The sequence below is a fragment of the Aethalodelphis obliquidens genome, unplaced genomic scaffold (assembly GCF_003676395.1).
Source record: "Aethalodelphis obliquidens isolate GAN/ISIS:26980383/991018 unplaced genomic scaffold, ASM367639v1 scaffold1, whole genome shotgun sequence".
NCBI classification, from domain to species: Eukaryota; Metazoa; Chordata; class Mammalia; order Artiodactyla; family Delphinidae; genus Aethalodelphis; species Aethalodelphis obliquidens.
In genome coordinates, this window is record NW_020837945.1 from 54,719,957 (window position 1) to 54,864,135 (window position 144,179).

General features: G+C 41.2%; 1 protein-coding gene, 1 long non-coding RNA gene and 1 pseudogene across 8 annotated transcripts; 1 reads left to right on the plus strand and 2 right to left on the minus strand.

Moving 5' to 3' along the window:
* Positions 1 to 23,125: 23,125 nt before the first annotated feature.
* Positions 23,126 to 81,299, minus strand: CD47 (CD47 molecule). 5 transcript variants are annotated; one of them, XM_027104103.1, is made up of 11 exons: positions 81,121 to 81,299; positions 67,590 to 67,937; positions 57,210 to 57,299; positions 39,939 to 40,046; positions 38,656 to 38,748; positions 37,525 to 37,617; positions 36,082 to 36,174; positions 30,488 to 30,519; positions 29,094 to 29,118; positions 28,436 to 28,468; positions 23,126 to 26,549 (listed from the first exon to the last, which is right to left on the minus strand). In XM_027104103.1, exons 2-11 carry the CDS (start codon positions 67,846 to 67,848, stop codon positions 26,545 to 26,547), a joined length of 831 nt encoding a protein of 276 aa, XP_026959904.1. In that variant the 5' UTR covers positions 67,849 to 67,937; positions 81,121 to 81,299; the 3' UTR covers positions 23,126 to 26,544. The 5 variants fall into 5 exon arrangements, with proteins under 5 accessions (XP_026959904.1, XP_026959879.1, XP_026959894.1 ...); XM_027104078.1 differs by lacking the exon at positions 81,121 to 81,299 and adding an exon at positions 80,507 to 80,802; XM_027104093.1 differs by lacking the exon at positions 81,121 to 81,299 and adding an exon at positions 68,865 to 68,886.
* On the plus strand, positions 58,853 to 62,106 carry LOC113619398 (mitochondrial intermembrane space import and assembly protein 40 pseudogene; annotated as a pseudogene).
* Positions 81,300 to 130,388: 49,089 nt separating the features above from the next.
* Positions 130,389 to 143,891, minus strand: LOC113619409 (uncharacterized). 3 transcript variants are annotated; one of them, XR_003432376.1, is made up of 3 exons: positions 143,730 to 143,891; positions 136,157 to 136,515; positions 130,389 to 134,562 (listed from the first exon to the last, which is right to left on the minus strand). It is a non-coding gene; the product is annotated as an uncharacterized LOC113619409 (long non-coding RNA). The 3 variants fall into 3 exon arrangements; XR_003432375.1 differs by adding an exon at positions 143,589 to 143,631 and having other exon boundaries at positions 130,389 to 136,515; XR_003432374.1 differs by adding an exon at positions 143,562 to 143,631 and having other exon boundaries at positions 130,389 to 136,515.
* Between the last annotated feature and the right edge of the window lie 288 nt (positions 143,892 to 144,179).

Consider the following 144,179-nt stretch of genomic DNA (forward strand, 5'->3'; position numbering starts at 1 on the left):
CACCACGTAAGTGTGTCTTCCCTTCTCTCCCCCCTCCACCCTCCTTTTTAAGCCTGATCTATCTTCACAACCCAGATTCAGTCCAAGACCTTCATGCAACTTTTCTTGATTATTTAAACCCACATAGGGAAAGGGCTTAGACCTCAGAGTGCAGCTCCTCTTTACAGCTCAGGAAATTGAGGCTGACAGAGCCTGGCCTCTTTTTCTGTCCTAATCTCCTATTTACATCACTCATCTGTACCATGCATCATAGCGCTTAACCATCCACTGCCTCTGTCCCTCCTGCTTCTTGTCTTAACAGGTACTCATTTTAGCCTTTAGATCTTAGTTCAAAGGATTCTTCCTCAGCCTTCCTCTCTCCAGAATAGATAAATCCTACAAGCTGTCCCTTCTGATAGCAATCTGTTCTTTCCCTTGGAAGACGTCATCAAAAAGCAATTCAGGATTTACTGCTGTAGTTAGCTGTTTAACACCCACCTCTCTCACTTACTGGAATGAAAGTGTTTTTAAAAATCAATTACTTATTGGGTGCCTGTTGTCAAACTCAAGTTCCAGTGCCCAACACACAGAAGCCAAACAAACCAGAACATAGGAGTTTGGAGAGAGAAAGGTTTATTGTGAAGGCCAAGCAAGGAGAATGGGTGGCTTGTGCCCCAAGGACCCATATTCCCTCATAATCTTCAAGGAGGAGTTTTGTTTTTTGTGTTTTTTTTGCAGTACATGGTCCTCTCACTGCTGTGGCCTCTCCCATCGTGGAATACAGGCTCCGGATGCCCAGGCTCAGCGGCCATGGCTCATGGGCCCAGCCGCTCTGCGGCATGCGGGATCCTCCCAGACTGGAGCATGAACCTGTGTCCCCTGCATCGGCAGGTGGACTCTCAACCACTGCGCCACCAGGGAAGCCCCCAAGGAAGAGTTTTTAAAGGCAAAATTTGGGGGGAGGGCCGTAGAGTGTGTGACTTTCTTCTGATTTGTTAGTGATGAGTTAACAGGGTGGAATTCCAGGAATCTCAACCATCAGCCTTCTGGTTCCAACCAGTCTGGGGTCTATGTGATTGTGCTCAGCCTGAAGTTACCATCCTCCACCTGGGCAGGGGGCCTTAGTTCCTGTAGAACTCAGAGATATGTATCTGATTGCTATGCTTATCCCTTGAGGAGGAACTAGGAGTTTTTCTTGCTGTCCTATTGTTTCTTGACTGCTTTTCCTTTGTTTCAACATTCCCTCACTTCCCTAATTAGTAACTGTTTAATTCAGGGGAGGTCTGGGAGACTTAAGCCTTTTCCCTACAAACAAGAAATGGGAGACACAGAAAGACTTTTGCACCCGGGAGGGCCCCACAGGGTCCTGCTCAGTTTCCTGCCTACTATGTGCATGGTAGTGTGCTGGTTACTGGGGATTCAGTGGTGATCAGGCAGATTTGATCACTGCCTTCGTGGGTTTTACATAAAGTTACCAAATTGAGATGTCAGAACGAGTTCTTAGAACTTCTGGGAGCTCTCATGGATGGGAAATAGCTTAAAAAAATCAGCAATACTGGAAATTTTAGCCCCACTAAACTGAAGCAAAATTCTGAAGTTATTTTTACAATCAAACATACGATAAGAGAAATATCTCAAGTACTCCAGGTAGCACAACGAAGAAAACTATTTTGAAAATGAGATACCACCTTCTTTGGGCTAGATTCTTCTCTTAAAGGCCAAGAGTCAACATTGACTCTGGTCTTAGATGTCCAAACACTCTAATGCTTTGTGTTTTTCTGACTGTTTTTTTCACAAGAACAGTCTAGTTCCTTTTTATCCAAGAGGCAGAACCCTGAGCACCTGAGCAGTTGTCTTCCTTTGTAAACTAATCTGAGTGCAAACAAAGCACTTCATTTGAAGGTCAAGAGTTTCTTTTGCCCTTTATTTAAAGAAACCACATTCTTGTGAAATGGCACTAAATTATAAGCACCCAATCCATTTAGGAGACTAGTAATTTTCTAGGCTTCAAATTGTCCATTTATGGAAAACACCTTCTGTTAGTCTGTTTGAAAATACTCTCCTTAGAGATTACAACGTTCACACCACCCTTTGACTGCTAGTAGATTTCAATTGCCTAATGTGCATTTCTGCTTAGCTATCTTGTAGGCAACTCAATATCAACAAGTCCCAAATTGAATTATGATCTGGTAACTCCTTTTCCATTCTTAACATCTGTGAGTGACACCTCTGTACTAGAAATCTGAGATGCAGTCTCTTATTCAAATACAAACTCCTGCATTTCTTACCTAAATGTCTCCTGAATTTGCCTCCCAATACCCTCCTCAACTCTTTCTCCTCCTGCCATCCTTCCCTCCCCTGCTGGCTCAGGTCTTCATCTTTTTCACACCTTCACGGTACTTGAACTGTGGCCTCCTAATTTTTCTCAGGACTTTACTTCTGTCTTTCTGAATCTTACACTCCCATTACACCACAGCCATCCGTCTGCAATTCTGAATTTTGTCACTTCCTTGTCTAAACCCCTTCAGTGGTATCCTACTATCACCAGCAGTTTTGCTCAAGATGGTGGGGCTCTTTTGCAAGTTTGGGAGGGACAAGAAGGTCTACATTGTGCTGGACTATCCATTCACACTGCAAGACATTAAGCATCCCTGTATGCAGGCTACTAAATGCTAATAGAAAATCTCGTTGTGATGAGGAGTATTATCAAACTCAGGTTCAGTTGCTTGAGTCTTGAAAGCCAGTACTTGAGAGACAAATGCTGGTAGGAATGGAAAGGCGCTTTATTCAGAAGGCCAGCTACCTGGGGGGATGGCGGACTTGCGTCCCAAAAGCAACTCTGAAGATTCTGCTCCTCCACGAGTTTTTAAAGGGAGGATCATTTGGAGAGGTGGTAAGAGTCTTCATTATCTTCCACTGTGTGCAGACTTCCTTCTGATTTGTTGGTGATGAGGTAACAGGGTGGTGTTCCAGGAATCTTGTGCTCAGCCTGGAGTTACCATCCTCCACCTGGGTGGGGGGGTCTTAGTTCCTGCAGAAGAACTCAGAGACATTCTGTTATCTATATATCCCTTGAGGAGGAACCAGGACCCTATCCCAGGGCTGCACTATTGTTTCTTGACTGTTCCTCCTTAGTGTCTGCATTCTCTCCCTTCTCTAATAAGCAAATGTTTGCATCTGCCCTTTGGGACTCAGGGAAGGTCAAGGAGGCTGAATGAAGCCTATTTCTTACATCCAAGAGATGGGGGACACAGAGAGGATCTGTACCCGGGAGGGGCCCACAGAGTCCTGCTCCATTTCAGGGGGAGCAGAATACACCACCACAAAATATGCCATTTTGGCGTATTGATTAATTGAATTAAATTTACTTAGGAAACAGCCAGTGTAGGAAAGACACTCTGACCCTCTTTTGTCCGTCTGGAAGCAGGAAATAAATCTCCCATGTGAAAGATACTCTCCCTGCACCAGGAGGAAGAAAGTTATCTTTATCACCAGAGATAGGAAATATAGGGCAGAGACGGCTATATAAACAAAACTTGTTAATTCTTTACTAATTTACTACCCCAAACTCAAACCCCTTTGTCTGATCAATTCTTCACAAATTTATTGTTTCTTTATATAAAAGATATAAAAGCTGCCTGCTTTGGTCCCTTCGTTGAGTCTCATATTTTTATGAGCTCCTGTATATACACATGCAATTAAATTTGTTTTTCCTCCTGTTAATCTGTCTTACATCAATTTAATTATCTGGCCAGCCAGAGAACCTAGAAGGGAAGAGTTTTCCTCCTCTACAGTGACAACCAAGAAATGTACACACACATTCTCAGACATGCACTGGTACAGTCCCAGCTGCCAATCACCTCTAAGAGAAAAGTCCATACTTCTTACTATGGTCTGCAAAGCCCTCAGAGACCTGACCCCTACCTAGACCTCCAACCTCCTTACTGCACACTTGGTTCTCTGTTAACAGTAACTGCTGTGCTCTGCCACCTGCGTGACAGCTCTTCCAGTTCCTCACTCAGCTAACTCCTCATTCTTCAAGGCTCACTTCAGGGTCTCCTCCTTCCAGAAAGCTTCCTTGAATACCTTCCTTTACCTTGTTTCTGTTTGCCTCTTGCCTCCATCCCCATTCCAGCACTGACCGGACAAGAGCTTCTCCTCTGGGTGCACCCTGCACCCTGGGAATACTCTCCCAACATCCGTCCTATCAAGTTACCTGGACCTGTTAATGCTTGACTGCTCCACCATTTTTGTGGACAGTGCAGAAGAGACAGATGTGCTTCCCAGGTCCTTCTTCAAGGAAGAACTTGTTGTCTGTATTAGCTCCCTAAAGCTACTGAAACAAATTCTCAGGAACTGTTTGGCTTAAAGCAATAGAAATGTATTCTCTCACAGTTCTGCAGGCCAGAAGTCCGAAATCAAGGTTCTCCCTCTGAGGGCTCTAGGGGGCATCTGTCCATGCCTCTTCCAGCTGCTGGTGCTCCAGGCTTTTGTCTACATAACTCAAATCTGTGCTTCTGTCTTCACATGGCCTTCTCATCTCTGGCTTGTCTGCTCTTCTGTGCCTTATGTGGACACTTGTTATTGGATTTAGAGCCTACCTGCATAATCTAGAATGATTTCATATCATGATCCTTAACTTAATTACATCTGCAAAGGCCCTTTTTTTCCGAAAAAGGTCATAACGATGGGTTTAGGAGGTGGACATCCTTTCTTTGGGGGGCCATTATTCAACCCATTGTACTGTCCAGCTGTGAGGAGTGTGCTCAGCAAATAGTCTCCAGCCGTCAGCTCCTCCAGGGGCTGGAGGGTCAGCTTGTAACCTTGTTAAACCAGGTTACCTGATGGATGAAAGTTAGGATGGGTCACTGGAGTTAGGCCACCTTGTCACATGGCAATGATTGGAAAATACCCACAGCGAAATTCTTTCCCCTGTCCTTTCATCTCCTTATACCCCCCATGACCCACTTTCCCTGGGTTTCTGTCAACACGAGTATTTATTGAGAACCTTTTAAACCCGTCAGGGAGTGAGATGTTGAGGCTGCGACAGAAGAAACCTAATAGATTCCCTTGTCTTCCTGGAGCCAGCCTGCCTGGTCGGGAAGATGGGAAGCAGTGAGAACACAGGCGGGCTGATGACTAAGCACCATGGTGAACTGTAAGGAAAAGTGATGGCTTCAGAAAGGGATCCGGGTCAGGCTCTGTCCGCCTCAATTTCCTGAGCTGCAAAGTGGGGCTGTACTCTGAAGTCCAAGTCCTTTCAACACTCCGTCTGCTTCGGTGAGTCTCCTTATGTGGGGTGAAATAATTAAGGGATGTTTTATGAAAGCCTTGGGACTTAAATTGGGCTGCGAAGAATACACAGGGTCAAACGGGAGAAAGAGAAGGGGAGACAGTCCAGCCTGAACAGGAGGCAGGAGGGCCCTGGGCATGTAGAGGGAGAGGGGTAGGATTTGCCTGTTCTTTGGGGGAGGAGAAATGGCTTAGGAATAATGAAGAGGGTCACGGATGAGGCATGAAGCAGCAGGAGATAAGGGTGGATAAAACAGGGCAGAGGTGTGAGGCCTCTGAGACCTGTCTGCTGACAGTGTGGAGTCATAGAGCCTTTAGAGGAGTTTCAGAAAAAGGAAGAGTTGAGATTATAAAAGTGGTATTGGGACTTCCCTGGCGGTCCAGTGGTTAAGACTCCAAGCTTCCACTGCAGGGGTCGCAGGTTCGATCCCTGGTCGGGGAACTAAGATCCCGTGTGCCGTGTTGGCGCGTCCAAAAAAAAAGTGGCATTTGTTTTGAAGAAAAGTGTTTGAGACACAGTATGGGTATGAAAAGGTGAGAGACCAGAAACTGCAAGGCAGCTCAAGATGCCTTTGCAGTTGCCCAAGGTGGGGGACACGATGGGACTTGGAACTCAGAGAGCAGTATTATGAGAAACCCACGTAAGTTGTTGCTTTATCAATTGGTGTGAACTTTAGAGAGAGAGAAATCTTAACTCCAAAGTTCAGATTCTGGGAAACACCCAGAAATAAGAACACTTGGAAGTCGTGGAGATTAAAAAGACTGCGAGCTTGCTCTGGGACCGTGGAGTTGTGGTAATGTCAGGACATTCAAATAGAAATGTCTGGCTGTTTGTTAGAGACGCCTCATTGCTGCCCTGTCACTGCGGCAGAATTGTCCTGTCACATTCCATCCTAATGGGCTGTCTCTCCACTGCTCCTGGGAAGACAGCCTCCTGTTAGCTCGACAAAGGCATTCTCTGCCTTATCTGGAATGTGACTTTTCCCTTAATTTATAATATCTTCTCTTGAATCTTTTGGTGTGTTAACATCCGTTTCCCACTCTCTAGTGGTTCAAAAAGAGGCGTGAGGGGTCATCAGGACAGCATCCATTTATTTATTTTACAATAAATATTTACTGAGTACCTACTTTGTGCCAGGACCTGTGCTAGGCACTGGGCGTCTAAGAGTGAGTAAAACACCCCTGGTTCCCTTCGTGGTGGGAAAGATGCAGAACAAGGGTGAAGAGTACAAGAAAGGAAAGGGCAGGATTCTTAGAACAAAGAACAGGGAGGTCTGAAGATCCCTGAGGGGTTACAGAAGGCTTTAAAAGAAGCAGCATTTAAGTGAAGCCTTAAAGGATGCTGGGGAGCGACTCAGGGCAGCGCTGCAGGGCTGCCCAGCTCCAAGGGCACCTTGCACGATGTGCTCCGTGTGAATGGAGATGCGCAAGGACGTGGCCCAGAGTGAGGGTCAGGGTATATGGTCGGGGTGGGGGTGGGGATGGAGCAGGGGGCGGTGAGGGACCCCGATCTGGTCAGCGTTTAGATACTGACACATCCTAAAGAAACTCATGAGGCATTAATAAATATAAACCAGCAGAGCTGTTTGCTAATTTTCATGAGAAATTAGAGTATACATTTGTCACGCAGACCAGGGATTGACAGCTTTGAGGTGCTGACTCACGCCAGCTGAATTCCCAAGGCATTAATATATGCAAGCCCGCACGCCGGTTTGTTCATTTTCTATGAGAAGCAGAGTGAATCTGTCAAGATTGACAGTTCGTCTTCTCCCTGCGTGGAGGCCCCCTGGGAAGCCCAATTACCCCAGGGTTTCATGGCAAGCCTGGAATCAGAGGAGAGAGCAGTTAGTTACACGACCTGAGGGCTTCAGGACCTTGGGCTCTGTGTCTGTTGTGTCCATCTCTTGTCGGGGACAGGCTCAGTGGCTTTCTCAGGGGAAAGAGGAGAGGTGAGTGCTTGGTCCATCCTGACCTCCTTGGCCTCTCTGCTCCAAAGCTTGTTAACCTTCCCAAGTCTCAGTCTTCCTTTAAATGTGTGAACGCTAACTGTAGCTTGGGCTTAACCCACTTACTGCAGCCCTTTATGCAATCAGCCGTGCTGTTGATGTTAGTCATTCACTCCAGGAGCACTCCCAGGGCTCATGTCCTCAGTGTCACTTTTCTGCTGTCCTTAGCCCATGTGTACAAGCTAATTTGGTCCCTTGGGTCATTGTAGTAATAGCTACATGAATGGTGTTAGGGCAACTGAATCAAATCAACCTTTAACCAGGTAACAAGCAAGATCAGCCTTGGGAGATAATTTAAGCCAAGATTAGAACTCACACCTCCTGACTTATTCTCTACCCTCTCCCTGGTGCCTGGTGCAGGCCTAGCTAAACACTGCCCTGCCCCTGGGGCAGCCTGGGCCTGGCCTCCACCGGCTTTTTCTCAGTCTTCATCCTTCGTGTGAAAGGCAGAATAAGGGCCCCCCAAGGATGCCCACATCCTAATCTCTGGAACCTGTGAACCAAGGGACTGACATGGTTAAGAATCTCGAGATGGGGAGATGGTTGTGGATCATCTGAACCCAATGTAGCCACAAGGGTTCTTACAAGAAAAACAGGGAAGCAGGAAAGTGAGAGAAAGAGCTGCAATGACAGAAGCAAGAGGTCAGAGAAAGAGAGAGATTGGAAGAGGCTACTCTGTTGGCTTAGAAGGGATGAAGTAGACACAAGCCAAGGCATGTGGCAGCCTCTAGAAGCTGGAGAAGGCCAGGCAGTGGCTTGCGCCCTAGTGCATGTAGAAGAAACACAGCCCGGCTGACATCTTGATTTTAGGATTTCTGAAATATAGAACTCTTAGATAATAAGTCTGTGTGCTATCACACCACTAGGTTTGTAGGAATTTGTCATAGCCGCGATAAGAAACTGAAACACTCAGCTTCTCCAGGACCTTCCTGATCACATCCGCCCTCCTGTCTAGAGCCCCATCACTCCGGAGAGCCTGCTGGTGGGAGACAAGGCACCCAGTGCTGGTGCAGGGCAAGGGTTACGCTTCTCAAAGATAGTGCTGCGTTCATAGCTCCGCTCTTTGCTGCCCACGCATAAATGTTGATTCCGTGCCCTGGGCCCAAAATACAGTTGCACTGTCACTGTGTGTGCTGTGACACAGCCCTCCTAGGGCTCTGATGAAGGTGGCGCCTTCCTTTGAAGCTAGTTGTTTAGATCAGCTCTATGGGAGCCCCAAGCAAGATGAGAAACAGGTCCAAGGTTCTCATCATGATGCAAGTTTCGTATCAAAGATTCAGTCAACCGACTGGAACAGGAAATAATTAATCAGGACATTACAGAGCAGTTAAGTACAATTAATTCATACAAAAGAATGTGAGTGTGCAGTTTTAGCTGCCAGAGTGATTTTTATTTCCCTGCAAATTTAGTTCAAGATAAACAAACATCAGAGTAATCTTTTCAGGTTTTTCATGACTCATGGGTTATTTCCTCCTTTCAGTTACCAAAAATATTATTAAATCCATACACCAACACCTCTAAGTTGATCATATTCTGAAAACAACAGCTCCATGCTCCTGGTAAATGGGAAATTAACGCTGACACAGAAATCACTTTCCACACGTGTGTGTGTGCGTGTGTGCGCGCTCACGTTTGCGTGTTAGGAGGTGGTACTGAATAAAATCTGGAGGGAAATTTGATTTCTGCCCAAATATCTTAAAATCTAAGCAGAAATGCATAAAACATTTATGTTGTGAAAACACTATCTAAGAAAGTGACTTCATCTCAAGGGTAAAGTTATTGATACTGTGTGAGTTTTCCTTTCCTCTTATCCTTTTTTTCCCCTTAGCACTGGGAGCTCTTATAAGGAAAGAAGTGAAACATGTAAGGCAATATGTGTTGGCTGGAGCAACAAACAGCACTTCTGTTCTTCAGGCCAGTCCTTTTATCATAGCTAGGACGTTCAAAAAGACAGGCCTGTAAGCAGGGCTTTATGTAGAGGTGGAAGAATTCATCATGCAGAAAGGTTGGAGGGAATATTTTCTCCCTTTTTGGCTTCAGAGAGCACAGTGAGCCCTGTTGAGCTAGAAAAATAGAGGTGGGTTCACGTGATGGATGATGACTGTTCGGAAGTGCAGATCCGTCACAGCCACAATTAGAGAGGCAGGGCTTCCAGCTGGCTCTCAGGGCTGCTGGACTTTGCTCTTCCTGATAGATTTACTCCCCAGATTAACCTGATCACAAATTACAGCCAAAGGGCTGTCTGGTCACCTAAGGTGGAACTAGTAATGTCCTATTATGTGAAAATATAAACAGCTCCAATTTCTGATCTCATTCGCAGTGTAATGATACTCCTATCTCTGAAGAGTCTTAATTCATGCATTTGGAATCTGTCCACCTTCCAAGAACTTTACTCTGATGTCTTTGATTTCCACCTTTACTGTAGAGGATTTTTTTTTTAATTATTTATTTATTTTTGGCTGCGTTGAGTCTTCATTGCTGTGTGTGGGCCTTCTCTAGTTGTGGTGAGTGGGGCTGCTCTTTGTTTTGGTGTGCAGGCTTCTCATTGCGGTGGCTTCTCTTGTTGCGGAGCACAGGCTCTGGGTGTGTGGGCTTCAGTAGTTGTGGCATTGGGCTTAGTAGTTGTGGCTCATGGGCTTAGATGCTCCGTGGCATGTGGGATCTTCCCGGACCAGGGCTTGAACCTGTGTCCCTTGCATTGGCAGGCGGATTCTTAACTACTACACCACCAGTGAAGTCCCAGAGATGGTTGTTTTTTTTTTTGTTTTGCGGTACGCGGGCCTCTCACTCTTGTGGCCTCTCCCGTTGCGGAGCACAGGCTCCGAACGCGCAGGCTTAGCGGCCATGGCTCACGGGCCCAGCCGCTCCGCGGCATGTGGGATCTTCCCGGACCGGGGCACGAACCCGTGTCCCCTGCATCGGCAGGCAGACTCTCAACCACTGCGCCACCAGGGAAGCCCCATCGTTGTTTTTTAAAAGGATAGTCTTGGTCGTTTACAAATATATACAGACACATTTACTGATGAAATGCCCTGGCATCTGAGATTTACTTCAAAATGATCTGGGGCGGGGAGGGAGTGGAGGAGGAAACAAGATCGACCTGAGTTGAAAATACTGACACTGGGTGATGAGAGTTCACTACAATACACTCTATACTTTGGTATATGTCTGAAATTTTTTCAAAAAAAAAAAAATCAGTGCCTATTTTATTGAGGTATTTGTCCTTTTAACAAACATATTGAAATCATACTGCTCACTACGTTTTGGGATTATAGAAACAAATTAATGTTCTCCGGGCTAGACTTCTTATCATCACTTCACATTTCCTGTTTCTAAGATGACATTGGTTTTAAGACACACAGTTGTTTTCATTGCACCTTTGATGTCTCCTGACTTAAGGTCAAAGCCTACTTGGGGTGGAGGAGGAGAAATGACAGCCATATTAAATTGCACATTGATTTTCAGATGCCCTGATTTCAGACTATCCAAATGACATATCTTAGAATCAAGGAAGGATGGGGATTCTTATTTTCTTTTGGTTCTATAGTCAATATTTGGTTGTACAACCTGAAGGTTTCCCAGGAGAAAATATTATTGTGTTCGGTGTAAATGTGGTTTTGGTCCTTTATATACTTTTTTATCCCCAGTGTGTCAGAATCCAGCCAGCAAGTTGAAATAGGTTAATCTGGTCTTATCAGACGTGTCTCAGTCATCTGGAAGAAGATATTGACACAAGAAGTAACTATGGGTATACGTTTGTTTGAAACGTGTGTTTGCATCTGGTTTAAAACACTTCCAAGGATTCAAGGTGAATTCAGCAGTCTGAGACCTAAAATGTTTCTGCAGCACCGCCTTCCCGGGCACAGCTGCAGAAAACAGAACCGGGGCTTTGAGCCAGAAGGAACTGGGTTGAATCCTGGTTGTATCAGTTACCAACTGAGTGACCTTGGATGTGTTTCTTACCCTCTCTGAGCCTCACATGCCTCAGGAATAAAATATGTCTGAAGAAACTACTGTTGAGTGTTCTGAGGTTTCCACAGAATAACAACATACAGGAAAGCACCTACTGCAGTATTGGAACATAGAAACTCAAGTTCTTAGCATTGTCCTGGAGCCCAGGTCAGGCTCCTACATACTCTGGATGGAAGATTTTAGCCCAACCTTCTGACTCGTATCCACAGTTAACTGGTCATTCTGCAAAGCAATCATTTGGTGGATTCACTGCCAAAGAATTGAATTTGGGGGATATTTTAGTCAGCTCGGGCTGCCATAACAAAACACCACACACTGGGTGGCTTACATAACAAGCATCTATTTCTCATGGTTCTGGATACCCTGGGAAGTCCAAGGTCAGGGTGCCACCAGATTCCCCAGATTTGCTGTCTAGTCACAGCCCGCTTCCTGGCTTGCCGAGGCCCTCACCTTCCTCTTTTTATGAGGGCATTAATCCCATCATAAGGGCCCCACCCTCATTACCTCATCTAACCCTAGTCACCTCCCAAAGGTCCACCTCCAAATGCCATTACAGTGGGATCAAGGTTTCAACATACAAATTTTGGGGAGACGCGTTCAGGACAGAGGCGGTGAATCAGCTCCTTCCACCCTGACTTGACACTTCAGACACAGAAGCTTCAGAACTTTCTCCAGATCTGATCCGTGGTCAGCAGGCAAGCTCCTCTGTGGCTCGTGTGGCCTTACCCAGGGTTGCTGGAGAAACTGTGTATTGTCTGGGTACCTAGCACAGAGTGGGCGCTCACCCGACGGGGATTGAGCGGGTGATTGTAACTGAAGAGAGGCCACCTGGGAATCCACAGCTGGGGCTGTAATTTTGCCCTGTCAACACCAATGCTGCCGGGTTGCTCTTTTGCTAGGGTGTTTATATACCCTCCATGCGTCATGACAGTACTGATCTTGCTTCTGATCTCAGTTCCATTTCAGAGCTGGGAAGAGCGTTTACCCACTTCCCAATGCTCTCCTGGCTGGGATCCAGGCAGCACTGAGCAGCCCTATGTAGAAAACTGAGAGAGCTTGTGGCCCGTCCTTGTCCATGCCTGCAGAAGGCTCCAGCACCTGGCTCTTCGCCATCAGTATCAGGCGGCGGTGGCTGGCAGGGACCATCCCACGGGCAGCAGGTCCACAGCGTGCAGACACCAGCTGGCTCCTCTCCCGGCACCGCCCCATCTGCTAGATGAGGGTGGCACCAGGAGAGGCTGGGAGAAGCTGGCCGGCTCACAACCTTACAATATGTGTGCGCCCATGTTGAATTTGAGCTGGGAGAACAAGGAAGGGTTGTGCTGGAAGGGCACCTCGCTGTCCCCAGGGAAAGAGCAAGGAAAGGTTCCCTTCCCAGCCCCCTTTCTAGACCAGCTGACACTGGGATTCTGTCCTTGGGGTATGTAACTTACCTACCTGAGCCTGAATTTCCTCATCTGGGTCAAAGACAGAGAAAATCATAATAGAAAGCCATGTTGTCAATACCAAGCAAACAAAATAAAAGTTAATTTCCCAAATTCCTACCTGCCCAAAGCCTGATGGATGAGATCTGTTGTTTGCTGCAGATGAGGAATCAAGGGCTAAAGATAATGAGACTCCTGCCAAGGTTAGGTGCCAAGCCCACCCCACCTTGACCTTGCGTACCTCTGGAGGAGGAAGGGCTGCACCAAAGTTGCAGACTATCTGCAGATTCCTATCCCCCAAGTTTTCCAGGGAGAGGACAGGAGGTCAAATGGCTTTGAGAGTCAGGCAGGTATCGTAAATGGATGGAGCATGCTGGGGGTTTGCATAGTAAACATTAACCACAACCCTCACGTCCACAATGATGCTTTCTCTACTTGCTGGTAAAACAAGTGGTCCTCCGGATATGTGTTTTGTTTTCTCATTTTTCGTGGATTCATGATCACAGAAAAATTATTTCACAACTCCAAGCACAATACTAAACTACAGGCTCAAGTTGCACCTGCGGAAGGAGCTGTGGAAACTCGGGAAACTGTGCAACAACAGCCCCTCACTGGGGGGTGGGCATGGGGACCAGTATGGCCAGATCTTCTACTGTGTTTATTAACAAATGCTGGAAATCCAGATTTTTAAAAAATGTAGAACCTCCTGGTTTTGCTGTTTTGTTTTTTCTCCTTTTCTTTTAATAGTGCAAATGTGGTTTAAAACTTTGTGTACACCAAATAAAACCTACCTGCCTGTGGCCCATTTGTATCCCACCTTCTGCCTAGTACTTGAATCTTGAAGTGTTCTTGCTAAATTATTCCAAATTTAACATTCCACGTGTCCTTCCAAGAAGCTGGGACGTTGGGAGGCTCTGGAATCCTCAGTGACCAGGGGAGCTATGTCTTTGACCTTGACTTGGGCCTTGTGTCCTTAGGGGATGCCAGGAGGCTGGTGCAGGCTGGATAGTGGTACAATCTCCTTTACTCAGCAGAATTTCTTTCCTGGGGTCTTTCTATCACCCCGAGGTGCTGGCCTCTTCTGTGGGCCACCTCCTGACCTCTCCTGGGGTGATATTAAAGAAGAAACACTGTCCAGCTGTCCTCACTGACTTTCTTGGAGAGATGACAGACCAGTAGCGCTAGGGTGAGCCCTTCGGGCATCGAGGTCAAGCCCCTCACTTTACACATAAAGAAGCAGAGATGCAGAAATCTCCCGCCACCTCCCTGGGGTCCACATCTCATGCGTGACAGACAGCCAAGGGATGAGATCCTAGGCCTCCTGTCTCAATGCCCAGCACTGTTTACTGTCACGCACTGCCCCTGCCCGCACTGGGTACACTCACCCCTCCAGACCTTCTCTGGAGGTTACTGGGCATTGGCGCTGCATAAATAGTGAACTTCAGAGCTGAGGCTGGGAAAAGTGGGGAAGGCCAGAGGGAAACTGAAGAGGGGGAAAATTTGGAGGAGGGGGAAAATTTCTCTCCTGAAAGTGAGCAGAATTCACCTGAGATCCATCCAAAAAAGGATTCTTGCTTATTTTGTCGCCAGGGTCTGTGGGCACCCATGCCCATGGAGCCTGTTAGGTCCTGAAAGGCAAATTCGACCTGCAGGCAGCCCTGGCAGAGGTGTTTCACCCACTGGTCTCACTAGCTCACAGAGCTGCTCCCCCAGGCCCACAAGGGAGGTGAGCTCGGGCTCTGTGAAGACTTGGGCTCCACACCTCCCAAGGCCTCTCGCTCCATCCCCCCCCGCTCAGAGGGCTCCACTTGCTTGCGATTCAAATCCACACACTTCTCACTCAGCTGAAGGATTTGCTTCCCCTGATGGAATGTATCCTGGGAGGGAAAGAGTGACTTGAAGATTGCTGGTCCTGTGATTTCTAACCTGTGATCTGCTATTTCATCCTAAATGATGCATTCTTTTAAAAAAATCAAGAGCTTCAACTTTCTTTCCAACAACAACCTATTAAAAAATTTGTTACGAAATGGGGAAATGTGTGAATTTAGTTTTTTTTTTCTTTTCCTGCTTATGATGGGGGTGGGGGAAGTAACATTATTAAACTCCTAGTTATATGACACTAGACACTTACATACCTCGTCTCACGTAGTTCTCAAAATATTTCTTGAAGGTGTGATATCTATTTTAAAAACTTTTTTTCCTATGTTACAAATGAGGGGATCAAGGGTCAGAGAAAGTGAGAAACTTTCTAAATATATACCCCACCCTGGAGGGACTGTCTGTGTAATCCCGGCTACTTTCTTAGGCTTTTGCACAGTGCCTGGCTTGATAAATAGTTGCCGATAATGTTATTTCCCAGGGTGGAAGCCAGTGAGTGATGGCATTCATGAAAGATGAAAAAAGACCTTGTGAGATGAAGAAGAAAAGGAAGAGATTTGCATAATAAATAGTGAAATAAGAAATGACTTTGATTTATACCACAGCATCTTTCTTACAAGGGTTTTGAGGTATTTGACAGTTATCTCACTTGCCTTTTCACCAGTCCTGGCGATATTCCTGTCAAGTGAGGGGACATGAAGCACCGAATGATTTAGAAAGGGTCACACGCGCAGCCCGAGGGCCAGACTCGGTTACGTCCTCCTCCGCGCGCACGCCGACAGGCCCCACTGGAATCTTCAGGGCGCTCCCTCTTCAGGCACCTCTGGGGAAAGGACCTTCTGCCCCTACCCCAACCCCATCACCTAGGAGCAGACAGTCACTAAACTCAGCAAAGAGGAGTAACTTAAATTCACCTTGGGTTCTTAGCAGGTGGAGAGAAAACAACTTAGAAGAATATGGAGAAGTGTTTAGACAACGCAGATGGGGACAACCTCCCAAATCTGTCTTCTTCCCCAAATCTGATCTTTAATGCTTACTGCGATACCTAGAACATTCCAGGAAATTGAGTTGAATTGAAGCAGAGCCTCAAGTAAATACTTTGCTGACCATTTCTGTGTTGCTTTTATTACTAGAAAAAAGAACATACCAATAATTTTAGCTATAGTACAGGCTTTGCTCATATTAGTTTGATATGGTATCATTTCATCAGAATCACAAAACGAAGGTTATAGAGGAAGTAGCTTTACAGTCACAATACTTAGGAGATTTCTGTACCCAAACTGGAAATCTAGAGACCTGTAAACTGGAAGCTGAGGGGAGTTCACATGAGACTCCTAAGTACACGCTTGTTGCTACCTGTCTCAAAAGCTTGTCTGAGACACAGAAGTCTTAATTAAATGCAGATGAAAAGGTATCCTGAGTTGATTTTCTCATTTAACATTAGACTTAAGCAGCTCAGTAAGAAATGAGACATAATTGAGTCTTGCTTTTAATTAAACATATAGATATATTTATTTATTTACTAGTTCCACTAAGATATTGCTTAATTTTCATTAATGCTGTTGATTTTTTCTTTCTTTCCATAGAGCAATACTCTTGATAATCTTGCTTGGATGCAGTTAATTGTTCTGTGTTTATCTTCCTGGTTTCCCCATTAATTCCAGTGTAGAACCAATTATTTTTATATTTTTCACTGCTCAGAACATCCTTCCGACTGAACACTCATCAATAATGTCATGACTCACAGTATACTGTAATTCTGGGTGGAAGGAATTGAGGAATTGGTTTGGAAGAAGAAATGAGAGGGAGGTGTCTATAAAAGATTCTTCATTGGGAAGCACGGAATGGAAATGTTCCTAATGAAGGACACAAGTGCCCCCTTTCTGATATAATTATGGTTCTGTGATTGGCTTTCTGCATTCCTTTTTGTTCCCTCAGAGACAGATGACAGACTAAGAAAAGACTCCTGCATAGTTATTGCATCTCTAAACCCCCAACAAACATAAACAGCAACATACCTTAATGGACTGTGACATATTGATTCACTACACACCTCTGGCCAAGAGTCAGGAGTTGAAACATGACATATGAGGATAGTTCAGATTCCCTCTCTGTGGAAAGTATATAATAGTCTCAGCGTCCAAGGCTTAATAGAAAACTAATCCTTCAAATGAATCGGGGGCCTTTAATCAAGCGCTCTCTGAAGCAGGTTCTGCACTCCACGCAAAGGACTTCAGCCAAGCGGCCCCACTTGGCTTCTGATTCCCCCTTGAACTGGGCATCACCCGTGGCCGTATGAGTAGGTGGAGAAGGAATAAATAGAAGCCACTTCCAATTCACAGCACGTCTCCAGCTGCCTGTTTTGCTTTCTATAGACACCCAGGAGCACTGGTGGAGCAGAGACTCTAATCATTTTAGAGAAGAGAGTGAGCTGATTACATATAACCTAAGCCTGATCAAAACTTCCGACCTAAATACTTGCATTGGTGAAAGAATATTTACCAGGACTCAGTATTTTCAACATCAACTTTCACTCCTGTGTACTTGGATTTAGTCTCTGCTAGTTATTAGCCTAAAGGCTTTACATTCTCCATCAAATTCTATCTACAGTGATTAGAGGGCCTGCTCTTAACACGTTTTTAGAGCCTCGAGCATCAGCCCCTGACATGAATGAGTAAATGGGTGACTTGAGTATTGCTGGCAGGAGAAGCCGGTTCCAAAGACTCCATGTGCTATGAGGACAAGCTCCCGTCTTCCATTCCAGGAAAGGGCAGATCCACTCATCCGTTGCCTTTCTCTAATGTCACCTCCTGCCCTCTTGTTTCACTGAGGGAACCAGAAGGTGTCCTAACAGAACACGGTGCTTGGAGGAATCAGGTCTGCAGTGTAGCAGCAATTGTATTAGTTTATACACCAATTCAGTTTATGTTTGATTTGCTTTTTTGGTAATAACCCAACATAGGTAAATCCAAATTCCAGCATATGTTATGTTCATCTCTAGACTATCATGCTAAGTTTTTTCCTTCTGGGCAAAAGTTTAATAAGAAGAGGAAAAAGAGAAATAGTTGACAGTTCCTGAGTGCTTATCTTGGGCCAGGTACTGTGCTAAATACTTCACATGCATTATCTTTCGTCAGCTTCATTTGTAAAACAAAGACACAGAGGCCCAGAGAAGTTAAGTTACTTGCACAGGGTCACACAGCTGGGGAAGCGCAGGGCGTGGGCGCTCTGCCTCTGTGCGTGTTGCCGCTCCTCTAAGTTCCTGCTTGGGGAGCCGGCTCCAAGGTTTACCAGGTCCTCAGAAGAGATGAAATCTAGAAGCATAGGCAGCGTCTCTACTCCATAGAAAAAGGAACTATTGTCAGAAAACACTGAAACCTCTGTGGTCTTCTCTCCAGGGTAAGAATAAATTTGCTGAACTATCCTTTAAGGCACTAATGACTAGGCCGCTGAACACCACCAGCTATTATTATTTTCCAGGCTGACATTTGGCCGGTTCTTTCTCTTCTTTACTTTCAGGCTAATAATTAGATCTAAATCCCTGACAGGACTCTAACCGTCACCCCAGGGGGTTCTAGATTTCTTTACTATTGCTTGCAAAGATATCATTAAAAAAAAAAAAAGCCCTTTGAAACTATAAGTTACACTCAGCCACAGCTTTAAAAAAAAAATCTATTATCTATTTGAGTCTTTTGAAGAATACATGCTGCTGTCTCTCTCCTCATCTTGAGAGATCAAACCTTATTTTTATCGCCAATTTGAAGACTAAAGATCCCCAGGAGGACCAGAGAAGGTAGCCTCGTAAAATGTTGTTCCCATCGGCACCTGTGTCATTGCCAGGTTCACTTGGACAGCATCCAGGCTCTTAGAATGTTATTGACTTGGGTATTTTTGTTTTTGTTTTTAATATAAATTTGTTTTCTACATATAGTGAAAATTATGGTGGTGGCTTTGCTTCTCAGGGGAAAAATATAAAACTGGGCTTTATGTGAATAAATTTATCTCTTGGCCTCCGCGTGAAGTCGCTTTGAGCGAGAGGTTTAGAGGCAAGGTGTTGCTGTCTATACCCAGCGTTTGCCCTGCTCTCCTCCACTCCCACGCCTATCTGTGACAGGCGCTCAAGTGGTTGTGATCATGGAAAGCAGCTTTTCTCTGTGTAAGCATACCTGACCCAAATGGGGCACTTCAAATCCTTTGAGGAGCTAGAGGAGTCACATAAATAAGTAACTGGCTCAGGTGGGGATCGCTGGTCTCATTAACGTCTGTTAAAGAAATTGAGTGGCCTCTCAGGGGACCCAGTCGCTCAGGAAAAATCTGTTCCGAGACCTTCCTATCACTTTATATTATGACTCTTTGGAGAATCCCAGTTCCTTTGAGGAGGGAGGCAAAGAGTTGACTGGTCTCTACTAAGTCTAGTCTATTCACACAGTAAAGAAAATGATTCTAGCCAGAAGGCCCCAAAATGATATTTGGTAACTATTCCAGCCAAACATTTTAGCCAAATATTTTCCGGGAGACTGTATCGAATACTTTTTCAGAGATATAAAATGAATACGAGAGCATTTAATTTTACTAAACTTGAGCTTCTGAAAAAGTTGTTTTGTATAATTCCGAGCACAGTTATTTTAAGGCAATTACTAAATGCCCCACAATCCGTCCATCAGCTTAAAGCTTAAAGAAAGATTCTATAATTTTCTAACAACTTTCTTTGAATGGGAGTGAGAACTGATACTTGTTGATGCTTTCAAATATATTCCTGCATAGGACCCAGGGAAATATTTTCTGTTCCACTTAGTAATAGTTGTCACCAGAATCACTCCCCGTTTATAGCTAGGCATATAGCTAAAGATATGAGGAGACATGGGTTCTACTGAATTCAGGCTAAAGTTTTAAAAATCCAACATATATGCCTACCAATTCAACTCTGAGAATTGAACAACTGGTAACATTGCAATAAAGAAAGGTTTCTTGGGGTAACCAAATATATGCATCCTCTGACTTACAAGGAGACTTACAAACATTACATTAAAAAAATATCTGGTTGAGCTGGGGGTGTAAACTCCCCAGAAGGAGAGCAGCATCCCTAGAATAAGCTACCTGGGAGGTGCAGTTGGAGGTGTTCCAGCCCAGGGCTCGCGCCTGAGGCGGTGCGGCAGCTATTCCTACAACTGCTGGGAAAGAGGCGTAGCAGTGGGGAAAGCAAAGGTTCCAATACTTTCCACTTGCCCTCAACATGAGAGCACGAGAGAAAAATTTCCCCACAGAATCTACACAATGATTGGTATGTACACAAAAGTTCACTTCACCCATAATGCAGCCTAACCACAGTACCCCGCCCCCCTCAACAAACAATGCTTTTAATAAAAATGACTCAGAAAGTCTTTATGGACTGACCTGAAGAATTAATTACCATTTATTTTAAAAATGAATAAGTAGAGCGCTTCCATGGAAGATAAAATCCATGTTTTAAACAAATATGCTTAAACTTTGCAAACAATCCATTTGTTTAGAATGGAAGTCCACCAGATATTATGTTGTCAGTTTAACCTTGAGGAATTTTTCAGGCAATGCAAAGAAAATCAGGAAGCATATGATAGTTGTCTTTTTTGGAAGGCAGGTCTATGATTAAATAAGAGTATTTTTTTTTAATAAATTTATTTATTTTTGGCTGTGTTGGGTCTTTGTTGCTGCGTGCGGGCTTTCTTTAGTTGCGGTGAGGGGGGCTACGCTTTGTTGCAGTGCGTGGGCTTCTCATTCCGGTGGTTTCTCTTGTTGCGGAGCACGGGCTCTAGGGGGTGTGGGCTTCAGTAGTGGTGGCGCACGGGCTCCGTAGTTGTGGCTCGCGGGCTGTAGAGTGCAGGCTCAGGAGTTGTGGCGCACGGGCTTAGTTGCTCCGCGGCATGTGGGATCTTCCTGGACCAGGGCTCGGACACTTGTCCCCTGCACTGGCAGGAAGATTCTTTTTTCTTTTTCTTTTTTTTTTTTTTTTGCGGTACGCGGGCCTCTCACTCTTGTGGCCTCTCCCGTTGCGGAGCACAGGCTCCGGACGCGCAGGCTCAGCGGCCATGGCTCACGGGCCCAGCCGCTCCACGGCATGTAGGATCCTCCCGGACTGGGGCACGAACCCGTGTCCCCTGCATCGGCAGGCGGACTCTCAACCACTGCGCCACCAGGGAAGCCCAGGAAGATTCTTAACCACTGCATCACCAGGGAAGTCCCAATAAGAGTATTTTAAGAGGAGGCTCCCAGCACCTGGTACTATGCCATGGTGTTACAACATCGGTAAGAGAACAGCAGCTGCAGGTTTGTAAATCTGCCAAACTCACCTGCTATCTGACCTCCAGATTGACATCAGATGGCGGTTTTCAGAACTATAAATCATTTTCTTTTCAAATTGGACTCTTTACCAAGCATTCCTCATCATCCAAATTGGGAAAAGATACCTGGTCTTCCACAAGTGACTATTAACAGAGCTGAAAAGCTGCCGTCTTACAGCCAAATGACTAAATCAATAAATGACTGCTGAATAAGTGGAGTTCTAGTGATTAAATCCATGATCACTTCTATGCAGTCTGCAGTGCTATCTTCGGCATTAAATAATCAATCCAATTATCCATAACTTAGGGTTAAATACACTTCATTTCCCTCTGATCTGATGGATGGGTACTTGAGCATGAAGCTTAAATACTCAAACTAAACACTGGGGGTATAGTTCCGGCACAGTCTCACTTCTAACCCCAAACACTGTAAATTGTGCTGAAATCTCTGAGCTACTGGTGAAATCGTGTCCTACGTGGATGGTGTTACCATAATCCATTATTTTCTAAAGCTGTCAAACTTGAGCCCTTGAGCTGGAAAGGTTGCTGCGCAAAAATGAAATCCATTTGCATCTGGAAGCCTACACCTCCGTGGGAGTTCGAATCAGGTTGAGTGCAGTTCTGTGCTACACAGAACAGCTTTCCGTGCAGGAGGCAGGATAGTAAATGCTTTCTGAACTTCATTAGTTACTCCTGCTGAGAGTGAAAAAAAGTCCGCATAAATGCATAAAAATTGAATTGCCTACGAGGTAAGGAATGAGGCGGTCCTTTGCCGCCAAATATTATTTTCCGTTCAGATGGTTTACGATCACACATACAATGCAGAATCCGAGTACATACCTGCAAGGAAGGTGCCTAAAACCTAACGCCGTCTCGATCCGGCTACAATCCCGAGTTTGCTTCAGTTAACTCCCACTCTGTCCCCCAACCCCACCCCAGATGGAACCCACAACTCCATTCCAGGCCAGACAGACATGTGGCTCAGGCTGGCCCAGTCGGGGTGTCAGAGATGCTCAGCCTCAGTGGCTGAGCGAGAGGTGCATGGCCCAGGCAGAGAACCGAGCTGCAATCTGGGGTGGATGGGACTATTCAGAAAGGGGAGGCACTCTTTTTTTCTCCCCTCTACCCTCCCTGAACTCAGGAGAAGGTGGGTCTGGGATTGAGGTCAGTCATTCTGCCATCACACGCAATCTCTGAAGGAAGGCAACAGGGAGGAGAGAGAATAAAGCTGAAAGCTGGAGAGACGCTGATCCTGAGGACGCTGCTTGGAGACCCACTAGACAGCTGTACGTCTACATTTTCAGTTATATTAGCCAATAAATCCCACTTTTCTTCGATTTAGGTTTACTTTCATTTGTAATCAAAATAGTCCTAACTGGTAACCAATTAAAGTGGAGAACCATTTCAATGTACATTTCAGTCTTGAAGAGGCTTATCTCATTCTACAGATAAGGAGGCACACTGAGAGGCAGGTAAGTGCCTTGCTGAGGTCCTCTGCTAGTCAGTAGTACAGCCGGGACTAGAAAAGTGATGTTTTCACTCTACCAGGGGGAAAATTAATGCATTGGACTTGCTTAGAAGTTTTAATTAAAACTTTGCTCTGATCAAAAGTTTACTTATTGGATATTGTTATACTTCCAAAAAGAATTTATAAATTAATATTTTAAGTCATCCTTTGCATTGTTACCTAGGATATGGACTCGAAAATACATTGATAAACTAAATTTCTCAGTAATGCGCCTGTGGTCTGCTGAAGCAGCGATAGAAAGAAGCCCAACGAAAATAGCTTAAAATGTTTTATTAAGTATATATAATATTACAGGGTAATATTTACAAAGTTATGTTTTTTAAATAAAAAAGTATCTTGGCAAAGATTGCAGATATTCAAAGCTTCAAACAGTGATAAATTGATTTAATACATATAAAAAAAACCTTTAACGGTAACACAGCTGTAAAACAACTTTGGTCTTTAAATCACTGCAAAAAATGGCTGACAAATAGCACACCTTTCATTGCTATGGGAGAAAGCCCCCAAGAGAGGATCTTGCACATAGCAACGCTGGAGTTTTCTTTAGAATGGTTAATGGATATTTCTATGGTGTGGGATCTAATTCTCAGCAATGGCTTTTTGTAAATAATGCTCCGTTTAATAGAAACAAAAATGCTTCCCTCTCTCACCAACGCTGACAACAACACTTTTAAGATTCCACTGATGTTGCCTTATAGAGAAGTTTATTATGAATGCTCTCTTTTTTTCCAAAAGGCTAAATTTATGGAAAAGCTGGTCTTAAATGTTAAGAGCTGTCGAAAGCCAAAGACAGGAAAACTTCCTGTTCGCTGCGCATCTCTTAAAAGTTACCTGGATTCTCCTTATTAGCCACAGAAAATGACTTAACAAAGGACCCCAGTGGGTGATGGCAGTCAGTGATTTTGAAAATATGACACATGTAAAACTAATGTTTTTAAACAAACGCTCCATCAAACGACACACAATAAAAAGATAAAGGGTTGCCCAACAATCATTTCTCTAGTTTCAACCAACGGGTAAATAAAGGGGTATGCCATTCCACGCATACACCACAGATGTCGTTTTTGAATACCCATGTTAGGACAAGAGAAATCTAGGTGATATAGAGCTTAATTCGTATTAATGAGAAGGAGGAATAAACTCACCACTTTTTAAGCTTTATTATAACTCAAACCACAATTTGGTTGGTCACTTACTAAACTGACTACAGCATCTTGAAAAGAGCAATACTCCCAGCTATGGGATAGCCCCATTATTTTCATTCTGACATTCTCAGAAATTTTAACAGATTGGACCTGGGGTTTCCAGGTGAAAAAAAGCATCACCTTTGAAGGTTTTCAGAGCATATGAAATTTGTCTAAAAAGAAAACTCGCTAGCTCACCCTCTTACAAACACGGGGAAGTCTAAATACAGCCTGCTCTCAGTCATCAAACTTATGGAATGAGCGTCTAATATATGTAAAACACTGCAGGAAGAGAAAGGAAGGAAAAAAAAAAAAGCCTCTTGCTATGTACGGAGGAATTTTTTAATTGAACAAGAGGCAAGACAAAACCCCAACAAAGTTAGGCAGAGACACGTGAAGTACTAGGAAAGGTAAGTAAGAGATGAAAGAGGCAGCTGGACAGATAGGCACAGATCGCAAAGGAGAGCCAGTCAGGGAGGAAGGGAGGGAGGATGTTTTGAAGGAGAAAGAAATTTGATTTGGCCGAAAAGGTTGGAAAGGTTTGTTGCCAAAATGACAAATGGTGTCACGCTGAGAACATACAGTAAATGAAACTGGATGGAAGAGTCGATGGAAAAATTGGGATCACTAAGTGAAAAAGCAGATTATGGGGGGAACAGATGTATGATGTTCAAGACATTGTTAGCAACTTTAATTTGGTGTGACAGAAAACTTCCTGCCATTATAAGTCTAATTTAAAGAGAATGAACTGGCCCAACGATGCCCAAGTAAGAGGGTTCCTGCTGCTGTGGGTCCCTTTTCCAGAGAAGCTGACGAGGAACAGCAAGGGTGGACTTCATCTGGCGTTTCTCCTGCTACCTCTGTGTGTTGTCTAGGGCAGTGAATGCCTCAAAAGACAGGCAGTGTTAAAGAGAACACGAAGGATGGATAAGTTCCAAGACTGAACCCCAAATCAATGAGAGCTGACTACATATTAAAGGTTCAACTTTGGTTCATAAAAAAGTTTACTATAAAGATTTCAGACCTGACTTTTTCTTAATAGAGAATAGGAATTTGGATCTTTTTCAAGTCCAACTGCTTTTGCCCTCCTTTCATCAAAATTGATTTCTAAAGGAACAAACAATATTAGTGAAATATAAATATTTTCAGAAGGAGAAAGAGCAGAGGGAGCCACCAAATTTGTATAAAGGAATACAGCTCCCTCTACGTATGAGAATATTTTGGACAGGAACACAATTAGGGAAGAACTTTTTTTTTTTCTTTAAGAAGAGCTGTCTTCATAGTGTGTTCACTTTTCTGAGGCATCAGCAGGTTATAAATTTTGGTTTGCCACGGGCAAACCACTTGGTCCCAACGTAAAATATGACAAGGAATTTGGCATAAAAGAGGCACGTGGGAACATTCAGTGGACTAAGAAATAACTATTGATAATGCAACTACAAATATGAATGTCTTATTACACAAACAGGAAGAATAACTAGTATTTTTAGAGGGCATTGGTGAGCAGTCAAAAAGCTTGGCAAATTACCTAGAATTTTTAAAAGTTTTAAGTGATCAAATATTCACATCAAATATAAGTCCACCCAATAAAGATCTTTGTTTTTAAATGTTTTCACTAAAAGCATGAAATTAACATTTGCTCTCCTGTAGGTACCCCACTGTTGTCCATACAGAAGATACATGTGCCTATCTTATACATGAGCGCATACACACACACACCCACAAGGGAAGAAAATCTAATAATCTAAAAGTACTCCAGGCGATCACAACTGTCAGAATGTTAATTTTCTTCTAATGGGGGTAGGAAACGTGGGTTTTGTTTTACTTTTCAATCTTAGAGTAAGGTGAATATGAGGCAGGACTACAGGAGGAAGATGAGGGGTGTTTATCATGCAACACAGATACAACAGTAATAAAATCACCCGTTCAGGGTTGGCCTGTTGGCCTGACGGTGACACACATTATGTTGCCATGCAGAAGACTCATAGTTCAAATCTCAATCTTGGTTTTTCATGCCCCAGATCAGAAAAGAAGCGAAGAAACACTGTAGATTGTGCCTTCAAATCCGAGGAAGGGAATACGTATGTTACAACCATCGCTATTTCTGCTGAAAAGTGTGAACATAGTTCTCTGAGAATAAGTCTGGCTCCTTTCTGCAGTGATGCTACCGTGTCACTGGACCATGTTCAAAGAGGAGAAAAAGTGCTACATCTCATACAGCAGCAGAAGCAAATAACAGAAGGACAAGACAGGATGTAAAGGGTTGTGTGAAGAAAAGAAGAAAACATCCATCAGTAAAATTACCCTCAATCTGGAAAGGGTCTGGTACACTGTATGTTGAAGGAACAATGTGTGAGTGGCAACCCCCAAGAATGAAGACCATGATCCCCATCAGTATCACATCCCACGGATGTTCCCAACTGAATTCCTGTCTGTGCTTAATGTTATTCCCTTGACCTGGAAGTGGCAGACACATTATTCAGCTAACACCATAATTGCCACAGTGGCTGTGAACCTGAGTTTTCTAAGGCTTGACGGAAGCCACAGTTTTCATAGATAGCTCTGGGTAACCAGGTTAGTGTCAGGAAATTTTCACCTTGAACCAATTTAAACTGGTGACCTACAGTCAAGAGGCCCCAGGATCTGAAAGGCATCATTCTTGTAAGTTGCCCACTCTACTTTGCCCCTAATTGAATAAAAATAACAACAGAAAACTGGATATCAATTGGGCACACAACACAGATCATAATTCTTTTATTAACTAAATTAAAAATGCTTTGAATAAAAACTTAACTGTAACAATCATTGAAAGGTCAATTATTTACTTTTTCCCATAGATGGAAACCAGTTACTTTTCTTGTTTTCTTCTCCAAAACAATGAATCAAGGCCACGGTGCTTAAACACAAGTGTACTTCTTTCATGTCGTACTACTCTCCAAATCAGAGTCCATCACTTTACTTCAATTACTCTGGAAAATTGAAAAATGAACATATAATTGCTATGATGTCTATTTTCTATGCCTTAACAAGTTGCTGTATTTTAAAATTTGAAAATCGTTTCAGATATATGGTATCTAAAAATCTTAGCTTTGCAAAGGTCACAGACATAAACCAGGCAAATCATTAGCCTTTTTAGTTGCAGTAAGTAAAAGGCCAATGTCAAATGGAAATAAAAACCAACAAAATCTGATAATCTCCGTTTGCTGGGTTGGTGGAGAAGCCAAGAGACATTGATTCTTCCAAAGCAAAAGATATTTATCCTAGAACAATATTCTATCACTTTCACTTTAGATCGACACCATTCACTTAAGGTAAGAGAATTAAAAATGTGATTAGGTATAAGTGAGAGAGGAAATGGAACTGTGGTCCCAAGAGGGTACCTGGAACCTCACTCACCAACAAGGCAGTTACACTATGGGCATTGTGCACTGTCAGTAGGAAGAGCCCACCACAGACATTTGGAAAAAACCCACAAATTCTGAACAGCTAAAAATTAACAAAATTAAGGGAATTTCAAAGGTCATTATAGATTTCATGCGCTATGAACACACAAAAACTGCAGTCTAACTTCTGATACAATGGTGCAAAAAAAGTCACATCTTAAAGGAAATTAACAAAGGAAGAGGCACTCAAGGTTCTCCTACTGGTTTTCTGAAAATGAAGACGTGTTTAGTTTTTTCATACAACCACAGAGGAATAACACCACAGTAGAAAAGGAAAAAAAAACAACGAAATTAAAAAATAAAACACCAGAATGCAAACACGGACAAACCATGCCACACTTTCAGGTACCAGTTCTTTCTTAAATGCCATTTAATGTATTCCTGCTAATCATGTTTTTTTTAGGAGGGCAGTGGTTAGCAGAGCATGCATTTTTTGTAATAAAGGCTGTGACACAAAGTTACAAAAGTGGGATCATTCTGTGACTGCTTACTGAACACAGTCTAAGCATTGTTTTAAACTTAGTCCACTAGACACAGTCAGCGTGTTTTTAATCTTACGCAAAAATTAATTACACTCAGGGGAATATAGCCTCTTGAGATAAATGCTGCATTTTGCTGTAGAGGTGAGCAGGCAGGTCACAGACTTTAAACAGTGAAATACGAAGCAGCCTATTCACATGATCAAGGAATGACTGTAAATAGCAAAGGTATGAAGAAAGTTTTGATAAAATGAAAACATAGTTTTTAAAATGTTAACAGAACTAAAGTATCAGAACATGTTAAGGTAAAATCAAAATGAATGCTTACAGCACTCAATATCTCAGACTTCCTTATCTTTAAGAACTAATAAATATAGGTCTTTGAAAGTCAATAAAAATTAGAAGTTATTAGCCCAGAGTCCCCCCTCCCAAGAGCTGAAGTGACTAAACATTTCTCTCTCTCTTTTTAAATCCTTTCCCAGAAGGTTAGAACCCAGTTCCTGTTTGGAAAAGCAGAGATATTAAGTCTCCATGGGTTAAATGCGACAAAATCACACAAGCACAAAAGAAACCCTGTCAAGATGATAAAGATTTGTGCCAAATTATCTAGGTGTCGTATAAAAAGCATTTTAAAGTTACAGTCACCAGACATTGCATCTGAAAAATACCTTTTTAAAAAAAGAAGTAATTCCTCTTTGTTGTGAGCAATGAGACTGGTGAGTCTGATTAGTGACACCCTACAGCTTTTATATTACTAGTTTTGCAACTTTTAACAGAGTAGATTGAAGTTTTAGAAACCAAGAAATGTAGGCCTTTATGATTTGACAGTGTCCCTTTTATTTAAAAAAAGCCATACTTTGAAGAATCAATTTTATTTCTTTTCAATGTCCATATTTTAACCCACCTATAATTGTGGGTGCATTTTATACTTACCATCATTCATCATTCCTTTTGATTCTTTAAATGCTAAGAATTAGTAACAAGCCAAGCAGTTAGTAAGATTCCTCAATTAGAAATCATTTCTAGACAAACAAATATGCAGTAATTTCATGCCAACTATTCCACAGCTATAAAGCCAAATTAATTTTAAGGTTATTATTTGATTACAAAAGACTTTCTGTGGATCATACCCACAGGCTCCACAAAGGGACACAAAGTTGGGAATACAGATCTAGATTTAGGGAGAAAGAAAGTGAGATGTTTTGGTCTCACTCCAAGATGACAACCTGTGTCTTCCTGAAATTTATAATTAGAAATTGAAATTAACTGAGATTCTTCTCTACCGGGGGTGTTACATTTCATCTTGGCCAATTAAAAAGGCAACATTCCCCTCACCCAGATATCACCTGGCTAGCACAAGCAACTACTGGAGAGACACAGAACAGTGCATTTTTCTCAGAGGTGAAAATGTTACAAAAGCAATACTCTTAATTCTTGATGAATAATCAAGAAAAGAGAGGTTAAGGCAATAAAAAAACCTAGATTCTTCCCAAGGCATAGACAGCATTCTAACTACTTTGGGGACCAATTCAAATTATTATGAACTGGTAATGGATCAAGAAGAATTTATAAATTTGTAATAACCACATACCATTAAGGGGTTCCTCTACAGCTTTCTGGAAAATATTTAAAATATATTTACATAAAATAGAATTTATTTCATGTCCTTTTCTACTAAAATTTATATATGCTAACATTTAAACTATAAACAGTGAATATATATAGTCAAAAACCAAAGTAAAGCAATAAAAGTTAGTTAGAAAAGCAAAGCTTGCCAAGTCTAGCTATTAGTTTTATAATAACTGAATTATTCTCTTAATATTCTTTTTTTATGCAGAATTTCCCACCCCACCCTGCCTCTCTCAGTTCAAGAAGTCCTAACGGAGAAGCACAGATACAGATAGCAACATAATAAATAATACAATTAAGCCAGAGATGAGAACAAAACAATCATTTTCAAGTCGCGCAAATTGAACTCAGTAACAGGGAAAGCAAAAGTGTTAGGATTTAAGGGTCTAATGGCTGGATTACGTCTAACAGAGGCACTTTTAAAACTTCGGGCTGTTTGTGACCAGTGTAGCTACGGCACCAATGTTTTTAGAGTGAACACCTGGGGTAAGGTGCAACCCCACTTCCCTCGCCTCTCGAGCACGTCTGTTGAGGCTTATCAGCTTTAGGGGTATATGTAATCTCCACTTCCTGCCACAGACAGGAGTCTTGCTTTTGGCGTTCCAGACAGAGCTATTATTAATCCTTTATAGGAAGAGGAGTACAATACAGTCCTTTCAAGATCTTATTTCCATAAAGTAGCTCTTGTGCTTGTCACCAGGATGAGTCTCTATCTACAAAGGTTTTTTTCACCCCCCCTTCATTAATCCCTCTCAGTGTATCTCCTAAATTTGCTCCTTTTCTTGGAATTTTCTCAGGTAGCTTATTAAGGTAGCCAAGATAGAGTAAAAACTACAGTACAGTTTGCAGGAAGAAAAATGCTTATAAAATGGGGGAAGGAGGGAAATGAATCAATTCAGAACAGCTATTTTTCGGCCATATTTCCATTTACTTTATAGATTATCATTTTTAATGAAATCAACTTAATATAAACTTCTCTCCCTCATTTTTAAGCCTGAAATATCATTCTGTATATGCACATCAAATGGATCCAACAGGTGAGGCAATATATTGGAATCGGCTTCCTTCCGCAGATAACGACCATTATTCTTACACATAAACTTTTCAGTTCTGGGTGTGAGAAGACAGCACAATCTTAAGGAATCATTTATTCTATCCCATTGCCAGTAAATGACCAAACAGAAGTTTTAAAATAGATTGGATCTATCCATGCAAAGGTCATGAAATGACTTCAGTGTTCTCTTAATTTTATGTCACACCAAACAGAGAGCAATGGGGTTCAACATCTCAATCACCATTCCTCAGACTAAACCATCAAGTGACCATACCCAATTCATTGAAGAAATTTTAACTTACCCTAGGAGGTTGTATAGTCTTGTGATTGGAAGCTGATGAAATTAAAAAATAAGAAAATGAATTTAATAAATGAAAGAAATTGAGGCTACATTATGTTTAATTTTAAGATAAAATGTTTACGGCTAAAACTAAAGGTGCCAGAAACTCCACTGAAAGATTTCTGGCTTTGACAGACTATGAAAAAATACAGAACACTCTTAATTATATACGACAGAATAAAATGATGCAAATAGTCCACCCCGATCAAATAATAAACACACACACTCTCTCATTTTGCATGCCATATCTCCCCCCAAATCAGCCACTTGTTACACTTTGTGGTGGAAAAACTTTGGCATTGACTCAGCCCCTCTGTAGGCTCTACACCCCTGCCTACTTGACCCAGCTGGAATGTGGAAAGAATAGGGCAATGACCACTCCATCGCCCACCCTTAGCTCACTGCTCTCGTTCCCTGTAGCCCAGTCTTCTTTTTTTCTTCTTCCATCTTTCCAGTTTTCAAAGCTCCACCTAGCTAACAAACTAAAGAAAATATCAGATCCCTCTGAGTGTAGAGAATTATTCTAGGCAGCCAGTTTTAGCTACAATCAAGCCCTTCTCTGTATCCCTTCTTAGATTTTCAAGTTACCCTTCGCTGTTGCTCAATGGATTGGTTAATGAAGATGAAGGAATACAGGGCATGAAGAAAGTGACAAAAGGGAAAAGAACCGCTCTAGTTGCATAGGGAAGAAAAGAGAACTTCCTTACAAAAACCAAGTGAGAAGGTCCCGGAGCAGCTAAAACCAGTCCTAAATACAGAATCAGAGTCCTACAGATATAAGCATCAAGGGGCAACATCCTGCGAGTGACTCTGTAGGAAGGTGATGCTACTGGATAGTCAGTTCCACTGGTCTATGGATTGGATGATGGCACTGGATTTACTTATGAGCAGACTGAGGCAGGCCCCCAGAACTGCTCTGGTTTTCTGTGCTAATTATGTCCTACCACTCCTCCATGTCCGCTCTACCAAGCTTCTAAAACTGATGGGAAATGCGGGTGACACCTGACCCAAGCCAATTTATAGAGGAGTCAGAAGCAGGTAAGGCTCCCTCCAACGGGGGGAATGGCAACGGACTGGCCTGAAAAGTTTCTCTCTCCCATTGGAACCTGGAGAGGAGACACAGAAAGAAGACTAGAAAGGTGGTGAAGGGAAAGAAAGGTGAAAAGGAGACAGAAAGTAAGCAAAGAGAAGCACAAAGCTTAGAGACAAAGGTAAGAAAATATACCAGTGAGAAGACATGAATAGGATCAAAAAAATAAAAACATTAAGGAGAGGATGAGCTAGCTGGCTAGCAGGTAAAGAACCAAAGAGAGAGGAACTAAGTAACTACACTGGCAGGAGGGCATCCGCTAACTCTTGTTACTGAGAGGGCAAATGATGACTCAGTCTTTAGAGATGTACTGGATTCTTCCAATTCCTAAACTACTTACTGTACTCTGTGAGGCCCAGTTATAGATCTGCTCTCATGAGATTCCCATCTCTGTTAGTGTCATGTGTGGCTTGAAAGTAAATCTCCTTTACTGGAGGCACCTAGGGAGTGGTTTGGTGCTTGCAACCAAACAAGAAGGAAACCTCTTTTCAAAGTACTATGGAGTGAAATGCGTTGGGAATATGGGTAAATCACATTTAGCAACCTCCCAAATAAACCAAGCAGAATTACACAACTTTATTAGGGACAATCATGATAGTTACATGTATATACAACTTACTTTAACTAAACCATGTCCTGTGTCTACGTTCTATCAAGGAAAAGAGCTCTGAACAGCTATGTAAATTTCTGATTGGCAATGTGAAGGGTCAGAGGTAAGATTTTAGAGCTATATTTTCGAGCTCATAAATTATTTATCAGAATTAGTATTAAGAACCGCCAAGCAACTCCTTTAATAACCCTAATAATGTGTAAAGAAGAGTTTCTGAGTTCTGATTCTCAGGTCCAAGGAACGTCACATTTGGCTAGCCCATTCTGAAACAAAGATATCTATAAAGAACAGGGATTCAAAGGGCACCAGTCAGCTGTGATCCCTCAAATATTATAAAACCAAACAGTGTAGAAGTGAATTTTGCTTGAGTTAATCCTCTCCAATAGGCATATGACCTATGTGACTAAAGAATGATTGTGATTTATCTGCTGCTACCATGGGCCTAAGGCATTGACAGCCATGTATATATATATATATATATATTTAAATCACAAGCCTTAAGCATTCCATATGAGCTCACTTGCAATGCTTCGTCTGGATTTGTTCTTCTCTCCCAGAAACACTTGAGCCATGCTATAAATATATTTCCAGGTTTTGAATTTTCAGGGACAACTTTTTCTATTGATTCCAGATTCACCTCTCCTCTACAATGGGGAAGAAATTAGCACTGAGTTTTATATACCTATTTCATGTCATTCTAAAACATCTGAGATGTGGTAAATATAGTTTCTGACTGCTAGTATGTTGATTCATATCAAAACATGACTATATTCCCTTATACTTAACTAGATAGCAACGGCTTAGGAAAATTAAAAAGTATTGACCCTTACGAAGAATGGACATAGGCATCCTACATAGGTAACACACCCAACTTCAATGAGTTTAGTTAGTTCTTTGTAATCTTCTATATTTTCTCACATTCTTATTGTTCTCAGCCCTTGATTTGATTTTATGAAATTTAAATGTTTCAGTAAACAAACAAACAAAAAACCCTAACACAGTTTAAAAAGAACAACAGAGAAAATTAAACTTAAAATCCTACTGTTTAAAGTAATAATTAAGGCTACAAATTTAAACTGGGAAATAATGAAAATGATAAAAGTTAAATCTCTCATAGGGACAGAAACTTACTCCAAGATAGCTTGGATTTTTTTTAAAAACACTATCTGAGGATTTTATTACATTTAAATCAAGACACACTCTTTAGACTTTTCCAAAATAGAGCCTTTGCAACAAGTAAAAGTTACATTGGAAGCATTTACAATTTTTACTTCCTGATACAAATGCTCAAATTTGCAACCTTAATGTTATATATACTCAGATTTACACGTTCAGATTATATATGAAAAACACATCAACTTTTCTAGTCTACCACGGTATCTAAAGAGCTACTTTCCTGTACCTTTTCTCTTCTTGCCCTTTAACTGACCGAAGGTATTCCTCTGAACTCTGGTATCAGACAAGTTGATTGGAATAGTTAATTTAGAATAGTCTCAAAATGTAAATAAAACTGGACTAAATTCTTAACTTACATATGGTATATTTATATGTCAAACCATCATAAAGAAAAAATAATCTGGGGAACTTTCCAGGATTTCAGTTTCACTTTGAATTTGATGTGAGAATAATACGGTTGTAATTATATTATACTGGTTTCACAGGCTTCTTAGGGATGTAGCAGTGGAGAAGGGGGGAGAGTAAGGTCAAGGGGGTAACAGCTAGACAATGCCTATTTCCACTGAGTCAGCATCTCCAGACCTGCTGGTCTTCGTGAGACATGGAAGGCATGTGGGAGCATGGGAATAAAAGGGAGCGTGATCCAGATAAGGAAGGAAGAAAAAGAACAAAGAGCTGACCATCAGTCAAAGACACCTCATACTACATCACGCTATATGGACACTGCAGGTCACATACTGTTCTCAAGTATTCATAGGGAGCAACATCAGCAGCAGTGTCATCTTCAAGAACCAGACAAATGGTGATTAGAAGACTCAACGAAAATAGAATCTGTATCAGCATTCATAATGTGATACTCACAATGCCTACAAATGAATGCCATTCTGCTTTAGAAGTCTTAATTGTGCTTTATGGCTTGAACTAAGAAAATTTCATTGAGGAGACAACTCTGATTTATGAACACATAAACTAAAGGTAAGTAAATTTTAGTTAAGTAGTTTACTTGTTTATCTAATAAGCATTAATTAAAGGGGTACAAAAATATACAAAATAATTGAACTCAATGATTAGTCAGCAAAAGCTGAGGTTCATAAATAAAGGTAAAATTTCTTTGAAAGTACTATACAAGTCATGTGGGGAATTCTTTGACTGTAACAATTCAAAGTTTATGTTAATTTTTAGAAACATATAAGGTTTACCTAAAGCAAAGCAGAAAGACTGACTTTTTACCTCCATTAATTTGTAACTTTTGATTATTTTAACAAATGTTTAAGAGTTTGCTTTACTTCATAAATAAAAACAAGAAATCTTTTATTTAAGGGAGATTAATATAACCAGATTGTAGGAAATATCTTTAGCTTAAGTAAGACATAACACTAGTTTTAGGTACTTAATATTAAAGGCATCTATCTCCATAAACATATTAAAAATAAGAATTTACACAGAGATCTGTTATTTGAAAATTGGAAGACTAAATACAAAGTTTAGAAACAATAAGCTAAGTCCACACTTACAACTGATTTTAAGAGTAGTAAAAGCCTAAAATTTAAAACTCAATGTTCTGATTATACTGGTTTTAACTAAAAATATTTTAAAGTCAAATATCAGAGGACACTGCTCTTTAATTAACAAAAGTGACAGATTTTGAATTTCAATTCTGTCTACTAGGGGAGTCAAGGTCTGTAAATAGTCTGCAAGAAGAGCAACAAGACAAATAGGTCTCTGTGAAAGGACTCTACATAGAAACAACGGGCGAATTAAAAATCTTTTCTATTAATTAAAATGAACCCTCGGGGCTTCCCTGGTGGCGCAGTGGTTAAGAATCTGCCTGCCAATGCAGGGGACACGGGCTCAAGCCCTGGCCCGGGAAGATCCCACATGTAGCAACTAAGCCCATGCGCTACAACTACAGAGCCTGCACTCTAGACCCCGCAAGCCACAACTACTGAGCCTGCGTGCCACAACTACTGAAGCCCGTGCACCTAAAGCCAGTGTTCGGCAACCAGAGAAGCCACGACAATGAGAAGCCCGAGCACTGCAATGGAGAGTAGGCTCTGGGGCTTCCCTGGTGACACAGTGGTTGAGAGTCCACCTGCCGATGCAGGGGACACGGGTTTGTGCACCGGTCTGGGAAGATCCCACATGCCGTGGAGCGGCTGGGCCCGTGAGCCGTGGCTGCTGAGCCTGCGTGTCCAGAGCCTGTGCTCTGCAACGGGAGAGGCCTCAACAGTGAGAGGCCCACGTACCGCAAAAAAAAAAAAAAAAAAAAAAAAATCGTAGGCCCTGCTCACCGCAACTAGAGAAAGCCCACACACAGCAACGAAGACCCAACACAGCCAAAATAAAAACCAAAACAAAACTAACAAATAAATAAATTAATTTAAAAAAAAGAATCCTCAACAATCTCTCCTTTTATTTAGTATAAAAAAGTTTATACATTCTAAAACATACAGCTGTTTTCTTTTTAACTAGTTAATAATCTAAACTTTTCATTAGTTCATATGATTTCTACCCTCTTTTATCGCCCCCCAAATAATTCCAAATTTATTTTAAAAATACAGCAGCATTCACTGTATTTTCTCATTTTTGGAGTTACCAATGCATTTCTTTGGTCCTAAACAGTAAGAATTAACCAAAAGCATTTTCCTGGCATAGGCTAATAACAATAAGGTTGACTTACCAACACATTTCATATAAACTAATCCAAGTAATTCTGCTAGAGCTAAAATACCCAAACCTGAAATCAGAAGAGGACCATGTACTGGGGTACACTCTGAAAAAACAAATGAAATTCTATATTAGAAATTCACATGAAATAATTGAACTTTTAAAAAAGAACTAGCAATAACAGTAATAATATTCAGTTTTAAGGAGATTCTTTTTCTAATTATCAAGAAACAAAAATTATCTACATATGTTCATCACTATTAAGTCAGTCAGTGAAATGACTCCCAATTACTAAAAGAAAAAAGGCTTTGTCTGTATAATATGTACCTTATCACACCAAGACTAATGGAAAATAGTGTGTAAAGCTAAGGCTCCAACCAACTGGATGGAGCCTGGTTATTTTAAAAGCTCTCCCACAAATACAGGCATAGCAGTTTGACTGCTGGAACAATCAGCCCACAAGCCATATACAGCCAATATTCTTATGGCAATGTGGAAAGCACTGTTCTCAGTGGGGTGAAAACGAGAGTTCTAAAAGAAAGCTCACAGCACCAAATAGCTGGCAAGGATGTGGAGCGACAGGAATTTTCATCCACTGCTGGTGGTAATGCAAAATGGTACAGCCACCTTGGAAGACACTTTGCCAATTTGTTAAAAAACTAAATATATTCTTAACGTACAACCCAGCAAATGCGCTCCTTGGTATTGACCCAAATGGAGTTGAAACTTATGTCCACACAAAAAAATGCACATGGATGTCTAGAGCAACTTATTCTTAATTGCCCCAAACCAGAAGCAACCAAGCTGTCCCTCAATAGGTGAATGGATAAACAAACTGTGGTACATACATACAATGGAATGTTATTCAGTGCTAAAAAGAAAAGAGCTATCAAGACACAAAAAGACACGGTTACTAAGTAAAAGAAGCCAATCTGAAAAGGCAAAATATCGCATGATTCCAACTATAAGACATTCTGGAAAACGCAAAACTATGAAGACAGTAAAAAGAACAGTGGTTGCTAGGGGTTTAGGGGGAGGGAGGATGAATAGGCAGAGCACAGAGGATTTTTAGGGCAGTGAAACTTTATTGTATGATATTATACCTATGACTGTGATCCACGCCATTATACATTTATCAAAATCGTAGCATGTACAACACTAAGAATGAACCCTAATGTAAACTATGGATTCTGGGTGGTAATATGTCAATGCTGGTTCAACAACTGTAACACATTTACCACTCTGCTGGGGGATAGCGGAGGAGGCCGTTATGTGGGGTATATGGGAACTCTCTGTACTTTCTACTCAATTTTGCTGTGAGCCTAAAACTGCTCTAAAAAATAAAGTCTATATATTAAAAAAAAAAAAAAGAAGAAAGAAAAAGAAACAGAAAGAAGAACTCTAAGAGAAATCCCTGGCAAGACAAAGTGAGACTAGAGAAGGATGAGACTTTTACCTGAGACACAGAGGCTGAATCCAACCACAGAGAGCACGTGGCCCAGTACTTGAAGGATCAATATGGCAATGGTGAAGAAGGACATCCCCACAGCTGGAGAGAGGAAAAGTGGGTTGAGAGTGTTTAAAAAGCAATCACTCCTACTTGTATTCTGTGCAATCAAGAATAATATCCTATGACCAAAGACTGCCTCTGGAGTTCCTTGTCAGATGGTAGATTCTTTTCCAGTGATCTAAACCTTGCCTTTCCATACAAGCGGTCAGCTCCAGATACACACATTCAGCAATCTTTCATTTTCACAGTGAGCTGAGGTGGACTGGCAGTTTTTACCCCGAATCTTAAAACAGTGCTGCTTTTACCACCCTTGTGCATTTTACCACGTGAATGGCTATTATGCCTGCCTTTGCCACATGCACACAGAATTGCTCTGGTGGAGAGAACCGTTACACAAACACGCCACTGTAAGCCTCCGAACCTCTATCCGTGTGCCTAGATCTGTGATTTTATAGCAAATCAATACCCCTCCAGTGCACAGCAAGCCAGAGATAGGCTCTAAGGCTGAGAGTTAAACATGTAAACAGAAAAAAATAGACTCTAATGATATAAAAAATACATTAATGATTTACTCCCAAAATGCAGTGAAAATGACATCAATTATAGTTGGATATCTACATCATTTTTTAAAACTACAATGTAAAGATTTGCCAGTAACAACAAAAAAAAATAAATCTATTATTTGTTATTTATAATCCTGTTTTGTAGAATTTTAAACAGAGAGGCTTAGCAAAAGAAGAGAAAGGGCATGTTTAATATCTACTTATAGCTTCAAAAAACTGAAATAAATATATGAAGATAATCATTAAGAAATTATGTAGCATAATTTTAAAAACCACTGATATCAAGTGTATATGAAAATCATTTTTTACAAGATAACTGAATGCCTTGAAAACCGAAGTTAACCTTAAAATTAATCCATATGGGGAAAATATCGCTAAGAATAGCCTGGGAAATCTTTTAATAAACCAACTTCTATTGAGTTGTTAAAAAAAATCATACAAGAATATTTTAACCAAAACTGCTGCTTTATAAAATGAAAAAGGTGGGCAAAATCATGCTATAACAAATACTCACCTATCATAAACACACAGTACTGAAGTAATATTAATATTGCTGTAGGAATTACAATTAAACCAAGTCCACAAGCATTCTTTGTTGAATATTCACCTGTTAAAAATTAAAAATACTAATTAATATTTTCCTACGTACTTCCTATTCTTATGGGATGTTAAAGTATTTAATTTATTAAATGTATTAATTTCAATACTACTCTTATAAACTACAAAAGGTTTAAAAATATATATTTCCCCAAAAACTTCACATAAAATAAATGACTTTTTTTTGATTATTCAAGACCAAACTTAAGACATTTAAATGTCAGCATCTAAGTCTCAACACATCAAACCTTGAATTGGCTCTACCCGCTTCTTACCTACCTTACATAATTCCAGTGAGAAACTCTGGAATCTCTTACCATTCCCTTCATTTGCTATATTCAACCTGTCCCAAAGTCAAAGCAGTTGTTCTTTCAAGTTGTCTTTTGATTCATATCCTTCCTCCCCATGTCTTTACTAACTCCAGTTGCAAACAGAGGTGCCAAATTTATGTTCCTAAACATTACACCTATACTGTATTCTGCTCAAAAAACAACAAAGGCTTTCTACAGTTTACACTTGTGAGTCCCAGCCTGTCTCTGCTGTTCTTTCCATGTGCTGCAGACCCTTATTTCCCATTCACACTGCCATCCTTCACAGGCAACTGCAATTTCAGATAGATCTGCTTCCCACATTTGTTCCCACTTCCAGGTATTGGCCAATGAAGTGTGCCTCTGGAGTGCGTTGAATGGTGGCCCTAAAGATATGTCCACCTCCAAATCCCCCGAATCTGTGACTATTAACTTATATAGTAAAAGATATGATTAAGCTAAGGATCTGAAAGAAGGAGCTTACCCCGGATTATCCAGGTGGGTCCTGAATCCAATGACAGGTATTTTTGTAACAGAGAGACAGAGGGAAATTAAGTGGAGACATGGAGCGGAGGAGGAGACAATGTGACCACGGAGGAAATCAGAGTTATGCTGCCACAAGCCAAGGAGCTGCACAGATTGCCAGATACACCAGAAGGTAGAAGAGGCAAGGAATGGATTCTCCCCTAGAGTGTCCGAGGGTGTATGGCCCCGATAACATCTTTATTTTCAGATTTATGGCCTCCAGAACTGTGAGAGAATTTCTATTGTTTTAGAATACCCAGTTTGTGATAATTTGTTACAGCAGCCCTAGGAAACTAATATGCACCTCCCCAGAAATGCCCTCAACCTTATCAATCTTGCTTTCCCTCATAATAACTTTACATCTTACCTGGGATGAAAAGAATGGCTCCAACAATGACAACGATAGTGAGCACTAGTCCAGTAACTAATAGAAAAATGGTTTTCTCCTTCGTATAACTGGATTTATATTTAAGCGCTTAAAAAAAAAACACAAAGAATTACATGAACTCAATCACAAGAAGTAAAGCCATTTCTGTAACTTACAAGGTGCAAAGATTAAACTGATAACTTACTACAATCGAATAACCTTTGAGGAACAAGTCCTTCACATCATGTCAAGCCATGTCAAATCTTTTTCACAATATGTCAGTGGCTAAATGGTGTCATGGCAGTATAAATATGGATGCTGAATTTATAGGTGACACTTTATTGCCCTAGAATGAAGTTATATATATCAGGCTTTTTTTTTTTTTTTTTTTTTTTTTTTTTTTTTGCGGCACGTGGGCCTCTCAGTGCTATGGCCTCTCCCATTGCGGAGCACAGGCTCCGGACCCACAGGCTTAGCGGCCATGGCTCACGGGCCCAGCCGCTCCGCGGCATGTGGGATCTTCCCGGACCGGGGCACGAACCCGTGTCCCCTGCATCGGCAGGCGGTCTCTCAACCACTGCGCCACCAGGGAAGCCCTATCAGCCTTTCTTAATCGTGGCATTATTAATATTTTGGGTCAGATAAGTTGTTGTTGTTAGGGACTGCTCTGTGCATTACAGAATGTTTAGTACCATCCCTGGCCTCTGCACACTACATGCCAGTAACAGCCTCCAAGCTGCGTCAATCAAAAATATCTCCCAACATTGTCAAATGTCCCCTGAGAAGCAGACTGCCTCAGGTTTACAACTAATATACACGTTGCTGATGAGAAATAACTGGCTAATTAGTAATAGCAGCAGAAACAGAACTTTCTTCCACCTTACATAAAATTAGTAAAGCATCTGGAAATCTAGACATTTTGTTTTGAAAAAGTAGAGTAAACATTGGACAAATCACACCTTCTTGAAATCCTGAGGTGGGGGGAAATGCTTTAATTGTTCAAGTAAAACAATTTCATAAAAATAAACTACAAATAGGCCTTAACGTATGTGTTACGCTTTTGTCAAGTATCCAGCTTCCCTAAAAGAATAATGTAATGCATAAGCCTAAAAGTGTTACATTTTTATCCTATATTCACCTTTTGGGTTTTGTTTTGGTTAATATTAACACTAATTTTTCACCAAGAAAGTTGTTAAAAGCAACCTAAAAGCAGACTGAGTAGCAGAGAGAAATAGAGTGCATGATGAAATTCTGCTGTTTCCTCTACACACGGTACTCTCCATGCCATTCATCAATGGGCGATGGTCCTGAGGGGGAAATTTCAAATAATTTTATGTTTAGCATTTAATTTGCATCCACTAAAATGACAAACAGATCAATTATAGTAAAAACAACAAATAAACTCCTAAATGACCATGACAAAATCTATGTTTAAGGTATTATAACCTAGGGTTAGATTATAACCTGTGGTTAAGGTATTTAAAGTATAATACAGGCATTTGAATTTAAAATCTCTACTCATACTTTAGATTGTAACCTCAACTTCTTCCTCTTTAGAGGGAGATGGAGGGCCAATCAGTAATCAGTGCTGAAGGTAAGTGAAATCCACATTAATCAGAAAAGAGTGAGAAACAATACAGCAAGCTCCCCAAACTTTCATTTGATCCATCCAGCCTCGAAATTTATGTGACTATGACTCAGTCATGTCCCTGCCTTCATACAGGGCAAAGATTTGGGGCTTCCCTACTTTCTAGGGTCAAACACTGGCTAGGATGAAATTCAGTGTAGAGGTCACAAAAGGCACAGACACAGAAAAAGAAACTTTCTCTAGACATGTGTCCATTCTAATCCCATGTTTCCATTTTAATCCCATGTATACTATTATTTAAAGAGAGTCTGAAAGTTCTGCAAAAGGGTTATAAAATAGAAACTGTTTCAAATGTACTTCACAATCAAACATTCATAAGAGACTCTTCTAGGTTTAATTCAGTACATAAAAGAGCTACAAAGATCAAGCAACAACAATTCACCTTAGAGTCCAGTATAAATTCACACAAAAAGTGACTTACACCATGCTTAAGAAAAATAAGAGTTTGAACCTCATATAAAATTCAATCTCTTCAGGCTTACAAGAGCCGTAGGAGAAAAATAATATCAACAATACAAACAAAAATAAAATGCCACAAAATGCTATTATTGACAGGGTTGCTGTCATAGAATGGTCTTTTCAAAACCTTTTGGAGGTAGCTTTCATTCCTGTTGATTGGTTCAACTACTAATTTTCAAGGCTACCTAACCTCTTCCTCAAAATTAAGCAGCAATTTCTAACAAACATACTAGTGGGGTCTACTTGAGTAACCACAGGCAATGAAAGGTTACCTTCATGTTTTCTTTTGCAAACCTTTAAAAAGGGTTTCTTTCCACTCATTTTCTTTGCTTACAATGGCCACGTTTTAGCAGGTCCCACAGCAAGTTTGGAGAAAGTATCTTGTTGCCAGGTTCAGATGTCACGTTTCCAGCTAGCTAGATGGTCAGGAGTCTGATATAGATGCCACAGAACCCACTAATCTTAAGGATTTTGTGTGTGTGTGCGACCTGTTCTTGTCCTTTAATAAGTGGATTTGTTCTTATTTATCAAACCTATCAAAACTTTAAATGTAACAATGAAAATAAATTCAAGTAATTCCCCGAACATTTAGCATTAAGATAATTTAATGTGTTCTTAACTGCAGGCTCTTATCAAACTTCCTGGTATGATTTTCTGGCAAAAATCCCCATGCTTTCAACGATAGACCTTAGCTAAAAGTACTGAAATCAATGCACAAAATAAAATAGGGGAAATACAGTATTTACATTTTTTAAAGACTTTTTTTTAAGCGCAGTTTCAGGTTTACAACAAAATTGAGAGGGAGGTACAGAGAATTACCATATACTCCCTTCCCCCACATATGCATAGCCTTCCTAATTATCAACTTCACTCACAAGAATGATACTTTTTTTTTTTTTTTTTTTTTTTTACTAAGGATGAACCTGCATTGACCCATCATAATCACCCAAAGTCCATAGTTTACATTAGGGTTCACTCTTGGTGCTGTACATTCTATGGGTTTGGACAAATTTCTAATGCCATATATCCAATATTGTATATTATACAGAGTATCTTCACTGCCTAAAAATCCTTTGTGCTCTGCCTGTGCATCTCTCCTCCCCACCACCCACTCCTAGCAACCACTGACCTTTTTTTTTTTTTTAACATCTTTATTGGAGTATAATTGCTTTACAATGGTAAGTTAGTTTCTGCTTTATAACAAAGTGAATCAGTTATACATATACATATGTTCCCATATCTCTTCCCTCTCGCGTCTCCCTCCCACCCTCCCTATCCCACCCCTCTAGGTGGTCACAAAGCACCAAGCTGATCTCCCTGGGCTATGCGGCTGCTTCCCACTAGCTATCTATTTTACATTTGGTAGTGTATATATGTCCATGCCACTCTCTCACTTTGTCACAGCTTACCCTTCCCGCTCCCCGTATCCTCAAGTCCATTCTCTAGTAGGTCTGTGTCTTTAATTGTCTGCATAGTTTTGCCTTTTCCATAATGCTTTATAGATGGAATCATATAGTATGTAGCCTTTTCAGATTGGCTTCTTTTACTTAGGAATATGTATTTAAGCTTCCTCCATGTCTTTTCATGATTGACAGCTCATTTGTTTTCAGTGATGAATAATATTCCATTGTCGGGATGTACCACCCAGTGTATCCATTATCCTCTTGAAGAATATCTTGGTTGCTTCCAAGTTTTGGCAATGATGAAGAAAGCAGCTATAAACATCCATGTGTAGGTTTCTGTGTGGACTTAAGTTTTCAACTCCATTTGGGTAAATACCCAAAGGAGCACGATTACTGGATCATATGGAAAGAGTACATTTAGTTTTACATGAAACCACCAAACTGTCTTACAAAGAGGCTGTACCGTTTTGCACTCCCGCCAGCAATGTATGAGAGTTCCTGTTGCTCCACATTCTGACCAACATTGGGTATGGTTGGTACTTACATTTTTAACAGATACTTATAAACTTAGTGCTGCCTGACACGGGAATACCAAATATATGGGGAGACAATGTCAAGTTTTTTCAACAAATTAGGAATTCTAAAAGTTTCCCTTTTATACCGTCTATAAAGTAATTAAATCTAGCCAGCTTCTTCTCAGAGATGAGATAGGTTGTTCATTTGCTTGCTCTATAAAAACTTACTGTGTGCCCACCATGTACTGGGCCCTTTTATTAGCCCAAGTCATATCAACCAAATTGAGGTAGGAGTAGAGGTTACTTTACTCAGTAACAGTTGATCGAGCACCTACTATGTGACAATCACTATTCTAAGTGCTGACAGTGAACAAAGACAAGTACTTCTGCCTCAGTGCTCCTGACATTCTAATATGGGAATGAGTGTGTGTGTTGGTGGGGAATGTGTCATGGGAAGTGTTACTCCCAGATCTTCTCCTCCAGTTAAATAAAAGGTGTGGGTCTACCCTAGCCTAAGAAAGCCCTATTATGTATTTAATCTTTCAGATTCATGCGAACAGAGAAATGACATGTCCCTCTAGCCACCTGAAGAAACGTGGCTAATACTGTGAATAGATACTCCATTAAGGTTTTCTTGTCTCCTTGTCACTGACATAAAGCACATACGAGACAGAATGCAGGCTGTGGCAGAAGAAGTCTAGTGAAATTACCAGGCTCAACTTGGAGATCAAATAAAACTATCATCTTAGTTTTAATGACACCCCAAAGATGGTATTCAATAAGCCCACATAGACCCACACAGGCTGAAGTCCACCTAACAAAACCCTAAAATCCATGAACTCAATGCCTGTTATAATGCATGACATTTAAATGATCCCTTACTAAGTGATTAGTGAGTTAGTGGCAAACAGGAAGGTTAAACAGTGAGGTAAAATGTACATCAAATAAGGAAAAAATCGGGGCTTCCCTGGTGGCGCAGTGGTTGAGAGTCCGCCTGCCGATGCAGGGGACACGGGTTCGTGCCCCGGTCCGGGAGGATCCCACATGCCGCAGAGCGGCTGGGCCGGTGAGCCATGGCCGCTGAGCCTGCACGTCTGGAGCCTGTGCTCCGCAACGGAAGAGGCCACAACAGTGAGAGGCCCGCCTACCACAAAAAAAAAAAAAAAAAAGAAAGGAAAAAATCATAAAGGGAGACACGTTTGATTTTATTATTACAGTGCTATCTTCTGATAACTCTCGGAAAGTAATTTTAGAATGTTCCTGGTTTCTATTGAGCTGCACATCAATATTGTCTCCAATGCAGGATAAAGCACATCTCATAAGTTTTAAAATAAAATTACAATTTCAAACTTTTTATTAAATTAAATTAAAATTACAATTTTAAAAATATTTAACGCACATTAAAAAAACAGTGAAGGCTTTGTGAAACTGGTGCTGGATAAAAATGTGCCAATAATAAACTGATTACTTGCCAGAAGGAGAGTAAAATAATTTTATAATGGACTCCATACACTATCCAACTTGTTTCGATGAAATAATTTTGTCAAAATGAAGACTGACTAGAAATCACATTCCCAGTCTACAGGACCCGGCAATAAAAGAGCCCAATCTTTATGAAGCCTGGGCTTTGAAGTAATTTGAATATAAAAGATAAAAGAAGATGATGTCTAACACACTAACTTCCTTTCCTTGGTTCCAAACATTCCTGGTCTTGTGGATGGTGCCACACCTTCAGAATATATGCAGGAAATTGGGACATTTGAATTGGGAAAGGGTCAAAGGAATAGCAACTGTATTTCTACGAAAGAGTATACTGCTAAGGTATAGTTTTGTTCAGTTCCTTCCACAATAAAATCAGTGTATAAAAACACGATTTAATAACAGAATTTGATAATTATGTGGACAGGACCAAGGGAAAGCAATGGGAGTCCAAGATTATTTAATAGAATTCTTTGTAATAATATCTATCATGATGATACTTTACCTTTGTGGACAGAAATTTCCTGGTGCAGTTAGTATACGTCTTTACTTCGGTCGGAATGATTTTTCTAATCTACAAAGAAATTCTGTTCCATTACTTCTTTTAAATGTGTTTTCATGGCCTAATCACGTTCAATATTAAGCTACTCCTCAAGATTGCACTCAAGGACTTAGTAGGATCTCAAGGCTGTTGTGATGGAGAATTTTTTTCCTTGAATTTTCCAACAATGATTTCTATAGAGACCCCTAACCAATTTCTGTAGAGACCCTTGAGCAGTAACCAAAATCCTTGTGGAAGGAATAATCTTGAGCAGGGACTAGAAAGTTAGAAAACGAAATGAAAGATGCCTAGAATGCACAAATTTGAAATAAATTACAGCTGTCCTCTCTTTGCCCGGTTCTGACATGCATGAATTTCAGTTACCATCATTTAGTTAAATAACACAAGTCCCCCCAAAACAGAGTTCACAATATATTAACTGAGTAATTGCATAAAGTGTAAACTTCTCTGATATCTCTTCAATTCACAAATCACTGCATAAATAACAGATATGCATCATGATCAGTGACCACTCATGTTACGCTTTTCAAAGACTGCTGGTGACTGGTCACTGCACATCTGTTATTCAATTCACGCACAGACAGCAAAGCATATGTTGTGTTACCTCCTGTCTCCCAGTCATAAGCCACTGCAACATTTTACAATGGATAATCAAAAGAGGAAACAGGGCAATAAAGGTGAGGGAGCAAAGAAACGAGATGTGATAATGCTGGAAGCGAAATTCGAATAGAAGGTAACTGCGGTTACAGAATAGCTGACTGTGGAATGTCAACACTACTGCCATTCAAGAGAGTCTAGATACGCAGCCAGAAGAACTTAGTAAAAGTGAACTTATTGGCATACATGAGGACAATGAGGCGGCTGTGACAAAGAATGAAGATGTCCCAGAGGACGTGACTCTGGCAGAAAAACTTCACATGAAAGGAATTCTTTGCGATGGATAGTTCATGACATTGAAAGTGATGGAAGCTGATTCGATCTTAGAAAGGAGTATGACAATTCACCAAGGCATAGACAAGATGCTTGCTCTGTATTCAGTTATATGAGAAGAGGAGGCAAGCATTTTTCAAACTACCCTTGATAAAATTCTTCAATTCTCAATGTTTTTTATGTTTTAATTGATCATGTACTAAATATTAGTTTTACTATTTTCTTCATTTCCTAATACATTTATTACTGACAGTAAGAGAGGTTTTAATGTTTTGACAAAAAGTTTAAAGGTCACGGAACTATAGTAAACTTTGGCATTTATTATTAGATTGTTCTGCAGAGTTTCAGCTTATCTGGTCATATTTATAGTCCCGCAGTTCTGTGTAAAGCAGGGATTCACTGAATAATACAACAGTTCTAAAGAAGAAAAAAAAAGAATAGATACTCCTATCTCAAAGAATTTCAACATGTTATCCAGTTATTTTTTTTAACATCTTTATTGGAGTATAATTGCTTTACAATGTTGTGTTAGTTTCTGCTTTATAATGAAGTGAATCAGCTATATGTATACATATATCCCCATATCCCCTCCCTCTTGCGTCTCCCTCCCACCCTCCCTATCCCACCCCTCTAGGTGGTCTCAAAGCACCGAGCTGATCTCCCTGTGCTATACAGCTGCTTCCCACTAGCTATCTGTCTTATATTTGGTAGTGTATATATGTCCATGCCACTCTCTCACTTCGTCCCAGCTTCCCCTTCCCCTTCCCCGATGTTATCCAGTTCTTGATATGAAGTTGAACCTTAATCCTATAAAAACTACAGGTCTCGATGGGCAGCAATTGAAATCATTCATCAAACATCTAAATGGTAGAAAATACCTGTTATATTGTCAAAGAGTAAGGAAGGACAACCCTGAAAATCAGCCAGAAACATAATTGTCAGTGCAGTGGAAAACTGAGTTGGTACAGTTTTCAGAACAAAAACAAAATACCTGAAATGCAATACTATTAAGAAAATTGTTACTTTGGTTAAGGCTCAGTGTTTGATTCGAGGATTCTCTGAGCTGTGTGCTAAGCGTAAGATTCTGCTTAAAAGCTTGTAAGTTAAAGCTAAAGGCAAAGGTATTTAGGAACATTTTCCCGTGAGAGACCTTTGTCTTCAAAATGTGGTCTAAGGCTCACCACGTTTGGGACCCCTTGGCTTGGCTTCCAGAGTTTAGAAGTCTTCTCAAGGCTTCTTTCTCAGTAGGATCGATGGCATCCTGAGATACAGTTCAAGATACAGTTCTGGTATAAAGAAACTCTTTCTCCTCAAAGTGAAAGCATGATCTGCTGTCATAACTGGATGTTTAGCTGACACAGGGTTTAGGTTTTACCTTGGATCACCAAAAAGAATGACACTCTGAGCTAGAAAAACCAGAGAGAAACCCCCTGAGGTCAAGTACAGAAAAAGTTAAAAGGAACTAGAAACTTAGAAAGTCATGGGTCTGAGTTACTATTAATACTTTAGAGCATGTAAAGACTTGATTCAAGTCTTTTTTTTTTCTTTTTGCGGTACGCGGGCCTCTCACTGTTGTGGCCTCTCCCGTTGCGGAGCACAGGCTCTGGACGCGCAGGCTCAGCGGCCATGGCTCACGGGCCCAGCCGCTCCGCGGCATGTGGGATCCGACCGGGTCACGAACCCGTGTCCCCTGCATCGGCAGGCGGACTCTCAACCACTGCGCCACCAGGGAAGCCCCAAGTCTTTTTCTTGATATAAAAAATGCAAAACCAAGCAGCAAGTGGGGAAAAAGGGGGCTTTCCTGTTGGTGGAATCCCCAGGCCATAAACAGGAGGCCTCCTACAAAGCGTACCAAGGGAGAAGTAGATTTAGATTCATATCTATCCTGAAGATGTGACAGAAGGCACAGAGCAGTGCTACAAAGCCAGGGGCAATTTACATTTCACTTCTACATCTCTAGCATACCGCCCAGTGCCTAGTAATCAGTAGGTACCCTGTCAAAAGACATTTATTGAATAAATAAAGTGGGTCCACATTCTACTCTATAAATAACAGTTTCTTTTACTCAGTGTGTATATCCAGATATAGGTTCACCCTTCTTGGGAAAAGAAAGCAAAAACACATTCCAAATAATTTCAAGACAGGGAGGCACTATAATGTAGTGGTAAATAGCACTGTTTCAAATCCCAGTACTACCAAGAAACAGTTGGGTGATGGTGGGCAAATTGCCTAACCAATCTGTGCCTCTGTCTCTTGTCTATAAAATGGGAATGATAACAACAGTATCTATCCCCATAGAGTTCCTGAAAGAAGTAAATGTGATTTCAGATGTAGAGTACTTTGCACAGTGCTTATCACACAAAGCAAGAGCTCTACAAATATTTAGGTACTATTATCAAAAACACCTTTAAATGTGAGCGCAGGCTGGGTGAATCAAGTATATAGGTACCTCCTACACACACACACACACACACACACACACACACACACTACATTTACTTGTTCTAAGATGAGCCTAATTAAAAAATTGCCACTATGTGGACATATATACACTACCAAATGTAAAATAGATAGCTAGTGGGAAGCAGCGGCACAGCACAGGGAGATTAGCTCGGTGCTTTGTGACCACCTAGAGGGGTGGGATAGGGAGGGTGGGAGGGAGACGCAAGAGGGAGGGGATAAAGGGATATATGTTTAGGTATAGCTGATTCAGTTTGTTATACAGCAGAAACTATCACACCATTGTAAAGCAATTATACTCCAATAAAGATGTTAAAAAATTATTTACAAAAAAAAATTGCCACTAAAATATTTTTTTAGGTTTATGATCACATTCCTTAAAATATGATCAATAGAAGGGAGTTCCCTGCTGGTCCAGTGTTTAGGACTCCGTGCTTCCACTGCAGGGGGCACGGGTTTGATCCCAGGTCAGGGAACCAAGATCCCACAAGGCATGGCCCCCCCAAAAATATGACCAATAGAATACATATAAAAAGGAACATTTACCCTAACACAAAAATGAAAATTAAGATGATGTTTTTTAACCATCGAATTACCAAAGATTTTAGAATTATAATGATGTCAAGCTTGTGAGGTAAAAGACAGGTATTCTCACCTGCAGTAGTAATTGATACAATGGTGCTGGAAAACATGTTGGCAACATGTATCATGAGGCTTAAAATACCATCTCTGCCATTTCTAGTGTTACATACCTTTAGTATGTACTAAAGGTATGTAACACTAGATACTTTCATAGTATCAAGAAAATTTGGAAATACCCTTAATATCCATCAAGATGAGAGTTAAGTAAATTATAGTACATCCATAAAAGTAGAGCACAGGCAACTACAAAAAGATTTCTGAAAACATGGGAGGCAAATCAGCATTTACAAGTATGTAAGCTATATGAGTCCATTTATGGTTTTTCCTTTTTCAAGAAAGAAGACAGAAAGGGAAGGAGAAATTCACTAGAATACCTCAATAGTTTATTTCCAGGCTGTGAGACTCTAGATGATTTTTGTTTTTTCTCTAGACTTCCTATGTTGTATAAGGTATCCTAAAGTGATATGTATTACTTTTTTTTAAGTCAGAAAAACAATGGTAAAGCTTATTTTGTAAGAATACGGCTGATAGTGAATACACTCCCGGTTCAGTCCACTAAAAATAATATGTTACTAATGGTAATGTCACGATCAGCACAGTTCAATCAATCCAAATGCAACAAATCACACTTCAGCGAAATGATTTCATGATCTTAGAAAAAGGCTATTGCCTGTTTAAATCATATGACATAGGCCTTAAGGCCTGAGTCTGCCAATAGGGATAAAGGCTTTCCCTAACATCAGTGGACAAGGTCTTCGTGCTATACCAGTCTTTTTCTTGATATAAAAGACTTACTGAAATTCTAAGAAAATTTCCACAAGAATTTTAGACACTGTTTTGAAAGTAAGAGTTGTGAAATATCTTGACAGTTTTCTCCCTTAGCCCTTTCTCCCTCTTTTTTGCCCTTTTATACAAAAGTTGAGAACAGATTTGAAATCACAAAGCATTTCCAGAGTGCCATACATTGAAAAGAATCCTGAGAATACATAATCAGTCATTTCCCTTCCATTTTTATGTATCACTTTAGATACACATGACTTAAACTTCTGAGTAAAATTCATGAAATATATAATAGGTCAATCCACTACAATATTTTACTAGCTTTCATTTTATAAGGGTTGCACTAGTGAATAAAATAAATAAATGAAATCAGCCATTAATTACTCCTTGCCTTATATAAATGTTTACCAGCCTTCAATGACTATTTCAGTGTGCTATAGGGAGATGAGAAATAAATCTTACATTTTAAAAGTTTTGGGACTTCCCTGGTACCATGGTTAAGAATCTGCCTGCCAATGCATGGGACACGGGTTTAAGCCCTGGTCTGGGAAGATCCCACATGCCGTGGAGCAACTAACCCATGCGCCACAACTACTGAGCCTGTGCTTTAGAGCCCGTGAGCCACAACTACTGAGCCCATGTGCCACAACTACTGAAGCCTGTGCACCTAGAGCCCATGCTCCACAACAAGAGAAGCCACCGCAATGAGAAGCCTGCGCACCACAACGAAGAGTAGCCCCCACTCACTGCAACTAGAGAAAGCCCGCACGCAGCAACGAAGACCCAACACAGCCAATAAACAAACAAACAAATAAATAAATAAATGAAGTTTAAAAGTTTAGACTACTAAAAGTAGTCCAGTTTCATGCTTTTCCACATACCTGTCCAGTTTTACCAACACCATTTATTGAAGAGAGACTGTCTTTCCCCCACTGTATAGTCTTGGCTCCTTTATTGTAAATTAGTTGACCATAAGTGTGTGGGTTTCTTTCTGGGCTCTCTATTCTGTTCCATTGATCTTTGTGTCTGTTTTTGTGCCAGTAACATACAGTTTTGATTACTAAAGCTTTGTGGTATAGTTTGAAATCAAAGAGAGTGATAACCTGCAGCTTTGTTTTTCTTTCTTTCTTTTTTTTTTTTGTGTTCTTCTTTCTTAAGATTGTTTATACAGGGTCTTTTGTTTCCATGAAAATTTTAAGATTATGTGTTCCAGTTCTTTAAAAAATGCCATTGGTATTTTGATAGGGATTCATTAAATCTGTAGATTGCTTTGGGTAGTATGGACAATTTAACGATATTAATTCTTTCAATCTATGAGCACAGAATACATTTCCATTTGTCTGTGTTGTCTTCAATTTCTTTCATCAGTGTCTTATAGTTTTCAGATTATAGGTCTTTCACCTCCTTGGTTAAATTTATTTTTTTTGATGCAATTGTAAATGGGATTGCTTTCTTAGTTTCTCTTTCTGATAGTTCATTCTTAATATATAGATATACAACAGATTTCTGTATATTGATTTTGTATGCTACCACTTACTGAATTCATTTACCAGTTCTAACATTTTTTCCATGGAGTCTTTAGGCTTTTCTATATGTAGCATCATGTTATACATAAATATGACAGTTTTACTTTTGCCTTTCCAATTTGGATGCCTTTTACCTCTTTTCTTGTCTGATTGCTGTGGCTAGGACTTCCTATACAATGTTGAATAAAAGTGGTGAGAGTGGGCATCCTGTCTTGTTTCTAACCTTAGAGGAAAAGCCTTCAGTTTTTCTCCATTGAATATGATGTTAGCTGTGGGTTTGTTATACGTGGTTTTATTATCTTGGGTACACCTACTTTGTTGAGTGTTTATCATAAATGGATGTTGGATTTTGTCAACTGCTCTTTCTGCATCAATTGAGGTAATCAAATGATATTTTTCTTTTGTCTTGCTAATGTGACGTATCATGTTAAATTAATTTGTGGATATTGAAACATCCTTGCGTTCCTGGGATAAATCCCACGTGATTGTGGCCTATGATCCTTTTAATGTACTGCTGAATTCATTTTGCTAGTATTTTGTCAAGGATTTTTGCATCTATGTTCATCAGGGATATTGTCCTGTATTTTTTTTTTTTTCTAGTGTCTTTGACGGGTTTTAGTATCAGGGTAAATCTGGCCTCACAGAGCAAATTTGAGGGTATTCCTTCTTCTATTTTTTTGGAATAGCTTGAGAAGGATAGGTAATAACTCTTCTTTAAATGTTTAGTAGATTCACCTGTGAAACTATCTGCTCCCAGACTTTTGTCTGTTCAGAGTTTTTTGATTACTAATTCAATTTCACTTCCAGTAATTGGACTGCTCAGATTTTCTATCTCTTCCTGATTCAGTCTTGGAAGATTGTGTGTTTTTAAGAATTTATGTATCTCTTCTAGGTTGTCTAATTTGCTGGTGTATAACTGTTAGTAATAATCTCTTATGATCCTTTGTATTTTTGAGGTGTCAATTGTAACTTCTCTTTCATTTCTTATTCCATTTACTTGGTCCCTTTCTCTTTTTTTCTTGATGAGTATGGCTTAAAGGTTCATAAAATTTTATCTTTTCAAAAAGCCAGCTCTTAGTTTCACTGATCTTTTTTTACTGTTTTTTTTTAAAGTCTTTTTTTTCATTTATTTTTGCTCTGATCCTTACTATTTCCTTCTTTCTACTACTTTTGGGCTTTGTTGGTTCCTCTTTTCTAGTTCCTTTAGGTATAAGGTTCTATTGTTTATTTGAGATTTTTCTTATTTCTTGATGTAGGCCTGTATCACCATAAACTCCCCTCTTAGAACTGCTTTTGCTGCAATGCAAAGATTTTGGATCATTGTGTTTCCATTTTCATTTGTCCCAGGTATTTTTTAATTTCCTCTTTGATTTCTTCAGTGACCCAATGGTTGTTTAGTAGCATGTTGTTTAGCCTCCACTTGTTTGTGTTTTTTCCATTTTTCTTCTTGTAACTGATTTCTAGTTTCATACTGTTGTGATAGGAAAAGATGCTTGATATGATTTCAATCTTTTTAAATTTACTGAGACTGGTTTTGTGGCTTAGCATGTGATCTATCTTGGAGAGTATTTCACGTGCACTTGAAAAGAGTGTGTATTCTGTTGGTTTTGAATGGAATGTTCTATAAATGTCTATTAATTCTATCAAGTCTGATGTGTCATTTAAGGCCAATATTTTCTTATTAATTTTCTGTGTAGATGATCTATCCACTGACGTAAGTGGAGTATCAAAGTCCCCAGCTATTGTATTATTGTCAATTTTCCTATACTACTTGCTTTATATATTTAGGTGCTCCTTTGTTGAGTGCATAAATACTTATGAATGTTATATCCTCTTCTTGGATTGATCCCTTTAGCCTTATGTAACACCTTTTTTTTTTTTTTTTTGTCTTCTCTTAAAGTCTTTGTTTTAAAGTCTATTTTCCTTGATATGAGAACTGCTACCTCAGCTTTCTTTTTGTTTCCATTTGTAAGGAACATATTTTTCCATCCTTTCACTTTCAGTGCATGTATGTCTTTAGGTTTGAAGTGAATCTTTTGTAGGCAGCATATATAGAAGGGTCTTGTTCTTGTGTCCATTCAGCCATCCCGTGTCTTTTGATTGGAGCATTTAGTCCATTTACATTGAAAGTGGTTATTGATAGGTATGCACTTTTATTGTCATTTTGTTAATTGTTTTCTGGTTGCTTTTGTAGTTCTTGTCTGTTCCTTTCGTCTTTTAGTCTCTTCCCTCATGGTTTGATGATTTTCTTTAGCTTTGTGTTTCAGTTCCTTCCCCTTTACTTTTTGTGTAGCTATTATAGGTTTTTGGTTTGTGGTTACCATGAGGTTTATATACATGAACCTATATACACAGCAGATTGCTTTAACCTGATAGTCACTTAAGTTCAAACACATTCTGAAAACTATGTTTTTACTCCCCCCAACCCTGTTTTATGTTTTTGATGTCATACTTACATCTTTCTATTTTGTATACACAAATAACACTTACTGTAGTTATACTTGATTTTACAACTTTTGTCATTTAACATTCACTTTTTAAGTGACAATCCACTGCCTTTACTATATATTTGCCTTAGCAGTGAGAGTTTTCCTTTCATATACTTTCTTATCTCCAGATATGACCTTGTCTTCTCCACTTAAAGAAGACCCTTTAACATTTATTGTAAGGCTGGTTTATGAACCAGCTTGTAAGGTGGTGATGAACTCTTAGTTTTTGCTTGTCTGGGAAATTCTTTCTCTCTCCTTCATTTATGAATGACAATGTTGCCAGGTAGAATATTTTTGGTGGTAAGATTTTTCCTTTCAGCATTTTAAATACAGCATGTCATTCCCTTCTGGCCTGTAAAATTCCTGCTGAAAAATTGGCTGATAACGTTATGGGAATTCCCACGATTGTGACTAGTGTTGCTTTTCTTTTGCTGCCTTTAAAACTCTCTTATCTTTAAGTTATGTCATTTTAATCGTGATATGTCTTGGTGTGGATCTCTTTGAGTTCATCTTTCTTGGGACTCTCTATGCTTCCTGGAACTGAATATCTCTTTCATCCCCCAGATTAGGGAAGTTTTAGCCATTATTTCTTCAAATATATTTTCTGCCCCTTTCTCTCTCTCTCCTCCTTCTGGGACCCCTATAATGTGAATGTTAGTATACTTGATGTTGTCTCAAAAGTCCCTCAAACTATCCTCATTTTAAAAATTCTTTTTTTCTTTTTTTCTGTTCAGTTTGAGTGATTTATAGTACTCTGTATTCTAGATCACCGATCTGTCCTTCTGTATCATCTAATCTACTGTTGATCCCCTCTAATGTATTTTTCACTTCAGTTATTGTATTCTTCAGTTCTGATGGATTCTTTTTTCTATTTTCTAACTCTTTGTTGAAGTTCTCACTGTGTTCATCCACTCTTCTCCAGAGTTCAGTAAGCATCTTTATGATCATTACCTTAAACTCTTTATCAGGTAGATTGCTTATCTCTGTTTCATTTAGCTCTTTTTCTGAGAGTTTTTCTTGTTCTTTCATTTGAAACATATTCCTCTGTCTCTCATACTGCCTAATTCTCTGTTTATTTCTATGTATTAGGTAGGTCCATTACATCTCCCAATCTTAGAAAAGTGGCCTTATGTAGATGTCCTATGGGGCCCAGCAGCAAGCTTCCCTATGGCTACCAGAGCCAGATGCTCCAGGGGTGTCCCCTATGTGGACTCTTTGTGCCCTTTTATTGTGTGTGAGGCCAACTCCTGTGGGCACACTGGTGGGCATGATAGGCTCCCCAGCACTGTTGGCTGTGCAACCTGTCAGCATGCAAATGCTACAAGTTGCATGATTGCTGGTAGGCTGTGCCGGTCCCCAGAGCTAATATGCTAGAGGGAGGATTCCAATATGGTGCCCTCCAGTGAAGGTGTTGGAGTGGTAGAACGAGATCACAAAAATGGCTGCCGCCAGCATCTCACTTCCGGGGGGAATTCCAGCTGCCTCCTGTCTCTCAGTGAGGCTCTCCAAGATAAGCAAGTGGGTCTGACTCAGACACCTGTCAAACTGCTGTCTCTGTGCTGGGACTTGGAGCAAGTAAGTTTCTGTGCACACCTTTAAGAGCAAAGTCTTGGTATCCTACAGCTCTCTGGCTCTCCCAAACATAAGTTCCACAGGTATTCAGTCAGACATTTTGGGCACTTGTATTCATGGTTTAGGACCCCCAGGATGGGGAGGTGGATGTGGGGCTTGACCCCTCAGTCCTCGGGGAGGATTTCCATTGTTGTGATTTTCCTCCTACTTAAGGACCCTTAAGTGTGGGTCCTGACAAGACCACACCTCTGCCCCTCCTACTCATCTTGTTGTGGTTTCTTCTTTATATCTTTAATTGTAGAGTACCTTCTCTGTTAGTCTTTAGGTCGTTCTCAGAGACAGTTACTCTGTAAATAGTTGTAACTTTGGTGTGCCGTGGGAGCAGGTAAGCTCAGGGGCTTCCTACTCCGCCATCTTGATCGCTCCTTCTACGTCATCCTATCTTGTCAACACCAATGTAGGCTGTAACCATCTCTTTACCAAAGAAAATAATGTATGTGTAAATGCTCTATAAATATTAAAACCAGTTGAGTCAAAGGTATTGTTATTATCAGGATTCCCGATGTTCATTCTTAAGAAGCTAAGGAAAAAAAAACCTTCTTAGGAATTAAAAGTGAACTGAAGCAAAGTATGAGGAACAATATAGACTTCAAGGAGAATATTAATATTGACTGTATATTCTTATTTACCATGTTATCATGCTTGCTAATACAATTTGGTTAAATAAAATATTTCACCAGCATTGTCTGCCAGAAATAACAATTTAACCAGTATAACATAAATGAAAAATAGAAGTAAGTACTTACTCACAACACCAAACTGTCCCCAGAATAGAAGTATAGCCAAAATTGGGAAAATAACAGTGAGGATATTTTCATTTGGAGAAAACCATGAAACTGGGAAAAGAGAAAACAAAAATCACAATTAACATTTACTATAATCACTGTAGCTCCTGCCCATGAATAGTAAACAATATATTTTATTGTGGAGATGGAAAATAAAAACAATTAATTGAAACTTTGGTCTTAGGGCTTCCCTGGTGGCGCAGGGGTTCAGAGTCTGCCTGCCGATGCAGGAGACAGGGGTTCGTGCCCCGGTCCGGGAGGATCCCACATGCCGCGGAGCGGCTGGGCCCGTGAGCCATGGCCGCTGAGCCTGCATGTCCGGAGCCTGTGCTCCGCAACGGGAGAGGCCACAACAGTGAGAGGCCCGCGTAACACAAAAAAAAAAACCAAAAAAGAAAAACCAAAAAAAAACCTTTGGTCTTAAAATAATTAAGTAACAAATTATATATATAATTTAACTTATACAGCAAATTTTACTTATGAAACAAGAAACTAGTTCTTTAAGTGCTTTTCACCACATTTTCCCTAACCTATGACTTCTGGAAGGAGGTCATATGGTACAGGAGCTTAGAACAAGGTTCTGTAGCTATAGCGCCTGGCTTTGAAACCCAACCCTAACTTACAATCTATGTGATCTTGGACAAAGTCTTAACACCTCTCTGTTCTTCAGTGTCCTCATTGTTACACTGGGATAACTGGACTGTTGTGATTGTTAACGAAGTTAATACATGAAAAGGGCCTAAAACAAATCTTGGCACTTACCAAGTACTCAGTAAACATTAACTTCAATTATTATTATGTGCTCCTACAGTGAACACCTGTATGTGTAACATGCCAAGAATTTACCTTAAACCAACAATGAAGTCTTTCTGTAAAGACTTACTCAGGGTATCAAAGTGTGGAAGTTGTACAACTGGGTACCTTCACCTTACTCTGACTAAAACCAAGACGGATGTGAGCCCTGGCTTTTCTCAAACTTACTCTGGAATAGAAGACGTATTTATGAATAATTAGGCTTCAAATGATTGTTTAGATATAAAGTAACATGAGGGGCTTTAGGTATTAAGCGGTTTACAAGTTACCTAGAGAATGATAATATGAAATGATTTGTTCTATATAAAGGAAATTGTGATTTTAAGTCTTCAGAAAGATTTGTTGAGAACTTTTGAAAAATTAAGTTTAATTGCATCTTATCAACTCTTAAGACGATAATTTTACCTGTGAAATTTCTTTTCTAACAATAAAGCCAAGTAAATGCACTGAAAGCATTTCAAAGTTTGCCTGTGAAGAGGGAATGCGCTGTGCACATTTTCAAATCTTCCACTGCTCTGCCTCTGTATCAGCATGCAAGAAGACTTGTGGGATTTCATACAGTAATACTAGCCATGCATTTCTTGTGTTAGCTTATAATGTTAAGCTCTGGTAAATGTTCACAACAATCCACAGAATATAACATTATGAATTCTATCTCACAGATATTCACTTTCCATAATCTAGCACTACACGTAGTAGAGACTCAATTGGTTTGTTGCTGAAGGTTCCGATAGTCAAAAAATAGTGAGTGAATGAAAGAGAGTTTTTTGGGGTTGGGGGGTGGATGCTCTCATGGTTGCAGATCTCTACCAAGAGACAGATGTCTTCAGATACTCTGAATTCATATCTTAATTTCCAACTGAATTACTGAGCATCTTCCTATACCAAAGAAAACCCATTTCAATTCAGTCTAAAATCCTACCAGGAAAAACCTTCATGAATCATCTTTAGTTTTTCGTATCTAATGCCCAGAGGATTTGGTAAAAGCTCAATGATCTAACGACTATTCTTAACCTATTTTTCTCTACGTGCTTTATTATTTTTTTTGAGTTGTATACATTAACTCCTCAAATCCTCACAACTATTACATGCCTCCTATCATTGAGGAAACTGAGGCCTAGAGAATTAAGGGTCTTAAGTATCTTAAATCTTCATGTCCCAAACTGACTCCTGAAACTCCTCCCCCTACTCCTTCAGCAAACCTACCCTCTCAGTTTTCCCCATTTCAGTAGTGGTGACCCCATTTCTCCAGTTGCTCAAGCTAAAAACCTTGGGGTCATCCTTGACTCCTTGACTTCTCTCACATCTCACTTCTGGCCTGACACTAAATCCTGTGGTTGCTACCTTCAAGATACAGCCAGAATCTGATCTCATGTTCAACATGGGCTGACAATGAAATGTTCTTTCTTCACTGGCCTCCCTCCTTACACAACAGAACAATCTTCAACAGTCTTAGCATATATTAATAGAAATCTACCAGTGAAAATAAGAACTGTGTTTGACCTGGTCTGACCACTCATTTTTCACTTACTACACAAACATTTATTAAAAGCCCACCGTGGGTAGCGTACTCTTCTAGGTACCTGAGATCTAGCAGTGAATAAGCCAGGTGGGGCTACCGGCTTGAGGAGGGGGAGGGGCTGAAGAACAGACTCTTGTGGGTAGTAAGGCCTCATGGGGAGAGGAACTGGCTCTGAGCCTTGGACTGGAAAGAGCCTGCCATGTGAGGACTGGGGAGAAGATATGCCAAGGAACAGCAAGTTGGAGCAACTGAATGATGGCCAGTGTAACTAGAATTTAATGATACAAGATAAGATGGAACGAGATTGCTGGGATTAAGAACTCTCTAATTACCTGTTACCTCTCTCTAATTTGTTAAGGTGGGGAGAGTCTTCTCAGCTTGTTAAGAAAGTTTGGATTTTATTCTATAAGCAATGAAAAGTGATCGGAAACCTTCAAGTAGGGAAGAAATGTGACCTGATTTATTTAAAATCTTCTTTGGCAGCCTTGAAGGGAATGGATTATAGAGAAGCAGGACCTACCAGAAAGTTAATGCAGCCATCAGGTAGTAGCAGGAAGGTAGGACACGGCCCACAAATGCAGTCCTGAGCTGTTTTACTCATCAAATTTAAAGACATAATAGGGAATCGTCCCAAAGGAAAATGACTAGAATAGGGATGCTGAAACCATGAGCAATGGCTGAAGGAACTGGGGATTTTTACCTTAGAGAAGAATAAACTTGGAAGAGAAATACCATACCTCCTAGTGAGTGAGAAATTGCAGGGTTGCAAGTTTTAGCTTGACTTCAGGAAGAACTGGAACTGCCTGATAATAGACTAAAATCCTCTGGGCAGTAAAAGTCTCTTCCTGTCATGCGCTTAGGTAAATATTTGACTGGGAGGGGGCGGGTCCGCGCGGGCCTCCAAGCCGCCCGCCCCTCAGCAGAGAGGTCGCAGCGAGAGGCCGCCCCCCAATGCTTCAATCGCCGGAGGTCGGAGCGCCGGGCTGCACCGTGGCCTACTGCTGGCAGGAAGGGAAGGATCGAATCATATTTGTGACCAAAGAAGACCATGAAACTCCAAGCAACGTGGAGCTGGCGTTCGACGACCCCAATGATCCGTACGAGGAGCACGGACTGATCCTGCCCCACGGAGACCTCAGCTGGAACTGCCCGTGCCTTGGGGGCATGGCCAGCGGGGCGTGTGGGGAACAGTTCAAGGCGGCCTTTTCCTGCTTGCACTGCAGCACAGAGGATGTCAAGGGGTCGGACTGTGTAGTCCAGTTCCGGGCCATGCAGGAGTGCATGCAGAAGTACCCGGACCTCTATCCCCAGGAGGAGGAGAAGGAGAAGCCAGCGGATCGATTAGAGTAAATGGCTGCCTCTGAGGCCATCACAACCAAAAAAGAGGAGGGGTCCAGCTGATGAAGGCCCCGGGGCGCGCTGGGCTCCAGACTCCTTCAGAGAGGACGAACCTCTCCAAGAAAGTGTCTCTCCCTCTGTTGTTCTGTGCACTGTATTCTACAAAATAACGTACTGTGCTGATCAGGGGTCTTGGCCCCTTGACATATACACTGAAAAATGGGTTGTGAGTATGTGTGTCTCACATAACCTATCAGCGAATGTAGCTGCCACTTGTGAATTCTCTTCTCATATTGTCCTGAATTTTGCCTCTTTGAAATAACGTGCTGAATAATCTCAGCAACCCAAACTCATTATCTGGGAGTGTCTCTTGTGAGTGAGCACATTTATTGTGATTCCTCGTATCCCTTTTAGTAGATTTTATACCTAGTTGGAAAGCGAAAGAGAAACATCTTCCTTTAAAGATGCTGGAGCGGGGCCATTCCTTGTAGAAGAGGCAGGATGATCAGCCCTTGAGTGTTTGACCAAGCGCTATGCTTCATTTCTGATATATTTTGGTTTCCAGTTTGCATTGAGCTCCAGGTTTTCTACATTTGGAAAACAGAGCTTTGTACCCTCTGAGTGACTCCCTTTGTAAGTGAAGAGAAAGGCTGTTTATTTCTGTTCTTGTTATTCCCAAAGCCCTGGTTTGGGGTCTGTGTTCACATTGGCTCTGTCTCGGCCTGTTCAGATACAATGTTCTTGAGAGGTGGGAACCTAATCATTGCCAAAGTAGCACCCGAGAGACGAAACGGTGTCAATTAAAAGGAAAGCATGATTTTTACCTGAAAGAAAAATTTTTTTGAATGACCGACTACCTGGGGTGTGATAGAAGTAATTCAGGAATTACATGGGCAGATAGACTAGATGACTAATAGCTGACTCTATACCTCTATGCAGAAATAATAATAAGAGCTATTTCAAAGACAGAGGGTGGGATTATAGAACAAAAAATATTATTGTCTAAGTGATTCTTAACTGGAGCTTATCAGAATTACCTGGAGTTTATCCAAATGCCACATACTCTCCCCTTTCAGCTTCTACCCCAATAACTGTGTGTGTATGTGTGTGTGTGGGGGGGGGCAGGCGTGGGGTGACCCACGAGTCTCTCAATTTAAAATCACTGCTGCATCTCCCTGCTGTAATTTGTCTTCTCTCACTGACATGAACATGTTACCTCTCTCTAATTTGTTACGGTGGGAAAAGTTTGAGGATCACTGAATTGGATCTTTGAGTAGCAAATGAGATGCTAGGGAAAAACCCAATGTTTTATATAAAACTATGTATATGCCCATTAAGCTACTGATTTGTTAGAGTAATTAGTACTGTCAGACGACTAACTCTTTGTCTCCCGAGGGGAGAGGGAGACAAGATACTTCTCTAAGGTCCCTTTCAGTTCTGAGTTTCTATGGCACTAAGAAAATAAATTAAGCTTAAAATGGACTAAGAACAATATTAGATATTTTTCCAGTCCAGGATTAAGAAAGACGATCCAAAGTCAGCCAAACTCTTACTCCACCCAAGCTACGTCTGACAACTATGCCCATTATTCTCCAATTCCTGGTCAGGTAGAGTGGCTCGCAGGAAAATAAACTTACTAGTGGAAAGGCAATGAAATGATACTAAGAGGATGTGGTCTGTGGATAAGTGCTTACATTTTGCTTCCAAGTTTAAACATTATAAAAACCTAGGACCTCATTTCTCTTATCATTGTATACAAAATGGAATGACCTGAAAGAGCCAAGGAATCACTCTCATCCATTAAGCGTGCCTCTCCTTCAAATATATACAAGCTATACCTCCACGCACAGAGAACACGTTTCCACAGAGAATGATCACGATAAAATTTCTGACACTAAAATTCAAGCCAAATTTTTACTTGATGCTTCAGGACTGTGATGGGTTTTTTTTGTTTTTTTTTTTGTTTTTTTTTTTGATGTATTGACTTGGCTAGGGTATAGTCCCCAGTTATTTAATCAAAGCCAGAATTCTAAGGTAGCCCCCAAACACCCTGCCCCCTGAAAGCAGCCTTTTTAAATTCCCTCCCCTGGAGGGAGGGATGGGACTGTGAATATGATGGATTTCATTCCCGTGATTATATTGTTTCATATGGCAAAGAGATTTTGCTAAATGTAATTAAGGCCCCCAATCAGTTGACTTTGAAAGAGTGATTATTCTTGAGGGAGAGGGGGCAGACCAAATAAGAACTTAAAAGGGTTTGGGATTGTTCTAGCAAAAGAAATTCAACATGTTCGAGAGGGATTCAACAAGAGGAGGATTCTCCTTAGCTGGCTTTAAATATGGAAGAGGCTGTGTGGCAAGGAATGGGAGCAACCTCTAGGAGCTAAGAGAAGCCCCCATCAGACATCCAGCAGAGAAACAGGGACCTCAGTCCTACAATCACATGGAATTGAATTCTGCCAAAACCATGTGTGCTTGGAACAAGACCCAGAGCTCCTGATGAGAACACAGCCTGCTAATATCTTGATTTTAGCCTCGTAAGATTGGAGAACCCAGTCATACCATGACCAGAATTGTGATCTACAAAGTGGTGAGCTAATAAATGGGTGCTGTTTAAAGCTGCTACATTTGTGGTTGTTTGTACATGCACTTGAAAACTGACACGAGGATCTCAAAATGCCTTCATGTCAACATTATGAACATAACGTATCTCATGATGATGGTAATGGAAATGGCAACTTTGCTAAACTTGAACAGACCTTTTAAAACAAAACCCTAATAGCTTACTCAGAAAAAAGTAAAATTTTAAGCCTCCAAGTTTTTGTATCATTAATACTATAAGTATAAATATTAATAACACATTTTATAACTATTATTATTTACATTTAGTAATCTTGTTGTTTACAAGGTGTTTCCACAGAAACTATATACAGGGGTGGTAAACATACTGGTTTTAAAGACAGACAGATCTAGGTTAAAATCCTGGCTATGACTCTGGTCTTGAACAACTACCCTAAATCTCTCATGCTTCCTCATCTGTTAAATGGTAAGACCTATACCTACCTCCTAGAGTTCTTGAGTTCAGGACACAATATACATAAACTGTCTGGCACATATACATAAACTATCTGTACCCTAATAAATGTAAGATTATTTTACTGTTCTTTTGTACTATCACTTCCTTGAAAGTAGGGATTATGTCTTCATCATCAATGAATCCATAGTGCCTAACATAGCACCTGACACATAGTAGGTGCTCAATAAATCTTTGTTAAGTAAGCAAGATATTTTGAACAAGCCTGTGATGGAAATGGTATTCCCATCTTACAGATAAAAAACAGAGGACCAGACAGGTTGAGTTTTTTTATCCAAATTTTCTTAAACTAGAAAATGGTAATGTATTGAAAAAGCTTTCTAAATTCAAGTCCTGTGCTCTGTCCATGGTACTATACTATATGTAGGCACCAGAGGTATATAAAATCTCATAGAGAGGTATACTTATCTCATAGGTAGTATTTCTAAAATACTGTGCTCCAAAAAAAGGGCACAAAGAATGGCCACTCTTAATTCACATTCTACTAAGTGGAATTCTCTATTACACAATTTCTATTCCTCACTTATGCCTATATTTGTGAAAAAGTACCACATTGTAAAAATGGTTTCTATTGCCTAAATCCCCAAAGTCCCCATGATGGGTAAGTCTCATTATCATAATACATTTGTATTCCACTACAAGAGCCCTGCTCCAATTAACTTTTTGTGCAGAGAGAAGGTTTTTTTTTTTTTCCCCAGTAAAAAATGGGTACAAAATAATGACATGACAACAGGAGATGCTGGCAAGGATGTGAAGAAACTAGATCACTCATATGTTGCTGATGGGAATGTAAAATGGTACAACCACTCTGCAAAACAGTTTGGCAGTTTCCTTCACTTTGTTATACAGCAGACACTAACACACCATTGTAAAGCAATTATACTCCAATGGAGATGTTAAAACAAACAAACAAACAACTAAGCATACACTTGCATACAGCTGAGTAATTGTACTTCTGGGCATTTGTTCAGCGGAATGAAGATTATGTGCACCTAAAAACCACTATATGGTAGTTCACAGCAACTCCATTTGTAACAGCCAAAAACTGGAAACACCCAAAATGTCCTACGATAGGTGAACAGTTAAACAAGCTGTGATATACCCATACCATGGGATACTACTCAGCCAAAAAAGAGAGAGAAAGAGAACAAACTATTGATACAGGCACAACTTGGATAGATCTCAAGGGTACTGTGCTGAGTGTAAAAAGCCAATCTCAAAAGATTACATACTATATGATCCCATTTACATTACACTGTTGAAATGACCAAAGTATAGACATGGAGAACAAACTAGTGCTTGTCAGGTTAGCATGAGGGAGAGTTTTGTGCAAATGAAATAGCTTTATATGATTATGGTGGTAGTTACATAAATATACATATCATAAAATGACAAAGAATATACGTACATTGTACCATTGTCAACTTCCAAGTTTTGATTTTCTTTTTTTTTTTTTTGTGCAATACGCGGGCCTCTCACTGTTGTGGCCTCTCCCGTTGCGGAGCACAGGCTCTGGACGCACAGGCTCAGCAGCCATGGCTCATGGGCCTAGCCACTCCGCGGTATGTGGAATCTTCCCGGACCAGGGCACGAACCCATGTCCCCTCCATCAGCAGGCGGAGTCTTAACCACTGTGCCACCAGGGAAGCCCCAGGTTTTGATATTTTAGTATCATTATATAAGAGGTAACCAACCACTGGGGTAACTGAGTGAAGAGTACCCAGCACCCCTAAGCACCGCTCTGTTCTATCTTTGCAACTTCCTGTGAATCTATAAGTATTTCAAAAATAAAAATGAATGCAAAGCCAAATGTCTGAGACCTCTGGTAGAATTTTCTACGTTCTCTACAGTGAAACAGTACTTCCTCATTTGAATGGTCCCAGAGTAAACACAGTTCATATTTTTATAGGGTACTTTGAAAACAAAGAAAGATGAAACAATCACACACAAAATTATAAACTTTCTCTTCATCTCAGATGTTGGTATTACTTTCTCATCCATCTTCATTCCATCTTCTGGCCTTTCAAGTCTCATATCTTGAGTTTACCGCTCAGTGACCTACACTACACTAAAAAATTACTGGTCCCTATGCCTTGTTTTTTCATTCCAATGAAGCTGTACATTCCTTCAGAAATTTCAACTAGATATTAGGTTATCCAACTCCAGATTAGACTCCTGATGAAAGGTATACTCTAAAATAAAGGAAAAAAAGCTCTTCAGCCCAAATTAATATCAAATTAATAAAAGTTACAGTGTAAGAGAGATTTCTGAGCAGAAAAGCTTTCCAGATTCTGCTAGCCTACTCTAAGCCATCTCCTGCCCTCCCTCTCACAACACCCCAGGCCAGCTTCAGCAACCTGATACCTTCCTTCATAAAACAAACACCCCCAAAACACAATTTACATCTGCAAAGCACTTTGGTTCACAAAGCACTTGTACACAAGGGATCTCATCTGGTGCTCATTAGACTGTAGAATACATAAAAGCAAGTATCTATTTTCATCCCCATTTTAGAGATGAGGTAACTTGACTTGGCAAAGTAACTTCTCCATACCATAAAGGTGAACAGTTAAGTTGCAGAATAGGGGATATAACTCAGATCTGTTGATTCCTAATCCTAAGCAATGTCAAAATATTCTATCAACCTAAGCTCCCCATTCCCAACGTGGTAACAGATATTTAGTAACAGTAAATGCGAGAAGAACAGAGGCAAACAGCGGATCCAATTGAACTGATCTGATCCCATTGAAAGCAGAGGTTCTTAAAGTATGATCTAATCCTGAGATCGGTAATATGTCTAGTGATTCTAAATACAGCTTTCAAAATAGGAGGTTGAAATGTACTTCTATGTGGTTGAAGAACTCAGCTGGCACAGCAAAGAATAGAAACAAAGGAGACTTTAAATTTACTCCAGGTAAGTACTGCTTTATGCAACTCACCAACTCAAGTTTGTGAAGAAAGGGCAGAATAACGGTGCTATAATTTAAATAATTATAAATAAATAAATTAAATTGGATCCCTAGCTCTCCCACATCTTGGCCAAGGGAAAAAATAACAAAGCAAGGCTAAGCACAGGAAACCTCAAGGAATCATCTATGATAACCTGATTTTTAATATTCTGATTCTCCTCCTAATCTGTTCTTTCCAGAGGAAGCATGGCTGGGACTTGTCAACCATTGATCAAAGTGTAAGGTTAAAAAAAAAGGCAAAATAATTGGAAAAAGCCTTGAAAATTAATCACATGAAAGAAAGTACTTTTGATGGCAGCAAACAGAAATGCAGAGGAGATGACCCCCCGGACTGCTCACCGCAATATAACAGTCCTCAGACAAAAAGTTTGAGAACCACACAATGTACAAATTAACCAACAACAAAGGAGATTTACTGTGAAAAGCAGAAGAGCATATAAGATAAAACTCGTGATCTTAAAGCTGCTAAACATTCCATCAACATTTATTATTAATAGTCTGCTTTTTGATTCAAACGAGTTGGTGGCCCCATGTTACCCCCCCCCTTTCTAACAGGATCACGTTGCTTCAGGAGAAATAAAAGGGAAACTTTATAGAAGTCTTACCAACACGATATTTTAGTTCTACGATGGTTTCGCCTTCTCTGCTTAATTCTGTTACTTCACAAGTGTAGTTTCCTAAGACGGCTTCACGTTTATCCATCGTCAAAGAGGCAATGCCATTTAGTAATTCTGATGGTGAGATTTTTGCACTAGTAAACATATCGCTGGAATTGGACCTTTGCTGAACTCCATCAAAGATGAAAATGTCTTTTCCTTTAAATTTCCAACTGACATACAATTCAGCGATGCTCTTCGCCTCCATGTTATTAACAAAACATGGGATGACAACAGTTTGATTGCAAACGGTGTATTCTACAGATTTGGTTGTATTGAATATTAGCTGAGCTGAACCTGGAAAAGAGAAATAAAATGGTTTCATTTCATTACAGAATTCTATACTATGAGATTTTACGTATGTTACAAATCCTTAAGATAAAGAGAAATACTTCTATTGTTCACTTAAGCAAGCAAGCAGCTATAGAGAAGAGAAGATGGGCAAGGTTAAAAAAAGAAACAAATTATTTTAATATTAACATGCACAGCTGATAGACAATACTGTACACTTCTTGCTTATTCATTCCCAGTAAAACAAAATATACATTCTCACACATCTTGGGAATAAATTCAGCAACTGTGTTAGAACATGCAGGTGTAGTATCTGGCTTTGGAAGCTTTGAAGTAATCATTACTGTCTTCTGATATATGTAGAAAAATACTATCCTTACTATGAGAAAATTTTAAACAGAAAATAAAACCAAATATTATATTCAGTCTTAACTTCTATACACTCCTCCAAATAGAACTTGCTAAACTGATATGAAGTTTATCTCTATCCCTATGTTGCATTTCCGAAAATGGTGTCAGGCTCTACTGTACTTAAATATAAAAAGTAAATCACATGAGTCACATCACATCTTTCCACTAGGATGGAAAGTCTTAGAATGCTAAGGAGAAAAAAAACATTCTCTATGGCTATTTTCCCATTGCAAAATACAGACAGCAACAGACATTTTGTATGCAAGTATTATAAAAGATTATACACAATTGAATGGTATTTTCCCACTCCCACATTTCATTGAAACTAAGGAACAACTTCCAAATGTATATTACAGGTATCCCTTCCTTCTAGAAACCAAAAACCACCCAAAATAAAGCTAAGATGCAAGTTGAAACCAAGAGCAGATACTGCTAATAAGTAGCATATATTCCATCAACTCTTTTCAATAGGATAAACTACTGGTTGTTGCCTTATAAAAGAGGGATTGAGAAATGCATCACCTTTCATCTAGAATGTGTAAAAATGTGGAGAAATTGTAGTTGTCTTCCATATTCTTCAGCCATTTATCAACTCTTTCATCTAAGTAGTTCCTTGGTGTTTCTCTCAAAAAAAGCACTAACAAATATAAATAAAACCTCAAGTTTAATCATTCATCCATAAGATTTTTTCCTTCATCGGGGCATAGGATGGTATTACTCTAGGAACATAATTACTATTCAATAAATGCCCACTGAATTGAATGCTAGGATGCAGAGTGGAATATGAACTGAACAATGTTCAAGAAGTCTGAGAACAAATCCCATCTCTGTCAATTTTCAGTATGCGACCTTAAGCAATTCACTTAACTTCTCTATGCCTTGGTTTACTCTCTGTAAGTAAGAGGATCAAAAAGGGCTTCCCTGGTGGCGCAGTAGTTGAGAGTCCGCCTGCCGATGCAGGGGACGCGGGTTCGTGCCCTGGTCCGGGAAGACCCCACATGCCGCGGAGCGGAGCGGCTGGGCCCGTGGGCCATGGCCGCTGAGCCTGCGCGTCCGGAGCCTGTGCTCCACAACAGTGAGAGGCCCGCGTACCGCAAAAACAAACAAACAAACAAACAAACAAAAACGAACACTGGGCTGCTTCACAGAATTGTGGTCAGCAACACAGGAGAAAATATATTGGCAAGTGCTCTCTAAACAATACTGTGCTATAAATATGTAGAATGATACTATAAAAACTAAGCACTATACAGCATTTTAATGTAATGTTCCAGACCTTCTCTGACTGGCAGGTCTAAATTGTTACATTTCTGGGAATCTGCAGTCTGAATCAATCCCGTGGGCCTCCATAGCTCACCTCTCCCTAGTTCTTTATATTTCTAGCCACCCAAATATCAGGAAGCCCCAGGCAAAACCTGGACTTCCAACTGCATTCTTCAAAACCTTGGAGTTGTAAATTATTTCCCCTGAGAAATAAGCATTAGTGGGAGACTACAGTGTACAAGGAGAGAAGAAAAGTGGCTATGATGTTGGAATTAGAAAGGAAAGAAAGTGTCAGAAAATATGGTCAACGATTTTGAAATGGACAAAAAGATTACCGGGAGTCCTTTCAGCGGAGTGCTGGGCACTGTCTGAGAGATGCGAGTGCTGGGCACTGTCTGAGAGATGCTTTTGGAATATCTGATTCTATAGGGGCCTGTGCATTTTGCTAAGACTGGGCTGCTTTTACAACTTTGTAAGTTGTAGAAAACTGATGGTAATGCGAATGATTCAGATCCATAGAGATACAAATAAACTTTGTTCTGCCATTGATTTCCACCTGGTGGAAGAGAGGAATTTAAACAATTACATTTTAGGGGCTTCCCTGGAGGTCTAGTTCTTAAGACTCAGTGCTTCCACTTCAGGGGGCACGGGTTTGATCCCTGGTTGGAGAACTAAGATCCTGCATGCCTTGCAGCATGGCCAAAAATTAAAAAAAAAATTTTTTTTTAAATTACATTTTACTGTGCTGAGGACACTGACCAATTTTGCATTTGCTCACAAATTCATTTCACCATTCCTGATTTCCCATATGTACATGTGTCTATTCTTCGAATTCTCTTTTAAAACCAAGATGGTTGTACCGTCTTGCTGGTTTGCTTATTAATGTGAAATAAAAACTTTGACACATGTTCATTTTATATTTGTTTGAGTCAAGATTTTACCTTCTAAAAATTATCCTTTAATTAAAGAGATACAAGTGAAGAGCTAAGTTATCCCAGCGATCTTTTTTAGAAGTGGTAAGACCGCTTCTAAGTAAGTAAGAAGCAGTCAGCAAGCACTCTACGATTTCATAACTTATGTTTAGAAAATGAATTTTTGAAAGAATACAGAAAGCACTGATTACACTGTTATTTGTTGTAATATTAATGCAAACATTTTTATAGCTGAAGCAATTTAAGTAGAATAAATGCTGTCAATAAACTTCAAAGTGAAATTGACCTGGATAAACTATAATTTGAATAATCCTTGCACTAATAATTAATAAATATAGTCCAAAAATGTTGCTCCATCAGCTGTTAACTACAACTTCATCCTCTATAAACATTTGTTAAAAAGCTATTAAGCAGTAAAATTATCTGATTTGGTTTTTCTCTATTTTGCCTACTGCCTTTTGATGAGACAGCAGAGTGAAGAAATGATCTAAAATAGAGCAAATAAAGGATCATATAGATAATTATCATGAATAAGTAAGTTCTGAATAATCAAGAAATGCCTACAGCAGTCTAAATCAGATAGAAACTGATAAGTATAACCATCAGCCATGCTAGAGTTACAGATAAATTAACAAATGAAATGAGAAAATTAACTTATATCAAATGCCAAAAATATTGGACCTTACAACCTCTGTGAATACAGACCACCAACTCAAACCATCTCATAACACAGTCCTCAAAACAGCTGCTATGCACTTTCAGAAAAGGCTTAATACATGATACTCACAGTACACAGGTCTAGGTCAGAAATGCTAACATGCAGCAAATGTTTATTGAGAATTACCTGATCTGAAACACTGTGACGGGATGTGGGGATACATTAATGGAAAAAAAATGTAGGAATTATCTTTAAGAAGCTTAGAATTCTCACCTGGGGGACTGATACATACTTTTTATAACCCAAGGTCATAAGGGCTGTCCTTCCTGTATGAAGTGCTATGGATGGGCAGGAAAGTAATCAGTCTTACGGATTTCAAGGAAAATATTTGTTGGGTCTTCCCTGGTGGCACAGTGGTTAACAATCTGCCTGCCAATGCAGGGGACACGGGTTTGAGCCCTGGTCGGGGAGGATCCCACATGCCGCGGAGCAACTAAGCCCATGCGCCACAACTACAGAGCCTGTGCTCTAGGGCCCTTGAGCCACAACTACTGAGCCCGTGTGCCACAGCTACTGAAGCCCATGTGCCTAGAGCCTGCGCTCCGCAACAAGAGAAGCCACCACAATGAGAAGCCCACTCATTGCAACAAAAAGTAGCCCCCGCTCACCACAACTAGAGAAAGCCCACGCACAGCAGCGAAGACCCAACGCAGCCAAAAATAAAATAAAATAAATAAATTTATTAAAAAAAAAAAAGAAAATGTTTGCTGCTACTAAGGGAACAACAGAAGATTGCCATAGACCCTGACCATTTAGGCCTTCAATCTTTTATCGTTTCACATGTTCCACATAAAAGTTCTCTCCTTTGTAACAACTCTGAAATCACTCTCCTTTTGGAAGAGGTTATCTTATACTCTCTGAAGGAGCCCTCTCTTCCTATTTCAAGTTGAGTCCTCCAGATAAGAAACCAGAAGCTTCCAATACTTCCACCTATAAATTTTCCTGCTACCCCAACTATCCACACCTCTCTTCCCCTCACTTCCTCCTCTTCAGAAATGAACCCTGTCACCTGAGAGCTAGTTTACATTTCTGCCCCACGCTCATCAATCTCCTTGAGAACTTTCCCTCGTTGACTATCATCCTCCGACATCCCTCGAGTTCATTTACAGTAGGTTTAAAAAAACTTTTGTAAATGCTTGAATATTAGTCAACTGAAAAAAAAATCCCTTGTACTTGTCTCTGTTTCCTAGCATCCTAGAAAGATAATCTACATGCATTTCTTCACCTCTTACTCACTTCTTAAATCTCTGCCACCTGGCCTCCACCCTGGCCTTTTTCACTACAACAGCTCTTGCCAAAGTCACCAATCATCCCCTGTGAAAACGGAATGCACATGGTTCACTCTCTATCTTGACTTCTCTACAGTTCTTGAGCCAGTGGGCAGCTCCTTTCTCGCTCTTGTCTCTTGGCTTCTACGTCTCTGGATTTCCTCCTAAGGACTTCCTGTCCAACGCTGCCCCCCACCCCTCCCCGCCCCAGTATTCTCCCTCACTCCAGGTTTTAACTACCCACTCATTTTATTTAACTAGGCCTCACCTTTCTCCTTAACTGTAGACCTTGGAAAGCCAACTGGCTGCTATGTGTTTCCACTTGGATGCACTACAGTTACTTCAGAGTCAACATGTCCAAAAATCTATTTACCCTCTGCCTACCTTCATTCCAAATCCTCACTTCCCTAAAGTATTTTCTATTATCCACCAGTCAACCAGACCTGGACCTACGAATCACGCTGGACTCTGCCCTCTCCTTAGCCATGGAGAGTTCTTGTTAGGCTCAGCCTATTTAACAGTTCCTAAATCCAATGTTTGTTGTATGAATTAATTAGACATTCATCATTTCTGCCTTGAACTATTGCCATACCCTCCTAACTAGCTCCCTGCCTTCAGCCTCAATGTTTCCCCATCCCAGCCATGTATTTTCCACAGTTCCCGAAATAACTGTTCCAAATGCAAATATACACTCTTTTGCCTAATATACTTTAACAGCACCCGCCGCCCCCCGACTTTCAGGCTAAATTCTAAGGGTATTAGCATGGAATACAAACTAGGTCCTTCAAGATCCTGTCCAGCTCCACTTCCTGTACTCCCTCATTTCCAAACTAAGCTCCAGTCATAATGACCTTGCAATTCCATGGATATGCAAATGCACTCTCTTCTCCATGCCTTTCCCCCCACACACAAGCTGTTCCCCAGCCTAAGGAGGCCTGTACCTTTCACTGGGTGTTCAGGTAAGAGCACAAACTTTGGAGTCAGACCTTGGATGCTGACTTAGCACTTTCTAAGTGTATAACCTTAGGCAAGTTACTTAATTTCTGTATCTCAGTTTCCTCATCTATAAAATGTGAATATTGATAGTGTACACCTCATAGAGATTTTGTTAAGATTTAATCAGATAAAGAACATGGAGTTCTTTATTTCAGTGCCTTTCACGTACACAGCAAATGTTCAATAAATGGCAGCTACAGTTCACTAACTTTGGCTCTTCCTGAAAGCGCGGTTGAGATGTTCAATCCTGTCCCCTTTGTCGCTACTACTCAACTGTATTCATCCCTTCTTATTGCTCCCACTGCCCCCTCTTCAAGTGCTGTCACTGCATTTACTATCAAATCTTGTAACTACTGTTTTATTTTACTGATCTCTCCTTTAGGATCAAAAGATAGTAATGCAAGAACCATGTCTTCATTTGGTATCCTATGGATCTAACCCAGGGTCCAGCAAGTAGGACTTAATACATTTCTTCTGAACGTAAAAATTTAAAGTATGAATCCCAAGAAAGGAAAATCTAAACATCATATCAGGGAAGATTCACTCTTGTTCCATATTTCAGAAGAATCCTCCACTGTTTCTCACTTCTATAGACCTGATTACAGTATCGTGAAGCTACATATTTTCATGAAAAATCTAAATCAAGTCAGTTGCAGTGCAGATTGGATGGAACAGTTCCTTTAAAATTACTTGTAGTGTCTAAGAATGCTCTTCCTACCAGGTGGTGTTTAAACTGGGTCTGGAAGGAGAAGTAGGAATGTTATAGAAAAGTAAGAGCTTTCTAGGCAGAGTACACAATGAGTACAGAGGAATGAAGAAAGAGAATAACCGCAGGCTGGTGATTATTCAGGTGAGCTCTAGGAAAGGGGGCTGGACAAGATGGTTAAGAAGTATTGTAAAGGCTTCCTTGAATGTCATGCTGAGGAGTGTGGAGTTGAAAACACAAGCAGTAGCAAACCACTCAGACTTACTTACATTAAAAAAAATAATACAGCAGTATGAAGGGTGAATTGCGGCAGGAAAGGAGATGGGAAAGAAGATACATTAAGAGATCACTGCAGTAATCCAGGCAAATGACAACTGAAAAGAAGGCAAAAAATTACAGTAAAAAAACAAAAAAGGAAAATCGACATAAGTCAGATGTGGGAGGTAAAGGAGAAGAAGAAAGAAGAATTGTAAAGTTGTTAACTAAAACACAAACAACCCAATACAAAAATGGGCAGAAGACCTAAATAGACATTTCTCCAAAGAAGATATACAGATTGCCAACAAACACATGAAAGGATGCTCAACATCACTAATCATTAGAGAAATGCAAATCAATACTACAATGAGGTATCACGTCACTCCAGTCAGAATGGCCATTATCAAAAAATCTACAAACAATAAATGCTGGAGAGGGTGTGGAGAAAATTGAACCCTCTTGCACTGTTGGTGGGAACGTAAATTGATACAGCCACTATGGAGAACTGTATGGAGGTTCCTTAAAAAACTAAAAAAAATACCATATGACCCAGCAATCCCACTACTGGGCATATATCCTGAGAAAACCATAATTCAAAAAGAGTCATGTACCACAATGTTCATTGCAGCTCTATTTACAATAGCCAGGACATGGAAGCAACCTAAGTGTCCACTGACAGATGAATGGATACAGAAGATGTGGCACATATATACAATGGAATATTACTCAGCCATAAAAAGAAACGAAACTGAGTTATTTGTAGTGAGATGGATGGACCTAGAGTCTGTCATACAGAGTGAAGTAAGTCAGAGAGGGAAAAACAAATACCGTATGCTAACACATATATATGGAATCTAAAAAAAAAAAAAAAATGGTTCTGAAGAACCTAGGGGCAGGACAGGAATAAAGACGCAGACGTAGAGAATGGACTTGAGGACACAGGGAGGGGGACGGGTAAGCTGGGACGAAGTGAGAGAGTGGCATGCACACATATACACTACCAAACGTAAAATAGATAGTGGGTGGGAAGCAGCCACATAGCACAGGGAGATCAGCTCCGTGCTTTGTGACCACCTAGACGGGTGTGATAGGGAGGGTGGGAGGGAGACACAAGAGGGAGGGGATATGGGGATTATGTATATGTACAGCTGATTCACTTTGTTATACAGCAGAAACTAGCACACCATTGTAAAGCAATTATACTCCAATATAGTTGTTAAAAAATTAAAAAGTAAAATAAAATAAAAATAAAGTTGCTAGCTAAAATATCAATAGTATGCATAACTAGTTAGATTGTGGATTAACTATAGAGAAAAGAGATTTAAGAGATTTAGGGGTGAATGTTCTTTCAATATTTAATAGGCTGAGTATTAAAGGTACCTGTGGTGCAATGAAATGGAGATGTCCAGTAGATCCCAGGATATATCAATTTGGATTTAAGAAGAAAAGTCTGAGCTACAAAGACTTGGGAAATACCAAGAATATAGGTGGTAATAGAAACTGTGAGCATAAACAGGATCACCCAGAGAGTCCTTGCAAAGCAAACAGAGCAGGTACCAGAGAATAAAGTGTTGGCGAATACCAATATTTATGGAGCAAATAGTTAAAGAGGAGCAAACCAACGATGTGGGAAAAAGAAGTGATAGAAGTAGGTGAGGCAGCAAAGAATGCCACTGCAGACACCAAGGGTCTTAATATGGACAAAACAGATGTCAAGCAGGATGAGTAAAAACAGCCTCTAGAGATTTAAAAATTCACCATTAGCTTCTTTACCTGCAGCAATGTCAGCAGACTAGGGACTCGGCAGTATAAGAAAGCAGAGAAAGAAGGCAGTAATGGAAAGAGCGTGGAGCCTGGGACAAGGCCAAGGTTTTTTTGGTTGTTCTTCTTGTTTGTTTTTAATATGGGGTGAAACTTGAGCATGTCTGCTAGCTAAGACGAAGGAATCAATGAAGAAGGAAAGATCTAAGGTTCAAAGCTTAAGGATTAAGGTGATTAGGCAGGTCTCCGAGATGGTGGAAGTGAAAGAGCTGTAGACAGGGGATCCTTTCCTTGGAAAGTGAATAGGAACACTTCTGACACTGGGTGAAGGAGGAGAATGAGACGAACGTTGCCTAAGATATTATGGACAAGTTTAGTAATGGTGGGCGGGAAGTTGAGAGAGTCCACACCACACATCACTATTTTTTGCAGTAGAGTAGGAAGTTAATTATTTGCTTGGAATGGATGTTCAGGATTGGGGTAAGAAGCCCCAGCAGTCACTAAGGTGAATGAAGCAAAGCTTGTTGAGTAAAGACGCCTGCAAGAAATGAATCCTACTAATATTTGCCATCAGGCTTGGTCTCTGGTAGGAAGAACTGGAGTCTCAAACTGAACTGGGTTAGAATTAGCGTCAAAAGGAGGATTTAGTCAGATCTCTCCTCAACAGAAACTAAATAAAGTCTGGGGTAAAATGGAGGTGTCCACACCTGTTTAGTCCTAACTCAAACTAATCGCCCACTCGGTTTTAAAGTGGCCTCATGGGAACAGAAATGGTCAACCTAGAATTATAAGGCCCGGGGCAGTTTAAAGTCAGTAACATCCAGAATTACAGCCTTATCAAGCACTTAAAATATATTAAGTATTACTGCGGTATAAAAACAAAAAATCCCTTCTCTTCATAAACTACACTTTAAGTTATTAAGAGGCATACAGTCCGAAATTTGTCTGTATGTCCAAGAGGGCCTTGCAAAATGCTTAGAGCATAACGTGGGCTCATACTTGCTTGAAACAGGAAAAGCAATTTTGATAGACCCTGCACTTGCCAAATCCCTTGCCTTGCTTTTTAACCTGTAAGTGTGACATGTATTCAGATATGCACTTATTCTCCTAATCTAAATCTTAAACCCTGGGATTGACCAGATTCTGAGTCTTATACAACTGCTCCATGGAGATGGAATAAAATATTCAGAGCAGGGTGTAACTTCTAATTCCTGTTGCAACTCCATGTAACCACAAAGAGGGAAAATTCAGGTTCTACTGTCTTAGTCTAGGTATATCAGAATCAAATTTCCTGGGTGCTCTATATTTTTTTTACTTTATTACTACAATGAGTTTAGCAAAATTGATCCTACACTATCATTCTTGTTCTTTTATCATAGAAGAAATATCGGCACTAGTACACAAAGTGAAAGTTGCTTTATCACAACCCAAGAGTGCATTATATTAGGCTGAGGCACAAGATATAAACATATAGAAATTTTTCTCTTGTATAAAAAGAGAAAAAAATTTTCTCTTGTATAAAAAGGTATGACAGCAAAAACCTAAAAGATGGGTAAAATGGTTATATGAAAATTACATCACGAAAAGAACATAAATGTATAGTAGCTAGAGTTGAATTAACAGCAAGGAATGCAAACTTAGTTTTAATAATGCATTTTGGATTTAGAATGTTTATCAGTTTTGGGAAAACCACCTATTTTTCCTCTTTAGAACCTGGCCTTTCAAATCTCCATTAACAATTCAGTGGCAAAGATAAAACATCTGCCAAAATACAGATGACAGCATGAGCAAATGTCCTAATGGTAGGCATTTAGTGTAATGCTTTAGCATACTGCCTCTAGACTGCTGGGCGGCCCCGGAAATAAGTACTTTTAAATAGGCATTTACTTCCTCAAAATGGCAAATTGTGGTTAAAAGTAATATATTCTTGAGGAGAGAAGAAAACATTTTTGTTTAAGCAAGCCAAATGACTACTAGACTTACGCAATAAAAATGTTTTTTTAATCATGTGTACCTTTGATTTTAAAAACTCACTTTGAACAAAGAAAAATCATTCAACCACTGATAAGACAGTTCACATCACTGTCCTTATGTGAGTAGCGTTTTATTTACCAGTTAGTGAATACCACTGAAACTGCTGATGTGCTTTTAAACAATGTATAATTGGACATATGGGGGAGGGGGGAGGAAAGGAGAATAGTAACTCTTTCTACATCTTGTAAACCAATAAAAGAGGTTGTATTTTTCCTGTAATTAGAAGGAATGGGCATTTTAGACAATTTCCTTTACTACAAAGATCAATGGAAACTGTAGTGGTTACCAGGAAGTAGCATTTGATTAACAATCATTTATAAATGAAAATGAAAGCAAATCAAACCTGAGTACAAATAAATGTACAAATCCATGACTTCCTTACTCATTTTAGAATCTAATTTCAGTCTCCCAAATACTTTGGTTTATAACTACTTGTGTTCTGAGACTGTTAACATCTCTTCATACATGTTCTTTTAAAACTACATATTAAACACACATGCATAAAAATCCATTGTATCCTATGACAAACACTATCCCTTCCTGTTTTATATTCATCAAATGCATAATGCCTCTGTTTTGTTTTTTTTTTCAGGTTATTATTAACTAAGTACAATGAAATACCATAAATTCTGAATTCTAAGACTCTGTAGGGACTTGAGCACACTACTATTGTATGTAAATGAGTGCTAATTATATGTGATCATACCTATTACTAAAAGAGGCCTAACCATTTCTATCCCCAAAAGTACCAATCTAACGCTTCTTTCTAATCTACTTGAAAATAGGACCCCGTTTTTAAAACAGTACATGATTTACACTTTTTACGCTTCAAACTAGCTTTGAGACCAACGGTCTGAATTAGTAATATTTTATTACAAATTCATAATCGGGTTCAATATAAGGCTTTCTGATCATACAACAGGTTTCTGATAGCAGTATTATTTGAGCTATAATGATAGTAATGAGCAGTAAGCCGTTAAGAATGATAACAGAAAACACTACCTTACCTAATATCAACCCTTCAGGTAACAGAGATTGATTATTAGCAGCTCCAACATTCCAGGCGGCTTCAGAGTGAGGAAAGAGAGCTAAGCCGGGACTTAAGGGCATTTTGGAAATAGCTTGAAGTCACAAGCCTTTATGAATGGCACAGTGAGGCGAATAACCCGTTTAAAATGTAATTAACTTAGCATTCTAGAATAAAATGTAACAACTGCTTGTTACTGTTACTCCAACTCAATTCTGAATTTTACAAAAAGTTCACAAGAGGCTCTATAGATGTGAAGTGTGACAGGCACTGTACAGCCACGAAAATCCCCATTCCTTCCTCAGTTGTTATAGACGAAGCACACGTTTTAAAAAAGAGAAATGGATTCCAAAAGCTTGGGGGGCCAAAACGCCTTTGGCGTCGAAAGACACTAAATCTCACTCTGCCGCAAATATGCTTTGACTAGAGGTTACTGTCTTCATACTTCAAGCGAAATCTGGATTACTTTTAAAATGGTTCCCTAAAAAAAGTAGGAAAACTTGAACGTGCAATTCGGACTGTATTAAAGTGGTTGATGGGGCGTGGGAGTAGCGAGAAAGAGTTTCCATCCAGGAAGCTTATATCTAGGGTATTAAAAAAAAAAAAAAAAAAAGGCAGCCAGAAGAATCTTCTGATTAAACGCTGGGCTGGAAATGAAACTTAACTGTGTCCTTTACGTCCCCTTAACTCCTATGTTCAGGTGGGAGGGCAAATAGGAGAAATCCCTTCTTTCAGACTTCGCCAAAATGCGCACTTGCATCGCATGAGGCTCGGGCCCTCCCACTCTCCCTCCTTCAACCCCAAATGCGTTTAAAGCACTGAGGAGGGTGCGAAAGAGGGGGGACCCTAACAGCTGCCAACCCCTCTCCTCTGATCGCGCCCTTTCTCTCTACAGCTAATTTTTGCGCGAGGTGCACGGTTTGGAGTCTTCCTCAGTGTGTGCATCTGGAGGTGGAGAACAGGGGAAGATAAGCCCCGCTCTCACCCAGGGGAAGAGGAAGAGGAGGCAAAGGAAGCAAAGAAGGGGGAGCAGATTACCCGCGGGGCCCTCCCACGTCCGCACCCCGGGCGTGCAGGGCCCGCGTGCCCCGCGCCCTGGCCACCCTCTCCAGGGAGCCGCCGGGCCAGAGGGGGCGCAGCCCACACACCCGCGGGGGCGGCGAGACACTAGCCGCAGAGCCAAGAGCGAGTGACCACTCACCGCAGCGCGCCGAGCCCAGCAGCAGCAACACCACCAGGGGCCACATCTCCGCCCCCGCCGCGGGGTCGCCGCCGCCGCAGGTGTCTGGAGCAGGCGCCGCCGCCGTTACAGAGAGGACCAACCGCCGCCTCCCGTCACAGTCAGGACCGGGCGCCCAGGCGGCTTGGCCGCGCGCAGGCGCGCTCCCGCCGCCCCACACCCGCTCCCCCTCCCGCGCGGGCCGCGCACGCGCGCTCGGCCTCGCCCCCGCCCCGCCGCGACTGCTGTTAAAGCGTCGCCCTCACGACTCGCGGCCTCGAGTTCCCACTCCCGCCAGCTCCCCAGCGGTGGCGCGCGGCGGGCTTCCCGGTCACGCCCTGCCGCCCCAGTCCCCCGCCCTCCTGTCAGTGTCCCCGAGGCTGAGTGCGTATTCCCACGGTCACCGGGGCCTCATTACTCCTGTCCCTGTCTGCTGTTCCCTTTTTGCCTCCCGCACCGCCGTGGGCCCCACTGTCCTCCCTCCACTCGTCCTCTCCTGCTTTCACTCCCATCCTCACGCTTCAGGAACTACCGCCCCAGGCGCTGCTCAGCCGGACCGCGGAGTCCCGGCCCCTCTCGAGCCCAGGATCACTCGCCTCTCCCGGGGTCCGACGTTCTCCTGCGCGCTTGGACCTTGACGCCTCCACGCCTCTCACTTCTGCCCGTTTCCCCCGAAGCTCCGCCGCCTGCCGCAGGAGCTCACACCGCGTGGGGGCGTCCCTACGCTTCCCCCAGCGGGCAGCGAGCCGGGGGGCACCGCTCCGAGGGCAGACAGGTGGCGGGCGCCTGTCTGCAGGGAACTTCCCCTCGCCCGTCGTGGGCGCTCCTCAGTTCACCTGCCCCCAACTGCTTTTGTTTTCCTAGCGGCTCTCGGGTTCTCAGCTCTTTTTCTCGCCTTGTTCTATAGTGTTTTCAACCTTTGAACGGGATTACTCAAACAAGTTCCGCTCGCGGTGGTAAACACTTTGAGATGTGGTTAATTCTGGAACCCTAGGGGCGATAAGGCATGGTCACAAACGTTAGCAGAAGTATCCAAGATGTCCCTTCCTGCACAGTCACTGGGCCTGGTTAGTGATCTCGCCCTGTGCACTCCTCTGCTCAGTTTGGGTTTAGCTTGCTTGAAAAATGGGTTCAAAGTGTGGCTCCAAGCCGCAATATGGACAAGCCCTTTGAATAGCTCACCGAATCACACAGGCCACATCATTCATGCTAAAGCAAAAGCCCTTTTAGAACTACCTTTAACATTTACCCTAAACGATGAAAACTCTTGTCAAAAAGTCATGCTCTGGTGACTACTCTGATGGCGTGCATATCCTGTCCGCTCCCTTGGTTGTTTTTCTCTTAACGCCGTGCAAAGCAAAGCAATTTCCCACCGCAATATTCCACTCCTCCAAATCCTCTACCCATGGCACTTCCTCCATTGCATCCCCATAGTAATAACATCCAGGAAATAAAATTACCACTCTGACCCTCTGTAGCAGTGTACTGTATAATATACTGTGTAACTCTTCCCTATGATTATTTTTTGTGTAGACCTTTTCCCCGCAGCGTTATCAATTCTTTAAAATCAGAGAGAGTATTTTAAGTATTCCCTTCTCCATGACTTTCTGTTGAACTGGGAAGACAGAAGGGGTTTTAAACAACTTGATGTGACTTGAGGCAAGTGTTGCTCCAGTGAAATTTGATAGTTTTTTAATGATTAAAGAAAAAAAAGGAAGAGAGAGAGAGAGAAAGAAGAAAGAAAGAAAGAAAGAAAGAAAGAAAGAAAGAAAGAAAGAAAGAAAGAAAGAAAGAAAAAGAATTGCCTGGCAGATATCTTATTAAAACAATGGTTAATAATTATGGTAGTAATGATTTAAATGGCAGCCTTGACACCCTGAGGCTACCAAAGAGACTGATGGATTCTCCTCCCATTGCTGCTTATGTGGATACAAAAGAATCATCCATCAGACTTTGAGCATTCGGGACATTGTGTATCACAGAGCAGCTGGTTGGCTAAATAAGGTTGTCTGCTGTCCCTGAGATCAACCAACCCCCCTAAAGCTGAAGAGTGACTGGGAAGGACTGTCCCCAGCTTTCAGAGGTACAGATCAGTGATTCTCTATTTTATCCTGGGAGCTGCTGAGGCTATGTGCTTAATGTAGCTTTGTGCAGAAAATGGAATAGGCTTAAGTCAGGTAAAGGAGAGGCCACCTGGGTGACCACCTCTGCTCTTAGGAATCTAGCTGGTATAGGTTTTTTTTTTTTTTTTTTTTTTTTTTGCGGTACGCGGGCCTCTTACTCTTGTGGCCTCTCCCGTTGCGGAGCACAGCCTCCGGACATGCAGGCTCAGCGGCCATGGCTCACGGGCCCAGCTGCTCCGTGGCACGTGGGATCTTCCCGGACCGGGGCACGAACCCGTGTCCCCTGCATCAGCAGGCGGACTCTCAACCACTGCGCCACCAGGGAAGCCCTGGGATAGGTTTTGATGGTGGGGCAGGAGGAGGCCTGTTCCAGGAGAGACAATCCAAAGCAACCTACGTGGGTTTGATGATCTTCTCTCTGGGATAACCTTGGGCTCCTTTCTCTAGTATCTAACCACCTCACATTTGTGTTTACCTTGTAACATTTGCAAGCATTTTTATTTGGATTTTGATCTCATCTTATCTTTATGTGACAGGTTTTCTTGGATGGAAGACAAGGGAGTAGTGCATAGAATGTTTGGAACAGAGGTAATACACATTAGGTATATTACCTAAATTAATCTTCATACCAGCCTTAGAATGGGTATTATGATCTTCACTTTAGTGATGACAAAGGGAAAGAGGGACGATGAGCACATTGCCTATTCTGTGTGACACTTATCTCTCATTTGCATCTAACTCCCTTGCCCTCTTCTTCCTACATTTTCTTTTCACTCTGTAATGTCAAAGATGTTATAGTTTCCCCTTTGTAGATGAATAAACTTACAACCCCCAAATAATTGCTACCCTTTACCATTATCAACACCCTTATAGGTGAGGAAAGTGAAGCTTGCTCACAAGCTCAGGGAGGGGATGGTGGTTGGTCTGACTCCAAGGCCAATGAAAATGTTCACAAGCTTCCCTTCTGAATTCATGGTCATCTTCCGTTTCTTTCACTTTCTATCTTAACAGTACATCTACTTTTATCTTCCTCCCCAAACCTACATGCTACCACATAGCTCATATTGATATGATATTGTCTAAAAATTTATATTGATACAGTTGTATCCTTACTGTAATTTTTCATTCAACTAGACCTTTTTTTGGGCCCCATGTTGGAGTGCCATGCAGTGCCATGCATTGTCCCCGATACTCCTGAGAGCTAGCTCAGGGCTGTACCTGCCTAGCTGTGCAAGGCCTGTGCCTTGTGCAGAGCCAGATGAACCTTTCTACATAAGTGGACCCATGTCAAAGGATCCCACAGTAGACCAAAGCGCAGGATAAGCCCAGTGTAAGTTAAGTCCCCCTTTTCTGTATTTTTAGTCATGTTTGGTGCATATGAGTTACCTTATCATACTGAAAGTACCTGTTTGCGTTGCTGTCTTCAAGTTCAATAGCGACTCCTTCCTAGACTGTAAACCCAATGAGGGGAGAGACCACGTGAGTCCTATTCATTGCTAGTCCCATTGCCTGGCATATCATAGGTAATCAACAAGTGGTTGTTAAAAGGGTGAATGAAAGAATTATAAATAACCTCTCAAGGCCAGGAACTCCATCTTCTATGATTGTCTGGCAAATTATCCATCGTAAGGGGATGTTCCATTCTGAAATTCTGTGAACCGAACTACTGAGCTAACCCTGGTGCTTATCTGGTGTACCAGAGGTTTTTATCACCACTAAGTTCCAATTTTTTGGTTTATCAATCATCAAGCTTGTTGCAGTACATGATGAGTATTATCTCTCTTCTTAGCATCTCTGAATATGATTTTTTCTTTTTGGGTTCATTTTTTGTAATGAAGATTCTTGTATTTTTAACACTTCGGGCCAGTGTGATACTAGCTAACTTCTGTGCCCTGGTCAGGCACTTTACACTCGTAACATTGGACTTTTCCATGCCGAGACCTTTCTACTTTCAGGCTTCTGTGCTTCAGTCATGCTGTTCCCTCTGCTTCACATGTCCTTCCCCACATTTTCTTCTTCTCTCTCCAACCCAAAGAATTCAAGCTCATCCTTCAAGGCCAAGATCAAATTTTACCTCCTGCAAGAAGCCTTTCTCAACCCTACTTTTCCTTTTTCGCATAACTCTCCACCATTTTTCAGGTCTAATGACCTCTTCCATTATATTATACTTTGTTCATGCTGCTAATAAAATGTGTCAATATATATTTCTTTCTACATACCTGTCTCCTCTTCTATCATGTTAGCTAGAAAAAAAGTGAAATGTTTCTGAGTATATTTGTATCTCCAGGGTCTGGCACAGTGCCTGGTTGAGATCTAAGGCTGTGTGTGTGTGAAATCAGTGTGCTATGTAGTATACAGAAACACTTTAGCCTAGGTTTGAGTTACAGCCACATACTACCAGTTAACCTTGGACAAGTTATGTAACCTTTGTGAGGCCTAGTTTCCTTTCCTCATTTTAAAAGCTAGATGATAGAATGATAAAAATAATAGAAATTAACCCTTCAAATTGCCTTGAGAATTTAGTGTTAATACTTTTACAGTTACATAGAGCTGTGCCTGGTGCACAGTAATCGCACAGTCAATATCAGCTCTTTTTATTACAATCTTCTTACAGTGAGATGGGTCTCCTAGATGGGCAGTGAAGAGTATTTCAGAAAGATCACCAATTACTGATCTGGAGCCCTGCAAAATTACTGTGGGTTGGTGAACTATCTATAATTTTGATTTAAGCTAGAGGCACATGTCTGTGCCCAGTGGGTAGGCCTTAATCCTCTTGCCCTTCTGCACCCCGTGTTCGTGATTGAATGCTGAGGGACCCACATCTCTGTTTCCTGGCTCAGGGCCCAGTGTCCTAGGATGTTATTTCAACTTGACCCAGTTATTAAAGCATAGGAGTCCCAGTCATTAAATAAAGCCGTGTAGCAATGAGGGTCTGTATTCTCCGGGCAAGGACTGGGGTTGGTTGGTTAGGCAGCTGGAAGATATCGACGTATGACTGGGGAGATGGACTTGGCTTAGGGAAATGGAAGGAAGGCTCCAGCAGCAGGAAATGACCTTCTTCCTCGCCCATGTTTCAATCAGGGGCAAATACTCGAAATAGAAACTGCTTCTCAGTAGGAGGATAGTAAGTAGGACTGAAGGTTTCTGGTAAGAGATATCCTACCAGAGAGATGACAACCTGATCTGGTGTGAATTTCCTTGTGGATGTCAGATGTGCACAGGCTTGTTTTGCCCGGGTCCAGGAGAAGCACAGCGTGTCCTGCTCCTGCTGCGGCTGCTGCTAGCCGCTACCCCTGTGGGGGGCCCGTACTCAGGACAGCAGGAAAGCACTAGAGAAAGGCAGCTTCTACTTTAGGTTGTAAAATGGCCAAAGGCTTATTTCTTTAAGAGCACATAACATTTGGGGTCCTGGAAAGGCCCCTTGTATCTTGCCTAACTCTCCTCTCTGAGGGCAGGAAACATACATATAGCAGGTCACACTATGTACCGAGACCTCACCATGCTAGTGTGTCATTTTCTGTGGCCGCCAGAACTAATTATCACAAATTTAGGGACTTAAAATAACACCCATTTATTATCTCACAGTTCTGTAAGTCAGAAGTCCAGTGGGCTCAGCTGGCTTCTCTGCTTCTGGTCTCACAAGGCCAAAATCAAGGTGTTGACTGGGCTCCTTTCCCTTCTGGAGGTTCTAGGGGAGAATTCATTTCCAGGATCATTCAGGTGATTGGCAGAATTCAGTAGCTATAGGACTGAGGTCCACATTTCTCTGCTGGCTGCCATCTAGGGGTGCCCCTTAGCACCTAGAGGCCTCTTTTGGGTCATTGTGTATAGTTGCATGTCATCTCAAAACATGTCAGAGCTAGCAGTGGTACACAAAACCCTTTTTTTGTTGTCATATTTCTTCTGTCTCCCCTTATTCTGCCACATTTCTATGACTGACTCCTCTGCCTTCCTCTTCTACTTTTAAGTGCTCAAGTGATTAGATTGGGTCCCTCAGGTAATCCAGGATAATCTCCCTATTTTAAGGTCTGTAATCTTAATCACATCCACAAAGTCTCTTTTGCCATGTAAAGTAACATTCCCAGACTCCCAGCTATTAGGGCCTTGGAAATCTTTGGGAGGCATTATTCTGCCTACCACAGTTGGGTTCTTTTATATTTATGTCCCTCAATCCTCATCACAGCCCAATAAGGGAAGCCTCATTATACCCATTGTGCATGTGTAGAAACTGAGGTTCAGAGAGGCTTATATCACAGGTAAGAGATAGTGGAGCTGCAGTTTGAATCTTGCTTCAGAGTTCACCCTCCTTCCTCCGCTAGAGGGAAGGAATAGTGCAAGCAAAGCAATTGCATGATCTGTTGCTCTCGCTGCGGTTCCCACTATTGTTTCACTAGTGTTGTTTCTCAACTTAGTGCGGTAGTCACCACTGTGTCCACCAAACTTCCAGTTCTCTTCCTAGGTCCCAGGTAAGTGTATCCACTAGGCATCAGCAGAAAACAGGTGGTGCGCTCAAATGAAGTGATTTAGAAGAGATAGATTAAGGTGGTGGTCCCCACCCCACTGGCCGTGGACTGGTATTGGTCCGGCTGGTTAGGAACGGGGCCGCACAACAGGAGGTGAGTGGTGGGCGAGCGAGCGAAGCTTCATCTGCTGCTCCCCATTGCCCCCCATCTCTCGCATTACGGCCTGAACCATCCCCCGCAACCCCATCTGTGGAAAAATTGTCTTCCACAAAACTGATCCCTGGTGCCAAAAAGGTTGGGGACCCCTGGATTAAGGGACTGTTTGCAAGGATGTGGGTGGGGTTAAAGGAAACAGACAAGGGCTGTTAGCTAACAATAGCTATTGCTCCCAGGTCCCTAGGTCTGGAGGTGCAAGAGGAGGAAGTGGTCACCAGAAAGGGAAAGGAGAAACTGAAGGAGGGCTTCCAGGCAAGAGCTGTGGCCTTCAATAGAGGAACACAGCCACCACCAGCCTGCTGGAGAGGAAGGTGTCAAAGTCAGCCTTCACTCCCTCCCACCCTCTGAATTCCTGCTGTGGGCAATTCTCAGCTAGAAGCCAGGGGGGAAAATCTCTGCTTAGGCAGTTCTTGAAGTTCAGCTTTCCAGGCTCAGGAGAGTATGGAAGGGTGGAGAGTTGACCTGAGGGAGAATATCCAGCACACCAGGACTATCCCTCCCTATCCCCTTGAAACTGGGTAAGACTGACTTTGCCCAGTGTATTAGTTTTCTAGGGCTGCCCTGACAAATTACCATAAACGAGGGGGCTTAAAACAAGAAACGTTTATTCTAGAAGTCTTAAGTCAAGGTGTCAGCAGAGCCCTGCTCCCTCTGATGGCTCTAGAGAAGAATCGTTTCTTGCCTCTTCCTAGCTTCTGGTAGATGCGGACAGTCCTTGGAATTCCTTGGTGTGAGCTGCAACACTTCACTCTCTGCCTCCATCCCCACATGGCCTTCTGCTCTTTCCATATGTCCTCTCTTCTTACAAGGACACCAATCATTAGGTTAGGTGTCCAACCTAAATTTAGTATGATATCATCTCCAGATCCTTAACGATCAATAAATACATCAGCAAAGGCCTTATTTCCAAATAACGTCACATTCTGAGGTACCAGGAGCGGACGTGAATTTGGAGGGGAGACTATTCAACTCACTGTAGCCAGTAAAGTGTGTTAGCTCTGGGCATGGGATTTGCTGCTCTCTCTTCCCTTCCCCAATAACAATTAGCAGTGCTCCAGACAGCGGTTGCTCCCTCAGCCTGGGTCCTGGAGTGAAGATGGAGCAAAGCGGAGCCCCAGCTGATCTACAAGGGAAACGCAACAAGAATAGAAATAAGTGTGTCATCTCTCCTGAAGGGATAGCATCTGAAGTATTTAATGACCACAGTCCAGCCCTTCAGAGATATTTCCAGCAGCTAATGCAGCTCCCCATTTCCTTCCTTACATACAAAAACACCCTTGAATACTGGCGTTAACCAAAACCACTCTGTAGGCTCACTGTTCCTCTTAGCTCCAACTCCACTGGCAACATTTTACTGCTTATCATTCCTCTTTGGGGCCAAGGTGTAGGAAGAAATGGATTTTAAAGACAGCCTTTTATATCCTTAGATGGGCAAGTTTTCTAGAAAAAAAAGAATGAAGGCTAGAGCACATGGGTGTTCTTTGAAATTAGCTGCAGAGAAACTGTGTACATTTCAGGCTGAGAGTCTCGTCTCCAGTTTCAGAAGAATTCCCCACCTGCAGCAGCTGGGAATGTCTGCTAAGGAACCTTTGTTCTCCGCCAAAACCAGGGCTCCCTATGTGTGCTCCTCCCCCCGTCCCCTACTATGGCCACAGCACAAAATTACTCAAGACACTGTGCCTCATGAGGTTTGCTTATTGATGCTACATGAGTTCCCTGGGTACATCTGTCAACTTACTTTCCTCTAATACTGGTCTAATTGCTATGGGTGTGGGCCAGAGGCTCAAACTATCATCAGATGGGCTTTAAAAGTGAAGTGGATAAACTAGGATCAAACTGCCAGACAAGACAGATGTACATATTTGGAATCATGAGAAGGGTTTCCTGATTCCATGTGCCTTTCACCTCACTTATCTGTCTGTCTTGAATGGCAGCCTGGACTTGAAATCTCCCACACACCAACTGCCACCGCTGCTGCAGCTGCAACTTCTACTCACTTTCTCCCAACCATAGGTCCCATGAACCCCAATAGTAGGAGGAAAAGAAAAAGTTATTGCAACACTGTGCTTAGAGGGATGGTTCTCTAAGCATGGTATCTGGTTCAACAGCATCCGTAGCACCTGGGAACTTGAACCTTACCCCAGAAACTCTGGAGTGGGACCTAGCAATCTGTGTTTTAGGGAGTCTTCCAGGTGATTCTGGTGTATACCAAAGCTTGAGAGCCACCAGCTTAGGGCTTGATCTCAGAAGTCAGGTGGCCTGCCTAGGAGGTCATCTATCTTGGTAAAAATATCATCAGCTCCTCTGTCCCCTTTGATTTGCTGGGAAAGACCCACATGTAGTACAGTGGAGAATCCCTTGGAACCCCGGTTATCTCCTGGCCCCCTGGGCATTTTGTATTCACCATAGGTCACAAGTTCTACCCAGGCTGTGGTGGTGACCTGGAGACAGAATCATAACGGCCACAAGAGAAGCATCACACATGGGAGCAGGGCTTCTCTGACGTCTCATGGTGAAGGAGTACATATCCCACCTCGTTCTGAGAGAAACAGATGTGTGCTTTAAAGAGGCTTGAGGATCTCTTCAGTTCTATATTTAGTGAGTTTAGCAATAGTTTAAGAGACTGGTTTTATTGTAGTTTACAAACGGCTTTCTTGTGTGTCCATCAAAGTACTTAGGACCTGAAATCTGTGCTAATCTCTTGAGTTTCCACTACGAGATGCCATTTTGATAAAATGTAGAAATCTTCCATATGGTTATGTAATTGTGCTTCTTTGTCTAGAGAATGAAGTAAGTGAAACCGGGGGATCCCCTGGAGAAAGGACAGATCAGTACCCATTTCACCAGATGACAAATTCAGAGGCACCCACAAGGCAGCATGTAAAGTAGGGGAGAAATGAGTCGTACTCTATCATAATTTAAAAGAAAATGATGTGTTCATTTTAAACAGTCACAGGGGCTAGACCACCTGGAGTTGGCTCTGGTAAACTAAGGTAAAGGGCTCGTCTTAACCTGCTCTATCGCTGGGAGGTACGTGGCATACTTGTCAGGGGGAATGCATGAGCGCTCCTTCCTCTGGAGATGAGAGAAGGGCTCCAGATCGACGAATCAGTCAGATTTGCTAATGGATATATTCCTCTCCTTCAGTTGTTCAGACGATTCTCTTAATTTTGTCAGCAGTACTGGATTGCCTAAGAAAGTCCACTGGTTTGCTCGCACAGCACAAAATCTGGTGAACTAGGAATTTTATATTTTGCCCTTTTTTGGCGAAAAGGTTGCATTTCTCAAGCTCTTCCTCCTTTCCACTCTCAGAACCCTCACTGTGTTTTGGAGCATGGTAAATATGGCCCCAGAACCCTCACTGTGTTTTGGAACACGGTAAATACGGTCCCAGAGGCCAACTGAACATGCTTGTGACTTGTGCTCCAATAGTCACCTCCCCTTTCCCTGTCTCCTCTCTTTGGGGGGCTACGTCTATGCCTATCCAGCTTCCTTTCCTTCCCCAAGAAGTGGCTTTGTGCCAGTGGAACTGGAAGCTAGATGAAAAGCTATCAAAGCACTAAGGGAAGGAATCCATGGTAAGGTATGTAAGTGTGTGTATATATCACAAGTGACAGGCTCATTTCCATGCAAGTTGAGATATTCTCAGTGCCTCTAACTGATGCCCTGCATATCTGTGCGCACACACACACTCTGATGGGGATATACATGGCTGGATTCACCCCGTAGAGGCAAAGTGGACAGCTGCCCACGGGCCGGGATTTGATTTTGCTCTAGGATCCTCTCGGTGACTACCCCCGCTGGCCCAGGCCCTTTGCCTGTTGGGAATTCCCACATCACTGGCCTCTTTGGATTCAGGCACTGAAAGTTGTTTAAATGCAAATTATTTTCTGGGTGGTAGAGACATTATTATTCATTAATATTTGGGTTTTAATGAGTTTATCAGCTTAGAAGAGAATGGGCCAGAGTCTTTTGGTAATAGAAACCAGAGAGATATGTTTTAATAATGATAGGTGGAAAAGAAAGAGTGAGATAGGAAATACTATAGAAGCTATAGCCATAGGCTCAAGGAATAGCACAAGGACACTAGTTACACGGTAAGGAGTAAGATGGAAATAGGAAAGTGGGAAATAAGGTGGCTCCTTGAGTCCACAGATCATTTCTGCCAGGAGCTCCTAGAGATTCTTTCCTAGGCAGGAGTGGTTGTAGAAACCCTTGCTGAGACAATGCTAAATTTCACATTTGCTTTGGCATCACTATTTCCAAGGATTTATTTAGTTATTTAAAGGTATTTATTGAACACCTAGTACATACCTAGGCACTGTGGGTGTATCAGAACAACAGACCAGACAGAATCCAACCCTCAAGGAGCTTGCCTTTTAGTGTGGGCTGCAGGGGGTGGGCAGAGACAGCAGACACAGTACGTAAGGGAAATGTGGTAAGTTAAATGTGATAGAGGCTCTGGAGGAGAAGAAACCAATGAGAGGGGCTGGGGAGGGAGTGCCATTTTAAATGAGGTGGTCAGAGAAGGCTCACTAGAAGCTGACATTTGAGTAAAAAGTGAGTAGGGAGTAAGGAAGCCACACAGATGTCCACGAAGAGATCATTTCCAACAGAGGGGAGAGTAAATGCAAGGTCCTGCATCAGGAGTCCGGCTGGCTTGTTTGAAGAAGAGCAGGGGTGTTGGAGGTAGGGGGATCTGTGGGTAGGGCAGTGGACAGTGTGGTCAGACGAGACTGAGCACAGGGGAGAATAGTTGGGGATAAGGTCAGAAGACCGTGGGGAGTCCAGACCGTGTTAACTGGACTTAACAGCACCTTATTAGACTTAACTTTTACTCTGAGTGAGAGAGTTTTGGGGGGCAGTGTCATTAGCCAACCTTCAATTTAATAGGCTATTGCTGGGGTCGGCCAGAGTTGGCAAATATTCTTAGTAGGTCACGAGGTCTCTGTTGCCACTCCTTGACGATGCTATCATAGCACAAGGTAGACTAATGGGTGTGGCTGTGTTTCAACAAAACTTTATTAACAAGAACGAGGGGCAGGCCAGATTTGGCCTGTGCTGACCCTAGAGTTGTTGCAGTAACCCACCGGAGAGATGAAGGTGGTTTGGGCCAGGGTTGTAGCAGTGAAGTTGAATCAGATTCTGGCTACATTTTGAAGGTAGAGCCCACAGGACTTGCTGTCAGACCAGATGTGGGGTGTGAGAGAAACCAAGGAAACCGAGGAGAGAAGCCAAGGGTGACTCCAAGGTTTTTGGCTTGAGCAAATGGGGTCACCACTACGGAAATAAATGGAGAAAACCTAGTGGGGAGGTTCAGTGTGGGATTGAGGGGAGGGTATCAGGAGTCAGTTTGGGAAATGAAAATGTAAGACGCATTTAGGATAAAGGAATTGGATCATATGTTCCCTTACTCTCCATCCAGCCCTAATATTCTATCATTCCACAACTGTGAGAGAATGAACATCTACCCTAGTGGCTTCTGCGGTAATTGTGCTCTTCAGGGAGACCTTCCACGCTGCATTACTCCATCTTTCCCAAATGCAATTGGTGATTATGCAAGCTAGAGATCAGTTGCTGGAAGGGAGGAACACTGAACGGGAGGCAAATGCCAGCTGAAGCTACCAGGGGGGAACTTGGAAGAGTGGCAAGAATGGTGTACGTGCCCAGGCAAATTCCTGTGTATCTTAGTTTCCTGGAGGTTATTCATACTGGAGGGCTGTCAGCCCACCAGGCTAAGAATGTTCAGTTTGTTTTCAGAGAAAAAGCAAAGCATCTTCTTCGACTTCACCTCTGCTCCACTCTCAAAACGGCCACGCTTCAGACACACTCACCCTCTGCATAGATACCCCAGAGCTGGGCGCTGGTCCTGACGGCCCGTGGGGACCCGCGGGACACAGACATGGTCTTTGCCATCAGTTCTGCAGGCAATTTCCTCCCTCTTCCTTCTCATCTCTCCTCCCTGGGAGATATGTCTTCTGTCTGCCCAAATTCTTTCCACCCCAGAAGTGGCTCAGTGCCAGTGGGGTTGTTTACTGTGTGGGGAGCTGGCAAACCACTTTGGGAGTGAGCTGATAGTAATAGATTTAAAATACGAGCATTTATCAGAGCAGCAGATGGAGGCAGCGGAGTGGAGCTCCTAGAACGGAGGGCAGGGAGTGTTTCATTCAAGTGTAAAGCGCGCGCCATCTAGACTCAGCTGGCACCAGCTCACGAAACCAGTGAAGAGAAGGAGGAAAACAAAAAAGACCACCTTTGTGCTAGGTTCCGGAGGTCACAGCATTCCCTCACCGCTCGTCCTCGGTGTCGCAAAGACTGCATTCACTGCAGCATGGGAAGGAAAACCCTTCTTGGTTGTTTTCCTTAACATATTTTACTTCCCTAAAACGTACTAATTTTAATAAAAATTCCGAAGCTCAGAACAAATGGAAATATAGACCATTTCATTTATGTATGTGTGCGTTAGTTCGTTCGACAAACACTTATTACCTGCCTAGACATGCCAGGAGCTGTGGCATACTCTGGGACAGAGAACCAGGCAGATGTATATGTTGTTGTTATAATTCTTAAATATTACAACTGTCAGAAGTATTTTCGTGTTAATTTTTTACCACCATCTCCACAAAACACCCTAAAACTACAAATACATTCAAGACCTATTCTATTTACTGTTGAAACTAAAGGAGTATATTTTTTAGTGCTAAATTTCCTTAGGGCCCAAGTACTATACTCAATAGGTTAGTGGGGAAAAAAACCCCATGATATTAATTTCAAATCATCTGTTTGAGAAGCGTATTATTATTATTTTTCTTACATCTTTATTGGAGTATAATTGCTTTACAATGGTGTGTTAGTTTCTGCTTCATAACAAAGTGAATCAGTTATACATATACATATGTTCCCATATCTCTTCCCTCTTGCGTCTCCCTCCCTCCCACTCTCCCGATCCCACCCCTCTAGGTGGTCACAAAGCACCGAGCTGATCTCCCTGTGTTATGCGGCTGCTTCCCACTAGCTATCTATTTTACATTTGGTAGTGGATATATGTCCATGCCACTCTCTCGCTTTGTCACAGTTTACCCTTCCCCCTCCCCATATCCTTAACTCCATTCTCTAGTAGGTCTGTGTCTTTATTCCTGTCTTACCCCTAGGTTCTTCATGACTTTTTTTTTTCTTAAATTCCATATATATGTGTTAGCATGCAGCATTTGTCTTTCTCTTTCTGACTTACTTCACTCTGTATGACAGACTCTAGGTCTATCCACCTCATGACAAATAGCTCAATTTCGTTTCTTTTTATGGCTGAGTAATATTCCATTGTATATATGTGCCACATCTTTATCCATTCATCCGATGATGGACACTTAGGTTGTTTCCATCTCCTGGCTATTGTAAATAGAGCTGCAATGAACATTTTGGTACATGACATTTTTTGAATTATGGTTTTCTCAGGGTATATGCCCAGTAGTGGGATTGCTGGATCATATGGTAGTTCTATTTGTAGTTTTTTAAGGAACCTCCATACAGTTCTCCATAGTGGCTCTACCAATTCACATTCCCACCAGCAGTGCAAGAGGGTTCCATTTTCTCCACACCCTCTCCAGCATTTATTGTCTCTAGATTTTTTGATGATGGCCATTCTGACTGGTTTGAGATGATATCTCATTGTAGTTTTGACTTGTATTTCTCTAATGATTAATGATGTTGAGCATACTTTCATGTGTTTGTTGGCAGTCTGTATAACTTCTTTGAAGAAATGTCTATTTAGGTCTTCTGCCCTTTTTTGGATTGGGTTGTTTGTTTTTTTGTTATTGAGCTGCATGTGCTGCTTAAAAATTTTGGAGATTAATCCTTTGTCAGTTGCTTCATTTGCAAATATTTTCTCCCATTCTGAGGGTTGTCTTTTGGTCTTATTTATGGTTTCCTTTGCTGTGCAAAAGCTTTAAGCTTCATTGGGTCCCATTTGTTTATTTTTGTTTTTATTTCTATTTCTCTAGGAGGTAGGTCAAAAAGGATCTTGCTGTGATTTATGTCATAGAGTGTTCTGCCTATGGTTTCCTCTAAGAGTTTGATAGTTTCTGGCCTTACATTTAGATCTTTAATCCATTTTGAGCTTATTTTTGTGTATGGTGTTAGGGAGTGTTCTAATCTCATACTTTTACATGCACCTGTCCAGTTTTCCCAGCACCACTTATTGAAGAGGCTGTCCTTTCTCCACTGTACATTCCTGCCTCCTTTATCAAAGATAAGGTGACCATATGTGTGTGGGTTTATCTCTGGGCTTTCTATCCTGTTCCATTGATCTAGCTTTCTGTTTTTGTGCCAGTACCATACTGTCTTGATTACTGTAGCTTTGTAGTATAGTCTGAAGTCAGGGAGCCTGATTCCTCCAGCTCTGTTTTTCGTTCTTAACATTACTTTGGCTATTTGGGGTCTTTTGTGTTTCCATACAAATTGTGAAATTTTTTGTTCTAGTTCTGTGAAAAATGCCAGTGGTAGTTTGATAGGGATTGCATTGAATTTGTAGATTGCTTTGGGTAGTAGAGTCATTTTCACAATGTTGATTCTTCCAATCCAAGAACATGGTATAACTCTCCATCTATTTGTATCATCTTTAATTTCTTTCATCAGTGTCTTATAATTTTCTGAATACAGGTCTTTTGTCTCCTTAGGTAGATTTAGTCCTAGATATTTTATTCTTTTTGTTGCAATGGTAAATGGGAGTGTTTTCTTAATTTCAATACAATCTTACCTTAAGAAACAGGAAGCATCTCAAATAAACAATGGGCCCAGCTGCTCCGCAGCATGTGGGATCCTCCCAGACCGGGGCACAAAACTGTGTCCCCTGCAGGCGGACTCTCAACCACTGCACCACCAGGGAAGCCCCTGTTGGAAGATTTTTAATCACAGTTTCAATTTCAGTGCTTGTGATTGGTCTGTTCATATTTTCTATTTCTTCCTGATTCAGTCTTGGCAGGTTGTGCATTTCTAAGAATTTGTCCATTTCTTCCAGGTTGTCCATTTTATTGGCATAGAGTTGCTCGTAGTAATCTCTCATGATCTTTTGTATTTCTGCAGTTTCATTTGTTACTTCTCCTTTTTCATTTCTGATTCTATTGATTTGAGTCTTCTCCCTTTTTCCTTGATGAGTCTGGCTAATGGTTTATCAGTTTTGTTTATCTTCTCAAACAACCAGCTTTTAGTTTTATTGATCTTTGTTATTGTTTCCTTCATTTTCTTTTCATTTATTTCTGATCTGATTTTTATGATTTCTTTCCTTCTGCTAACTTTGGGGTTTTTTTTGTTCTTCTTTCTCTAATTGCTTTAGTTGCAAAGTTAGGTTGTTTATTTGAGATGTTTCCTGTTTCATAAGGTAGGATTGTATTGCTATAAACTTCCCTCTTAGAAATGCTTTTGCTGCATCCCATAGGTTTTGGATCGTCGTGTCTCCATTGTCATTTGTTTCTAGGTATTTTCTGATTTCCTCTTTGATTTATTCAGTGATCACTTCGTTATTAAGTAGTGTATTGTTTAACCTCCATGTGTTTGTATTTTTTACAGATCTTTTCCTGTAATTGATATCTAATCTCATAGCACTGTGGTCGGAAAAGATACTTGATACAATTTCAAATCTCATAGCGTTGTGGTCGGAAAAGATACTTGATACCATTTCAATTTTCTTAAATTTACCAAGGCTTGATTTGTGACCCAAGATATGATCTATCCTGGAGAATGTTCCATGAGCACTTGAGAAAAATGTGTATTCTGTTGTTTTTGGATGGAATGTCCTATAAATATCAATTAAGTCCATCTTGTTTAATTTCAAGCTTGTGTTTCCTTATTTATTTTCATTTTGGATGATCTGTCCATTGGTGAAAGTGGGGTGTTAAAGTCCCCTACTATGAATGTGTTACTGTCAATTTCCCCTTTTATGGCTGTTAGTACTTGCCTTTTGTATTGAGGTGCTCCTATGTTGGGTGCATAAATATTTACAATTGTTATATCTTCTTCTTGGATCGATCCCTTGATCATTATGTAGTGTCCTTCTTTGTCACTTCTAATAGTCTTTATTTTAAAGTCTATTTTGTCTGATATGAGAATTGCTACTCCAGCTTTCTTCTAATTTCCATTTGCATGGAATATCTTTTTCCACCCCCTCACTTTCACTTTCAGTCTGTATGTGTCCCTAGGTCTGAAGTGGGTCTCTTGTAGACAGCATATATATGGGTCTTGTTTTTGCATCCATTCAGCCAATCTGTGTCTTTTGGTGGGAGCATTTAGTCCATTCACATTTATGGTAATTATCAATATGTATGTTCCTATTCCCATTTTCTTAATTGTTTTGTGTTCGTTATTGTAGGTCTTTTCTTTCTCTTCTGTTTCTTGCCTAGAGAAGTTCCTTTAGCATTTGTTGTAAAGCTGGTTTGGTGGTGTTGAACTCTCTCAGCTTTTGCTTGTCTGTAAAGGTTTTAATTTCTCCATCAAATCTGAATGAGATCCTTGCTGGGTAGAGTAATCTTGGTTGTAGGTTTTTCTCCTTCATCACTTTAAATATGTCCTGCCAGTCCCTTCTGGCTTGCAGAGTTTCTGCTGAAAGATCAGCTGTTAACCTTATGGGGATTCCCTTATGTGTTATTTGTTGTTTTTCCCTTGCTGCTTTTAATATGTTTTCTTTGTATTTAATTTTTGACAATTTGATTAATATGTGTCTTGGCATGTTTCTCCTTGGATTTATCCTGTATGGGACTCTCTGTGCTTCCTGGACTTGATTAACTATTTCCTTTCTCATATTAGGGAAGTTTTCAACTATAATCTCTTCAAATATTTTCTCAGTCCCTTTCTTTTCCTCTTCTTCTTCTGGAACCCCTATAATTTGAATGTTGGTGTGTTTAATGTTGTCCCAGAGGTCTCTGAGACTGTCCTCATTTCTTTTCATTCTTTTTTCTTTATTCTGCTCTGCAGTAGTTACTTCCACTATTTTATCTTCCAGGTCACTTATCCGTTCTTCTGCCTCAGTTTTTCTGGTATTGATCCCATCTGGAGCATTTTTAATTTCATTTATTGTGTTGTTCATCATTGCTTGTCTCATCTTTAGTTCTTCCAGGTCCTTGTTAACTGTTTCTTGCATTTTGTCTATTCTACTTCCAAGATTTTGGATCATCTTTACTATCATTTTTCTGAATTCTTTTCAGGTAGACTGCCTATTTCCTCTTCATTTGTTAGGTCTGGTGGGTTTTTATCTTGCTCCTTCATCTGCTGTGTGTTTTTCTGTCTTCTCATTTTGCTTATCTTACTGTGTTTGGGGTCTCCTTTTTGCAGGCTGCAGGTTCGTAGTTCCCATTGTTTTTGGTGTCTGTCCCCAGTGGCTAAAGTTGGTTTAGTGGGTTGTGTAGGCTTCCTGGTGGAGGCGACTAGTGCCTGTGTTCTGGTGGATGAGGCTGGATCTTGTCTTTCTGGTGGGCAGGTTCACATCTGGTGGTGTGTTTTGGGGTGTCTGTGGACTTATTATGATTTTAGGCAGCCTCTCTGCTAATGGGTGGGGTTGTGTTCCTGACTTGCTAGTTGTTTGGCATAGGGTGTCCAGCACTGTAGCTTGCTGGTCGTTGAGTGAAGCTGGGTGCTGGTGTTGAGATGGAGATCTCTGGGAGATTTTTGCCGTTTGATATTATGTGGAGCTGGGAGGTCTGTTGTGGACCAGTGTCCTGAAGTTGGCTCTCCCACCTCAGAGGCACAGCACTGACTCCTGGCTGCAACACTAAGAGCCTTTCATCCACATGGCTCAGAATAAAAGGGAGAAAAATAAGAGAGAAAGAATGAAAGAAAGAAAGAAAAAAAGGAAGAAAGGAAGGAGGGAGGGAGGGAGGGAGGAAGGAAGGAAAGAAAGAAAATAAAATAAAGTAATATAAAATAAAATAAAGTTATTAAAATAAAAAATAATTATTAAGAAAAAAATGGATGGATAGAACCCTGGACAAATGGTGGAAGGAAAGCTATACAGACAAAATCTCACACAGAAGCTTACACGTACACACTCACAAAAAGAGGAAAAGGGGGAAAAAAATCATAAATCTTGCTCTCAAAGTCCACCTCCTCAATTTGGGATGATTCGTTGTCTATTCATGTATTCCACAGATGCTGGGTACATCAAGTTGATTGTGGAGCTTTAATGCGCTGCTTCTGAGGCTGTTGGGAGGGATTTCCCTTTCTCTTCTTTGTTCTCACAGCTCCTGGGGCTGAGCTTTGGATTTGGCCCCGCCTCTGCGTGTAGGTCGCTGGTGGGCGTCTGTTCTTTGCTCAGACAGGACGGGGTTAAAGGAGCAGCTGCTTCAGGGACTCTGGCTCACTCAGGCCAGGGGGAGGGAGGGGTACGGAGTGCGGGGCGAGCCTGCGGCGGCAGAGGCCCGCGTGACGTTGCACCAGCCTGAGGCCCGCCGTGCGTTCTCCCGGGGAAGTTGTCCCTGGGTCCCGGGACCCTGGCAGTGGCGGGCTGCACAAGCTCCCCAGAAGGGAGGTGTGGATAGTGACCTGTGCTCGCACACAGGCTTCTTGGTGGCGGCAGCAGCAGCCTTAGCGTCTCATGCCCGTCTCTTGGGTCCGCGTTGTTAGCCGCGGCTCGTGCCCGTCTCTGGAGCTCCTTTAAGCAGGGCTCTTAATCCCCTCTCCTCACGCACCAGGAAACAAAGAGGGAAGAAAAAGTCTCTTGCCTCTTCGGCAGGTCCAGACTTTTCCCCAGACTCCCTCCCGGCTAGCCGTGGTGCACTAACCCCCTGCAGGCTGTGTTCACTTCGCCAACCCCAGTCCTCTCCCTGCGCTCCGACTGAAGCCCGAGCCTCAGTTCCCAGCCCCGCCCACCCCAGCAGTTGAGCAGACAAGCCTCTTGGGCTGGTGAGTGCCAGTCGACCCTGGTCCTCTGTGCGGGAATCTCCCCGCTTTGCCCTCCGCACCCCTGTTGCTGTGCTCTCCTCCTGGCTCCGAAGCTTTCCCCCTCCACCACCCACTGTCTCCGCCCGCGAAGGGGCTTCCTAGTGTGTGGAAACCTTTCCTCCTTCACAGCTCCCTCCCACTGGTGCAGGTACCGTCCCTATCCTTTTGTCTCTGTTTATTCTTTTTTCTTTTGCCCTACCCAGGTACGTGGGGACTTTCTTGCCTTTTGGGAGGTCTGAGGTCTTCTGCCAGCGTTCAGTAGGTGTTCTGTAGGAGTTGTTCCACCTGTAGATGTATTTCTGGTTATCTGTGGGGAGGAAGGTGATCTCCGCGTCTTACTCTTCCACCATCTTCCCCTCGTCTCCGAGAAGTGTATTATTTTTATCATGTCAGGATAAAGTCGATAAATTAGAAAACACTCAGTTGTTGTCTAATCTCCAATCTACATGCTCTTAGAGTTGTTCTTTTTATTTATTTATTTATTTTTGTTTGTTTTAAAGTCATTTATTCATCAACCTTTGTTGAACATTTATTCAGTTTCAGATTGTGTGATTCCTTGGGCAGGTATGAAGGTGACTGATAGACATTCCTGCCCTGCACACCTGCCCTCCTGCACTACAAGGGCTTGGACCAGAACTATATTCAGGAGAGCTAAGGATCACAGAAGGAAAGAGCCAGGGAGCACTAGGGTTGGAGAGGGGGACTGTGGTGAGGATGATCGAGGCTTGAAGGAAGGTCTAGACTGGATTAAGCTGACCAGCCGTTCTCAGCAGGACAGGTATTGCTCCTTCCAGGAGTTTGAGAATCTTAGGGGGTGTTACTGGTGGTCACTGATGGGAGGCATTTAGTGGATGAAGGCCAGAGATTCTAGATGTCCTGCTATACATGGTTTGGTCCTATATTGCAAAGAACAATCCTGCAGCCAACGTGATGTTTGAGTGTCCTGCCAGACATTTATCTGGGTGAAAATTTGGTTATAATTATCTGAGCCTAAAATCCAACTCATGTCATATATAAACACAAAGTACACTTTGCACGGTTTTAATAAAAATTGCATTTCCAGGAATATGAATCTCTATGAGTCAAAGATTGCATTCTGTTCTTTTTGGAATTTTGTCAAGAGTCAATCACCATCCTGAAAAGTCACATCACTGACTGTCTCATTGATCATGGTATTTGTTTTGCCGATACAATACACCTGAATTGGTCCATTTGTATCTCTCAATCCCCAGTGGTTCTAGGCAAACATTTGTTATGTCTTTGAGTGTAGTTGTGCCCAAGCATTTACATACAGAAACACATATTTTATTCTGTACTACTTGCATTTTTTTCCTATTATAGTTAAAGTATTATTTTGGATTTTTTAAAATTATGAGTTTTATGTTACCCATGACATTTGTTGCAAGATAGTAAAAAGCAGGTTACTTTTTAAAAATATATTAAAAACGGGTTCTAAGGTGAGAACCAGTGAGATGGGCAAAGTAGGTGGAAAAAGCATTCTAGGCAGTACTCTAAAATGTGAATAAGAATCGCCTGGAAATTTTGTTAAAATGTGGATTCTGTTTCAGTAATAAGCTCCTGGGTGATGCTGATGCTGCTGGTCCATGGACCACACTCTGAGTAGCAAAGGAGAGGAGATTGCAGGTGTGAAGGTGTGAAGTCTTGGAAGAGTTTTACCAGGAACTTGGTATAATCAGAGCACAAAATGCGAAGGGTTGTATGGTGGGAGATAACTTAAAGAAGGAGGCAGGGTCAGAACAGGGAGGACCATGGCCACTCTATTTTGACTTCCTTTTGTAGACAATAATGTGCCCTGAAAGGATTTTAAGCAGAAATGTGTAATGTTACATCTCTGCCACCATGTGGGACGGCCCTTCTGGATGTATGAAGTCCAGTGAGAAGGCTTTTGCAATTAAGTCTCGTGAGAACATAGAAATAATAAGGACCTGACCTGAGGAAGCCACAGCAGAAGTGGAAGGAAGAACACAAGCTTGATGATTTGGAGTTAGATTTACTAGGACTTGGTGATTGACTGAATGTGGGTGGTAAAGGACAGGAAGGATGAAGAATGACTTGCAAGCTTCTAGCATGGGCTCTAGTTGTATGATGATGCTATTATTGACCAGCACTGGGAGCAGAGGAGGGCATACAAGCTTGGGGGCAATGTTTGAGGAAATTGATTTTCAGATAAATGAATTCCCAGCGCCTATATCCTATCAAAAACTAGAAAGATGTCCGGTTGGGCTTTGATGTGAGGACTTTTATTGAGCATATTGTGGAGAAAAAGAACCCTGTACACGGTGGGAATGTAAATTTGTGCAACCACTATGGAAATTAAAGTTTGGAGTTTCCTCAAAAAATTAAAAATAGGGCTTCCCTGGTGGCCCAGTTGTTGAGAGTCCGCCTGCCGATGCAGGGGACATGGGTTCGTGCCCCGATCCAGGAAGATTCCACATGCCGCGGAGCAGCTGGGCCCGTGAGCCATGCCACTGAGCCTGCGCGTCCGGAGCCTGTGCTCCGCAAAGGGAGAGGCCACGACAGTGAGAAGCCCGCGTACAGAAAAAAAATAAATAAATATATTAAAAATAAAATATTATATGATCCAGCAATCCCACTTCTGGGTATATTCTCAAAGGAATTAAGATCAGGGTCTCAGAGAGGTCCTGCACTCCCACGTTCATTGCAGCATTATTCACAATAGCCAAGGGATGGGTACAACTTAAATGTCCATCAACAGATGAAAAGATAAAGAAAATGTGGTATATACACACAGTGGAATATTTTTCAGCCTTTAAAAAAAGAGAATCCTGCCATTTGTGACAATGTGGATGAACCAGGAGGACATTATGCTAAGTGAAATAAGCCAGACACAGAAGGACAAATAATGCATGATACCATTTATATGAGGAATCTAAAAAAGTCAAACTGAGAGTAAAATGGTGGTTGCTGGTGCTGAGGGAAGACAGAAATGGGGAGGGGTCGTCTAAGGGTACAAAGTTTCAGTTATACAAGATAAACAAGTCCTAGAGATCCACTGTACAACAAAATGCTTACAGTGTACAATACTGTATTATATACTTAAAAATTTGCTAACATGGTAGCTGTTACATGTTATTACAAAAAATTAAAAATAATAAGCGAGAGGGCAGGAGGAAACTTTTAGAGGTGATGAATATATCTATGACATAGATTGTGGTGATGGTTTCATGGATATATACGTATCTCCAACTCATAAAGTGGTATACACAAACTACCTACAGCTTTTTGTATAACAATCAAACCTCAATCAAGGACTTCCCTGGTGGTGCAGTGGTTAAGAATCTGCCTGCTAATGCAGGGGATGGACACAGTTGGAGCCCTGGTCCGGGAAGATCCCACATGCTGCAGAGCAACTAAGCCCGTATGCCACAACTACTGAGCCCACATGCCACAACTACTGAAGCTCGCACGCCTAGAGCCTGTGCTCCGCAACAAGAGAAGCCCCTGCTTGCTGCAACTAGAGAAAGCCAGTGCGCTGCAGAGAAGACCAGCGCAGCCAAAAATAAATAAATTAAATAAAAAGATTATTATAATAATAATTTTAAAAAACCCTCAATCAAGTGGTTTTTAGAGAAGTGTATTGTATTTCACTCTAATGGGCATCAACATACGGGTGTTCTTTTGCCATACTCTAGTGGATTTCTGAAGGAGTGGGGGAGGAACATGTACAGTTCCTACAAGCTCCATGGTTGTCCAGGACAGGTGTTAGGATGAGAAGAAAAGGGGCAGTACTAACACACTTATTTTATTATGAAAGTGGATGAAGTATAATCATCTGGTAGGTGTCAGAGAGCAGAAGACACAGGTGGAATGAATTCCTGCTTCCCAGGGTCGATCTCTGTCTTCGTCTCTCTCTCTTTCTCTCTCTCTCTCTCTCTCTCTCTGTCTCAACACACACACATGCACACACACACACACACACACACACACACATGCACACACCAAAGTTCTGTCTTTGTGCTGTTGCCAGTTTACAGACATTGGCATAGCAGGGAATTTGAGGTGGTCGTGTATGGTCATGGGCCTGGTATCCCCCTTCTTGTGTTTAATTGTATCAAACTCCACAAACGCCATGAGCAACTAGTCTTCTTTGAGTGCTCAGGACCAGTCCTTGCCCGTAATCTTAAACTGCCTTATCTCATTTGATTTTCACAATGACTCTAAGAATAAATTTTGTAAACGACGAAACAAGCTCATAGAGGTCAGGTAATTTGCCTAAGGTCACGCAGAGAGAAGAAATTACAAATCTAGCTTTGATCCCATTTCCTTTCTTACTCAAGCTGTGATTCATTTCCTCTAACCTCTCCCAGTTACACTGAAATAATCGCTGTTCCTGTAACACCCCATGTTGCTTTACACCTCTGCACACACTGCGTACTTCTGCTTGGAATCCTCCTCTCTGATATTCAGCTGTCAAAGTCCTACCTAGGGACCCTCATGTCTGCGGAGATTCTTCTGAGCCTCCTGCCTTGATGGCCTGTACACATTCCCCTCTTGCACGCATCACGCTTCACTGTAATGATGTGTTTACACATCCCTCCCTGTCTCCAGGCTGTGAGCTTCTGGAGGCAGGGCCAGTCTTAGTGTTCTTGCCTCACTGTGTCCGACAGATATTACTGTCCAGTAAGGGCTTTTGAACTAAACTGGTGTGTACAGTCCCTAGTGGGTTCTCAGTAAATGTCACTGGACATAATAGTGCCTGGGAAGAACAAACCAGTTTCTAGAGAACGTACACACTAGTAATGGGAAAAAAAAAGTGGCTTGGAAAATCATAATCTTTGAACGCATTATTTATGTATGAAACTTTTAACGATTGTCTTTCTCTCCTGTAATCCTTCACCATTAATATTAGGCTTACTTATTAAGTTTAGTTTATTGGGAGTCAATATTTAATTTAAAAATGTAATTCTTATTAGGGTTTTAATAAATAACATGTAATAACTGCCAATGATATTTTAGCATATAAAACACTTAAATTTTAACATAATTAATTTTTAAAGAAAATGTAATAGAAAAATTACTCTGCATGCAACTCTACACCTTGACCAAGTTTTAGGTCTAATCTTATCTTTGATTCTCTTTGTGTTTCTCATTCCACAGCTTTCTCTCCTTTTTTCTTCCTATTATTTCTTCAGTAAGGTTTACGTGAAAGAAGATGGACTTTCTTCAGGGCTACTGTAACGTGGGGAAAACAACACTGACTAAAGAAAGACAACAAAATATAGTTACTTTTAATATATAGGAAGATATAAAAATGTCTACAAATAAACATTTTTGGGTTTAAACTTTAAAATTCCATTTTTCTATAGGCTGTGGTTAATTTTATTATAAATTAACAAGTATTTAAAACATCTGCAGTGCTGCCTGTCTTGGCTTTTGTGATTCAGAAGAGGTTCTGGGGTTTTGGCTCACACACACACACACACACACACATTAATATATCTCTAAAAGCATTTGATTAACAGATACACACAACTATATATAAAATAGATAACCAACAAGGACCTACTTTATAGCACAGGGAACTATATTCAATATCTTCTAATAACCTATAATGGAAAACAATCTGAAAAAGAATATATATATGTGTGTGTGTGTGTGTGTGTGTGTCTGTATGTGTGTGTATATATATATATATATATATATATACACAAACACACATATATATATATATAACTGAATCACTTTGCTGTACACCTGAAACCTTGTAAATCAACTATACTTCAATAAAATAAATAAGTAAATAAAACAAAAACCAAACCAAACCAAACCCAGATGCAAACTAATATCCTTAGCAAGACAGCTCAATTAGTAAATTGTAAACTTTCACTGTCAACTCTAAAAAAATAGAAAAATATTCCCTAAAAGCATCTGTTAGAATCTTCAGGGAACAGTCACTCAGATAACCACAAGTAGTGTTAGTTTATCATACAACCATGTTTCTCAAACTGAGGTCACCACACCTCCGAGGATCACATGAGTTACTGGCCAGGAGTTTACGGAAAGCAACTGAAAAAAATTGTGGCACATCTCCTTAAGTTGTTAATTTAAATTAATGGATTAAACATTATTTTTATATAAAAACCAGTACAGATCTCTTGAGGAGAATGCAAATTTCTCATGAAATTTTAAAGATAAAAATAACAAGAGACTGCAAAGAAATGTTGAACTTGTGATAAGCTGCTTGGGCTGTGTCCCAGACTGCTAGTAGTACACAGGATTTTCTTTTCTTTAGTTAAGTGGAAAGGTCAGAGAAGTATTGTATAGGATTTACATAGAAACAAGGACAATAGCAAGAACTGCACAACAAAATGTTGGAAATTGGAATGTTGTTCAAAGAACAGAGCAAGCTAAAAAAAAAAAAATTCCAGGATGGCTCTAGAAAATGAATTATCTTGACATCACCTCAGCAGGTGAATGCTTCATCCTCTGCCCTTAAGATAACCCCATCTAGGGTCTATATGACTGCTTTGACAGTTCTTACTGCCACCAGCCAACCATGCTCTCCATTCCTTTATATATCTTTTGCTTTCTTCTTTCTTATTGCATTTGCCTTCTAATAATTTTAGTATATCCAGTAGTCTTTCATATCCTTTCCAGCCGACTCTCTTTCTGGGTATCTTTTCTTCTGCTCCATCTTTCAAATGCTCAAACCAATTTGCGTATTACATGTAAAACTCTCCAAAGAGGGAAAGTAATTCCTTCATTTAATCACCATTATCCCTATTTTGACATAGATTTTGTGCCAAGCTACCTCATAGAGCACCAGCCAGCCTACATGTTGTTTGCCCTTGAGTTCAGTTCCCACTTCTGGGGAGGTTGGCTGTTGTTGTGTCAGAGGAGTACCACAGCTTAAGGATTAAAATCACATCAGTTGAAGGATTCACCTGGGTCAGGTTTCCTCTGCAGGAGACTGTGGAAGTGTGTCATGGACACTCTCACTCTTGCCTTCTCCAAAACAGCCCCTCTAAAAGATGTCAGAAATGGATTCCTTTAGAATGAGGCACAGCTGATATAACAAGATAAAGATCTAAAGCCCTTTCATTGACACCAGAAATCTGGATAAAATTATATAGAAATTTAAAGAACAAAAACTTTGTTTGAAAGGACCACATAGGTAATGCAGGTATTCTTTCTTATTTATTTTTCTTTTTGTTACTTTTTTTTTTTGTATCTCAGTTACAGAACATTGAGTTGACCATACTCAGTTCCCAGCCCACCATCACTATTGGTCCGAGCAAGGCCTCCTTTTGTTGATTGAGTGATTAATTGGAATCCTCTCCACAATGTCTCTGACAGACATTTTAAACTACTTCTGGAACTCACTATCTCTAAAGGGAACAGATAATACCATATATAGAGCCCTCCAACTCTTAGATAATTCTTTCTTACATTATACCAAAAATAACTTTCCTATAAGTTTGCCCCAATGTTCCCAGGTTTTTCCTGTAGAACCATACAAAAAAAATCAATTCTTTCCTCAGCTGATAGCCTTTCAACCCTACAAAGTCAGCTATCATGAAGAAGTAAATTTTCCCTTTTCTATGTGAAACATATTCTATTTCTTAATTGAGTCTTCATATGATGTGGGTTTAAGACAGTTTACTACCTAGTCACCTTCCCTTGGACAAACTCTAGTTTGACAATGACTTTTTAAAAAACAGGTATTTAAATATTTTGAAATTGATGTGCTCTGCCAGTGCAAAATATGATGGGTGCAACCCTCCCCCCTTCCTTAATTTCAGTTTCTATTAATGTATCCTAAAATTTGTATTCATTTTTTAAAAATAATACTATATTTTTGACTCTCATTGAACTTTAAATCTTTTTCAAGTGAACTGCTGTCAATCCAGAGCTTTTCTACCTTGTATTTAAGTAGTTGATTCTTTGAACTCAGATGCAGAACTTAACATTTAACCCTATTAAATTGTATATCGTTAATTGCATTCCACCTTTCTCCTTTGTCAAGGTCTTTTTCAAGTTTGATTCTTTAAAATGGTTTATCCGTTTTTCCTCCCACTTTCAGTCATCTATTAATTTGATAGACAAAATTTATGTTGGAATTCACCTAACTTACTGATTAATATGTTTAGGGTTTTAGGAAAGAGGGCAGAGAACTTTAGAGTGGCTCTCAAATGTTAATGTACAAAAGAATTATCTGGGACATTTGTTAAACATGCAGATGACCAAGTCTCATTTATGGAAATTTTGATTCAGTAAGTGTGGGATGGGACTTCACATGTGCATTTCTAACAAGCACCACATGTGATTCTGATGCTTTGGGTCCTAGGCTACACTTTAGAAACATATTTAGAAATTTCTTTAAGCCTGAGTTAACAGTAATGTGTTCATTCATTCTAATAGGGTGGTTGTCTACCACAGTGCTGAACACATACTGAATGAATGAGTGAAGGGATGAAGGAATGAAGAATGGGAAGGAAAGCTTAGCTGATAACCCAGTTTATATTTTTCCATGTTAATCATGATACCAATATGATTGACTTTTTCAAATACTTTGTTGCAATTAAATTGTATCTTTGATATTCCCCACTGGGAAAGGTGTATTTTGCATGACTTATTCTTCATAACATATGTAGTCTCCTAATGGTCGTGTCCTTTCTAAGTGCTCACACATCATGCATTTAATTCCTCTAAAATTTCATTGAGAATTAAAGGGTGTTTTATATTAAAACCCAGAGATCTCCCTCTACTAATTCCTGCTTGACTTATAAGAAATTAGGGTGTGTTTTTAGTGTTTGACTTATTCGTTCCCCTTCAGACCATGTTGTTCACCTTTTGTTTTAACATCTTTGCAGATATTGGGTTGGCCAAAAAGGTAGGTGTTACAGAAAAACCCGAACGAACTTTTTGGCCAACTCAACAAATAAGAACCCAAGTGCCAGACACTTCAGCACGGAGCAATTTCTTACTTTTCCCCTGAATTTATAGTTTTGAAAACTATCAAAGTCCACAGAAAGACTCAAAGACTAATACAATGTTCTTTACCTAGATCAACAGTTGCTAGCATTTTGGCACATTGGTTTTTTTGTATCTAGTTATAGCTAGATTTCTTTCCCCTGAACCAATTGGTCACCATGTTTCTTTAGTCTCTTTTAGTCTAGAACAATTCCTCTACCCTGTTTTCTGCATTTTTGGGGTGGACATCTGAATTATCTAAGTATGCTTCTTGTTTGTGTTTGTTTGTTTAGTATTTTAAGTGTTGGCTTTCAAATCACATAGTTTTATGTATTCAAAAAATAAAATTAAAGTGTATTTTTTTAAAGCTAACTTTAAAATTTGTTCCTAAAGGGGGATTGGAGTTGCATATCACAGAATTCAACACAAATTTTAAGGAATCAGATCCTGAGTACAGGAGAGAGGGACAGAAAGCTGGGTGGAAGCATCCTAGACCCTGTGAAATTTAAGAAAACTTCAGCAAAGCCATTGGGATTTCTCCAGACAAAATCAGCCATCAGATCAGGAAGAGACCTGCCTTAGCATCCTGATGGATTTCAGATCCCAGTCCTGGGTCTGTGGGAGGAGACCTGAGAGGTGACACAAGGCTGCCACACCAGGGTCATGCCCTCTTCTTGGGGTGGTCCTCATTTGATTGACTGCAGGGCTCTCAAGGCGAACTGCCCTCTCACCCCAACTCAGGACAGATCTGGAGGGTCCCCACCGAGGCTCTGTCAAGATTTCATCACAGTTCAATGTCTCACTCTGCTCAGTTCTGCTTCCTTCCTTTAGCTACACCAGCTGAGGATTTTAAGAGCATTCTCTAATAAACCCCATGCTCGTCCATCTCCAAGCACGGCTCCAAGCTCTTATTAGCTATGAATGTATGTAATCCTCAAACACTATGAGGTAGGTGCTATTAGCATCCCTATTTTATATGTGAGAACACTGAGGCACGGAGAGTGGCTAACTGATCACCCAAAGGTACAAAGGCATGACTCACACACAGGCACCTGGCAGCCCTGCCACTCCCTGAGCTCTCCTCTGTGACAAGAGATGGCTGTTGGCACACACAGTATCCTAGTTCTATCATATTTTTGAGATGCTTCCTAAGCAAAGATGTAGAAAAACTTCCTGTAGATTTAGCAAGGGAGGGGATTTGTCCTGATCATGTAAGAAAGGCAGGTAAAGGCAGTCTAACCAGACTGCCTTCCAGAGGGCTTTAGCCCTAACTGTTGTTCTTCCAGAGGGCTTTAGCCCTAACTGTTGTTCTTCCAGAGGGCTTTAGCCCTAACTGGGAGTACACTTCACCCTCTGAGCTGACTCCCTGGAGCTCAGTTTTCCTCTGGTGACATGATACACCTGCCACTCCCACTCTTGCCAAAGGAAAGAATGTGCACAGCACAAAAAAATTGAAAAGAGAGATAAATAGGCTTCTCTTCCCAGAGACAAGAGGTAGTTAACCTGACCTATTTGGGTAAGCATTCAGAGCTTGTATAATGTAGCTTAACCAGCCTATTTAGCATTTATGCAATCTGCTCTGCTTTCAACAAGCTCTTTAAGATGTGACTTATTTAAAAATCTTCATAAATAATGCAAGGTCAAAATAGCCACTTCTATCTATAGGAAGACTCAAGGAATTATCAAGACTACTTTTGCAGTTCACAGTTGGGAAATCTTTCCACTCCAGTGATTTTTTTTAAGCCAAAAATAGGATGACCAACTGTCCTGCTTTTGCCTGGGCTGAGAGGGTTCCCAGGATGTGATACATTTTCTTTGCTGAAACATGTGAGTTGATCACACTACAATAGACACTTTATGACCCAACACCATTATGCTACAGGAAATGCCTGTTTCTCTATTGCAGATACTTTCTATTATCTCAAAAATATTATATTTTATTATTAAACTAGAAAATTTAGAAACCATGGAAGGAAATAAAAGAGAAACTAAAAACCACACAAGTCCATAATGCAGAGATCACTATTTAAACCTTTTGGCACGTTCCATGCATTTTTCTGTGTGTGTGTGTGTGTGTGTGTGTGTGTGTGTGTGTGTATACGTATATTTTACAAATCTAAATTGTGCAGTACAAATAATTCTGTGTCCTGATTTTCACTTAGCATGAGCATTCTACCATATCAGTAAATACTTTTTGAAAAGATCATTGCTAATTGTTGTATAATTTCCACTGAGGATGTGTTATACTTTATTTAACCATTCTCCTATTGTTCAGCATTTAGGCTAAATTTTTTTCTGTTAAAGGTAATGTTGCATTGAACATCTTTGGTTTCCTAATGATTTCTCTTGCAAAGGTTTCCAGGACCGAACTGGGTGAAAAGTTATGGGCTTAGTTAATGCTACTGAATCCTATCTCCAAAATGCTTCCAGAAAAGGTTGTACATCAGCAGTGTTTACACCTGCCCCACTCAACTCCTGCCAGCACTGAGAATTTTTTCAACCTTCATCAATGTTACAGGTTAAAAAAAAGTTACTCTAAACAATCTACATTTCTTTGTTTGTTAATAAAGCTTAAACCTCTTTCATATCTTTCTCATTTGAACTTTTTTGTAAATTGTTTGTTCATATAGTTTCTCAGATTTTGTATTTCATATCTTGCTTCTCAGTTTATATGAATTCCTTACAGTCTAACTATAATAACTCTTTTTATGTCATACTTGTTTCAAATACTTTTCCTGATTAAATATTAGATAGACGTTTTTTAAATACCCTTAAAACTTCCCTGGTGGCACAGTGGTTAAGAATGCACTTGCCAATGCAGGGGACAGGGGTTTGAGCCCTGGTCTGGGAAGATCCCACATGCCGAGGAGCAACTAAGCCTGTGGGTCACAGCTGCTGAAGCCCGCGCGCCTATATCCCGTGCTCCGCAACAAGAGAAGCCACCGCAGTGCGAAGCCCGCGCACCGCAATGAAAAGTAGCCCCCCACCTCGTCGCAACTAGAGAAAGCCCAGGCGCAACAATGAAGACCCAGTGCAGCCAAAAATAAATAAATAAATTTATTTTTAAAAATACCCTTAAAACCTTAGATGTTAATGACAGTGTATCAAATTCTGCACACATGCATGGGCACACATACAACACTTGGGAGAGGTCTACGCTTTCCTTTAAAAGTCTATTTTTTTTAACTCAGCTCATCAGACTACAATTATTTTGTAATATTTGAAAAGAATATGTGTAATATATATGTAGTTTTGAAGAAAAATGGTAAAACAAAATCACATGAATTAACCACCCAACCTAAGAACTAAAACATACTAACTACTCAGTGTTCCTCCCTGTGATGGCTATTGTGTGTCAACTTGACTGTGCCCTGGGGTGGCCCAGATTAAACATTATACCCGAGTATGTCTGTGAAGGTGTTTCTAGATGAGATAGCATTTGAATTGGTGGACTTAGTAGATTGCCCTCTTCTGTGTGGGTGGGAATTATCCAATCTGTTTAGGGCCTGAATAAAACAAAAAAGTGGAGGAAGGAAAAATGTGTCCCCTTTGCTTCCTGCCTGCCTGTGGAGCTGGGACATGGGTCTTCTCCTCCCCTTGGACTGGGATTTACCCCATCGGCTCCCCTGGTTCTCAGGCCTTTGGACTGGAACTACACCACTGACTTTCCTGGGTCTCCAGCTGGCAGATGGCAGATGGCAGATCACAGGACTTCCCAGCTTCCATCATATCATGAGCCAATTCCTTATAATAAATCTCTTCCTATACGTATATGATTGGTTCTGTTTCTCTGGAGAACCCTGACTAATATGCTCCGCAATCTCAGATTCCTGTCTTTCCCAAGATGTAGCTACCACCTGCTTTTGCCTTTATCATCCCCTTGTTTTTTTTTGAAAAAACCGTTTGATCCTGTATATGTTTGTACCTCTAACCATATGTTTAGTTTTCATATTTTTGAGCTTTACAAAAATAGATTCATCTTTTAACTTATCTTCTCAGTCTCGCTTTTTTCCCCCATTAAGTACTATATATAAGATTTATCCATCTTTTATGGGAGTATGTGATTCATTCATCTTCACCCCTGGATAATATTTCATTTCATGAATTATATATATTATACATATACCTGTACATACAGGTATATATACACAGTAATCGAATGGCTGGGCTGAAGTGTATGTTCATATTCAATTTTATAAGCTATTGCTAAATTGTTTTCCTGTGTGGTTGTACTAATTACATTCCCAACTGCAGAGTATAAGATTCTTGTTGCTTGACTTTCTTGCCAATACTTTGATATTTTCAAGTATTGAAATCTGGTAGCCATTTTTTACTCAGGAGATTTGCACTCACTTTTTAGGCTTATCTGTCCAAGTTCTTAAAGTCTGAAAACTAGTTCTCAAAACAAATCCAACCTCTTTGGATTTGGGCTTCTAGTTTCTCCTTGAGGTCGGTCACCTTGGCATGGTGGCTTTATAGGAAAACCCTTAACAAGCGGTTCATAATGTGTCTCGCTGGATCTAGTGTTCAACCCTTCGAAAAAGAGACTACATCAGTTCGGACAAGTGAACAGCAGATGGAGATAGGGATTGGGAAGACTGGCTCTCACTCTGTTCTGCCCCTGCAACTTTGCAGGGCAGGCATATAAGTCACGTCACCTCTCAGCATCCTATCTGCTCACTAGGCAAAATGCAGCTGACCTTCCTCCCTGCCCTGCAGTGAGGATGAAATCCTGTTGTGGAGCACTTTGAAATCTTTGGATGAAAAGCCCGACAGAAGCGCCAAGTGTGATTGTTACCCGTGCCAGCAACACTAGAAGACCGCATAAAAATAGGAAGCAAAGAAAATTTCATTTTACAAAAGCGTCAGGGAGAAAATTGGCTGGTCAGAATGTCAGTCCCTGTTTTTGGTTCACATAGACATTGGCTTTTATAAAATTAGAAAAAAAAAATAAATGTACACATGTTTGTCTTTGCCAGGCAGAAACCCTTTGATCGTCGCCATCCCTGTGACATCAGGTGAGTCACTGATGCAGAAGGGAGATTAATACATTAGGAGACTCTGTGAAATCACTTCTTCGTAGTTACCCCCCAAATCTCACCTTTCATTACAAGGCACTAAAGCCATAAAGTCTGAGGGGATGTTTTTTATATATATATATATCCTTCAGCTGAAATGGAGACCTGGCCTCTGCTCAGATGTTCTCAGACGCTCTCAGACCCTTATCCTGCCCTTCACATGAGAACATGAGAGATAACAGATTTAAATTCTCATAGGGGACCTTTGTAACAAACTTTGATATATTAGGAACCCCCAAATAAAGTGAATCATGCCAGTTAATGTGCAGGTTCATTCTAAAAATGACTTAGGCCTAATTTTAGTAGCTTAGACCCATCTTTGGTATAATGCTGCAAGAGACTTGTGATGAGCTGTAATCACGTTACTTATGAATCGGATGGGCTGTGGAGACAGTTCCCAACCACAGAAACAACAATTTCAGACCCTGATCTTGCCACCTATTATGACACTCAGAGAATTTAGAATAGGAGCTTTTGATTCTTCTGCCACTTCTTTATTACCCAAGGTTTTTATGTTGGAATTTTAAAAAGTCAACCCCCTAAAGGGTGGTTTGGTTGCTGCACCCCACTGAGAAGCTGAGAAGTAAAAGGTTAGAAGGTGTAGCCATGGGTGTAAAGGGAGATGTGAGTGACATGAGTCCACCCACAGCAACTGTTCCATGAAGTTATGAATCATTGTGTTCAGCTCCTAATTTCCACCCAGGAAGGCAAAACTACTGAGCCTATGGAAATGTTTTGTTCAGAATTTCTCAGAGAGAGGGTCCTCACAGTGTTTCGTGAAATAATTTCTATTCTAAATGGCATAATTAAATTATTTCCCTAGAATTGGCAAGGTGTGACTTTGGTAGAAACACTTTCCATTAGGAAATACCCCTTACAAAAAAAAAATGTTCCCAGTCACCTGGCAATCTCTATTTATTCTATTCAATAACACATTAAGAAGGGTCATTCGCACTGGATTTTCAATTGCTTATCTGAAGAAATTAGTTGAAAAGTGGAAATCCAACCTGCTTATAGTTTCTTTATCTGCCCACACCTAATAATTGGTTTGACTGATTTTTCTTTTTAAATTGACAGATTATTTTTGCCTCTGTGAATTACAATGTTACAAGGGTCTTCCTTTAAAATATTTTTTTTGGATGTTAGAACTGTTCATAGTCAGGGTAAAATTCCATTCCCATCTTCATCATTCTTGTTTGTATAATATGAATTTCTAACAATGGCGGACAGTGGATAATTCCACATCCTGGAAGTATCACGTTGATTAAGACAATGGAGCACCATAGGGAAATGATGGCATGTTAAGGGAAAAAGAATATGAAATTGTATCTGTATCATGATTCCAAATACACACGTTGTGTATATATGAGCATGGACTGAAAAAGGAATATGGACAGAGGAAAAAGGCGGTTGATTAAGATGGTGGGATTATGAAAGATCCCCCCAGTTGTTTTTAGTTCTCCATTGGCACTCTTACAATATCACATGTGTAGTAAGTACAGTTATAAAAGCATTCAGTTGGGTGCAGGAGAAGATACACCAGGAACCTAGTAAAGTGTAAGCTGCAGTTCCCCTCACTTACCTGGGCCCAGTGAGAACCTGAGTTGCTGGGCTCTGAAGAGCGTTCCAGGTGGAGAGAAGAGCCGCGTGACAATCAGAAGAATTTCTATGTCAGCATTTCTGGTAAACTGCCTGAAAAGATCTCAGAAGAAAGGGACTTGATTCTCCAGTGCTCCTGAAATTTGTCATTACCTATTTTCTCATTCAAAGTAAATATTCACTTCCATGCCTAATTTTGTATTTGTAAATCTGCATCATTGTTTTTCCTTAAAGAGGGCTCTTGTAATTGTATAAGCTTCATGCTTCACAAACCCTTAAGGTGCCTTTGATTAGCTGGGTCCTCAGAACATTAACTGAGGACTGCCAAGTGTGAAGTCTGCCACCAGAGTCCATCCCTGACTTTTCCTAAGTACCGTTTAGAAAGTGCTCTTGTGTTTGGGTCACCACACTTCTGATTCCACTCTGTCTCCTCCTAAGCTGATTTCAGTTCTTATTAATGGGAAAAGCAGCTTGGAAATACCAGCTCAGAATCTCAGGGTAGGAAGGGCCCTACCTGAGGGTCAACTTCAGCCACTGCTCTGCCACTCCATTCTCCTCTTCAAGGCATATTCCAGCCTGAGCTTCAACCCCGTGCCAGAGGCAACGCACTACTAAGGCTTTTTTCTCGTCTTGTGTCAAACCTTGTGGCTGCTGGTATGGCTCTGTTCTCATGGGTTCAGTAGAACAAGTCCAGCCTTTCAGATGACAATGGCAGAGAGCAGGGAAAAGGAAATAACTCAGTTCTTCCTTAACTTCCCTACTAGGCTCACTGGGAAGGGTTTTAATACAGTGTTGACTTAATCTTCACAGTAACTCTCTGAGTTAGGTATTATTATTATTACCTAGGGTTATTAGATTTAGTAAATAAGATAGAGAATGCCAGTTAAATACAAATTTCAGATAAAAGCAAGTAATTTTTAATGTAAGTATGCCCCTTCCCCCAAAATGTGAAGTGAACTTGTCCTTGGAGAACAGCTACCAAAATGCCATACATTTTTACTGGCAACCGAATTATTATGCCCCTTTTGTAGCTGAGGAAACTAAAGTTCAGAGTCTGGCAAGAAGCAGAGGTGGAATCCAAGCCCAGGTCTTTGGTTTTAAAGCTGTTTTTTTCCCCTTCATCATATGATACAATTATGCAAAATCTCCCTCTGACCCACTCCAAGCAAAACGTGGAATTAGTTCTAGAGAAGAACTACCAAAGCTATTAAAACAAATAAGCAAACGTGAAACAAAAAAAATAACAAACCAAAAATCAAACACATTTTCAGCTAAGAGAAGACAACCCCCAGGAATCTACTGCTCCATTTATTTAATATCGTGGGCAGAATTCCTGGTGAGAAACCAGCAAGAGCTGTAGCTTGAAGTGAACGCTGGCAGCGTGGAGTGAACAACACTGGGAGGTGTGAGGTGACCCTGAGAAACAGAAGAGAACTGTGGGCTGGAAGCTCCTTCCACACAAAGCTGTTTCCAAGGTCTCTGGAAAGCACCCTCCTTTGTCATGGCAGCGATGGGAAAGGGGAGGTTGGGCCCCTGCTGCACGCCTTTCCACCTGGGTGTCACTGGAAACTGATGTCCTAATCATATTTCCCTGTCACCTCTCAGCACTGATTTACTTTCTCTTCCCATTCTCCATGCAGCAGAACTAATTGGCTGCCTAATTGCCAAAACTAATTGCTGTGACATTCATTGTTCATCTGCTCTCTTCTCTGGCTTGAGCTCAGGCAGGTGGCTTACGCAAAGGCAAGGATGGAATTATTTCTGGGTTGCTTTGGGGACAGGGTGCTTCAGAGCAATGTCCCAGCAATTGCTTCTGTCATGTAGGTGGACCAAGGAACCAGCTTCCTTGCTGTAGAGAGGACGATGTTTGTTGGCAGAGGTTCACCTTCTTCTGGCTTGAGATGGTGTTACTCTGACAGATTTTGAGTCCATTAAATCATACTTCTCAGGGAGTCCTTTTCTCCCATTTAGAGATTAGAATTAGACTTGTTGATTAAAAAATTCAGAGAGATGAGCCTGCTTTTCTCTGGCCACACAGTTAGTTAGAGGCAGAGCTGAATCTGGTGCTGGGACTTCCCAATTCCCACAATGATCTCTACTGCACCTCAACTATTAAAGATGCACTCAGGGTTTCCCTGGTGGCGCAGTGGTTGAGAGTCCGCCTGCCGGTGCAGGAGACACGGGTTCGTGCCCCAGTCTGGGAGGATCCCACATGCCGCGGACTGGCTGGGCCAGTGAGCCAGGGCTGCTGGGCCTGCGTGTCCGGAGCCTGTGCTCCACAACAGGAGAGGCCACAACAGTGAGAGGCCCGCGTAACACACACACACACACAAATAAATAAAAATAAATAAATAAAGATTCACTCAATTTTTCTTTTACATTTGTTTATACATTTTTATTAAAACACTGTCAAGTAGTTTCCTCATTGGTAGCTGTTAATATTTATAACTGTTTAATAATAATATTTATTTATAAATATTATTTATAAATAAATATAATATTTATTTATTATTTATAAATAATAATACTTATAACTGTTAATATTTATTGAGCTGTTATGAATATTAAGCCCTTTCCATGCATTATCTCATTTAATCCTCAAAAACAGCAACATGAGCAGGTGCTATCAGCATCCTTATCTAACAAATGGGGAAACTGAGGCAGAGGAAGGTTAATAACCTGCTTGGGTTTGATGCCAGAGCCCATCCTCTGGCCAACACAAGGTCATGTGCAGGATCCTGATGACAGCTTCTAGATTCTGATAGATGGAAGAACTTCTGAAGATGGATTGAAGGTTGGAGTTGGAGCAGTTTGAAATTAATCAACAAAATTATGCAAATTAGTATTAAAATTTATTGTTAAGCCAGGAGTCACGACGTCCTCTTTCCTCCATATTGTTGAGATAAACACAAAAGGACCACAATCCTGGTTTGGGATGAACTTGAGGAGATCAGGAGGAATTCCTGAGTCTTATCCGACAGTGGAAAAGACAGTGTGTCGAGAATCAGAGGCCTGAGGTTGGGTTCAGTATCTGCCTCTAGCTAGCTGTGTGGTCCTGGGAAGACCTGGTTGCCTCAGTTTCTTCTTTTGTGAAATGAAGGGATTAGACTCCATGGTCTAGGAGACCAAGGCTGCTGCCATTCTACGCATCTCGGATAGCATGTCCAAGATGGAAGCACACAATAGCAGAGGCCTGTAATAACTTTCAAGACAGCTCTCCAGTGGCTGGAAATAAAAGTCTTATTGTTTGGTTCTTGATCTTTTGCCCCCTCGGTGACAGGAAGAATAATAAAAGCAATAACACTATTGTGTGAAATAAGAGTTTTCTCATCCAGAAGTGAACTACAACACATACAATAGCAAACTATTTGGAAGCTGAGAAAATAATTATATAATTGATTGAACAGCGTAGGAAAAACGAATTAGGATAAGGGAAAAGGACTAAGAGTTTAAAAAAGTTTTAGAATTTTGTTTGCTAAAAAGTGTGCATTGTCATGGCCGCGGAGCCTGCGCGTCCAGAGCTTGTGCTCTGCAACGGGAGAGGCCACAGCAGTGAGAGGCCCGCGTACCGCAAAAAAAAAAAAGTGTGCATTGTAAGGTGACTAACATATAGAAAGAAAGAACTATTTCAGAGAATTTTTAAAAGGAAAGCCTAAGCACAATTAGAAAAACACGAGGAAGGAAAAAAGAGAAATTTAATTTTATCTGAGGAAAACAAAAGTTGTGTTCATGAAAAACAAAGATTTTGAAACAAAGACTTCTGTCTTCAGTTGCCTTTTTTAGAATTCTTCTGGGTAATTTTACGAGGCCCTTGTGCTCTTGCAACAGCTAAATGCCTATTTGAGGGAAAGGTAGTAAGGCATGAATTTAAAAATTAATTTTCACGGTATAGATTTTACAGTAGAATGCTCCTTAGCAGGATGTACCATGGAAACCTGGTAGAAAGACCCCTGGAGAACAGGGCAGAATTCAAGTTCCCAATCTGCTTCTTCCTGCTGTGTGACCTTGGGCAAGTCCCATCCTCTCTCAGGGCTTCAGTGCCCTCCTGTCTGCATGAAGTCATTGGATTGAATGCCTCCAAGGCCCTATTCTGCATGTTTGCATTTCTCATCATAGAACATGGTTAAAGAACCATTTTGTAGTCCTTGGTCTATAGGCTACAGACATTAGGATAAAACCCAGAAAGTCTATTTTTAAAATTCGGAGTGTTGGGTCTGGTGAAACATTCATATTTCGGACCAGGAAATTCTGCTGATAGAATGATTCTAGAGCAGTCTGCCTTGTTCGCAGGCCAAAGAGGAAGTGAACACAGGCTCTTCTTTTTCCTGTTTCCTTCTTTCCTCAGGCAAGTGCGCACACTTTTGTGGGGAGCCACAGCAGCAAACCATTCAAGAAAGCACTTGAGCAATTCAGTGTGGCCGTAACTACAGCTCCTCCCAGAGGACCTCGCTGAGCCGCTTGGGGCTAGGGACGCCGTGTGCCCTGCATGGCCATGGGGAGCCAAGTTAGAGCTTCAGCTGCAGCCTGGGAGTGACAGGCAAGAGGCTGCCTTGCGGTGGGGTGGGTGGTGGCAGAGCCACCTATCAAATGGAAACACCTGCCACAGAGGGTTCTCTGAAGCCTGAGAAATAAATGTCCAGGGCTCCGGCCTCCACCATTATTCTGGTTAGAATGCACCTATCGGATCACAGTGCCATGAAGGAAACCAAGAAAACCACTACTGTGAGCACTGGCCTGCAGAGATAATGAGCCATTGAAATAATTCTGAGATGGCAGCCAGAGGGGCTGGGATGGAGGAGAAGTCAGGGAGTGGGAATGGGGAGATAAGGGGGGCCAGACACAGTAGCCTAGGGGCTGGTTTCACTTCAGATACGTGACCTAAGATCTGCGTGTGTGTGTGTGCGTGCGTGTGTGTGTGTGCGTGCGCGGGGGGGTGGGCTGTCACTGGAGGGGGAAGCATGGGGAAAGGGACTGAAAAGAGAGCTGTAAAACCATGACAGGATAATAAGCATCTGAAATATTTAATTACTACAAAGTGTTCTGCGGCTTTATCTACAGCCAAAGTTTCTGTACCGCAGGTTGTACCTTGCAGACGTTTGTGAGATCAATTTGGTCGTGCAGGGGTTCTTAACCTGGGTCCACGGACACAGTCCCCTCTCCCCCCAGAGGCACAAGCATAAGACTGTATTTCAGTATAATTGATTTCCTTTGTAATCCTATGAGTTTTGTTTTATGCATTAAAAAACATTAGCCCAAGAAGGGATCCATGAGCTTCACCACACTGAGTAGAAATGGCACCAAAAAAAAAAAGGTTAAAATCCCAAGATCAAGACCAGTATTTTAAAAAAGTTATTATGATAGACTAGATTAAAATGAAAAAGAACAATTTGAGCTCTGTATGTGATAAGGGTGAGTATTATTTTGTGAAACTTTTGTTTCAGATACATAAATAGGTGTGTGTACACATACACATATGTATATATATGTGTGCATGTGTGTGTTTATACGTATACATATTTATTTATAACAGTAGAGTATGGTCCAAAAAATTGGTAGCCATCAATCTATTGGCTTCTAGATATTAGGGTAAAAACTTAAAAATCCCATTTAAGAATGATGGCTGCAGAATGTGGTAAAATATTTATATTTTGGATGCAGACATTTGACATTGGACATCCATCCCCTTGGTGGTTGGTCACCAGCTGGCCCTGACCACGGCTTGTAAGGCACGGCTACATCTCTTTCTGCCTTGTTGAGGCCTGAGTTAATCTGAAATGATGAAACCTCTCAGAGACACATGTTGATTCCTGTGGCTACCAGGCACCAAGAAGTGTTAGAAACAGAGGTATTATATTATTTCCTGAGAAGTGTGTCTTCCTGTTATTTCTGCCAGGAAGTTTGTTCTTTCCTGCCAAAACACCAAAGCCATCTGAAGACACAGAGAGAGCGGCTCCCACTGAGGGTGACAGCAAAAAAGGAAATGTGAAAGTGAAGACAGAGAAATAGGGGGCAGAGAGGTGAGCTGTGGCAAATGTTCAGGAAAAGGCGGGGTAGGGTCATCAAGGAGAGAAAGGCAAAGAGAAAAACAGCAAGTGTATAAGGCAAGGAGCGGGCCAGCTGACCCACAGCACAGTAAAAAGCTATCGCTCTAGTCTGTTAGCCCCCTGCAGGATTCACAGCATCAAGGATGGTGAAACTAAAAGAAGGAAAAGGCAGTTCAGCAGGAAAGATCAACAAAGACAAATCCTGGGACTAGACCAAACTGGGATTACACTTGAACCAAGCCAGAGATATGGCCTCCCCTGTTAGTGAGCTAATGCTAACTTACTAGTATTTTAAAAATGAAACTCATATTTACTTGGTTAGCGTAGAAAATGTAAGCTTCACCAGAGCAGGTGGACTTTGTCTACCTCATTTCCTAGATCAGCACTAGTGTCCTGGTAAAGGCACAATCAATATTTGTAAAGGAATGTTAATTGATCAGCCGGTAGTTGCTATTTAAGATTACTTGGAATAATAATAATAGTGATAACTAAAATGTATGCAGTGCTTAATAGTTTAGAAATCAATTTCATGGATATTATTTCGTTCAATCCTCACACAGTCCCATCAGTTATCACCACTAGCAACCTCATTTTAAAGATAAGGACACTAGTTTAATGCCATTCGATGGTAAGTGTCTGGGATTTTAATCCATACTCTCCGATGTCAAAGCCAATACAGCACTTTGCCTCTTTTGGAATGTTGTACACTTAATGTAAAAGCCTTGTAAATGTAAGTAGCCATGCCCGTAGTAGGTAGGTGTATAAGTTTGGGTCCTCCAGGAAGCTGACACTCTGATGGAGTGTGGCAGGAGGAAGAGGAAGTACCACGTGCGAAAGATAAAGAAGGAGGGAGCGGGATGGGGCAGGGATGCAGATCTTGCATCCCTCCTCGTGAGAGAAGAGGTGGAAGGAAGCAGACTCAAGCTGGGAGTGCCTCAGACCATGTTACAGATCTGATGAAGTCTTAACCAATATGAGGGGCATCCCTGAGCAAAGATTACCTGTAGTGGAGCCCCACATTGGATAGAAATGGCCAGGCTCTGACCCCTCACCTTGCTCATCAATGTCTGGGTCTGCTCAGGAAGCATGTGTCCTTGGCTTGAAGGTTGAGGTGGATTCTGCAGGCACTGCAGCTGGATGTTATCAGCTAACTGCTCTTCTTATAGCTGAGTGACAAGTTCTTTCTTAAGGGGAGAGGCAAGCGGTGCACCCCCATGGTCAGTACAGCAAATATTGAATGTTAGTTAAGATATGACATTTTCTCTACAATTACAGTTTAGGTACGCTAGCTGGATATTGTTTTACGTAGAATACTTTGACTTTCTAGTTAGTAAACTATGGCCTGCGTAAGGACTAAATGCCTCAGTTTGAAAATACTAAATTCCTGCCTACAGGGTTAAGAGAAGAAAAGGGGTTACACTAGGTTGAGCAATTAAAATCTGATACACTGGGTCAGATCAACTGTTACAAAAATAGGGTGCTGCCACTCCATTTTTCACATTCATGGGGCCTTGGCCTATTGATCACAACACTCTTCTTCGTGAGTTGTGTTGTCTGCCTCAAAATTATTCTCAGCATAGTGATCCAGACAGCCACTGACAATTTATCAATGTTGGCATCTGAGATGAAACCAATTTATCAACCCAGCACTAGGTAATAGGGACAAATATGGGTCTTTGAGCAGGTGTGTGTGCACAAATGTGTGTGTGTGTGGGTGCTAGGGAGAGCAAAGAGTTGAGGGAGAGGTAACGAAAATGAACACTTGAACCTGTTTATTAGTTAGGGACTTAAGTTTCAAATACTTTTTAAAAAACATTTTTATTGAAGTATAATTAATTTACAATGTTGTGTTAGTTTAAAAAACACGTTTAAAACTTTTTAAAAAGTCTGAACCCAGAATACTTTGTCCCCCCAGAAGCAATGTTATAAATAAGAATTATACACAAAAGTCAGCACCTAAATTCCTACTTTCCCATACATAAGTATTAATAGAGATGCTTTTGGATCCTAACAAAAAACTCAACACTCATTGACCTTATCGAATAGGGGTTTTCTTTTTCTCCCATAGTAAGAAATTTGTACATAGGCAACAGCCAGCATGAGTTCAGGGTTTTCACAATGCATCCCTGTGTTTCTGTTGCTGCTTTCCTCATAGTTACAGAATGGTTGTTTTTGTTCCAGATGTTGCTTTCAATGCCAGAAGAATTTGGAAGTGGGGTTGCCCTGGAAAGAATGAGGAAAGAACGAGCTCTCTATGAAACCTCCCCTAGAAGACTTCCATTTACATCTCATGGGCCAGACAGGATCACTGACTGTCTCTAGCTTCAAGAAAAATGGGGAAAGCACATGTTTTGTTTTTCAGCCTCGATAGTGGGAGGTGGAAAGAGACAAGGGATTGGGAGCAGCTCATAAACAGCTAACCAGCTGTGAATGACACACCTAGAGGATAGTAACAATTGAATTCTACCGGTTAAAGTGACTCTCAGACATTCTTGAGCACAGGTGGAAAAGACTGTTTACTATTCTACTCATTTCCACTTTCCAAATGAAGGCCATGTACAAGTACATTTGTTGGATGAGGGTGGATTCTACATATATGTGCATTAGCAAAATAAATGCTTATTTTGCTCTTCAAAGAACCTATGGCTTAAAATCAAGTCATTAGGTAATTTTGAGCCCAAATATTATGGATACATCATTATTCACTGTAGGATTAACCCAACAACTCACTGCAAACTAAAACAAGAATTCTAAAATTAAAGTAACAAGGAATTGTAATTAAAGGTAACAGTAACTTCAACAGAAGTTGAAGTCTCCCGCCCATCATGATAACAGCACTAAAAATGTAGAGCATATTTACTCAAAATTACAGAAGTTCCAAACTATCTCCATGCCTTTAAGGAGGTCACATGCCAAAGATGACAATCCTTTGGTGCTATTCAATCTTCTTAGTAGAATGTAGAATTAAGTCCTTGGTAAACGCTAATAGTGTGTTATTTTAGATCACAATACCATATTTTAGTAATCCTTAGCAACATACTTTGTTGGTTATTAGAAAGAAACTCTCATTATATGTAAAAAAGAAAATCTAAGGCATTGTATGTCATGTATGTCGTTTACTTCCAAGAACTGGAGGAAGGAAATTTTGGGGATTCGTTTTTGGTCCAGTTTTGGATAATACATTGAACGCTATTTTAAAGAATCATGATGCAGTAGAAGACAGAACTGGTTTGAAGTCAGCTCCAGGATTTGAATTTTCATTCCACCTCTGACTACTTGGGCAATTCTCTTAACCTCTCTAAAGCCCACTTTCCTCATCAGTAGACCAGCTACGAATACAGAAACTCTACCAACAAGAAGTTGCAAGTGAATCCATTTGTCGGAAAGTCCAAAGTGACTAAACTTGCAGTCCCAAGTGCATTTCCAGAAATAGGAGCATGAATCAGTTCTGTAAACTTTTAACTAAGGCTAGCAGTCTTATTCATACATGTGCTATGTCGTGAACGCCTAGATGAGACAATAGAGCTTGGCACACACAAAATATTGAATAAATATTTTTTGAATGATTGAATGATCTATTTTCTCCACATCATCCTTGTTTGTGTCTACTGGAAGTCTATGCAGGCAGATAACTGCTCTCCTTGGGAATCTACCAGGGTCCTGAGCTGTCCCTTAGCAGCTAGTCACCATCTTACCACCTCCCCACTTGGGTGGATGTAAGGCAGATTGGAAGAGACTTTCTCTTTGGCTAGAGACAGGAGTTTCAGGAGTAGGGCCCCATCAGCTAATCCTTAAACTTCTCCAATGCCTAGAATTAACCCAAGGCTCCTACCCACCCCGTGTCTAGCCACACACTCAAATAGTGTTCCACTGTGTCCCTCTTCCCTTCTCTGGACGACATTGTCCATTGCAACAAGAACAGACAGCATCTTTATATGTTACATGATTTGCTCTTTGTCCTTCAGAATCATTTCTACTCTTGAATAATACATTCTATATTAACATGAAACATTTCTACTTTTCTCACCACTTTAAAAATTTAAAAATCTCTTCTGTTTCCATGGTGATTGTATATCTTGCAAAGACTTTTAACACTCAGTGCTCTTGGACTTACTGGACCCGATGTGGTTAATAATGTTCGGGAAAAGTGTCTTAAACACAAACACGGCAAGATGCACTGATGGTAAGTAATGCAGTTTTAGAGTCCAAAAGGCAGCAGCCCACATTCCAACATCAACTGCTGGTACCATGCAGTGTGTTCTCACAGGAGAGTTCTGTTTTTATCTGTGCACATCCATAGGTTGAAAGTCGGCAAGCAGAAGAGTGACTGTAACTAATCTACTTTCTTCACAGTTTTGTTGTTGGAATAAAGTGAAGTGAAACTGTGAAATGTTATTCGGAGCTTTGTTATCATTTCCATGAAACATGCCCCATTTTTGCACTTCCATGGTGGGACACCAGGACCAGATCTTTGTCCCACAGCAAAAGTGGGAACTCCAAGCTCAATCCCTCTTTATTTCAAACATATGAGCATGTGTTCAGTCATCTTCAATTCTCTTTTTTGTTTTCTTTTTCTTTCTCTTTCTTCTCTCTCTCTCTGTCTCTTTTACCTTCTTTTGTCTTTATGATATTTCAAGTTAAAGAACATTGTTGATGCTGTTACAGATCAATATATATGGACCAGTGGACCAATAAAGAAGTTAGTATATAAAGTGGCTAAAACCCAGTAAAAATATCTAGCTTCTACATGTCTATTTCAATCTGAGGGTGGTACATGTTTTATTTACACACACACGTACACACACATGCAGTCTCACTTAATTCTCCTAAGAGCACAACTCTATAATAATGTTAGGCCCAATTTTTGGATGAATAAACAAACTAGATAAGTTGCTTAATACACACACACACACACACACACACACACACACACACACACACACACACCCCACTATCAGGAGAGGTACGGTTCCTGGTTTGCAGAGTTTTCATCCCCTACAGCAGGAGGGGGAATAGAGACAAAATTCTTATTTGCGGATAACTTGCAAACTCTCTTCATTTTCACAAGGAAACAGTTCCTATTATTTACTTAATGGAAGAAGGCAAATCATTTGATAAATGTTTTGAATCGGACTAAAAAAGGACACAGATTGAGATTAGGATGAAGGATTTTTATTACATCCCAGAGCACCAAAATAAATTATGTTGCAGTTATGTTTAACTGAAAGTTTTTCTAAATAATAAAGAGGAGACTCACTGGCATTTCTGAAATGCTATAGGAATGAGGAAGTGGAGATGCCAGCTCATGTTCATGTAATGTAATCAAATAATGAACGACCAATTTTTACGTTAAGTTATAGAATCACACAGTTATAAACAATTTACATAGAAGGAGGGGGTCATAGAGATAACCTATAGGAAAACAAGATGGATTTTTCCAGCCAAACTTGTCTTGGATCACAACTACCTTAGACATATTGTTAGATTTTATAAAGATATTTTTCCTCTCACACTTCACTTTCACTATCTAGAAGCCAAGTTGAGGCATTTTCCTTGATGAGGGGGATTTGTAAGGACTAGCTCAAGAGTGGAGTGGGCTTTAGGCAAAGCTAAATGCAGGGGAAATTATTGCTGTAGCTGCACCTAGTTTCAGTGTTTGAGCCCAAGCCCTATCCCCTCCCAAGCACCTCGAATTCCTGCAGACACAAAATCCACCACAGAAGCGGCTCCCTGCTCTTTTTACCAGTGCCCTGGGCTTAATTTCTCTTCGCCACCATCCAAAATTTAACAGTTCAAATATTTATTTCTTCAGGGTCTCAGTTTGTGAACATTAATTGGTACCAATACCCATAGTTCTTATGATGTAAAAGTAGTTTTCTTCCGAGTACATAGTTTGCATTTTAACAAAGGTAAAAACAAATGCCTTAGTTCAAAAGACTGGCATCATAGGGTTGTTAAAATTTAACTTCCTCCAGGAAGTATCCCCTGTCTCCCTCCATCCCCACAGGTTAAAATGTTATAGAAAGGCTCCCAAGCAAAGGGTACTTTTCCTGCCATGGCACTGAGCACCAATTACTGTGATCACTGTTTAACTGGCCCCCTTCTGGACCCACTGTGAGTTCTGTGTACGTTGCAGCCTCATATATATTCATATACGTATACTGCTCTATGAGTTCCCACCACCTAGTTCTGTGATGAAATACTTGGAGGACCTCAATAAATACTTGTGGACTGAAGAATGAATGAAGTGCTGAGGATTTCAGAAGCTATAGAAGAGTGAGGGGAGAGGAGAGCAGCATTTTCGAGGCCAGATGGTTTTTGTTTATGCTTCCTACTTAGTTATTTTATGAGGCTAGAAGGCCCTGCTGACCAACCTCAGAAAACGGCACTTGAAGATAACAGACACAGATTTCAATATCACTTTATGTGCTTTTAGAAACCCACTCAGCATTGGATGTAAATGGTTAGTTAAGGGGTGCAGTCTTAATCTGTTACAGCCAGAGGTACCGTTCATATACAGAAATTATACAAAAAAGTCATGGCATCCACGTTTTACTCAATGAGGGAATTCATTGTTCAGGTTGAAACCAACATGAAAATTACTCCCTCCACCAACAGGAGCAGAGAATGAGAAGAAAAACGAAAGTAAAATCTCCCCAGTATGACCTAGAATACAGCAGACCCTCCTTATCTGCTGTTTTGCTTGCTGAAATTTCAATTATCCACAGTCAACCTTGGTCAGAAAAGATTAAATGGAAAATTACAGAAATAAACATTTCATAAGTTTTAAGTTGCACGCTGTTCTGAGTAGCATGATGAAATCTCGCTCTGTCCCTCCCGGGACGTGAATCATCCCTTTGTCCAGTGTATTCCGCCAGGTAGTCACCTAGGTTATCAGATAACTATTGCAGTATCACGTTGCTTATTGTCAAGTAACCCTTATTTTACTTAATAATGGCCCCAAAGTAGTGATGCTGGCAATTCAGATACGCCAAAGAGAAGCCGTAAAGTGCTATCCAAATTTAATGTAGAGGTGAAAGTTCTCAACTTAATAAGAAAAAAAAAAATCATGTGCTGTGTTTGCTAAGATCTATGGTAAGAATGAATCTTCTCTTTGTAAAATTGGAAGAGGGAAAAAGAAATTCACATTCACCACATTAAGTGATAAGTGCTTAGTTAAGATGGAAAGGGTATTAAATCTGTAAAATAAGATATTTTGAGAGAGAGAGACCATATTCACCTAACTTTTAGTACAGTATATCATTATAATTATTCTATTTTATTATGAGTTGTTGTTAATCTCTTATTTGCCTAATTTATAAATTAAACTTTATCATAGGTATCTATGTATAGGAAAAAAACCTTAATATACATAGAGTTTGGTACTATCTGTGGTTTCAGGCATCCACTGGGAGGTCATGAAACATATCCCCTGCGGAAAAGGGCAGGGGGCTCCTCTGGCCGGATAAAAAAGAGAAAACAGCTTTGAGGGAAACAAAAATAAAAAGAGGAGTATTTCAATTATATCCCAAGTAAATAGTGGCTAGCATTCTGATTCAGTCTCTGGAGAGTATGAGACCTTCCTTAGCAATACAGTGATAAGAGCTCTTCTCAAAGTAAAGCAAACGTGGAGCAAGTGAATGAGAAAATATTGAGAACAGGGGCCAGCTAGACTGCAGCCTCTCAGAGCAGGCGGGGAAGGCTTGGCTGAAAAAGGAGGAAAGGAAAGTTTATCCTAGACCAGAGACTACTCTATTTGTCTTGCCCGTGGGAGTCTTCTTCAGTTCTCAGTGAGGAGGAATTGTGAGTTACATCAGAACTCCACTGTATGGAACATACATTTTTTTAGTACAGCTATGGCTAAGTCAACTGCATGTAGCTCTCAGTAATAAGGCATTTCAGTCATTTTCAATTCTTCTTTTTCTTTTTCCTTTCTCTCTCTCTCTCTGTCTCTTTCACTTCCCTTTGCAATTACGATATTTCACGCTAAAGAACCTCTCTGATGCTATGATAGATAAGTATATGTGGACCAGGTGGACCAATAAAGAAGTTAATATATAAAACAGCCAAAGCACAGTAAAAGCATCTAACTTCTACATGTTTAACATCTAACAAATCACGTGACATGTTCTGTTTATATACACACACACACAATCTCATTTAATTCCCCCAACAGCACTACTCTATAATAATTTTATGCCTATTTAAAAAAATTTTATTGAAGTATAGTTGATGTACAATATTATACGTTACAGGAGTACAGTATAGTGAGTCACAATTTTTAAAAGTTATATTGCATTTATAGTTATAAGATACTGGCTGTATTCCTCATGTTGTACAATATATTCTTATAGCTTATTTTATACCTAATAGCTTGTACCTCTTAATCTCCTACTCCTGTGTTGCCCCTCTCCTGTTCCCTCTCCCCACTGGTAACCACTAGTTTGTTCTCTGTATCTGTGAGTCGGCCTCTTTTTATTGTTATATTCACTAGTTGTATTTTTTAGAATCTATTCCATTTGGAATCTAAAAAATGCCTATGTTAAGATGAATAAACAAATCAGGTAAGTTAAGTAGCTAGGTCAATAACTAGAATGTGGAGCATGAATTCAAAGCCAGATTGTCTGGCTCCAAAGCCTTTATTCTTTTCCCTGCCTATCTTGGGAGATAACATGTACAAAGTAGGACCAAATGAGTGTTGCAATCATTGCTTAGCTTAGATAAAGATGTAATATCCTCCTTCATAGGGAATACATTTCCCTAGCCTTGAAGACGAAATTGCTTTAAAGCTACAAGATATAACTGAAGATTCAGAAGCTATCCATGCACAAGTTTTTAAACACAGCATCTTCATGGTTTCCTCCTTCCTTTAGCCTGGGTCAGTGGACAAAATGGCCATGTTCCTGGCGTAGAGATCTCATCCATTGTAGATGTTCCTGAATAGGTGCCTGAGGCTCCAAGGCTTAGGGGAGTCCCTCCAGGGTCCTGCACACCTTCCACAGGGCACCCAGATGAGTGGCATGCCCTGGCACCGGTTCAGGACCTACCACTTCTACTTCTTCCTATTTGACTTACAGTATGAGCTAGTACAGGATCAGAATGTTGATATATTTTAATTTGCTCATATGCCAAATTGCAGTGTTTATATTTGCAACTCTGAAAGTTGATGGGGAGAATAAATAGAATTGGAATTCATAAATATGAACGCCATGAAGTACTTTGAGCTTCACTAAAAGGGGAGATACACAAGACATTACACTGAGAAATTGTTTAGGAGCAGCAAATGGAGAGAAGCAACATTTTGTTTTAAAAAAAAAACCCCCACATCACAACCCTTTCATTATGTGCAGCACACAATTTAACAGGTGTGTGATTTATTCATTTATTCACAGACTCATGGACAAACCATTCCATCACAGCACCATTGTCTGTGAAGCAAAACACATTTACAACAAACTGTACCAGCTTCTTCAGAGACACTGAATTAGCTGATCTCCAGAAATCCTTTGCTGCCAGTTGAAAAGAGGGTTAATAATCACCAAAATGGTGAACATGAATAATTAAACTTGACCTCAATAAACTCTTTTCCATCCTGGGATTTCTGGGTCATCAATAACCAGTGCTTGATATGAAAGGAAAAAGTATTTTGGTGTATTATTTCCACTGGAGAAATAATGAAAAATAACAGTTTCTCTACATGCTTCCGGAATGGTCAATGACCCTGGTGGGAAATGTTCTATAGCCCTGCCCTTCCCACCTTCCTCAGTTCTTCTCTTGGAGGAAGATGGTCTTCTGATTGGTGAGACTAGGGAAAGTGTCCCACCTACTCGCCACATTTCCTTATTGGGCAAAGTTAAGTGTTGATAGGTCACTGTTCTTTTTCTCCTGGTTTCTTATACCCAAGTGCTCCTAGGAGCTGCACGTGCCTATCTCAAGTCTCCAAGAGGTTAGCTTGTCACTGATGGGTCCAGCTAAGTGACTTGTTCTTGCTTCTCCACTTGCAGGTGGGTAATAAGTCATGGTCCAGTGGATCCCCAGGTATAGATACTGAGCAGAGAACTAGGAGGTCCGGGCTGAACTTCCGTGCAGGTTAACAAAGCGCCCTGTGTTTTCTGGCCCTATCAGAAAACTGATCCTCTGCTTGGACGTCACAGTGTTACCCTATCCGGCTTTACTGCTGGTAAAGCTGCTGCTGTGCTCTGGTTCTCCAGTTGCTCCTTTTGCCAAGTTCTTAACTGCGTGGAATTGGAAGGTGAGGATTGGATGAGTGATTTTTACCCTGCCCCCCAAACTCCAATAGAACGGGAGCATCCCTGAAGAGAGGCAGGGCAGCAAGGAGATGGGAGGGGAGGATATCATGGAGGAATGGGTGTGCCTGTGGGTGTGTGTGTAGAGATAGCTACTTTTCACTTTCTGCCTGCCTTTAATACATTACAGTGTCCTAATATAAAAAACTAAAAAGCTATGTTCAAAACTGATCCCGGGGACTAGAATGCTGCTGGCACAGTGAGGAACATGCAATCGATAAGTAAACAGACCATGTCAGCCTGAGGAACTTTCAGAACAACATTTCTACTCCGGAAAAAATAAATAAATAAATAAAAGTAGATTGAGTCTATTTAAATATTCCCCAAGATCTCTGTTAAATTTCAGGTAATAATGTTTCTTCCTTTGAACCTCATTGCATGTTTGCCTTTGACTGAAAATAGCCTGAGCTAGACACCATTTGATATTCACCCTGTGACTATTTTAGTATTGGGGCTGGACCAAAAGAAATTCATGCTCACTGAAATGATTTTCACTTACTGAAACGAATTCACTTTTTTCTTCCTTCAGCAATTCATCAATCTAATGGGAGAAACAGAAGCTATCATAATAATGAGAATAGACTTCTAGGAGCAGCAGCCAATATCAATACTTTAATAATGCAAATTCGATTGCTATATATTTGGCTTCAATTTTTAATTAAGTTTTTTGCCATTGCATGATCCTCTCTCTCTCTCCACACACACACACACAAACTTTATATATATATATATATATATATATATATATATATATATTTTATAGCACAGGTATCACATTTGACCAGATCCTATTATCTCTGGACAACATTAATAATGACATGGAGGATATCACTATTATCATCGTCATTATCATCATCTTGATAAACATTTTTAGAACGTTTTGAATGTGGCTGTGAACTGCGTTTTGGATAAAGTAAATACCTCCTGTATGATATATCCCAAAACAATAACAGTAATTGAAAATTATAGAGAATGTTTTTTAAAGTAACATATTAACATCATATATAAGTATCAGAATTTCATAATGTGTCATGGCTTAACTTATATAACACAGGACACTCTTAAACTAGAAGGGCTACCAAATTCTATTATTTCATTGTTTATGTATAGAACAATTTTAATTATTTTTAGAGGTAAGTGGTTCTGAGCAGCAGGCATCTATCTACCTAAGAATGGTATGAAATCCTGTGGCTTCTCCCATCTTGTCCCTCTATCTTCAGTAAGATGCTCTGGGCATCCCATAGTTAGCAGGCAGTTCCCAGTCTCTCGCTCCTGCATTTCTGACCTGTTCCTGGGCTATTTCCAGCCTGTTCCTGACTCTGCTTTATTGTCCCCTACTCTCTATCTCCTTTTATTCCTTGAACCAGGCCTTTGATTTTGGGTTCCCTTCAAGGACTCTTGCCTCCCTTTCTATCTGCTTGAAAAGGGATAACCCACCCCAGCAGACTCCAGATACAGCTGCTGACCTAGTTTCTCTGGTGGGTGGATTTGGACAGCACAGATTCAGACTGTAATGCGGTTGTTCTTCATCCTTCTGTATCCAGTCATTAAACATTGGATTTCCACAAGGCTTAGCCCTGGGTGGAAGAAGGAAAGTCTACACTGGTTTATAAAAGAGTTACTAGATTCTGAGAACCATGCTAAGAGTTTTAAATTCCTCATGCCATTTCATATTCCCAACAGTGTTATAAGGTAGGAAATATTATTGTCTCTGTTTTATAGATAGGAAAATTTGGTTTAGAGTATTTGCTCCATTTCCTCATGGGTGCACAGTTAGGAGGAAACCGAGCTGGGCTGCAAATCCAGGCAGTTTTACTCCAGGACCCCTGCCCTCAATCACCACTCTGTATTGCATGGGTTACATGGAATCTCTAAGTGATCTCATCCACGCTTACGAGTGCAATTACCATCAAAGCATGATGACTCCTGAACTTCAGGTCCCTCCTCCAGATCTCCATTCGGATGTCTCAGAAACACTTCAAGCTAAGCATATCCAAAAGTTAACATAATTATTTTCCCCTCCAAACCCAGTCCTCTTAAGTGTTCCCTCCATCAGGGAAGGACAGAGTCCTCCATTTAGTGGTACGAGCTAGACACCTAGGCATAATTCCTGACTCATCCCTCTCCTCTCCTTTAATCCTGTATCAAATCCATTATTGAGTCCTGTCACTGATACCTCCGAAATGTGTCTCAAAGCAGTCTTCTTCTCCCCATCTCCACTGCCACCCGCTTTGCCCAAGCCACGGTTATCATTCATCTGACCCGGTTCCATAGACCCCTGAGTGGTGTTCTCACTTCCAACCTTGGCCCTCTTCGTCTGTTCTTGACACTGCAGTATAAGAGGACTTTTTAAAATGCAAACTGACCATATCATCCCCTGCTTCACATGGTTCTCGTTGTTCTTAGATAAAGAACTGTCTGCTTAGCTGGACCAGCAAGGCCCTGCAAAGTCTGACCTCTGCCTGTAGCTCCAGCCTCATGCGAATCTCCTTCTCTCTGTTCTCTGTACTCAGGACCACTTGCTTGCTTTCATGTGGACATCTTCAACCCACTGCAGAGGAAAAATGCTGTTTCCTCTGTCTGAAATGCTCTTCCCACCAAGTCTGATTAACTTGCTCATTCTTCAGTTCTTAGACCACATGTCACTTCTGCAGGGACACCTTCTTGCCGCACCACCCCCGACCTTCCCAGACTAGGACAGGTACTCCTGTAATATATCTTTATAATACCCTGAACCTCACTGTCGTAACACTTACCTCTGTTTGCAATAATGCTTTTTTTAATGTGATTATTTACTCAACCACTCTCTTCCCTGTGGGAATATAAACTCTCTAAGGGCAGAGACCAAGTCAGTTTTTGCTGAACATTGTATCCCCTGCAGGCATTGATAAATATTCATTGAACGAATCCAAGTTGACTTCTAAAACACAACAGAATTCATTTTAAATGCAACAGACTAAATGGCAAGAACTAAATCTCTGTTGAGTGATAGGGAATATATTAAATTTTAAGGTAGTTAAAATTTTTTGACTCAAAACTCTCTTCTGTTGTAAGCCTCTTACCACACTCTGAATTGTATAATCCTTTTAATTTTCTTACTGACATATGACAAAAGGGTATGATCTAATCTTTTCCATCCTTGGGTCTTGAAACTTGGCCTCACTGCAGTGTGTGGCAGCCACAGGGTGCTTTGGGATACTGGCTTGGCTGCCCCCTTTCCACCACACTCACTACACTTCCCTGCATCTTCAACCATTTGGGCTTCCCAGCTACCCTGCCTTCAACTCAGAACCTGTTGCTGGCCCTTGGTTGGGGTGATTCTTAGGCTCTATTTTTTGCTCCACCCTTGGATTTTGTGTCCCTACAGCTTCAGCAGAAGTGGGGAGTGCAGGGCTGGGGATGGAAGGAAGAGAGGATGGCATTGGGAATACTCATGGTTGGGCTCATTCCAGAGGCATGGCAGGAGGGAAATTTGTGAAGGTCTGACCTAGAATTCAAACAGTCTAGAAGAAAGAACAGGGAGTGTTGAGAATTGCATGAAAAGATGAGATACTAATAGGATTCAATATTTTCAGTGTGCTTTGGGGAAATGATTAAGTGCCAGGTCTTCTAACTCTGAATCTCTGAGACTGGCCCAGAAATCTGTACTTTAATATGCAGCCCAGGTAATTTTGATGCATGTGGTCCCTGTACTGCACTTTGAAACAACAGTGGCATAGAGTCACCTTTTATTCAGAGCACTGTTAACACTTATTCTCAAAAAAAAAAAAAAAAAAAAAAAAGCCCATATTCTTAGCTCTACTGACTTGCTTGGAACAAGATACATATATTCCACAAATGGGCTGATCCTCTGGTCCCTTCTATTAAATATATTAATGGCTATTATTGTGTTTTTATGCTAAGAAGCATAGAGGAGCAGTTACCTGTTTTTCTTTGTGAATCCCAGGAACATCTGTTGCTTAACACCTGGCGTTCTCTGTGACAGGTGTATGCTCGAGATAGCAATGGTAAAAAATCAGATGATGTTGGCTCAGATCACGATTTGCAGCCTGTCACTCCTGCCAAATGGGTCAGTTGAGACGGAAACCACAATTTGAGCAGATGTGTATTAATAAGTTAGGGAAGTGTGACAATTTAAAGGCAAGAGGACGAGAAGACGGGCTGTCTTGTGAAGTGGGAGAGGCAGTTTTCAACTGTCCAGGAAGATCATTTTCTTTCTTCCTCTTTGTAAGTTTTCATTCCCTCCTTACTCGTCCCCCAAAGCTTTAGGTACTTCCAAAGCCTATGAAGGAGATAGAAGTTGGAACGTTGTTTGAACAAAAGAAAGCAGTTGTGTCGAGTGGAGACCTCAGCTGGATACTGTTAGATTGTCTGGTTCAAACCTTCCACTACGTAGACAAGGAAATGGAGGCCTGGGGACATTATGCGATTGAGCCCAAGGATGGGCTACTTTATCTTTTATTCTGTCTGGAACCCAAAGCACAGCTAAAGTCCAGGTGTCAGATGTAGTTTATTATTCTTCCCACATTATCACAACATGGTAACTCAAAGAGTTCTAGGCAAGGGAAATGGTCAATGATGTTCTCTCCACTACAGTGGAGATTGTATGACTGCAAGCACCTTGCCTGTCTCGTTCTTCACTGTAACCTCAGCGTTTAAAACAGTGCCAAGCACATTGTGAGTAATTGGTACGTCTCAAGAAGCCCTGTTAGCTTCTACTTCTGTGTTTTTGGGAACCTTGAGCTGCCTAGAAGAAGTCTGGCTACTCTGATGGAGATACCAGGTGGATAGACCATGTGCCAAACCAGAACCTGGGAGTGAGACCGTATTTGGAAATAGGGTCGCTGCAAATGGAATCAAGTTAAAATGAGGTCATATGGATTAGCGGAACCTAAAGCCAGTGGCTGGTATGCTCATAAGAAGGCCATGTAAATACACAGATACACAAGGGGAAAAGGCCATGTGATGACAGAGGCAGAGATTTTAGTGATGCAGCTGCAAGTCAAGGAACCTCAAGGACTGACAGCAACTGCCAGAAGCTAGAAAGAGGTGAAGAGGGATTCTTCCCTAGAGCCTGCAGAAGGAGCGTGGCCCTGCTGACACCTTGATTTTGGACTTTTAGCCACCAGAACTGTGAGACAATACATATCTGGTTTTGTTTGTTTGTTTGTGTGTTTGTTTGTTTTGCATTACATGGGTCTCTCACTGCTGTGGCCTCTCCCGCTGTGGAGCACAGGCTCCCGACACGCAGGCTCAGCGGCCATGGCTCACGGGCTCAGCCTCTCCGCGGCATGTGGGATCTTTCCGGACCGGGGCACGAACCCGTGTCCCCTGCATCTGCAGGCGGACTCTCAACCACTGTGCCACCAGGGAAGCCCACATATCTGTTGTTTTAAGCCACCAGTTTGTGGTACTTTTTTTTTTTTACAGCAGCCCTAGGAAACAAATATAAGAGAAGCAGCCTTGGAACTACATGGAGAGGGAATGAAGACCAGCTATACAGCATTCTGGTTGGTTCTTCAGGTGACTCTAGGCCCAGCTGTCATCTGACCACAACCACACGAGAGACCCCAGGTGTGACAAGCAGAACTGTCAAGGGGCCTCGGACACATGAGGATCCACGGCATGGGGCGTCTTGGACATTCCAGCCCAGATGACTGCAGCCCCAGCTGTCATCACCTGCGATAGAAGAACCACGCACCAGAGACAGTCCACCCACTGAATTGTGAGAGAGAATAAAACAGTTGTTTTAACCACTACATTTTGGGATGGTTTTACTACACAGCGAGAGATAACCAAAATATTTGGATTCCTCAGAAGCAGCCTCTGAGATAAGGAAGTGATTTATTAGGAGGTACTCCCAGGAATACTAGAAGTGAATAGGGAAGTGGGACAGCAAAAGGAAGACAACCAAGCCAGGATGTGGCATCAGACAAAGTCCCACGGAGGGTAAGTTTGACCTAATCTTGTCAGGAACACTGGAGACAGTGAAAGTCCTAACTCAGCATTGACCCCATCAGGGTCAAAAACACTGGTGTAGCTAAACCCCTTCACCCTTCAGTCATTGGTTAAGAGCTGGCCCAGGGACAGATAAACTCTCAGTCACTTCTGGCTCTTTGGGAGGGGTGGGGAGGAGGTTAGGGGAGGTTAGCAGCCTGAGGGCAGCTCTTCAGCAAGGAGACACAGGTGCCAGGAGTGAAGATGCTCACAGAAGCAGGGGATGTAAATTAGAAAAGGGAGGGTAAGCCGTTCATCCCAGTTTGCCAGGGACTGGATTTAAAATGGAAAGCCCCACATCTTGGGAACCTGCTCAGTTCCAGGCAAGTCAAACAATTAGTTGGTCACCCTAGAAAGGGATCCCAGGGGACATGGGCAGAGCCTGACAGCATCTGCTATAGCGGATGCGTGAATATCTCTAAACTGGAGAGAGTGGGGCTCACAGGACTCGTCAGAGGCACCTCTGTAAGAGTCCAGGGATGTTGGACTTCAACCAGCAGTCAAGGACCCTCTTAATGATAAGAGCCTGTGACCTATGACAGGTATAAATGATTTCAAACTGTTTCAAACACTGCAGAAGGGCCGAGGATGATCAGAGTGGGGAACTGTCTTTTAGTTTGGCAATTAGAGGCATGGGTGAAAGAAGAGGGGCAGACACACAATGGTACAACATGAAACTCAACAATGGGTAGACAGCGCAGCGTCCTCCATGGACGAGGGTGTAAAGGGAACAAGAAACCTGGGAGTTAGAGGAATGACGGGGGACAGGAAGAGATGAATTCAGTGCTAGGATGTTTTTAAAAATGTCTGTGTTGCATAATGATCATTTTTGGATGTTTTCTCAGGGAAAAGAGCTCATGGATGAAAATGAAGGTAAAAGGTAGTCAGGGGAGGGGTGAGACTGGTGGCTGATGGTTCCAGTAGGGGGAAGAAATGAAGTCCCAGTCACTTCAATTACAAGCCGAGAAGCTGATTTATGTAATGAACAGAATGGAAATAAGGATTTTATTAGCAGGAATGAGAACTCTTCAGTGAGAAAAAGCAAAGAGAATGGGGAGATTTCATTAAGGTTTATAGATTAATGAATGGTCTGAGGACAGTAAACATAAATATGTTCATTTAATCTCAGCATATTAGATGAAAGGTGTTTGTTTTTCAACCAAGAAAGAAATGCTTATAGGATAAACAAAAGGAATGCTATTTTATTTAATTCAACAAGGAAATGTATGGAAGAATCCCTGCTCACAGGGTGTAATATGTAGGCTAAATTGATAAAGAGGTTCAAGACAGGTTTGGATAAATTACTGAGTGCAAATCCATATCAGATTAATAAAGAAAGATGTTTAAGATTTTCTTGTTTATTTTTTCATATGTATTTCATTTGATTTGAATATTTAGTAAATGTAAAAGGCCATACAGTGAAAACTTGCTCTCTTAACCCCTGTTCTACATCTCCCCAGTCCCTGCCTCTCCCAACAAGTAATCACTATTATGGATTTTCTTTTATCTTTTAAAATACTTTTTAAAGTGCATATACAGGCAGATAAGAATAAATTCCTTGAAGGCAAAGAGTTTAATCTGTTTTGTTTGCAGTCATATCCTCAGAGTCTAGAAGAGTTCCTGGGACATCAAAGATGTTCAATAAATATATATTAAATGATCAAATATATTTACCCCCACAATTGTTAAACGAATAGCAGCATCCTATACATACTTGCTTCTTTGCATATTGCTTTGTGTATTTGAAAATACGTCCTTGAGATATTTCCTTATTTGTACATAAAGGCCTTCATCCTTTATTTTTTTTATTTTATTTTTTTTTGCGGTACACGGGCCTCTCACCGCTGTGGCCTCTCCCGTTGTGGAGCAAAGCCTCCGGACGCGCAGGCTCAGCGGGCATGGCTCACGGGCCCAGCCGCTCCGCGGCATGTGGGATTTTCCCAGACCGGGGCACGAACCCGCGTCCCCTGCATCGGCAGGCGGACTCTCAACCACTGCGCCAACCAGGGAAGCCCCCGTCCTTTTTTTTAGAGCTGAGTTATAGTCCATTGTATGGATGTGCCATAATTTATTCAACCAATCTCACTAATGACCACCTAGTTAGTTCCCAAGTTCTTGTTTTTACAAATGTCAGTGCAATGAATAATCTTGTGTGATTCTTGTATTTGTAGGATAAGTTTTCAGATGTGCAACACCAGTTTTTAAGAAGTCATGTCTTCCCTTAAATGTCTCAGATAGTGGTGACAGAATTCTTGATCAAATGGACCACTGACCTGCCCTGCATGACATTTCTTATGTGTTTTTCAGTGGTCATTGCTAACGCCAGGTGTCTTTGGCCTGCTTAAAAAAAAACCAGAGAGATTTGCAGGATGAGAAATAGTAGAGTATAGGAAGCAGTGAAATTGACACATGGATGTTTAAGATCAGGCTGAAACATCACTGCAGAATCGAATCTAAAATCCCAGCTCTTGTGTGGCCACTGCTTGGATGGCTAAGCTGGCTGTCTTCACTGTGAGAGATAGGTCTTAATTGCCGCTGTATCATAATACACATCTATGTTTTTACTTCTTTTCTAAGGACAATTGAGTACCCAGGGTTCTTTGCTGATCTTGCTTCACCATAGCCTCTTATTTTCATCATAGCCTTGGGGCCTTGATCTTCTTATTTTGGTCAGACTGTGACACCAGGGACATCAGGCTGAAATGACAGCATCCCCCTTGGTTTATCTCAGTGTTGTTTCTTACAGGGGAGGGCAGAGCCGAACTGCACGTGGATGATGGTGCTAAAAGAGAACAGTCTCTGAATCCTTAACCCAGACACACGTGGCTATGCTTCTGTTCCCTGCCATGTTTCCTTTGGAAACATGAAAATAATAATACATGCCCTGCACCCATTGAAGGTGTGGTGGTGAATATTAATAAGCTTCAAAATGCAGTTTGAGCTCTTCAGCCCTGAGGTTCTTGATAAAAATTGGGGTATAGAGTTAGTGAGATAAAGAAGCACATTCCAACCATGACCATTTTTCATTGTAGAGTACCTTGACAACTGCTTTAAGCCTCGCACTCCAATACAATACCTAGGAACTTTCAGTACAGCGCATGTGTATTTTTAATATTCAGCTTTATCTTCTTATGTACTAACTGCCGGAGACTGTGGTCGTTTAGTCAATCAGCAGATATGTTTTAGATGTTCACTGGATTCTGTGGAGGCATCAGTCTCAGAAAGAGCCCTGGGCTCCTGCCCAGGAGATTGGCTTTTCTACGACTCCTCCCCAACCACCTGAAAGCCTGTGAGCAGCCGCTTCACCGGAGCCTCAGTTTCCTTTTCAGCAAATCAGGGTAATGACTCCTGCCCTGTGCGTCTCTGTGAGTGAATGGGAAAGCTCAGTGACAATGGATGGACAGGCTGTTTTGTAGGATACGGTCCATTAAAGATTACTATGACTATTAACGTCTATGCAGGGTACTTCCTCACATGGGAAAGAAAACTGAGATGTCAGGAAACAGGGGCCACACACCCCAGGCCAGGGCTTCCCAACCTCAACTGAACTACAGACTGGTAATATATCTAAGTTTTCTACTGTGATATATCAAAATCACATAGGCCTATATATGTATAAAATATGTACACAGGATATATGTAAAATATGCATATATGGATATAAAATATAGGGATACCAATACTTCAGTGATAGCAACAACAAAAAGATCTTCCTTTCAGTCAGATCACACTGAACTGGCCTATGACGCAAGTTGGTTTTCTGCCCCCTGAAGAGACAAGAAATGTCAAAAGGGCCAATGCCAAACTCAGAGCCCTGCCAGCCCACGTTCCAGCCCCGGGAACAGGCTCGTGGCCTTTGGATGCCCTTAGGAGCCTGGTACAACTCCATTGCAAGAGCTCTAGGGACTCAGTGAGAAGGGGGGAGAAAAAAACCTGTTGATCCTTTTTTTTTCCCTGAAAGTGGACAGCTAACTGAGGGCTTGGTGATGCTGGTGCCCATGGTGGCGATGAGAGTCTAGGAGAAAGTGAAAATTCACTCGTTTCCACTCAAATGCCTACTGGGCTCATCAGGTAATGTAGAAGAGTGAAACAGCCGACATAAGAATTCTTATCATCCAGTGTCGTTATATTTCGTAATCAGAACTGCAACGGACTGAGGTTCAACAGAGGGTATCGATCCTCTTGATCTGAGGTCACAGGTGGGATGCAGGCTTCGTGTTGTGGCATCCTCCGATTTTTAGTTGAGGTCTAATGAATTCTATGTGACATTATTCTAAGTTTTGGATGTTGGCGTGTGTATACATGTACTTATACATACATGCACAGATCATTATGTGAGGCAAGCTGGGGTGGTCTCCTGGGGATCCCTGGACCCTCAGGGGTGGAGTGGAGATAGTGGTGCCAGGCACAAGGAGCAGACATGATTATAACTCAACAATATCGTGGTCTCTCCTTCTGGAACTCAGCCTAACCTCCAAGGTGTGGGAAGAGAGGCTGCTGGGCCATGACGGAAACGTTCATCAATTTCTTAGGGACTGGCAGCTGAGAAAGACTCCTTTACAACTGTTTTAGATTCCCCGTGTGATTTGTCAAGGATCAGGGGTTCCCCCGGCCGTAAGAGAGTTAACAGGCAGATAATGGAACTATGCTTTGACAGCTGTGTGGGTTTCTAAGCGAAAACACTGTGCATTGTATTACAGGAAATGAGGGTCTGGGAAGTGGTCTTGGTGACTCCTAGAATCATAAACGCTGGCTACTTCTAATAAGGGGAAAAGGTAAACAGGCCAATGATTAACTTCGTTGCACTTGTGAAATAGAAGAGCTGAAATGTAAGAGCTAAGCAACAGGCCTCCTGTAAGGTAATTCTGGGGAACTGCTTTGCTCCAGAACTGGAAGGATAAGTACTTCCAAATGACTCATTGTCTTGTTTCTTTTGACTCCCTGGAATTTCCCAAATGCTAAGCGACAGGCAAGAAAGTGTCTGCCAGGGCACAGACTAGAACTATAAGTCTAGATAGGGTACTTCTATTCAGTTGATTATTTCAATTTTCTCACCCATTAAAGGGTATAGCAAAGAACACCTTTTCATACACCGTGAAAGCTGATTTGGAAACCAAAGGCTTGATTCTTTTCTTTCACTATTAAGCCTGTGTGTAGAAATCAACCACACCTAATATAATCACACCTGTTTCTATTTTGATGATGAGATCAAGGGATTTATAAGCTGAGGCGTATAACCCCAGGGAAGCGGGAGGGTAGGAAGTGGTGCAAATCAACACACGTTGAGCACCCAAAGATGCAGTCATGTCCACGGTCGCATTTAATACTCACAGCTTCCCCAGAGGGAGGTGTCATTACCTTCATTTTCTAATGAAACGAGTTTTCTTTTTGAACGTTTGTTCTAATTGGAAATCAAAGTGAAAAATAAAAGTGATACACAGGAAACAAGGGAAGGAGGGAAAGAAGGGAAACATTAAAAGCTACATTCTCCTCACTTACCTTTAACTGATCTGATTAATCCTTACTTTCCTTCCTCTGGACAGCCCTTGAGGGTAAGCACTTCCAATCCTTGGTCCTTTCCCAGTCTCTGTTTCTGAAAGATCTTACCTACTCCAGGTTTGAGGTACAGCCTCCTGAAAGACGACTCACATCTCTAGCCCTGATTCTGTCCTAATTCCAGACCTGTGCAGGCTTGCTGGCTCCCAGCTACCTGAGGGCTCCCAACCCTACCTAAATGGGCAGGGCTGAACTGCTCACGGGCAATGGGTGTGTGTGAGGCCAGAGTCACTCCAGCCCCTTCCAGAATCCCGGTGAGAGCAGGACCAAAGAGCATCTGCCTAAGCCAGGAGGTCAGAAATCTGACTGAAGGGGGCACCTTGGATCGGCAGTACCCTCTGGAAATAATGGGGCTGCTGAGTGGTTTCCAAGGGCCTTGTGTTTTCTGGCGTC

Bases quoted from the DNA above. Each gene is read 5' to 3' on its own strand.
- CD47 (XM_027104078.1), bottom strand. From the start codon at position 80,552: ATGTGGCCCCTGGTGGTGTTGCTGCTGCTGGGCTCGGCGCGCTGCG. The intron at 67,938-80,506 runs GTGAGTGGTCAC...TCTCTTTTCCAG, and splicing joins GCTGGGCTCGGCGCGCTGCG to GTTCAGCTCAGCTAATATTC. The intron at 36,175-37,524 runs GTAAAAGTCTCA...TTGTTTTTTCAG, and splicing joins ATTCAGCCTCTGTGTCTCAG to AGTGTACCCCAGTACATGGT.